At 57.6% G+C, this 141,860-nt stretch overlaps 1 protein-coding gene across 4 annotated transcripts; it reads right to left on the reverse strand.

Moving 5' to 3' along the window:
- Positions 1-33,443: 33,443 nt before the first annotated feature.
- Positions 33,444-114,533, reverse strand: TSNARE1 (t-SNARE domain containing 1). Of its 4 annotated transcripts, XM_073794860.1 has the most exons (15): positions 114,398-114,442; positions 85,154-85,271; positions 78,945-79,094; positions 77,351-77,848; positions 73,139-73,216; positions 72,344-72,413; positions 67,333-67,423; positions 64,501-64,575; positions 64,008-64,067; positions 53,863-54,021; positions 42,478-42,550; positions 40,674-41,132; positions 37,809-37,891; positions 35,466-35,552; positions 33,444-34,700 (listed from the first exon to the last, which is right to left on the reverse strand). In XM_073794860.1, the coding sequence occupies exons 2-15, from the start codon at positions 85,239-85,241 to the stop codon at positions 34,383-34,385; spliced, it is 2,289 nt and encodes a 762-aa protein (XP_073650961.1). In that variant the 5' UTR covers positions 85,242-85,271; positions 114,398-114,442; the 3' UTR covers positions 33,444-34,382. The 4 variants fall into 4 exon arrangements, with proteins under 4 accessions (XP_073650961.1, XP_033698584.1, XP_073650962.1 ...); XM_033842693.2 differs by lacking the exon at positions 78,945-79,094 and having other exon boundaries at positions 85,154-85,279; positions 114,398-114,533; XM_073794861.1 differs by lacking the exon at positions 35,466-35,552 and having other exon boundaries at positions 85,154-85,279; positions 114,398-114,533.
- Positions 114,534-141,860: the final 27,327 nt, after the last annotated feature.

The following is a 141,860-nucleotide window of genomic DNA, read 5'->3' on the forward strand; positions in this document are numbered from 1 at the left end:
AAGAGACCAGCAGGGACAGGGCAGTGGGCGGTAGTTCCTGGAGTAGGCGGAACTGAACTCTGGTTGGGGGGCCAGTGTCCTCCCGAAACAATGAGTTTTGGGGTGAGGATTGAGTCTAGGGCGGTGTCTCAGATCTGCCGGGCATTGGATGGATGGCTGGCCCCCATCTCAGCTGCCTTGGTGTCTCTCCATTTTGGGAGGGACCCACACACCAGCCTGAAGACCAGCCATCATCAGAACGGCCCTGCCTCCTAGGCCTGGGAACAAGTATTGTCACTGTGTTCTGGGCCAGGATGCTGGTCTCAGAGAGGTTACGCGACCTGCTCCAGTCTTCACAGGTGGTGTGGGGCAGATCTGAGCTTCAGGCCTCTCTGCCCCTCCTCCCAGCTACTGTCACAAGTCACACTGCTGCCCAGACATGCCAGCTGGGAGGGGCTGGGAGGGACCAGAGTGAATCAGACACAGCCCTCAGGGAGCGCACAGCTTGGGGTGGGCAGGAGGCCGGAAACCCACGGCCCTCCTGGCAGGGAGAGGGCCCAGAGGGAAAGGTGCCCCGAGCCAGGGGCCCTGCAGGACCCTGGACAGCACCCATGCCCACAGTCCCCGTGCAGCAGGACAGCCACCCCTTCCCGAAACCTTGTGACGAGCCCCACGTCCCACTCGGGTTGCGTGCACTCAGACCCTCGCCCGGCACTGGCGGGTGGGTCCTGTCGACGCGCGTCTGCAGATGAGGGGGTGGCTCAGACAGCCTCCAGCTCGGGAACTGCAATCAGGATTCGACCCCGGCGCCTGGCTGCAGAGCCTGTGCGTAACTCCACAACCCTCACAGAAGGGCCGATGCAGTCTGGCAAGGTGTGCCCTGAGGGTACTCAGCCCCCCCAGCACACCCAGGCCCCCAACGAAGACCGACGAGGACACGTGCGGGAATCTGGGTGCCCGTGAGGAACACAGCCGCGGGCGTCAGGCAGGGCAGGCTTCAAACCCCGTCCTCGTGTCACAGCCTGACCACGTGACCTGGGCTACATCCCTGGCCTCTCAGCCTCCGGGTGGTCTCACCAGGGTCACTGTCCCGGCTCTCCCATCGGTGCGGCGCAGGCAGAGCCCAGTGGCATGGCCGGCACTGGCCGAGCGCTCCCCAGCTGCCGGGGGGGGAGGGAGGAGGGGGCGGGCCTGTGCCCACCCAGCCCGGCCCAGATCAACCTTCCGGGGACCCTCAAGTTGGCCTCACACTGGACAGCGGCCGAGCGCCTGCTCGGGCATGACCTGCACCAGGCCTGTCCCTCCCTGGTCCCCCCTCGTCCACCCTCCACACGCCACCCCACCCCCGCCGGGATGAGCAGAGGAGGTGAAGGGAGGCAGGGAAGCACAGCAGCAGCCAGGGGACCCGGCTGGGCGGAGCGTGACCCCAAGAGAAGCAGGAGAGGTCACCTGCGGGGAAGCGGGAGGCGCGTGACGTCCCAGGGCCCTCTGAGCCCACACCCAGCCTCCACCAAGCCCAGCCCCTTCCCGTCCCTTCTCTTCCCCCCAGCAAACCACATGGGGCCTCTCCACCGATTTCAAGCGGAAGAGGCGGGTGGGCGGTGACAGGCGGGCCCAGGGGCCACCAGATGCTTGGGCGAGGACATACGGCAGAGGCAGAAGCAGGCTTTGATGCTGTGCTCTGCTCCACAGCCCCCGGGTCCCCTCCCGACACAGGGCAGAGGCCCCCAGCCTCCGCTCAGCCCCCACGCCTGCAGCCTCGCCCACCGGTAGGGAGCTCCCGTGCCGAGGATCCAGCTCCTGCGGGGCTGGGCTGCCCAGAGCTGCGGGCCTCATCCCAACTGAGTGCCAGCAGCAGGGTGGGGGGTAGGCAGCAGCCCAGGTCCCTCAGCCGGAGGCCGCACCTCGCCCCCCCCAGGCGCAACCACTGAGACGGGAGCCCCTCCCCGAGCTCTGGGGAGCAGGCAGCTGCCCTGGACACCACCTCGACTGACGGGTTGACCTTTCCAGCTCCCGATTAAAGGGTATTGACCACATCCATGGCCCTCCAGGAAAGCGTAGAGGAGACTTCCGACGGGGGCAGGATGAGTTGTCCTGTTCATATGCTGCGCTTGATAAGGGAGAGGGTCTGGAAAGGCCCTCAAGGCGCTAGAGTGGGCACGGCTCATTTGCATGGCGCTTGGGCCATTTATAAAGGCAGGAGGGTCTCCAAGCTGGTGGGGGGCGCCCTCGTCCACATCAAGCTCTCATGACCCCAACTGGGCTCCACCCTGGCCCCCTGCTGTGGAGGACACCAGGCCACAGACCTGGGATGTCATTGTTACAGGCTGAACTGTGTTCCCCAAAAAGACGTGCTGACGTCTTAAACCCAGGACCTCAGAATGGGACCTTATTTGGAGATGGGGCCTTTACAGAGGCCATCAAGTTAAAGAGAGGTCATCTGACCGGCATCCCTGTAAGAAGGGGAAATTTGCACACAGCTTCACAGGGAGAACACTGTGTGAACGTGCGCATGGCTGTCTACAAGCCCAGGAGGGGCAGAGTCTCCCTCACAGCCGCAGAAGCAGCCAGCGTGTCTTGGCTACTCTAAACAGTGCTGCAATGAACATAGGGGTGCACGTATCATCTCGAACCACGTTTTACTCCAGAAATATGCCCAGGAGTGGGACTGCAAGATCATATGGTAGCCCTATTTTTAGTTTTTTTAAGGAACCTCCATGCTGTTCTCCATAGTGGCTGTATCTATTCACATTCCCACCAACAGTGCACAAGGGTTCCCTTTTCTCCACACCCTCTCCAGCATTTATTGTTTGTAGATTTTTTGATGATGGTCATTCTGACCGGTGGGAGGTGCTACCTCATCGTAGTTTTGATTGGCATATCTCTAATGATTAGTGATGTTGAGCATTTTTCATGTGCGTCTTGGCCAACTGTATGTCTTCTTTGGAGAAATGTCTATTTAGGTCTTCTGCCCATTTTTTGATTGGGTTGTTTGTTTTTTGATATTGAGTCGCATGAGCTGTTTGTAAATTTTGGCGTTTAATCCCTTGTCGGTTACATCATTCACAAATATTTTCTCCCATTCTGAGGGTTGCCTTTTCGTCTTGTTTATGGTTTCCTTTGCTGTGCAAAAGCTTTTGAGTTTAATTAGGTCCCATTTGTTTATATTTGTTTTTATTTCTATTACTCTAGGAGACGGATGGCAAAAGATATTGCTTTGATTTATGTCAAAGAGTGTTCTGCCTATGTTTTCCTCTGTTTACAAAAGCCAAGACATGGAAGCAACCTAAATGCCCATTGACAGATGAATGGATAAAGAAGATGTCTTATATATATACAATGGGATATTACTCAGCCACTAAGAAGAATGAAATAATGCCATTTGCAGCAACATGGAAATTATCTGGAAATTATCATACTAAGTGAAGTAAGTCAGAAGAGAAAGACAACATCATATGATATCACTTATATATGGAATCTTAAAAAAATGGGGCTTCCCTGGTGGCTCACTGGTTAAGAATCTGCCTGCCAATGCAGGAGACACGGGTTCGAGCCCTGGTCCGGGAAGATCCCACATGCCACGGAGCAACTAAGCCCGTGCGCCACAACTACTAAGCCTGCGCTCTGGAGCCCGGGAGCCACAACTACTGAGCCCACGTGCCACAACTACAAAAGCCCCCATGCCTAGAGTCCATGCTCCGCAACAAGAGAAGCCACCGCAATGAGAAGCCCGCGCACCACAACGAAGAGTAGCCCCCGCTCACCGCAACTAGAGAAAGCCCGCGTGCAGCAACGAAGACCCAATGCAGACAAAAACAAATAAATAATTTTTTAAAAAATAGTAAAAAATTTTAAAAAGATACAAACTTATTTACAAAACAGAAACAGACTCACAGATGTAGAGAAGGAACTTCTAGTTACAAGGGGGAAGGGTGGAGGGAGGGATAGATTGGGAGTTTAGGATTGACATGTATGCACTGCTATATTTAAAATAGATAAGCAACAAGGACGTACCGTATAGCACAGGGAACTCTGCTCAATATTCTGTAATAACCTAAATGGGAAAAGAATTTGAAAAAGAACAGATACATGTACATGTATAACTGCATCACTGCTGTACACTTGAAATTAACACAACATTGTTCATCAACTATACTCCAATATAAAATAAAAATTAAAAAAAGAAGTCAAAAACAAAGGCAGCCAGCCGCGCCGACACCTTGATCCTGGACTTCTGGCCTCCAGAACCGTGAGACAACAAATGTCCACCATTTCAGCCACCCAGTCTGTGGTGTCGGTTACAGCAGCCTGAGCTGACTAACAGACCAGGCTCTGGTCCATCTCCTCCGCTGACCCTGGGGAGCAGCGATGCCCCTGGGTGCCAGGGGCCTTCTGACAAAGAGCTCGTGGGTCCAGCGGAGTCTCGGGCCTCGTCCAGGCCAGCCCTGGGCGCCCCCACAACAGCACAGCTGCTACTCACCTCAGCCCTGCTCATCCACTGCCCTCGCTGCCCTGGGTGCCCTCGGACCCTGCTTCTGACCTCCCAGGAACTGGGTGCAGGACGTGAGGGCCCAGAGACCAGTAAGGCTGAGGGTCCATCAAGGCCGTCACGTCCTACAGTGGAGGAGGTGGCCTCACCAAGGACGCTGTCAGGGCTGCGGACGCCTCCGGAGGTGGTGAGCACCTGCGCTGGGCGTGTCCGGGCAGCAAGGACCACAGGTCACGTCTGGGAGCAATGCTGGTGGGTGGCCCAGAGCCTCCCAGCCCTCTGTCCAGGTCCTGTCCCCACAGGACCATCACGAGGGCCCCAGGGAACAGGCTCCACGCAGAGGCTCCCAAGACACAAAGCAGCCCCGCCCTGGTGGCTGCCCGCCTCAATCCCCGTGGAGAGGTGCTGGGTCCTACACACTGACCACCACCCTCAGGACAGCCCTGCGAGGGGCCCGAGCACACCCATTTCAGAGGTGCGAACACTGAGGCTTGGGAAGTGCAGCTCGCCCACAGCCCCTCAGTAGGGGTGTGGGGACAACGCTGCTCAGAGACCCCACAGAGGGAAAGGGCGGAAGAGGACCCCAGGGGGACAGGGCGGGTGAAGCCAGTAGGGGGACCTCAGCCCTGCCTCCCCACCCAGGAGGGGCTCTCCCGCCTGCCTCCCGCCTCACTCCCCACACTCCGGGTGCCCGGCTGTCAGCCATCAGCTGATTAATCACTCTTACACGGCAGCCCCACGCTGAAGGAGGCTGATGGGGGCCGGCGGTGGGGAGCCAATTAACCTGAATTACGCTCTTGACTGGGGCCCAATTAGTGTCAGCTGCATGGGGTCAGAAGCAGTCCTGGTGCAGTAATTGTTGAATTAATTCCCTGGCTGGGAAGAGCTGCACCTTCCCAGCCCCAGCACAGGATGCCGGCTGGCTTCCCGCCACTTCAGTGAGGCTGCGGCCTCCCCCTGGCCTGGCCCACTCCCGCTGTGAGAAGAGGTGGCTATGTGATGGTTTGGGAAGGGGGCTTGCTCGGCACGTCCCAGCCCTGCAGGGCCTTCCCACATGTCCCTCCCTCTGCCTCTGCAGCTCTTGACTCAGAGAACTCCTCCTCACTCTTTAAAACCCAACTCCAGCATCACTGCCTCCAGGATGGCCTCCCAGGTGCTCCCTGGCTGCAACGGGAGCTGTCTCTGGGGTCCCTGGCCCTGCTTCCCTCTGCACCAAACTTGCCTCCTTCCCTCTACACCTGTTGAAGGTGACCATGACCCTCAGGAGGATTGCTGCCCCGAGCTCAGCAGGACTCAGTGGAAGCAAGTTGCCCAAGAGGAGCAAAGCAGCCGCCCCGGCCATGGGGTCCAGGGAGGGGCTCTGCACACACGGTCCTCAGGCCTCCACAGGCTCGTGCCCGCAGTGAGGAAGGGTGGACGCCGGCTGGTCAGTCCAATGCGCTCACCCACGTGCTGTCCTCTGCCTGTTCCCCCGTCCCCTAGAATGAGGGCCCAGCGTGTGCACCCCAGCAAAGACAGCAAGTGCGAGGCACAGGAGCCGGAGGTTGTTGGAGGTGATCCTGGCTGAGCAGGGCAAGGAGGTGACCCCCGGGGCCTGCAGGGGCCCGGCCACAGTGAGAAGCAAGACGCTGGCTCCCAGAACACTGGACAAGCAGGGCGTCTGAGGCAGCGGAGGGCAGGAGGACGCCGGCTTAAAGTGCTGACACCCGCCCCCAGGCTTCTCCCCAGCCCCGGGGACAAGGGCTGTTCTCTGGAGGAATTCTCTGAGACCCTGGGCTCTGGGACTCCAGGCCCAGTGAGGGGAGCAGAAGCTGGGGGTCAGAGCAGGGCTCGGGGTAGAGTCAGCAGCGCCGGCCCTGAGCCCCGCAGGGAGAGCTTTCTCCAAAGACCCAGCCGGCCCAGGGAAGCCGCGACCCCAGTAAAGTTCACGATGGCTCGCACTTCTCGAAGCCCCTTCCAGCCAGCATGTTAGCGCCCCAGCCCTAAGTACACGCAGACATCAGGGACCCCAGATAGTTGCAGGGTACCCATTGCAAAGGACAGAAAACAAAACAAACACAGAAACTCAAAGACAGAGTCAGTGCAGGTCACAGAAGGGAACTTCCGACAAGTAACACAGTCCTGGGAGAGCAAAGGAAGCAGTGGTAGCAGAGTCCCCCGGGACAGGCCCCAGGGGAGGGGCCCGGGGGGTGGGTGTGAGAGGCCCCTCCAGGCCCACCCCCTACACCCGCCTGCTGCATCTGCACCCCAAGATGGCGCCAGTGGAGTGGCCGAAGGAGAGGCCCCAGCCCCGCAGCCCTGCACTGGGGATGGGCCTGGTGGGAGCGGGGTGCGGAGGCCCCGGAGCAGCTCTGGGGTGGGACGTGCAGGCCCAGCGCTCCGCCCCTCCCTGCCCCCTCTGGCCCCACTGGTCGCCCGGCCTGGACTGCCCCCGCCAACGGCTCTTGGACTCCTCAGCCACAGCAAAGTCGCGGCCACGGCAGGCAGGGCAGGAAGTGACCTAGTGACGACCATGCTGCACGGTGCACGCTGCACGGGCCCACGCGTCCCCCAGACACACCAGAGGGGAAGCAACTCACCCATACCCGTGGCAGGACCTCAGCCCGTCCTGGCAGCCCCCCTCCCCGCCCCCTCTTCTACGCATCCCCCCCTCCCCCGCCCAGAGACTGGCCTGCGCCTGGCTCCTCTGTCACACCAGCCACTCTGAGCTGCTTCGGGCAGTCACCTCCCCTCTCTGAGCCCCAGTTTCCTCATGTGACAACGGGGGACAATGACACCCCTCCCCATGGGTTCTCTGAAGGTGGATGCCCCTCCTGGACCCGGCACGGCTCATTTCTCTGTCCCTTCAGCCTCCAGTTCGAGGGCAGCCCTGTCACAGGCGTCCCAGGCCAGCAGGGCCCGCATACAGTAGGTGCTCACGGAAGCGCGAGCCTCTTCCGGGGCCCAGGGCTGCAGGCCGGAGGCCCAACGTGTGCTGAGCCATCAGGCCAGCCCTCTGGCAACTTCTGGACTCGCTGTGCCGTGACGAGTGGGCCAGATGGGCTCGGGCCCTGGAATCCCCTGTCTCCAGCAGATAGGGGCTCTGTTGGGGAGGACGGAGGGAGGGGCGGGGTGGGAGGGGTGAGGGCATTTGAGCATCAGGTGCCAGCTTGGGACTCAGTGGGACCAACACCCACTCTACTCCCTCCCCCGCCCCGGCTGCCACCACCTGCAGGGACCCTGGGGGCTGGTCCCCGAGGCCCTGGGGAGCAGGAAGCCAGAGAAGGGCGATGACTCACCCAGGGGCTCCCAGCGAGGGGCACTCCTGGGGCCACGTGGTCTCTGTTGTCCTGTCTCGACCCCTCTCCCCACCAGCCCCTTCCCTCTGACCCTTGGGCGCCCTCGTCCCCTCCTCAGAAGCCATTGGGCTTTCACCCCCTTCCCCAGAAGCCGCTTCTCAAACAAATGTATTCAGAATACATGACATTTCAGAAACATCTATTTGTATATATTTAGACTCCATTTCAAAAGAATTATTCAAAATCGGAGCCATTTGGATGGATGGGTGTGGAACGGATTGTTTCTTAAGTGTTAGCATCAAAAATACCATGTTTTCTAAGTGGATTACAAATGCTGTAATTATTGAAATGGGCACATTCAGCTGGGGGAAAATTTCAGAATTATGACTTGATTTAGGGATTCTGTGCCCTAAGACAGGGCCTCGGGGCACGCACCCCGAGGCTGGAGCCCGAGGGCGGCTGAGAGCTCTGGGCTCGTCTGCTGCTCCATTGGGAAGCTGAGGCCCCCTAGGCCAAGCAGGTCCTGCACGGGCCGCAGGCCTGTCCCTCCAGGGCCTGAACTGTCCTTGTCCACTCTCCAGCTGGCTCAAGTCCTGACCAGAAGGCTGGGTCCAGTACCCCCGGGGCCGGAGCCCCACCCCATGCCCGCCCCGCTCCTTGATCGGGACAGGCGAGCTGGTCTGCCCTCCCCTCCCCGACCATGACTTCCAGTTGCAGGGCGTGGCTGGGCCAGGCCTGGCACCCCACCCTGGGCAGTGTTGCCGGTGGGGACAGAGGAGGGCCGGGAGCCGGACCCCAGGCACCGGCTGTAAAATGGGCCAGGTGACCGACCTCGGGGGTGCCCAGGGGCACAGCACCTGCCACATGCCAGACCCAGAGCAGGCTCCCTACTGGTCAGCAGCTCAAACAGAAGGTCGCTGGTGAGTCAAGCCCAGCCTGTGTCCTCCTGCCGGTGGAGGCCACGCTGCCGGTCAGCTCTGCTGAGACGCAAAGGCGGCTGAACCAAGCCAGCGGTCGGGGCCGGGCTCTTCCTGCCACATTGGTGGGGCGGATCCACTGGTGGGACCTCCTCCAGGTTCAAGGGCACTCAGTAACAGCTAGAAGGCCCCACGTAGGCTCCCCGGCCCAGCAGTGCCACCGGGGGCTACACAGGAAGTGATGGGCACTCACGGCCACACGGTCCCCGCAGCGAGTGTGAACCGGAGATGCTCCTGAGGCCGCCCCCAGTCAGGCGCTGGGTCGGCAGTCGGGGCACAGCCAACAGCAGAGCCTCCTGGGCCCGGGGAGGCCCGAGGAGTGAAAGGCGAGGGCGGCCTCCCCACCAGCAGCTCCCATCTGTGTAATACGTGTGCACACGCGTGTGTGTGATGATCCGATCGCTGGAAGCATCATAACTGTGATGTTGTCAGCAGTGTTCCCCTTGGAGGTGGGGTTATGGGGAACTTCCTGTTTGATTTTTGGTTTTGTGTTTTGGCTGCAATGAGCTTCTGTAACAAAGTTCCTGCTCCTCCAGACGTCCCCCCACCCCACCCACCGGGAGGCCCACAGGAGAGGCAGGAGGAGGAACCTGTGGGGCGGCAGCATCCAGGCTGAAACTCATGCCCCAAAGAGGTCACAGCCCCCGGCCCTCAGCCCTGACCCCCATTCCCTCGTTTCTGCACTGAGCCTCCCCTGGGCACCTTCCCTGTGCCAGATGGCCTTCTGGACACATCAGGCACGAGCAATCCCACCAGATTACCTCTCCCCAGTCTCCGAGCACAGTCCAGGCAGGAGGGCAGTACGTGCCAAGGCCCCGAGGCAGGGGACACTTGGCGTCCCTGGACCGAGGGGGCAGCGCTGGCGTGGGCTGAGCGGGGTAGGGGCTTCCACACGCACTATCCCTCCGCCTGGGTGCTCGTCCCCAGATATCACGCGACCCAGCCCACCTCCCGCAGGTCTCTGCCCATTTGTCACCCTGTCAGCTGTCCCTTGCTGACCATCCTATCTAAGAGGGCACCTCCTGCTCTATGCACTGCCAGCCCTCCCCGACTCATCTCTCTGCTGGTTCTCCCAGGAGCCGAGCTGGATGTCTCCTTCACTCCTGGTCGTGTCTGCTTCCCGTCACGGTAGCGTCAGCTCCATCAGGGCAGGGTCTTTGTCACTATCGTTCCCTGAGCCCTGGGAACAGCGGCTGGCACATGGTAGGGCTGCGTTGGTGACCAATACCATACAAGGAATCCACAGGCCTCACACGAGTTGCTCCATCTAAAAGGGCCCGGCACGAGGGCGGCCCCCTGAGAACGGGCAGGTCTCCGGTCTCTGCCACCCCGCGCTAGGTGGGCGACCTGGCCCCTCTGAGCCTCAGTTTTCTCATCTACAAAACGCGATAATGAACGGGTCTCGTGGAATCAAAGGAGGTGACGCAATGGTCCCTGGTGACTTCATGCTGTGGACATGCACGCTTTCGTGCTTGTTAATGAACAGCCCCCAGCCTCTAGGGGATCACCCTGGGTATGGCTGCTCCCGGGATGAAAGCCCAGGGACCCCCGCGGTGTACGCCGGGCAGGGGCAAGACGCTCTGCACCCTGGGGGGTCAGACGCTTCTCTCGGGCGGCGCGCGTGATGAGGCTGCACTCGTGCTCGTCCGTGCTGGGCTGCGGCCTCCACGCCTGCCCCTGGCAGCTTTTCAACACATCCTACTTAGAGCGAGTGTCAGAGCGGGGTTGGAGGGCGGGCCTGTTAGAGACAAACCTCTGTTTGCTTCTCCCCGTCCCTCCCATCCTGCCCCACGTGCCTGGGCCTCCGAGGTTCTCACTGAGGGCGCTGGTGTGCCTGCCCCGTCCAAGGAAGCCCATCTATTTTACCTAATGACGTGATTACGCCCCACCTCCGCCAGCGATTTCTCCAGGAGAAGGAGCCTCTTTGTCTCTTTCAGGCACCAGGACTCTGGCCTCTGGTACCCCCACCCCTTCCCAGCTGCATGGGACATGCACAGGCTCCCCAGACCCTGGGGCCCTCTATGCACGGCTTCCCCGGGCCCCCAGGTCACCCCCCGTCACCACCACGCCAGGCAATTCCATCCCCTCTGCCCCCGCTCCTTCCGCCACCACCAGCCGAGCGCCCGCACTGGGTGAGGACCCGTGGACCCCAGCCAGCGGCTCGCCACCGTCCAGCAGGGGGACGCCCAAGCAGGTACTGAGAGGCAGAGGACGGAGAGAGGGCCCCACGCTCCCGCTCTGCCTGTGTGCTGCCCCCGCACGTCTGCCAGTTCCTCCCAGGACCCCCTTTCCCCGCTCCACCCCAGCCTGCAACAGAACCCTCCCCTGCCAGCAGTGCCCAGAGGCTGCCACACGCCCCGCCCCTGTCCCCAGAAGCATGCCCTGCATGGCTGGTCCCTGTCCAGTCCCTGTGCCAAGTGTGAATTCTCAGAAACCCCACAGCCTGACCCTGCCCTTGGGACTCCCTGTCCCTGCGAACCCAAAGATGTGAGCCGAGGGAGAGATGCGCAGGGCAGGCTGTGAACCTGCAGCCCCTAGCACCTCCTCCAGGGAGGCCCCCAGGGTTCTACTCTCCTGTGTGGGCACAGGTCTGCTGGTGGAGAGACCCTGAATGTGAACCCAACCGTACCACTGCCTAGCTCAGTGACCTTGGCCGGTCCTCGAACATTGAGCCTGTCTCCTCTTCCCAAATGGGATTGAGCACGGCCACTGCCCAGGCTGCTGGGAGGATTAAGAGATCTCGTGAGCGCTGAGCGCAGAGCCTGGGGCTGAACAACCAGGAAATGAGAAGCATTTGTCTCAGTGAGACGCCTCCTCCCTGGCCTTCTCCTCCTCAACATCATCATCAACATCACAGACAAGGGACCACAATCTACCCCCGCCCCAGACAAGGAGAGGAGCAGGGAAACAGAGGGGTCACCCCCCTCCCCCGGGCCCACCATGTCAGGCAGTGCTGACCGCGAGACCCCACCCCCAGCCTGCTCTTGACAGTTAGAGGCACACTCTTTGGGAGCCTTTCCTTTGGGTTCAGGCAAAAAGGACCCACCTTGGGAACACCGAAGTCTGTGGGGAGGTGTCCCCATGGGAGGGACAGGGAGGCATCTGATTCCCCTAGGCAGAGTGTCACCCCTTCTCCCCACCTCCCAGGAGGAGGCCCTGCAGCTTCCACAGCTGTTTTCAGCCCCCGATTCCTGGCCTGGGCACTTGCCAGCTTGCCCTGGGTAGGTCCTGGAGGAATCAGTGTCCAATGCAGGTCACATCCTCCAGACCCAAGCTCAGCGAGGAAGCTCACGGTGCTGGGCTGACCTGGCGCTCCTGGGGCCCCTCCCACTGCAGGACCCTGGAAGGGGTACTCTTTGAGTCCCATCTGAGGGGGTGATCTCCCAGGAACTCCCTCCTTCAGAAAGCAACCCCAGAGCGTTGGGCTGGAGAATCAGGAAGCAGGGCTGAGATGTCAGCAGCCGGCAGGGGGGACCACCCGGGGGCCACGCTGCCAACCTCCTGCAGAAAGGGAGGCCAGGATCCACAGATGTGGTTACAACACCGTAGCGGCCCTGGCGGCTGGAAGAGCAGAAATAAACGCTCTCTGGATGAGAAGTCCCCCAGTTCCAACTCAGTGAAGCCACAGACTTGTAATCTAACATCATCAAACCAGGAGGAAGGCAGGCAGGTCAAGAAATAGATTAGACACAACCAGAGACTGTAAGCACTGAGGGAGACGCAAGGATAAAACGTCTAAAGAATGGAAGATACAGTCATCAAGAGGCACAAGGGACTATTAAGAATGAACAGAAGATCTGAAAAAGATATAAACTTCTAGAAATGAAAAACACAATTTTTTTTTTGCGGTACGTGGGCCTCTCACTGCTGTGGCCTCTCCTGTTGCGGAGCCCAGGCTCCGGACGTGCAGGCTCAGCGGCCGTGGCTCACGGGCCCAGCCGCTCCGTGGCATGTGGGATCTTCCCAGACCGGGGCATGAATGCGTGTCCCCTGCATTGGCAGGTGGACTCTCAACCACTGCGCCACCAGGGAAGCCCCTGAAAAACACGATTTTTGAAGTGAAAGACTTAGTTGACTAGTTAAGCAGAAGATGTGACCCAGCTGTAAACTTAGAGGCATACCCGAGTGAATCAGCCATTATCCCACAAGACAGACGGGGACCGAAAACACAAAAGAGACGGTAAAAGCGACGGGACAGAAGGCGGGGTTTCTCATATACGTCCAGGCAGTGTTCCAGAACGGCAGGGAATGTGGGAAGCAAGAGGACAGGCACTATGTAAGGGGTGACAGCTGCACTTTTCTAGGACTTATACACACAGGCATCCACTGATCCAAAAGCACACAGAGCAGAAGAAAAACAAACCCACATCTGGACAGACCTTGGGAAACCGCAGAACTGTAAGTACAAAAACAAGATTTTCCACTGGCTGGGGAAAAAGACAGATCCTGATAAAACTAAGGCAGGCGGACGATCAGCAGACTCCTCGGCAGCAACGATGGAAGCCAGCTGGCACTGGAGGGAAATCTCACTCACACCAGAAATCTGGACCGAGCAACACCTCATGTGAAAGACAACATGGGCAAAACGGCGTTAAAGATAAACAGAACCCGTCCATGTGATCACCAAGAGACCTGTCCCCAAGGGTGACATCCAGAAAGGAGGAAGAGCCCAGAAGATCTGAGATAAAGGAATGACTGGTGACCAAGGACATGACACCGCTGAGTCGTAATCAGCACGGGCTGCAAAAATCACACCATCCCAGGAGTGAGGTCCTTAAAAACGGAGAACTAAGGATGGGGGTGAGAACAGCACGTGAGCTGAAGGCAGTGACCTGAGCTCAAGTGCTAAGAGGCCCACGTGTCCGTCAGGACGGGAGAGAGGGTGACGATGTCTGCCTTTAGACTCTGTGGCAAAATTTCAAGGGAAACAAATGAAAGGTTGAAATAAAGTGTATGAAAAATTGAACTAACTTTTAAAAACAATGGATTAAAGAGACACGACTAAACGCGTTTAGATTAGAATCCTGGACGTCAAAGAACGTTACTGGAATAATCAGTGACACCCGAATGGGATCTGTGATTCAAGAGAGTATTTGATGAGTGTTAATTTGCTGGTTTGCTGGTTACGCAGGAGAGCATCCTGGCCCTCGGTAATTACATGCTGAGGTATTAAGGAGTGACGGGCATCGTGGCTGTTAAGTGATTCTCAGGACAAAGAACTGCCAATGACTGGGGAGTACGGCTAAAGGATACAGGAACTCTGGGTCCTGGCTCTGCAACTTTTATGTAAATTTGAACTCTTTTTCAAAACAAAAAGTTTAAAACTCTAGTACTAAAAAGTAAAGCAGCTTTCAAAAATAAAGATAAGTATAAATCAGAAAGTAAGATGAGATAAACAAGAGCTAATATATCAACAATGGCTAAAGCTCAGCCAGGGAAAGAACGAGAGCGTCACAATGGATTTTCAAATCCAGCTCAATGCTGGAGACATTTCAAAAGCATAAAGGCACAGAAATATCGAAAATGAAAGAATAGGAAAATATATAGTGAAAGCATTAATCAAAAGAAAGCTGGAATAGACCCATTGAGAGCAGACAAAATGGGTTTTAAGATACAAAGCACCAGGACTTCCCTGGTGGCACAGTGGTTAAGTATCCACCTGCCAATGCAGGGGACGCGGGTTCAATCCCTGGCCCAGGAAGATCCCACATGCCGCAGAGCAACTCAGCCCATGCGCCACAACTACTGAGCCTGCGCTCTAGAGCCCGTGAGCCACAACTACTGAAGCCTGTGCGCCTAGAGCCCGTGCTCCCCAACAAGAGAAGCCACCGCAAGGAGAAGCCCACGCAGCGCAACAAAGAGTAGCTAGCCCCTGCTCGCCGCAACTAGAGAAAGCCCGTGCACAGCAACGAAGACCCAACGCAGCCAAAAATAAATAAATAAGATGAAAAGCACCATGTGGGATAGAAAAGGTCACTTCATAATACTAAGAGTTTCAATTTACCGAGATTATACACCCATTCTACACTCTTATGCAACCTAGAAAAAAGAGGCACAGAACATATAAAGCAAACATTTCTAGAGCTACAGGGAGAAATTTCCAAATCGAGCAAATGTGGTACAAGATTTCAACAGATTTCTCTCAATTTATGATAGGTCAGGCAGACCACAAAAGCTAAAGACAGAGAAAATCTGCATTACCAAGTTAACAAGCTTGGTTTAGTGGACACTGATAGAACTTTCCATGTCTGTGTATTTAAAGAATGCACATTCTTCTCAAGCACATTCTCAAGTACAGAATATTTACAGAACTGGAAAGTTCTAAGCCATAAAGCAAGTCTTAGCAAGTCTCACATAAAAGAAATCCTCTAAACAAAATGCGACTGTTAGAAGGTAACAAAAAAGAGTAAATTTTAAATCCCCATGCATTTAGAAATTTTACCATTCATTTCTAAATAACTCATGGATCAAAGAAAAAATCATAATAGACGTAATATTTTAAATTAAATGATCATGGACATATGATATATCACATGTTGCAGGGGTGTAGTAAACGTGGCCCTTTAAGGGAGATTTATAGACTCGAAATGCTGATGTTGGAAAAAGAGAAAGGCTGAAATTTCATGGGCTGAGCATCCAGCTTTAGACATTAGGAGGAGGAAGAACTACCGTACGACTCAGAGACAGAAGGCGAGGAGATGACGAAAAGTAGAAAGCAATCGAAAATCGAAACTAGCACAAAATAGAACAACAAAGCCAAAGACACTAATTAAAATGACAAACCTCTGGAAAGATTGATCAAGGCAAAAAGGAACTGGACAGATAAAGTAGGAATGGAAAAGGTACAGACCTCAGATGAATGGGACACTGTGCAGTAATAAACAAGATTATTAGCACCCAGAGCCGCCACATCTGAAAACCTAGACAAGTGGATAGATTCCTAAAAACAGGTGACTTACCAGAACAGAATCTAGAATAAAAAAGAACCTGGGGCTTCCCTGGCGGCGCAGTGGTTGAGAGTCCGCCTGCCGATGCAGGGGACACGGGTTCGTGCCCCGGTCCGGGAAGATCCCACATGCCGCGGAGCGGCTGGGCCCGTGAGCCATGGCCGCTGAGCCTGCGCATCCGGAGCCTGTGCTCCGCAACGGGAGAGGCCACAACAGTGAGAGGCCCGCGTGCTGCATAAAAAAAAAAAAAAGGACCTGAATGATTTGTGTGTGCTATGAGAACTTATAATATAGAACAGAGGATGTGAGAGAATACATCCCTAACTCATTCTATGAGGCTGATATAAACTTGTTATCGAAATCAGACAAGATCAGGAAAGTAAGGAAATGTAGAGGCCAATAGAAGCAAAAATCCTAAATAAAATAGTACCTTCAGTGAAGGTTCTTCAAGTTAGAACCTTCAGTGAAAGTGAATCATCATCATTATTTACTATTACTATTTACTCTGGCATGAGTATGAGAAAAGCTACACATGCCATGCACCACATTAACAGATTAAAAGAAAAAACCAAATAATCGTCTTAACAGATGTATATATATACAATGTAACTGAACACCTATCCAATACTTTTTTAAAAAAAGTCTTATCAAGCTCCTAGCAAATTTCCTTCACCTGACAAAGCGTACAATAAATCTAAAATGAACATTCTTAACGGGGTGAGGTTGGAAGCATTTCTTTTAAAATTAGGAGCCAAACAAGGATGCCCACGGTCCCTCCTTCTAAGTCAGGACTCACCAGGGCTCCCTGCCCACACAGTGATCAGGGAAGCGAAATTACAGGCATAGGAGGTATAGGGATGGAAGAAATAAAGCTGTTACGATCAGTAATAACAGGATTATCTTCAAAGGAAACCTAACAGAATTCTTAGGCAAAGTATGAGAAATAATGAGACCTTAACATCTGGCTGAACATAGACTCAGTTCACAGAAATCACACGTATTTCTATATACCGGCACCACGCTGGTACACGTACTGTTTATAGAAACAAATAAACAAATACATGTTTAGGACTACATCTTTAAAAATGTATGAGATATATATGGAGACAATCGTTTAAAATGTATTTTAAAACACTTTAAAAGACATAAATATAATAGAGAGATACATTGTGTTCACAGATAGGAAGTCCCAATATCACAAGGATATCAATTCTTACCCACTTGAGCCATAGATTCAATGCAATTCCAATAAAAAATGCTAACAGGGCTGTTTATGGAACCTGACGAGGTGATTCTAAAATACATACGGAAGAGCAAAGGGCCAGGGAGACCCCAGCTGCGGCTAGAAGTAATAAGGGTGGGGCCCACCTGCCAGACAGCGTCATTTAGCACAAAGGCGGAGTGATGAACACAGGGAAGAGATGTGTGGGGAGAGGGCTTGGCAGGAAGAGGAGGGACCATGCGTGGAAGCTGCCGTGGGACGGGGAGCAGGGCGGTGGACGAGGAGGGTCTACAGACACGGTGAGGGGGACTGAACACCCGAGCAGGAATGTAAGAGGCAAAGCCGGGAGAAAACAAATGAGAACATCTCCCGGACTTGGGATGGGGGCGCCTACAGTGTGCAGGGACCCCCGGCGCTGTCGGGAGACCCCACGTTGGGGGCGGGCAGTGACGCTGGCAGCAGGACCAGACGCCCAGAGCAGCGGCGTCCAGGCTAGAACACCCGCGCACGTGTGTGTACCTTCCACAAATCGCCAAGGAGGTAAAACAAACAATCCAAGTGTTTAAATGGGCAAAAGGCATGAAGACCTTTCACAGCAAAGGAAACATAAATGTAAACGTGTGAAAAATTCCAACCGCATTAGTGATCAGGGAAATGCAAATAAGGACCACAATTACATCCTTATTTTACTCCCAGCAGACCGGCCAAGAGCAGGGAATCTGACGATACCACATACCGGACAGGCAGAGCCCACAAATCACTGTGGGGAGTGTGACGATCGACACCCCCTTTGGAAGACAACTTAGTCTCATCAGGTCAGGTTGAACCGTCCATGTGCCCCACTCCTAGGTCTCAACCCAGAGAAACCCTTCCCTGCCAGGAGCGGACTCGGGGCACACGCTCTCCCTGCCCCTCCCCTCCCCCTCCCCAGCCGCGTCCCAAAGTCCCGGCTTCAGTCGAGGGAGGCAGCCTGACCAGACCCCCAACCTAGGGTCAGGCAGGCGGGGTTTCAGTCAAGCGTAACTGGGAAGGCCCCGTAGCCATGCTGAGCCCTGGGCCTATCTTCCACATGGGGACAGGGCGACCCCGGCTCACCGGAGATCGCAAGTGAGCTGACAGCTGCACACGACGAGGCCGGTGATCTTGAACCCAAAGCGCGTGGTTCACGCTCTTCTTGCCAGGCGTTTCTGCTGATGTGTGGCAGGTCCCGCTGCACGCCAGCATGCCCTGGGTGCCTGGGCACAGAACGAGCCAGGAGGTCACAAAGGCTGCTGCCCAACGTGGCCGCAAAGCCCACGTGTGCCTGAGAGCACCCCACCCATGCAGCTCTCCTCCTTGACAAGCAGGGGTGCTAGTCCCGGCCTAAGGCACCCACAAAGCCCGAGCCTGGGTGGCCAGGGGCAGAGGCGGGAGACAGGCACCCCCAGAGGCCCGGGACCCCACCCAGACCAGAGGCGGAGGCTGAGACCTGACAGGGGTCAGGAGAGGGCTTCAGAGGGTGAGGATGCAGGGGTGCAACAGGGACGGAAGCTCCCCAGGCACAGAAGTACGAGGACAGCCTGGAGGAGGCCCCCTGGATGAGCTCCAAACCCCATGGACCCGGGGCCTTAGGCCAGGCCACCTCCTCCCTCAGGGGTGAAGAGCAGGCCCAGGGGGTGAGAGGAGAGAAGGTCCAAACCCAGAGGGTCACTGAGGTCAGTGTGTGTGGTGGGGGGACTGGGGTCCCTCCCTGAGTCCAGGGAATGGAGGAGTGGGTGGCAATTCCCCAGACCCCCAAGGAGGGCAGGGCCTGGGCAGAGGCCACGAGAAGAGGGGACAAAGGCAGACGGGGTGGAGAGGGCTTGCTGGAGGTAGGGGTGTGATTCTGAGCAGGGGGCAGTCTGTACCCTCATTCCAAAGTGCACGGCCCATCTCTCAGCACCTCTCCCCCCTCCCTCTTCCCCGCAGGACCGTGCACAGCAGTCCCATTGGCCCCGGGTCTGGCCTGTGAAGTGCCTGGTGAGTGCAGCAGGTCACTCGCTGCTCCCAAGCACACACCCAAAGCTACTGTGAGATTCTTCCACTGCCCTGGCCTCTGCTGTGAGCCTGGCAATGTCTGAGGGGGGCTGTCCATCAGTCTGGGTCCCAGAGTCAAAGCACAGGAGCAAAGGCACCTCCAACCCACTGTGGGCACGTAACACGAGCTAGAACCAAACCCAGCCTTGGGCTCATTTGTTACTGCAGCCAAACAGCCTGAGCTGACTGATACAAGGAGGAACAGGATGAGCTCCGTTTAACAGAGGGATGCGAAATCCTGCCGCTAACCTTTGTGTGATCCTCGGTGGCCCTTGAGGCCTCTCTGGCCTCTCGCTCCCTCCTCCAAAGTCGACAGCAAGGCTCTGGTGACCATTAACACAGGGGACCCAGTGCCAAGGCCGGCAGCTCGGTGGGATGTACGTGCCAGTACTTAACGCCGGCAGGCCCTGAGTTAACAAACACCACGTGGAACCCCGCACGCTCACAGCCACGTGCTACTCTCTTATTCTCACATCTATTCTCCTGCCAGTAGCAAGAGCATTTTGAGGGAAAGTGCAAATCTGGGGGACATGGAGAGCTCCTCACCAGGCTAAAAATGGTGCTGTAACGAGGCCTCCCTCCCCCAGAGCAGAGCAAGTTGAAACTCCTCAAGGTGCTAATGTTCCGAGTGTGGGGGCACCAAGGTGTAGCCCCCGATCCCTTTCCCGGCAGACAGCAGTGGACGCTGGACCAGCGGAAAGGGACAGCCATCAACGCTGAGAGCGTCAGCGTGGCAGAAGCCTTGCTTGCGGGGACAGCATCAGGGACAGCTTAACAATCCCGGGATCGAAGCTGTCCCCTTGCTTCTGTTTTCCCTTCTGAGCCTTTTCATCTGCCCTGTTGGCAACATCATTAATGAGCCATCAACAGATGTTCCTGAAGCAGCAGTGAGGTACCAGGGGGTGGGGGGCGGGTAGTGGGGACCACGGAGTCACCGATGTGTGAGGGAGGCAAGGACATGGCTGGACGGGCCACCGGTGCAGGGAGGTTAGCCTAACCCCCGTCCCGCTTCTGCGATGTGCACTCAACTCCTACCCTGGGGCTGCAGGGAGGCTCACCTGGGAAACAGGTAAAGCCTCGCAAAGGGGAGGGACGATGCTTAGTGATATCCTTCCCCTCCCGGGACCCCCGCAGAGTGACAAGGGTGAATCGCTGCCCCCCTAGGCCTGGGGTCTGAGCCAGGCGAAGGAGGGCACATCCTGAAAGATGACCCAGTGTCCAGCCGCCCCTGCCCCTGTCCGTGGTGCTGACGCTCCTTCCGTGGTCCATTTACAGGCTGGGAACACCAAGGCCCATGAACACACAGAAGGCAAGTGATGGGGTCAAGCCCACGTTGTTTGGAATCGGGTCCAGACTTCCCACGCCCACCTCGGTCGGACCCCTGTTCTCCAGACTGTGACCCGGTCACGGGGACGCATCCAATGGCGCCCGCTTGGGGCTGCTCAGAGCTTGCGGTTCCCACCAGTTGGGGCTGAAAAGGAGAAGCCAACCCCCAAAAAACCACAATAAAGAAGGAGAGCTGGGCCCCCCGTGTCTGAGGGACAAGGAGGCTGGGGCAGCAGAAAGTGGGGAGCACCGGTTCTGCCCTCCTCGCCACAGCGCACGCCTCCGGGACCGCGCTCCAGGCAGCCGCAGCCCTTGCAGTTGGGGTGCGGAACACACCTGCCCACCCCGGGCGCGCTGCCTCTCAGCCCTGCCTTCTGAAAGCATCAGTCGGCCCGGAGCGCTCCCGCCCTGGAGACAGGCCCGCGATTCGCTGGAGGGGTTGCATCCTTCAGTCTCCCAGCAGCCGCGTTCCGCCCCTCCACATTCTTCTCTCTGCAGAGCACGCACTTTGAGAGAGAGCTTGTTTGGTGTCTGGGCGGTTTGTTTGGTTTACTTTTGTTGTTTCCGCCTCTCTGCTGTCAAGAGGTAAACACTCTACTTGTCCTCCGGGGGGGCCAGTTAATAATGCTTCGGCAGCAGGTGCAGGAGGACGGCCAGGACCCGGAAACCGGGGTTTTCTTCCGGGTTGTGCCCCCGACCAGCTGTGTGACCCAGGCCAAGTCTCTGAGCCTCTCTGGGCCTCTTCTCCTTGCACACAGATTGGGGCTGGAACTCTGCCCAACCCTGAACTTTGAGGTGGTGCTGGCGGTGACAGTGCTCAGTGCAAGAAGGGTCATCTGCACAGGCTGGGCTCCTAACAGACAGTTAGTTACCTGCACGGCTTCACTTAATCCCCCAATCCCGGGCAAAGGATATTTCCAGACACGAAAAGGATGGCTCAGAGATAACACGCAGTTTCGTCAAAGTCGCACAGCAAGTTAACTGATGCAGCCAGTACTCAGGCTGGGGCATTTCTAAGCTCTGCTCCTTCCCAGGCCGGGAGCTCATCAGGACCAGACAGCCCTGCAGGCACCCTTGGTAGTTACTGTGGTCACTGCCACCGTCACTCCCACATGCAGGCCCCCCAGGGGCGGCCTCAGCACCAAGTCCCCATCCTGGCTCCTCCTTGACCTGGGGGCCCCCCAACCTCCCCACACCTCAGTTGTCTCATCTGTATGATGGGCATGCTGCCCCCTGCCCTGCCCCCTGCGTAGGACAGGTGTGCGGCTCGGCTGGGTGAGGTTGGACTCACAGAGGCGAGGCACGAGCCCCCTCCGTCCTGCCCTGCGCCTCCCGGCCTGGAGGACACATCTGATCCCTCACACAGACGAGGAGCCCAGGCCAGACGCAGCCCCTCCCAGGGCAGGTGGCATTTTAGGGAGACTGGATGGGGCAGGCGGTGCTGACTCAGGGGGAATGGACTCAGTGGCAGGACAGGTTTAGAACCCGGACAACCAGGGCGCCTGCCCAGCCACTGCTGGGTGTGACCTCGCTCATGCAACATTGCAGGAATGGCAGCAGTGACACGAACAACAAGGCTGGCGACAGGACAGTGGGTGGGGGACATGGGGGCCTCAGGCCACCCCACTGCAGCTGCCCACCCACCCCTCAGACCCGAGGCTGGACCAGGGTGGCGGGGCTGGGCTAAGAGCTGAGCCTCTTCCAGAAACAGAAATCGATCTCACGCAAACACTCCTGGCTTCTCATTGCAAAAGGGCTACACAGTTCTGTCTCCCTTTCCCCTTCTTTCTTGGCGGCAAGCGCATGAGAGCCGTGGGCCCGGGCCTGTGGGCCTGGCAGCGCTGAGGTTCTCAATAAAACCAAATCTATATCTGTTTGCAGAAGGCAGGGCCCAGCCAACTGGATTCCGCTGGGTTCCAAGCCTCAGGGCTGCAGCTGGCTTCCCCGGCGCCCCATGTATTCCGAGTCCTGGCACAGGGGCCACCCCCTCACCCCAGCCTCCCCCCCCCACCAGCGCCCACACACCGCCCCTCTCCAGACCCCACCTCCACCAGCTCGAGGCGACAGACACAGCAAATACTCCCCGAGCTTGCAGAGAGCACAGCCCCGTCTGTGCACAGTGGTGGGGTTGGAGCTGTCCCGTGGACCGCTGCACCCTGTCTCCCTCTGGCCGTCCTCCCCCTTCCGGCTCCTGCCACTTCCAGTGCAACACCTGCCGCTCCCGACTTCCTGGCTCTGTCCAAAATCCCGAGGTGCGCGGGAAAGCCTGGGCATCAGAGACTGGATTTGAACGCTGGCTCCGCCCCTCACCAGCTGCATGATTTGGGGCAAGTGCTGGTCTTTCTTAAGTTTCAGTCCCACGTCCACAAAATGGGCAACAGTGGGCTGTTTGTCATGAGAGCAGGACAGGGACCGGACACGCTCTGGGGCTCCTCGGGTGCTGTAGCCCTGCCCCCCATGCCCCCCACCAACCGCACGCCTGGTGGGAAGCTCCCAGCAGGCACAGCAGGCCCTCCTGCAGGTCCTGGACACTCACCCTACGCTCGGCCCTGTGCCAACAGCCAGAATGACGAGAGTGGCAGATGTGTCCACCTGGGGAGCTGGAGGCTGGAGGGGGGTCGGGGGAGGCTGGAGGGCCCCAAGGCATAATGAAGACAGTGGGCTGGGGGCTCTGCTGCACAGAGGAAGGTGTGGGGTCCTGCAGGGGTGCAGTCTGAATGGAGCACAGAGTGTGTGCTGCGGTGTGGGGGGGTGAGAGGGTGCCGCGAGGTCACAGGACAACAGTGGTCCCCCAAGAGTGAGGACCACGTGTCGTCCTCCCTGTGCTCCCTGCCCCCACCTGCCTGCATCGCCCTCCTGACAGCAGGGGCTCTAAGGAAGGCCCATAGGTCAAGTCACAGCTGCCCTAAGGCAGGCACGCTGTCAGCACCGACAGGAGAGGTGACAGTGGAGGGAGTGTGGAGAGCGGAGCTCTTAGGTACAGAGGCCTCCGGGGACTGGAGGGCAAGGACACGAGTTAGTACATGAGCCCCACCTTGGGGAGGGCTCTGAAGAAGATATGAGCATCGCAAAGACAGAGATCACTTTTCTTCTCCATTCTCCCAGGGCCTCGTACCATGTCTACTGTGGAGGACGCTCTCTTATCACCATAATCACCACCACAGCAGGATTCACCACCACCACCACTGCCACCACCACCACCATCATCACCACAGCCACCACCACCACCACCATCACCACCACCATTACCACCATCATCACCAGCACAACCACCACCACCATCACCACCACCACACCATCGTCAGAACAAGTCACTGTGCTAAGTGCTTCCCATGCAACCCGCTGAGGCAGCCCTGTTTGCATGTTACAGGAAAGGGAAATGAGGAGCAGAGCGGTTCGGCAACACACTCAGTCACCCACAGGCAGTCACTGCAGAGCTGGGATTAGAACCCAGTCTGTGACTCCAGGGACCGTCCTCAGCTGTTAAATAAACAGCAGTGGCTGCCCCTACTCAGCACAGCTTCTGAAGAAGGGGATTCTTGATGTGAATCGGACAAGATGCTGGGCTCACTCTGGTCCTCCAGATCACTGTTTCTCTGGGCCACTCACTGGTACTGGAAGGAAAAGAGGTTCATTTGCATGCAATTTGCATACAGCTGCTGAAAATGAGCCCAGATTCCTACCACTTCAAAACTGCATTGTTTCTGCCTTGAAAGGGACCTTCCCACGCACACAGCCATCCCCCAGTCACCCCGCGGTGGGGTGGTGTCCCCTCGTCACCTCTCTGGAGCGGTCAATCCCCCACTCCCAGTCCAGCCCCCACTCAGGGGTGACCTGAGCCTGAGAACCTCCGTCCTCTGGAGTAGCCAGGAGCTCCCACGGCCCTCGCAGCTAAAGCCTGCGGAGCAGGGCGGGGGTGGGGGCAGGCGGGGGCATAGGTCCTGCAAGGGAGATTCTGAAGTGGGCCACCCGGCATGCGCAGCAGTTCCCTGTGAAAATTGGACCCGGTACCCTGGACAGCCGGCCCGGTCAGTCTTACCACCAGGACTGGGCCGGATGCCAGGCGCTGCCTCAGGAGGCTCTCCCCTCCTCCAGGCCACCATCTTCCCGCGGGACCCCCGGCCCGCCCCCCCATCTGCCTGCCCTGTGTCCAGGTTCGGGAAGGCCAGGCAGCTCCTCTGCTGCCTCGGTGCTCCGAAGCTCAGTCTGGGACTAGCAGACCAGGAGGAAGCCGTGCTAGGAGGGCCGCTCGGAAGCTCGCCCCCCAGGTGGGTGTTCAGGGGTACTGTGGACAAGGCCTGGGCTCTCTGCGGACCCGCCCAGGAGAGAGGCCCATCTGATCAGTGGCCAGGTGACGTGAGGTGGGGCCAGGCGCCCCTCCCGCCGAGGGGTGAGCAGCTCAGGGCCTGGCGGCCTGGCCTGGGGCGTGCAGCTCTTCCTCTGCCCCGTGCCCGGCTCCCTCGCGGGCCTCCCACAGACCAGCGGCCTCCCGGAGAAGCCCTTCTGCCCACCTGGTGCCCCATCTTGGAAGCGGACCACTCCCACCTTCATGCTCCAGACGCTGCCTGGATGGCGAGCAAGGAGAACACATGCCTGCGCACAGGCACATATGACACGTGTGCACATACATAACTTCGTGCACAGCACCGCAACACACCTGAGCACGTGCGCGCACACACACATCATGTACACACATGTGCAGATGCACACGCGCACACACGCGCACCTCCCGCCCCCAGGCCCGCCCATGCCTGTGTCCCCGCATGCTGTGAGCGGGGGTGGCCGCGTGTCCCTGAGTCTAGGGCAAGTCTTCACCATCCGGCCTCACAGGTCTCATCTGTGCAGGGGGTGAGACTCTTCTCACCTCAGGGGCTCAGAGGCACCCCTCGGGGGGCAGGGACTTCCAGCTTTAAGACTGCCCCTCAGAGCCAGTCCCCCCTCCTTTGGAGGCCTTTCCACATTCACCTGGGCCGTGTTGACTTATCCTCTGTCCTCCTCTGGCCCACGGGCCTGGCATTTCATTAGCCATCTCTCTGGCAGTTCCTCCTGGGCCTCAGGACACCCCTGACCCTTGTCTCCAGAACAGGAATGTGTGTCAGGCTGGACCCCCGCACCCACAGGGAGTGCCACTCGTGTGATCAGCATAGCAGGAAGAACACGGGGCGACCCTGCACTCACTCCCAAGGGCAGGCCCATCTCCCCTGAGCAGAGACTTCTTTACGGATCAAGAAAGGGTGAGAGGGCCTCTGCTGGGAGGGGCCTTGCTGCGAGTGGTCCGCAGGCTGTAGTCGCTCACCCTGGGCCCAGGGCAGCCGGAGCACGGCCCCAGGACCCGCACCACCTCCCTGCTGCCTGCAGGCTCTGCAGGCCCCACCAGGTCCAGTCCCCAGGCCAGCCAGAGAGCAGGCAGGTCGGCCCACGTCCGCCGCTTAGAGGAGTGGGGACACCCGCAGAGGCACACTGAAACTGGGCCAAGGCAGCGCCCACCTGACCTGAAGCTGCTGCGAGTCGCCAAGGACACTGGGGCAGGTGGAACACACAGCGGGGTGCAGGGCCCCCCCAGTCCCTCTGTCCTATGCCCGTGACCTCTGCCCGTCTACCCAGGTATGGTGAGCCCAGTCACCAGCAGATTGACTTAAATCTTCGCCTGGGGTTACTTTTCTGCAGGCGATCACTCAGAGCAGGGCTGCGGAGCGCACAGAGCCACGGGGTACGGGAAGGGGCACGGCTTGGGGCCCAGCCCGAGGCCCGGGTGCACACGGGGTCCCCCTCCCCGCCCCCCGCGGCCCCACCAGCTGTCCCTCCCGGCGCCTGGAACCCAATTCACATTTACATTTCCCAGCAGATGGTGGGGAGAATTTATAACAATCTTATCATGAAAATAAGATTCTCCGGTGTTCTCTGCACCCAGGGACTCAGGCCTCGGCAAATCCAATTGCTGCTTATCTACCCTGCTCGGCTCCAAGTTAAAAGGCACCTCCCCTCCCCCACAAGCTGCCCAGCGTGGCCCTCAGCCTGGCCAGGGCAGCAGGTCCCAGGCCCAAAACAGCCTGGACGAGGCCTCCCAGGCTCTCAGATGACAACATCCTGTCACTGGGAACAGGATGAAGGGCTCTGGCCAGAGAATCCCTCCTCGCCCTCCCTGGAGGCTCGGGGCCTGGGCCAGGCCACCAGCTGGGCTCTTCGCGAGTCCTGCCCTTGACTGGACTTGGATTAGCTCAGAAGCCCAAGCTCCCCAAGACAGCATCTGACCCCGGCCTGGCCCACTGGAGACCTTGCCTCCTCCTGCACCTCCTAATCTCCCCGGCCCTGCCTTCCGGGTGCCTCTGCACAGGTGCGGGCGGTACACAGACCGTGCAGTGCGTTGACAGAGCACAGACTGCATGCTGAGCACCGTCCCGGGGGCCGGGGGCAGCCAGAGCCCTGCCTTGTGGAGGTTCCCTGCCCAGGAAGACAAGGACTTACAGGGGGCGTTGGCACGTGTGGGGATGGGAGGGCGAGAGGCAGCAGGGGAAGCTTCTCTGTTAAGCACATGTGTGAGGAAAGACCTACACTGGGGAGCAGCTAGGATGTGGAAAGGATGCAGGCGAGTGGGAAGAAAGGAGGCCGACCTTGTCCCTGGCACCTGCGGGCATTCACTGCTTTCTTCTTCCGCCGCGGCCTGAGGACAGTTGCACAGCTCCCCACGCAGGGTCTCAGGGTGGGCGTTCAAAGTTCAGCCTCATCCCTCATCCTCGTCCTCGAGGCAGCTCCAATGGAGGGTGGGGGGGCATTACTTCCCCCAAAGCCGGTGGTTTGTCCGGGCTTCCTGCTAAACTACCAGCTCCAAAAGGTAGGCCACGGGACGCAGCGCGGTCCGCTTGTGTCGTGACAGGATGACCAGGTCTGTGTCCATGAGACAGACAGGACCACGATGATCCTTTCCCGTACGTATGTCACCTTTGATTTGACCTCGAGTTATGTATTTAGGAATTTCCCCTTTTCCCGTTCTCCGGGGAGGTTTGTGTAAGACTGGATCTCTGCCCTGACAGTTGGGTAGAACGCACATAAAAGACCAATCGGGCTTAGTGTTTCCATGGGGAGAAAGTCTTTCGACCCATTCTATTTCTTTAATGGCTACAGAACCATTGATCTATTTATTCTTGAGTCAATGTTGGCAAACCGTACTTTTCTAGGAATCTGTCCATTTTTTCCCTAAGTTACCAAACTTGTTGGCATAAGACCGTTCATAGAATTCTCTTATTACTTTGGAATTTCTGCTCTTTCAACGCTGGATCAATCTTACTAGTGGTTTGTCTATTTTCACCATCTTTCCAAAGAACCATCTCTTGGCTTCCTGCAGACGCTGTTATAACTTAATAAATTCTGCTTAGTCTCTATAATCTTCTTCCGTCTAATTTCTCAGGGTTCATTCTGTAGTCCTTTTACCCTTACTTATTGTCTTTTTAATATCTTAATTCATTAATTTTCAGCCTTTCTTCTTTTGTTGTATAAGTATTTAAGGCTATTCATTTCCTTTGAAGTACCTCACAGATTTTGATATGTAGTATTTTCATCATTATTCAATTATGTCATTTTTACATATCTATTAATGATCTCTTCATCGGCCTCCCAGTCAGTTAGGACTGTTTTAAATATTTCCCAACATACAAGGAATTTCTCTTTATTTTTGTGCATTTTCTAATAATTGTAGTGTCTTACCCACTACTGATTCTTTGAAGTTTGGTGACACTTGCTCTATGGCCTAAGTCATGGTCAGAATCTGCAGCCGTCCCAGGCGCCCTGGAGAGGACCGTTATCTGCTGTTTGAGGGTCCAATAAGTCAAGTGCTGATTATTACTGAAACCTGCTCTATATTCACTAATTCCTAGTCTCTGTGCCCATGTTGACACCTTCTTCTCTCGTGATGGAGTCCCTTTGCAGGTGGGAAGTTCTGGCTTTGTTTATCTATTTAGAGCTCTTTTATTAGGTGTATAGAAATGTAAGATTTTTCATCTTCCTGAGGAGCTGAGCCGATCATGCAGTGACCTGTGCCGTCCTGTTTAATATATTTACTTATATGATTAATCCTGGTGGCATTCATGTACATATTTGTCTTCGCGTCCATTCTGTCCAAAGCTGGCCTTACCACTCACGCCCTCCCTGACTCTCTGACCGATGTGTCTTTCTTTACAGCTTCATTCTCGCCTCTGGTCCTTATGTGTTACTGGATCACTTGTATTTTTTTTCCTACAATCTGATGATCCTTGACATCTAATAGGCTCTTCTAATCCGTCCACATTCATTTGTTTACTGGACACGATTTCAAAAGCTTGCCTCAGGTTTTCTATTTGTCCAAGTTTTTTCTTCTGTATTACTTTAGTTTCTCTCTTTTTTTTCCTATTTCATTCAGTAAAGACTTTTTGTCCGCTTACTTGCATTCTTACTCCTTTCTTCCTGGTGTGGAAGTTATAGACTCCTACAATACTCTTCCAGAGGTTGCGACTGCCTTCAATTTTATTGTATTTTCCACTGGTGTCTTGTGCGTGTAGGTCTGTGAGGCGCTATGAGCCCCGTACCGCTGTGGTGACCAGATGCAGAGCTGCTCAGAGCTGCTCCAATACCTCGGGGGGCCCTCGTGCTGTCCTAGAGTTGCACCCGCCCAGCCCACCTCCTGGTCCCGTTTCTATCTCCACAATCTCGTCCCTTAGAGGATGTCAGACCCACGGAATCACCCAGCATGGGCTCTACAAGACAGGCTCCTCCACTCAGCAAAATGCCCTCGGAACCCTCCCGCTTGTTCACCCTCTTTATTGCTGAGGAGTATTTCTTGGCGTGGACGCACCACAGTTTAACCATTTACCCACAGAAGGCATCTGGGTTATTTCCAACTTGGGGCTGTTACAGATAAAGATGCTGTGAATACCTGTGCACAGGTTTTTGTGTAAACATGACTTTTTATTTCTCTAGGATAAACGCGCAGGAGTGCAATTGTTGGGAAGTATCGTGAGTGAATGTTTAACTTTTTAAGAAACTACCACAGTGTTTTCCAGAGCAGCTGTATCATTTTGCATTCCCGCCAGCAGTGTACGAATGGTCCACTTTCTCTGTATCTCTTATTTTAGCCATTCTAGCAGGCGTGCGGTGGTTTCTCATTATGGTTTTAATTTGCATTTCTCTAATGGCTAGTGATGTTGAACATCTTTTCAGATGCTTATTTTCTATCCATATATCTTCTTTGGTGAAGGGTCTGCTCAAATCTTTTGCCCATTTTCTAATTCAAGTATATTTTTTCTTATTGTTGGAATTAGAGATCTCTTTATATATTCAGGATACAAGTCCTCTGCCAGATATGTGATCTACAAACATTACCTCCCAGTAAGCAGCTTGTCTTTTTATCCTCTTAACAGGGCCGTTTGAGGAGCGTAAGTCTTTAATTTCAATGAAGGAATCCTCGAGTTTTTACCATGTATTGTTATCAACAGACACCAAAATTAATGAATATTTAATTTCTCTGAAAATGGGCTCAGACTAATTTAATCACTATCATTGTCCCATTGTTGTTCTGCCCTTTCTCAAAACTTAACTGCACAAATAAGACATTACAGTCAAAAAACACTGTTTAATATGAAATGATGTCATTATCTCACACAGTCCTTTGTTGGATCTGCCCCACATTTACCAGCTCCTTGGTTCACTTTCCTTGTCACAGACCTTCCTTTGAAGATTACTCTCCATCCTCGAGTCCATCCTTCAGAAGCTCCTTTAGTGAAAGTCTGTTGGCGGTAAACTCTCAAGTTTTCACTCGTCTTTGCTCTCCAGAGATGGTTTTGTGGACAGCGTGATTCCAGGCTGACAGTCCCTTCTCTCGGCCTTGCTGGGTATCACTCCACCGTCCCCAGCCTCCACGGTTGCTGCTGTGACTGAGCTGGGAGAGGAGCCGTCACTCTGCCCCTCCTCGCGAGCCTCCTTCCCGCTCTGGGGCCGCGGTTTCCGGGAGGCATGGAGCTGCCAGGTGTCAGGTGCCTCCTGTGTCTGCGGGATGGTGGGTGGTCGGGGTGGGGCCTCCTCACACACTGCCTTTCCTCATTCAATTCTCTTCTCCTGGGACCCCGCCCCGACCTGTGCTGAATTGCTGGTATACCCTCCGCACCCCTTCACCCGTCGCCCTTTCCGTTTCCTTAGCTCTCCCTGGCACACGGTCGCTTCCCCAGCTAAACCTCCCAGGTTGCTCCTCTCACATCCGGGCCCAAACGTGTTGCCCGGTCCCCCGCCAAGTCCTTTGTTCTGAAAGTTATCACTGATCTTTTCCTGACTCATTGGGTCCCTTTTGATCATCTCTTATTATTACTCATCTTTGTGCTTTCATCTTATTTTTAAAATATCTCTTAGAAACTATCTTATGTCAGGTATCTGATTAATTCCTTGGGGGTCTGCAGGAGTCAGCAGCGGCTGCCCTGACGAGTGACACAGACTCGGTGGTTCAAACAACAGAAACTCACCCCGACCCCGTCCTGGAGGCCAAAAGTCAGATACCCCGGGGCCTGCAGGTCTCCTCCTCCTGCTGAGGCCGACCTCCCTGGCGTGTGGACAGCCCTCCCCTCCCGTGTCCTCACGCGGCCGTCCCTCTGTGCCCATGCGTCCTGATCTCCTCTTCTTATAAGGACACGAGTCACGTTGAATCCGAGGTCACCCCAGAGACCTCGCCTTACCTCAATCACCTCTGAAGGCCCCGACTCCAAACACAGTCACCCGCTCAGGTCCTGGGGTGAGGACTTCAACATCTGAACTTTAGGGGGACAGAATTTAGCCTGCATCGGGCCCAAAGCTGTGGTCTTGTTATTTCTGCAACTGCCGGCCCTCCCTCCTCCTCTGCACCCCGAGGCTGCCCACTGCGGACTAAGTGACCTCTGCCTGTGGGTTCACGTGGCTCTTCTGAGGGTCCCCCAAAGGCCTACGAGACTCTCCCCGAAAGGACCGTCTGCCAGCATCTCGGTTGCCTCCCGTCCAGCGCTTTTGCCTGGGGTGGCCAGGGGCTGGCGGTGCGGGGACAAGTTGGGTTATTTTGCTTCCCCCTGCAAGCCCTCAAAGTGTTTACAGTCCTGGTTTTTTCCACGTGAAGCTGTCTCCTAGCAGGGGAGCCGCATGGGCTGCTGAACCCGCAGTGTACCACGAGGGATCTGCCCAACTCCTTGCCTGCGGCTCCCCCAGGCCGGGGACCTGGCCTTACTCACTTGGGGTCACATGGACGGGCTCACGCACTTGGTAAAGCAGCACGCCGAAGGGACCGGGCATGAACTGGAAATCCTGAAACCGGGCTCCAAGAGGCCCCCAGCTCTCTCCATGACTCCGGCCATCACCCCTGTGCCCCCAAGGCCACCTGGCCTCAGATTTGCCACGGTGACCTGGGGTCTCTTCAGGATCTGAGGAAAGCTGTCCTGGCCGCCCTCCAGCCTGTCTCACTGGAACACAGAAGTCTTGCAGTCAACCAGAGCAAGACACAGAAACATGGTCTGCCATGGTGGCTGACGCCTTCTAGACGCCCCGCGTCAGAACCCTTCGGTCTTCATACCTATGGGCTGCTCTGTGCGCAGGACACTGCTGCCCTTCCCCCTCTCCTTAAACCCCCCCGGGCACCTGTCACCCAGCCTCCACGGGGTCTCCTCCTCTCCCTGCCGCCCTGTCCCCGGGCTCCCACACGGGGTCCTCAGAGTCCCCCTGGCCCCCGGGCCCCGCACAGGACAGCAACGCTGCCCGCCCTCACCACCCTCCCGGTGGCCCTCCTCTCCCCCATCTCCCTGTCCAGGCCCGCCATCTGCCTGGTCACCCGGCCCAGAGTCTGGGCAGAAGGCACAGAAGGTGCTGGAACCCCCCCGGGAGGGTCAGATGTCTCCCCGCTGCCTCACCTCACATGCTCCTCCCTCAAAGCTCTGCTTCTGACCAGCTCCTGTCTAAGCCAAGACCCAGCCTCCTCCTTAACGGATCTTCAGGCCACCCTGACCCCGGATCCTTGCTTCCCCTTCCTGCAGGAACACCCCTGCACTCGAGGCCAGGCAGGGCCCCCGTCCCCCTGCCTGCCACCCAGGCTCCCTCGTGCACCCGCAGACCGATGGCCCGACAGGCAGGCACCCCATCCCAGTCGTGCCCTGCCTGGCCCTTGGACGCAGTCAGACCTCTACTCAGCCTGGGCTGCTGTGTCCTCAGCACTCAGTGCAGGGCCCAGAGCAGGTGTCCAATAGGGATTATGGGACTGGCCAGGGTCAGAGTTCAGCATGGGACCAGGGTCAGAGTTCAGCACGGAACCAGGGTCAGAGTCCAGCACGGGACCAGGGTCAGGGCTCAGCATGTGACCAGGATCAGGGCTCCGAGTGTGACCAGGGTCAGGGCTAGGTTGGGATCCAAGTAGGTGTTGACCAGGGTTAGTGGGTAACCTTGGAGAGCAGTGTTCATTGCCTGTAGAGAGGTGTGTGTCCACCGCAGTGGGCATCTTAGTGGACAAGCAGGGTCCGTGCCTTTCACCTGGAATGAAGCCCAAGGAAGACGCCACACATGGCACTGAAATGCACTCTGGCTTTGTAGGGCTGAAGGAAAGGCCGCCGTGGAGAACACATGGTGTCCTCTAGACCGCAGGGGAAGAGGAGGCTGGAAGGGCGCTGGCCACACTGCAGAGGGCTGGATGGGCAGCTAAGGAGTTGGGGCTCTCTTTTGTGGACAAGAGTTGCTGACATGCTGCTGGCCCCATGGTAAACAGAGAAACCAGGAAAAGTCCCTCCCACTGTGTGTGTTCCACCCTGGTCTCTGCTCCCCTCAGTGCCAGGCTGCCTGGGAGCCCTGGGACCAGCACGCTGTCCAGTTCACGCCAGGACCTCAGCCTCTCGCTTCCGGAAAAGGCTTTCATCACGAGTCTGGAGAAGGAGGCCAAGGGGAAGCTGGAGGTGGCACAGCCCCAGGGCCACGAGGACCCCAACAGCCACCCGAACTGTGCGCTGAGCCCCTGTGCCCTGCCTGGCAGGGCCAGGAGCTGGGGCCAGCCCCGAGGGACCCCACAGGGCCAGGAGTCACAGGTGAGGCGGATCTGACACCGGCGGGGGGCATCAGGGCTGCCTGCCGGCCAAGGGCAGAGGCAGAGCCCAGGCGCAGACAGACGGGCTCCATCTCACTTCCTGTCAGCATCACCCTCCTTATCATCACTGCCTTTTTTGTTGTTATTTTATGCTTATATGAGAAAAATATCTTTTTCCAAGAAAAGTCGACAGGTATAAAATGGCATCCCACCCCATCCAGTACCAACGAACATATGTGCACATACGTATATACACCCCACACCGCAGGCATAAAATTGAGAGAAATAACCGCAGGCCCACAGGGCGTGGTGCCCTCGGGGCAGAATCAAGAGGTTGCAGCGGTCCAGCCCCCCTCAGTCCGTACGCCCACGGAGCAGGCGGGCTTCCAGGAGTCACTCCAGGGCACACGCCGGGGGCTTTCTGGGTGCCCAGCAGAGCCACACTCCAGGGCCCACACCCGAGGCAGTGGTTTGGGGGAGCTGCGCTCTGCGTGCTTCTTCCCGCAGCTCCGCTCACCCACTGCCCGCCGAGAGGCGCCCCGTTCTGCACTCCACAGCACTCGCCCCGACGGTCGGAGCACGGGATGGGAGCGGAGGGAGCTCGGTCCACCCACCGGCGTCACCCGAGTAGACCTCAACCCAGCCCTCCGTTCGCGTCACAGGCCCACGGACAATGGCAGGACGGAAGGGGCAACCACAGGCCAAGTCCCGCATCCTCTCTGGCTCTATCGAGGCCCCATCTCTGCCCCTCAGAGGGGCAGGACCGGAGTCCCTGCTCTGCACGCGGCCCACGGGGTCCAGACCCTAGATCTCCTCCTCCACCTTCAGGATCATCCCTGAGAAGACCTCCTGGCCTGTGTGGCTGCCCTGGGGGCTGCCCTGGGAGCCTCCAGCTGGCCTGCAGGCTGCTCCGCCCCCAGGGCAGCCAGCTGGGACTGCGGGCGAGGCGCCCCGGGGCGGGAGGGCCTCCACCAGCCTCTCCAGGGTCCGGTTGAGGGCCTCGACGCCGTCGGCCAGCCGCTGGCTCTGCTCGGCCAGCCGCTGCAGCAGCAGGTTCTGCTGGGCCATCAGCGCACTCTGCTGCTGGGACCAGGAGCTGAGCAGGGCGCCCTGCTGCCGCTGCGAGTCCAGCAGCCGCCGTTCCACGTCCGAGGCCTCAGGCCCTGTGGGCTTCCCGGGGGGCTGGGGTGCTGCCGAGGAGGGCGGCGAGGGCCGGGAGGCCCCGGGGAATGTGGCCGCGGGGGGTGCCGAGGCCGGGGAGGCGGGCGGGGAGGGGGACGCAGGGAAGGCTCCTCGGGGGTCCAGGGGGTCGGCTTCAGGCAGGCTCGGCCCATCCAGCGTCCGCAGGGGTAGCCACAGGCAGCCGGGGGCCTCGTCCTCGTCGGCTGGCAGAGGGAGACAGGAAACGTGAGCCTTCGCCAGCCAGGACCGGGGCAATGCCAGGGAGCTCCACCTGCACGAGGCCCTCTGCCCACGCAGCTATTTAGGTCTCGCGGGGCCCCTCTGCAGTGGGCAGCAGCGCCCTCGCTAGGACACCAAGACTCAGAGGGCGAAAGACGTCCTCCAGTAACGTCAAGGTAAAACTTCAACCGGGCAGTTCCAAAGCCAAGGTGCCACCACCATGCTGCCATCTGTCTGTCCATCCACCCACCCACCCAAGCTGGCCATTATCTACCCCCCCTCCTGTCTGCCCATCTGTCTACCTACACATATGCACCCACTCATCCATCCCCTCATCTATCCGCCCATCTGCTTGCTCATCAAGCACCCATCCGTCCCTCCATCTGTCCACCTCCTTCCTTCCTTTCATCCTTCTTCCTTACATCCATCCATCCATCCACTTGTTCATCTCTCAGCCATCCATCCTCAAAGCACCCGTCCATCATCCATCATCCGTCCATCCACTATCCATCCTTCCATCCATCATCCATCCATCAACTACCCATCCTTGATCCGTCTATCCATCCACCCACACCTCCATCCATCCACCCACTTGTGTATACACCCTTCCAATCCTTCAGTCCCTCCATCCCTCCATCCATCTACCCATCCACCCATCTACCATGCGGACATCCCATAAACATGAGCAGCTGCATATAAAGGCAGAGCTACCCCAGGGTCGCAGGAAAAGCCAAGACCTGGAATCCTACCAACTGGGCTCCAGAATCAGCTCTTCCTCTTGACAGCCGTGTGACCTTGGGAAAACCCTTCTGTCCTCTGGGTCTCAAATCCCTAGTCTGCAAACGAGAGGCCCAGCTGAAGGCTAACCTTCCAGGTGGCTGGGTGTGGAGGGTGAGTCAACCGCGGTCCCAGGGAAAAGCCCTGGGCCTGAGCCCCAGGTTGTGGTGTCCTGCCTTGCTGACACCTGCCGACACGCTGCGTGGCAGTGGGCAAGAGCATGAGGAATTACTGCGGGGGGGTGACTCCGGGCTGTCCCTCCTGGATCTGAGCCCCTCTCACCTCACCTATGGCACAGGGGGTCCTGCTTTGCAATGGAAAAGGGGCGACGACAGCACCACCGCAGAGGCCTGGGCGCACACGCTCCCTGGCGCCAGGGGGATTCTGAGCCTGGTGTGTCCGCGGGCACAGTGACCGCCCGTCCGCCTCCTGCTCTTCCTTTTCCTCCTCCTCCTCACTGTCACTTCCTCCTTCTGGGCTCCAGGCATCTGCGGTCCGGGCACTTGCTGACCCTTCCGAGCCCAGAGGCTCACGGGCGGAGCCACCCTGCCGGCGTGCTGCTTCCCTCCCGCGAGGAGGCTTCCTGGGGCTGAGGGCCCGCAGCAGGCACTGGCCCGCTCGGAGAGTTCCCGTTGGAGAGGCTGGGCCCCGGGCTTCCGACAAGTCCGCCTTGCTTGTCAATTGCAGTCTGCACCTTCTATTCTGGGAGGCCCTGGAAGGACCCAGCCAGGTGGAGAGGTCCGGGTGCAGGTCTGGCTGCCCTCGGCATGCTGAAAGGTTGGGGCCCGTGGCTGGGGCAGAGAGCCCCGAGTTGGCACCAGCAGACACGACCTCCAGCCCTGCCTCCGCCCCGTCCTGCAGATACATGCCGTCGCCCCCCCCTTGGCGTGGTGTTCTCCAGCTGTCACGTGTGGCCTGCGCGTGTCGCCCTGACTTAGGCGTCTAGTGGCCACTGACAGAAAAGGGGAGGCCAGCAGTGGGGCCAGCCTCCACCCCACGACGCACTCTCGTGGAGTCCAGCAGCCTCCCGTCCCGCGTGCGCTCTGCCCACTGGGCTCCCTGAGGGACGGGAAGCCTGGGAAGGGAGCGCAGCTGCTAGGAGGGGCGGCTCTTTCCCACGCTTCGCCCCACCCACAGCCCTGCCTGGTCCAGACCGTCACCCTGTGCCCTCTCCTCCCCGCTAAGGCAACTGGAGTCCCTTGCCCAGCACAGCCCTGACTTCCCAAAGCCCCCAGGGAACAGGACGTCATCCATCATCTCTCCCCGGCCCCCTCCCTGCTCCCGCCGGCACGGCCCCCACGCAGCTGTCCGCACCCCGGCCTGGGGCGTCCCGAGCTCGCCCGGGCAGCCCCTTCCTTGGCCTCTGTCCCCTCTGCCAGGACAACTCCTGCTCAGCGCTACCCCAGGAAGCCCTCCCTGCCTCGGCTGGCCCAGGGCCCTCGCGTCATTGGACTGGACTGTCCACCCCGCCCTCCCCTAGGACGCACGCTCCAGGAGAGATGTGCTCTGTGGGCTCCACCCCTGCGAGTCGGGGTGCAGCACGGAGCGGAGGGCCAGTGAGTGACAGCGAGCAAGCAGAGGGCGGCTGCGGGCCCCCCCTCCCTGCTGGACCCAGGTCCAAGCCTGCCTGGCCCAGTCAGGGGCTCACGCGGTGGCTGCAGGTCAGCACGGCAGCCCGGCATTGGTCCCCAAGGCTACCCTAAGCCCATCTCAAGCAAATCAGGGTCAGATATTTGTCCTCACTCCCTCTGAGCCGGCCAACTCGTCCCAAGCAGAGAGGGCCCCACCAGCTCCAGCCGGGGGCCAGGCCAGGGGCAGACACAGCCACACCCGGCCCAGCGGCCGGAAGGCCAGGCGGCCCTCTCCGTGGTCCGCGCCCTCCAGGAAGGCAGCAGACACCGACAGACCCATCCTGCCCTTCTGAGAATAAGGGAGAAGCCGCAGAGCTTCCTGCAGGGGCAGCTGGGATGCCGCACACCCTGGGAACAGGGAGACACAGCAACGTCGGCACCCACTGCAGCGAGACCCAGCTGGTGGGCACTGCTCCTGGCCGCCCCTCACCCCTGCCCTCTCACTTCACTGCTGAGCGGTGGGCAGAAGCCCCGGCCGCGCTCTCGGCGGCGCGGTTGGGGGAGGGGGTGGTGCAGACTAGGGGGAGGCGGGACCTCCCACCCTGGGCATGCGGCCCGCAACCCCTTCCTCTCCCCTCCCCCATAGCAGCCCGCCTGGGCGCAGAGAAGACCCTGCGGGCCTGCCCCTCCCGGACGCGGGCAGGGGCCGGAGGGGCGGCGGGCTGTCCCCTCACACTGACTTACTTGGTGCCGGCTGGCTCCGGCCAGGAGCTCGCTGGCCGCCTCTGCGTGCGAGGACGCAGCCTCAAGGCCGGCTTCAATACTATCTGCAAATCAAGACAACAGAAGCAATTATAGAGTGGAGACCCTGAGGTCGCCCAGGGCCATGCGGACGGGGCGTGGACGGCATCTGCCCCCCGGTGATCACTCCAGGCACAAGCGGGGAGTCCAGCCTCCAGAGAACAGAGGCTGCAGCGAGGGGGCACCGGTCGGCCCCCTGGCGTGGGCGCTGGCCGGCCTGAGCTGTCCGGACAGAGAGCCCAGGAGTGCCTGTCCCCTGGAGCCACGGCAGCCCACTCGGGAAAGAGTGAGGCCCGGCTCTGCAATGACTGCACGCTCACAGTCACCGTGAAGACGGCGAGACGGCCTGGGAACACCCTCCTCCGCACTCGGCCCTGGACGTCAGCAAGTGCACTAAGCGGCCGGTCCTGACAACACTGAGGGGCTGAGTGCGGACCAGGACTTCAGGCAGGGGCCGGCTGGGCGCGTCCACGCAGCCCCCCAGAGGTGCCAGCCCCACAGCACACCTGAGCCGCCCTGACGAGGCCCGGGGCCGCCCTTGCACGCCAGGAGACTCCCCTCCGCGACGCCCTTGGTAAAAAGGCAGCATCACAGAAAACAGGGGCCAGATCCATCCTTGCCCCGCTGTGGCTGCACAGCCCAGCTGGAGGGCACGCAGGGCAGGGGTGAGTCAGGACCGCGGTGCTTGACCCCAGCAGGAACCGGGTTTGCACCCAGCTGAGGACCAGGGCGATTCTCTATGCTGTTTTCTCTCCTCCCAAAGGGAAGGACCGCCCAGACGATCAGGGAGTGGGCACGGCCATGGGCACAGCCCTCAGCAGGGACCAGGCGCAGAGGTGCATCAAGTACATTCTTGTAGGAAAACAGGACAAGCCTCCAAATCCATGCATTTTGGTGAGTACTCCAGAGGCGGAAACGGCTAAACGCCCACGTCTCCCTGGAGAGCTGCGCTCCCGGGCGCCACCCAGGCCCAGGCAGGGACCGTTCCCATAAACGCAGGTGCCGCCCAGGCACCAAGTCCCCTGGGCCCCGGGCTGAGCAGGGGGCGTCTTCCCTGCCTGTGGTGCCCTCCCTGAAGCCTGAGTCCGGCCGCTCCATGGGGAGCCCCATCAGGAGGGGCACAGGCAGGGCCACAGGCCCCCGGGCTCCCCCCCAGTCCCCGCGGCAGGTGCTCGGCGGGGGCTGCCCTGGAGGCCTCTGCTCTGGGGGTCTCCGGGGCACCCAGACTCTGGGTCAGGCCCCCCGGGACCAAAGAGAAGCCCCTCAGCACCACTCCCCCAAACATGGACAGAGCCACAGGCACGCCGGGGGCGGGTGGCCTGCACTCTGCCAGCCAGCCGTCCGCAGCCCTGCAGCCGGACCCTGCCCAAGCCCCAGGCCAGAACTGACCCAGAGGCAGGAGCCAGCGGGGCTGGGCCTCGAGCCACCCCCAAACCAGGCGTGGCAGCCACTCCCCTGCTTGGTCTCAGCCACCGGAGCGGAGAGTGGGTGTCCTGCCCCTACCCCTCTCTCTCACTCATTCAGCAAACCTCTCTGAGTCAGCACTGTGCCAGCCGATGCCAAGAGGAGCTCGCTGCCAGCGTACCGTCCCGACGGAGGAGAGCCGGGAGCCACGGGGCCCGGGAGAGGGGCCGCCGGCCCACCAGAGCAGGCAGGGGCGTCTGCGCCAGGCTGGGCCTCGTGACCGAGGAGCGTGCCGAGCGCCGCACCCGGGGGCCACCAGGAGAAACACAGCCACCAAGCTCCTGCCTTGATCCGGGGCTGGGAACTCGCGGGACGGGTCTCAACACCCAGGGCCACACCCGTGCCACCTGCTGCCAGCCCCCCTCGGCCCTTAGAGTGTGCCCACCCTGCAGCACCCCAAAACCAGGTCTGGCTCTGCCTGTGGGGGAGCAGGTGGCCTCCCGAACTAGGCCCCTCCCCACGGTCCAGCCCAGGGCACGGCCGTGTCCTGGGTCTGCGTGCATCTCTGATCCGCCCAGCCCTGCTTGGTGCAGACCCCCACTAGAAGGTCTGCTGGGGCCTCTGCTGGGGGCGTCTGTGGCCCCTGCTCGTCCCCACGAGGCTGAATCCTGCCGCCCACTCTGCAGCCCTCAGGAGGGAGCTGGTCCTGCTTCTGCCATCGTCTCCAAAGTCCTTCCAGCAGCTCCCCAGGAAGGGGTGAGGCAAGGGTCCGGTGGGGCTCAGCTTGGAGCTGTGGGTGGAGCCATTACGCGCAGACAGAAGGCAGCCCGGCGAAGGGCACCCCTGACGGACACTGAGAGGCGCCTCGAGGAGGAGGAGGAAAACGGGTGCGGGGAGGAGATGCTGAGGCGCCCCGGAGGGCCCGGCCCGCCCTCCACACCAGGCTCAGAAACTTCTGCAAAGCTGGCCTCGGCGGTGGGCCCTGGGAGGCTGCGAGCCCCAGACACTGCCCTGGCCTGTTCTGGGGGCTGAGTGACCCAGGGAGAAGGGACCCCACTCCGAGAGCCCAAGAGGGCGTCAGGAGGTGAGCTCACCTGCCCTGCCTGCACCACGCCCAAGACAGGGCACGGCAGGGGCAGGGAGGTGAGCTGAGCCGGGCCAGTGATGGAGGAAACGGTGCCGGCCTCCCACGAGCACCCGAGCGATTCACTTTCCGAGGTCTCGGAGGCCCCGCGGAGGCCCTGTCATGTGGGGCGACCCCAGATGGACCTGGCTCTGAGCCTCAGCTCCTTCACGCCCAGGACTGGCCTGGAGCCTCGGTCTCCCCAGCAGACGCACAGGGGCCTCAGCTCTCCCCGTGGTTCTTGCTCGAAGCTCCGTGCAGGCTGTTGAGGGTCCACTTACTCGGCAGGGCCTCGGCGGGCTGGCCCTCGCCGGCGGGGCCGGGGGCCGTGAAGGTCTCAGCCACCATGCGCTCGACGGGCGTGAGGACGGGGCCGGGGGCCCGGGGGCGCTCGGCCAGCTTCCTGCGCACCACCCCTCGCAGGTCCCGCCACTTGTGCTTGACGTCGCCCAGGTCGCGGCGGCAGTAGCCCAGCGCGTTCACCGCCTGCAGGATGCGGCTCCACACGCGGTGCTTCCGGGCGGGTGGGCCCCGCAGAGCCCCGAACAGCAGCGGGTAGTGGCGCGTCACCCTCTGCACCAGCACCTCGGTCTCCTGCGGGCTGAAGTTGGGCTTCCGCGTCTTGGTGCGTGAGTGGGAGCCCGGCCGCAGGGGCGCACAGCCCGGCCCGGGCAGCAGGGCCACCACGGCCGGCTCGGGGCTGGAGCTGCGCCGGCACACGGCCTTGCCGCTGCTGGACCCTGGAAAGGCACCAGAGGCTCAGGGCGGGCGGAGGCCAACAGGCGCCTGGCAGCAGATGGGACGGGCCGTGGAGAGCAGAGCCCCCGACCCCGGCTCGTGGCCCCGGGTCTCCACTGCACCCCTTAGTGGGGACGGTGGCCCCAGACCGACAACCGTCATCGCAGGGACACCCATAACAGCACGCAGCACGCAGCGGGGGCCCGTCTGGGCCCAGGTACCCATCCCCTCTGCCGGGCCCCAACCAGGGTCACAGCAGGTGAGTCCTCGCCACCTCCCCGCCCGGGACACAGCCCCTCCCGATCAGTGATGGGGCTCAGTGACCATCCGGGTGACACCTGGGTGTCCATCTGGAGCGTAAAAGCCTCCTGCACACCCAGACGAGGCGGCAGCCAGAGCGAGGTGAGGGAGGACGTGGAGACAGACGGGGCCCTGGGGAGACGGGCGGCCCCGCCAGAGCAGGGTCCTGCGGGAACCCAGGCTCTGCAGCTGAGCGAGGGGCCTGAGGCGGCGCAGCCCGACTCTCTCCAGTCGCTCTGTTCCTGGGGGTGCAGCACACCCCGAGGAAGGCAGCCGGGCCGCCCGCTGGGGAGCAGGGCATGCATGGGCCTCAGCACCTCGCCGGCGCCCAGGCCTGAGAGGCGGGAGGCTACTCAGAGCCAGGGGACCCCAGTGAGGCAACGACTCGGCAGGGGAAAGGGTGAGGGTGGGGGGCAGCCCTGGGCCGTGGCTGGGTGCTGACTGCTGGACGAGTGGCTCGGGGTGCCCCGAGCCGCCTTGCTCTTCCAGGCCAGGGGCTGTGAGTACCCCCTCCCCGACCTCCCCGCTGCCCAGGGCAGCCGGGCACTCAGGGCAGCAGCAGGAAAGCCTTAAGGCCACAGCAGGTGGCAGGCCAGGCTGGGTGGGGCCGAGGCCCTCACGCTGGGGAGACTGGGAAACAGCAGGGACGTCAGCTCCCCCCTCACAGCCCTGTAACCCACCACGTACGTTTCCGGGGAAGCGGCTCCCGGCTGCACACCCCCAGCAGTCTCCGTGGGGGGACCCACTGCAGCCCATCCCCCGCCCAGGACAGCTTGTCCTCCCCCTGGGGAGTCCCTGGCTGGGGAGGAAGGCCCGGGGCGGGGGGGCGGGGGCAGGCAGGCCAGGGCTCTTCCAAGAGCAGAACGGGTGGGCCAGCCTCTTGCGTGAAACTCCTCAGGCCCGGCCTTCCCGAGGGGCTGGGGGCGACCTGAGGAGGTGGGGAGGGAATGCGGCAGACGCCCAGACCTCCAAACCTGCCCGGGCCTTGCCGTCTGCCCGCGCCTGGGGGAACGGGCAGGTGGCTGGGTGGATGGCATGGGTACCCACCGATGGCCTCTCCTTGCTCTGACACCATGGAGGCCAAGTCCTTGATGATCTGGTTCACATCCAACAGGTCACTCTGTGGAAACAAGATGGCAGCCATTAGGTCAAGGGCACGGCCACCAAGAGTGCTAAGTGAGAGGCAAGGACCAGAACAAGCCCAGGGTCACCCCGCAAGTCAGAGACATTGCTGGGATCTGAAACACTGTCTCCTGACCCCGAGGCCAAATCCCATGCTGAGGATCCCAGGGCTGCGCGCTCCCTTGCCGTGTACAGAGGACCCTGGAAGGCTGCAGTCTAGTCTAGTGCAGGGCTGTGGCCCCAGCACTGTCCTGCAGGCCTGACTAAAGGGGGAAGGAGGCTGAGAGCAGAGGGCACAGTCTGCACCTCCCACAGGCTTGTCAGTCCTGCAGGCACCTCACTCCTCATTCCCTCCTGGGGGGGCTCCTTGACAGAGGGTCCACTTTTCCTTCTCTGTACACTCGGCACCTAGCGTGGGCCAGCACACGTGGGTGGGTGGTGGGTGGATGGATGGATGGACGATGGATGGACGGTGGTGGGTGGGTGGATGGACGGTAGCCCCACTGCTGTCTAAAGAATGAGTAACTTTGTGAAGCTAGTGAATGGGGTAAGAAGCAGAACTGAGCCCAGGAAACTCTGGGGTACCTCCCGCCCTGCATGTCACGCTGGCCTCTTGCATCTTCCGTGCCGCCCACCTCTATCCTAACTCCACTTTGCCCAGCAACAGTACCAGTGATGCTGGTGAGGGGTGTGGCCACAGACCACCTGCCTGGGGTGGTGCCAGGGGCACCTCACACACGGCACCTTCACACCTGGCAGCACCTGTGAAGGGAGGTCACAGCACCCACCTGACAATGGAGGTTGCGGGGCCCGGAAAGGTGTGTGCCCTCCCGGGCCTCACAGAAAGGGGGAAGGCTGGGATGGGCACCGATGCCCGCTGACTTGAAGCCCTCTCCCTGCAGGAGACGGCTCCTCCACCGGCCAGCCAGGTGACCCTGCGCAAAGCCACTCACCTCGGAGCCAGGTTCCCCCACCTACCACTGGGCAAATCCAAACCTCCTCCTCCCTCAGTGCCCAGCGCCTGGCCAGGGTAGAGCCAGAGGGAAGGTTCCTTCACGCCCGTGAGACGGCGGGGAGCGTTCACAGCCCGCCCCCGCCCCTGCCCCCGCCACCCTGCAGCTCACGCGGAGCCTGGACTGACTTCCACGAGGCTCATTTCACCCCACTGCAAAATATTACCAGGAGACTCTTCCCCTTTTTAGGAGTGCTCTGGGAGATGAAGCAATTAGCCTGATCTTAAACCAACACGTACTATCAACTGCAATTCCACCACGGGGCTCACACACGGCGGAGGCGGCGGCTCTGCTGGGACGGGGCCCACGGCCGGGAAGGTGGTGGTGAGCGTGGGGCCTCGAGTGGCCTTGGCCTGGGCCCATTTCCGGGATCCGCATCCCCACGGCCCTCCCTGGCTGAGGCCACTGGGGGGGAGGCCAAGCTTAGGCGCCACCCTAAGGTCCAGACCTCAAGGTCACACGCGACAGCGGCGGGCTCAGCCAGGCCTCAGGCAGACAGACACACCTCTTCACACTTCCAGGTTCCCGTCCCAAGGCCACCAGACCACCAACCTTGACCTCGGCCCCTGAGCTTGCCCGGTGGGCCGCGGACAGAAGTCTCTCTCGCACAGGCTGGCCTGGGGGCCCTGAGCCTGACCGTGGGTGCACTTGGACTCGGGGGCTCAGAGGAGCTTTTCTAGGGCACACAGCCTCCCATGCTGTGTGAGGGCACCGCTGGTACCCCCACTTCACAGACGGGGAAATCGTCACCAGAGGTTAAGGGACTTGCCCCGGGACACGCAGCTGGGGAATACCGGCACCCGCGTTCACGCCTGCCCGGCCCCCCTTCCCTGGGTCACCGCCGGGAGCGGGGCAGCCCCGGCAGTCGGGACACCTGATCAGCACCCAGGAGTGGCGGGTGCTCCCAGGGACGTCTGGTGCCACAGCCACTGGCACCGGCAGACTTAACGTGCACACGCTGGACCCCTTCCCGTGGGCACAGGGATGGAGCCTCGCAAGGGAGAGGACAGGGAGGGGGTGGCTGAGCAGGGGCCTGGGAGCGAGCCCACCGCCCCTGGAGCACGAGCAGCCGTGCGTCGCCGCGGCCTGGCCTCGCCTCGGCGGGACACATGGCTGCTGCAGCAGCACTGACCCCGAGAACCCAGGACAGCCCGGGTGGAACACGGGGTCCCCGGTCCGGCTCACATTCTGGGCTTCAGGAGAGGCCCCCACAGAGATGCAGCAGCCAACGCAAGCCCCCAAACGCTGCAAACACGCAGGTGCAGGGGCTGTCGACCAGCTCTGCACACGGCCGTCTCCACCAGGGCCTTGTCTCCTCCCCACGCGACCTTTCTGTAGCGAGCAGCCCTCCGAACACGGTCGGGGCTGTGGCCAAGGACGCCGGCCCGGAGCGGCAATGACCCGGTCCGCTGGCGTGAGCTGAGACGCACCCAGAGCGCCGGGCACACAGGCCAGCAGCACCGAGGAGGCTGAGCCTCACGCAGGCGACCCGCCCGGACTGCGCTCCAAGGGCACCCGCATCTCATCCTCCAGAAACTCATCATCACGGCTGCCTCCTGGGAGGTCTCCACTCGCTGGGGTCTGGGGAGTCGATGTAAACTTTGACACGGACACCCTCCTTCATTCCCAGCCTCCCTCTTTTTAAGACGCCTGAGACTCCGGCCGCTGACCGTCGCCAGCGCTCGGCTGGCGTTGAGGAGCGCCTCCAGCCCCACGTCTTCTGCAGACTGTCCTGGGGCCCTGCTTCGCCCTCAGACCCATGACCCTCCGAGCTGTTCGGCGATGAATAAACCCCTCGCTTGGAAGAGACGCTCAGGCTGGGCTCCTGGCGACGCTCCGTGCTCCAGGGACGGCTTTCTGCAGAGACCCTTCCCCACGTGACGCAGACCTGACTCGCCCAGGACGAGGCTGGGCCCGGACCCCTAATTCCCTCTCTGCCTCACACAAGATGAACCGAACCACTCATCCCGCGACCCGCTGGGGCAGGAGGCGTGCTGGCCAAGTGTCAGCCCAGCTCCTTTCCATGGCCTGCGCCCCCCGCGGATGCCCCAGCCCAGCCCCTCCGGCTCGGCACACTCCCTTGCAGACGAGAAGCCAGTCCCGACTCCCAGGTGTTTGAACGTCATACAGCACAGCGTCCTCCTCGCTCAAGAGCCCCCCACTCCCTGGAACAATCCTTCTGAATAAAGATCTTACCCACTCAAAAAAGAAGGAAGCCGCGTGGGGGGGATAAGAGGAGCGAGGGTGTCCAGGGCCACCCGCTCCAGCGGGTCTCCACCAGCTTGGTGGCCAAGGGAGCGAGGATGGGAGCAGGGGACACTGCCCCAGCACCAGGCTGACCCCCGACCTCGGGCCACCGTGAGGGGCTCAGCAGGGTGCGCCCCCGCCCCCCACCACGCAGAACCAGACGGACCACGGGAAAAGGGTGGCAGGCGAACCTGGGGCCACAGACCCCTCCTGGACTCCCAGGCAGAAGCCTCCTATGTGACCTCAGAGAACGGACCAGACTGGCTCCAAGGGGCTGCTCAGAGCATGGGGACCCCAGGATCCCAGCTCCCAGCCAGATGAGCCTGTGGGCACACAGCCTCCAGCCCCCCCTGCAAGGTCTGGGGCGGGGAGCCCCACGCGCACGTCCCTAGTAATGTGGAGCAGGTGCGACCCTGGCTGCCCGGGGTCTGCGGCCCCCACCCCAGCCCCAGGCCTCTGGCCGGTGGGGGAGTCTGTGGGCTAGCGCCTCCTCCTCGCCCAGGATCACTCACGGCTGCTGGGACGTGCTGGCTGGGGGTAGACCTGATGACGGGCCAGGAGAGGGCGGGGCCCAGGGGAGGGGGCAGCACACAGAGCGGCAGTATCTGGGCACAGGCGACCGGCACGGATGGCTGTCCCTCCGGTCACCGTGCTGGGCACCTGAGCAGGCCTGGGCTCCCGATGGAGGATGCCAAGGGCAAATGAGGGGGCTGTGCCAGAGATCTGGGCCCCACCAGGAGCTGGGGTAGGAGCCGAGCTCCAGGCAGAAGTCCAGGACTCAGTCCCCGGGGTGTGACCTCAAGGCCTGGCTGGTCACAGGGGCCATGCTGGGAGCCCAGAAGCCCCCCAGGGCTGCCCTAGGATGGAGCCCCCGGGGCAGCCCCAGCCACGACGCACGAGGGCGGCACTGGGAGCCATGTGCCCAGGCGTGGGCACCAGAGAGCGGGAGAGACTATAAAGCACCTTAACTTAGTAAATGTTTAAAGCAGGCAATTATTTTCCTGATGGCTTCTAAAACTAGAACTCATTAAAAGCTCTCACGGAATCTTCTCTCTTTTTACTGGCGCTGAGGAATAACAACCTTGCATAGGACATAATAAAACCTCGTGTGTGTGTGTGTGTGTGTGTGTGTGTGTGTGTGTGTGTGTGTGTGTGTGTGTGTGTGTGTGTGTGTGTGTGTGTGTGTGTGTGTGTGTGTGTGTGTGTGTGTGTGTGTGTGTGTGTGTCCTCCACCTTTAAGAGCAAAAGGAAAGAAAATGCCGCTGCACTTTTCTCTATCACGCAATCTCTTCTCGTAATTAGGATCTTGGCAACCATCCACCTACAGAGACGCGGTCCCAGTTCACGGAATAGCCAAACTTTATTTATCGATTTATTCCCATGTTTATAGCTAGATATTGGCCAGATCAACAACCCCCCACCCTCTGGCCGCACAATGCCAGCTACGGGCAGGGTGGCTGAGGCCCCACACGCTCTGCTCAGCCTGGAGGCCCTTCCTGGCCCCTCTCTACCCCAGCCTGCTCCCTCCTCGGCCTGCCAGGTAGCCATGGCAACAGAGCAGCTGGTGAGCACAGAGCTCTGCACCTGGGTCAGGTGACACAGCAGCTCAGGAGGGGAACAGGTAGCGCCAGGCCTCACAGGTGAGATCAGGTGAGCTGGGCTTGGCACAAGGAGCCGGTGAAGACATGGCACACAGGCCGCGGGCAGAGCTGGCTGGGAGGCAACAGGTGAGTCGGCCAGACCCATGCCTGGCAAGCCCGTTCCATGCTGGCAGTGGCTGGGGGCACGTGCCCGTCTCATTCGAACTCCTCCCGACCCCCTGGGGAGACCAGGCACCGCCCTGCCCTCCAGACAGGAGGAGCCCACCTCAACCAGAGTTCAGAGACCGGCCATGGGCAGGCGGAGCTGGGCCTCGTGGGCTGGCTCCTGGGCTCCGCCAACCCCTCGTGGGGCGATCTCAGTGCCCTGCTGCAACCTCCTCATCTGGGGAAGGTGTCAGAGCATCACGGTCGGGATAGCCCCGCTCTCGAGTCAGGCGGCTGGGCTCCGGTCCCGGCTCTGCCACACGCAAGCCGTGCGGCCTGTGGCCCGGCCAGGCGACGACTGCGCCAAGGCTCCACCTCATCTCTGGCCAAGCTGGAGCGCCGCGCTGCTCACGTTCACAGGGCTTTTGTGTGGGCTGACGAGAAGCTGCGTGTAAATAAAGGCAGCAGAGCCCTTTTATTAAAACACAAATCTTCTGCGGAGTCCCAACACGTACAACTTTTCACCCATTCACCTGCCATCCACTCAACCCTGTCCATCTACCCACCCATCCCCCACCCATGCCCCTACCATCCATCTATCTACCCACCCCTCCATCCCCCATCCCCTTGATTGTTCCAGAGAGAGTCACTGAGTGCCCAGACAGTGTCGTGCACCCTCTGGGGCGCCAGGACTAAAACAGACGAAAATCCCTGCCTCCATGGGGCTTACGTTCTCCTGGAAGAAGAGAAATAATAACGAGGTGTATGTTAGACAATGCAGAGGACAACTGAAATTTTAGACAGGCAACATCTAAGTCAAAACCTGAAAATAAAAGGAAACAAGTTGCTGGAGCGTCTGGAGGAACAAGGGTCCAGGCTCGGGACGGGGGTGGGGCTGGAGGGACGCACTGGCCCGGTCCTGGCACTGCGACCTCGGCCGCACTCAGGGAGGAGGGACAGGGCAGCCCACTTCGGGGGCAACGAGGAGCCCAGGTCTGGGAGGTGGGACCAAACTGCCCCCAGGCTGGAGAGGGCCGCCCCACCGAGAACCTGGGAGGACGTGGGCCCAGCGCTGGCCAGGGGGCAGCAGGAGCACGGGGGTGTGGAGGCACCCCTGGCAGAGGCGAGGGGCAGCCGTGCAGGGACAAAGCAGGGGTCACCCGCTAGCACTTGGGCAGCAGGGAGGGCCCTGAGGGTCCATGAAGACCACCGGCCGCAGCTATAGGGACGGCAGGCAAGCCACTGGCCAGAGGGAGACTGGGGCTCTGAGGGCGGCCTTGTCTCCAGAAGAGGAAGCTCTGGAGGCCTTGCCTCCGCCCTCTGGGAGGATGGGCTCCCGGGAAAGGGGCCCCGGCGGAGGGCTGGGCACTTGAGGGAGTGTGGTGGGGACCTGCAGGCAGCCCTCCTGCCCCTCGGGAGAGGCCTCGCCCTGTCTCCCAGCCCCCAGCTCAGCCTGCAGCCCCAGGGGTCACCACAGTGGCACCCAGGGATGCCCCACATTCCAGTCCGCCAAGCACCCCGCAGCCCATTATCTGAGAGTCCCCCATTTCTGACCGCCCCACAGGACTAAGAAACAGGCTCAGAGAGGGGACCTGAGGCTGGAAGGGATGCGAGGGGGGGCCCGCTGGGAGAGCCGGCTCTCCCCAGGCTGGCCACAGCCTTGCTGTGTGTCTGAAGGGACCCCAGCCCTTCTTTCGGGACCCCACATGCTCAGTTACAGAAGGCACAGGGTGGAGGGTTCACGGCCACTGAGAATGGGCAGTGGGCACCCAGCCCTGCAGGCCAGACTCCAGAGGAGGGAGGGCCGAGGCCCTGGAGGACGCAGGGCTCTGGCACAGCTGCAGGTGGAGATACAGGCCGTCGAGGGGCAGAGGACAGGCCTGGGGACAGAGCTGCCGCTGGCCGACAGTGGGGAGGGGCAGCAGCTCCTGGACACTACTTCACCGGGAGCCCAGACACCTCCTGACGCCCACCGATCCCGCCGCTGCCTGCCCACTCCCAGCCTCACACCGCTGCCTGAATCCACGTACAGCTCACACTCCATAACGAGATGGACGTTCCCTCTCCTCTCTGCTCCAAACAGGGCCACTGGCCAGGAGGCTGCGAGCCGCCACCTCTGCCCCAGCAGCACCCCTCCCCGACCCTCGGGGTCCTGGGAGGTTTGGGGCCCCTGAGGCCTGACCCACCTGGAACCAGTGTCAGGGAGGTGCCCTCAGCTGGGAAGCCAGAGACCAGCCGCCTCCAAAGCAGGGCGGGGGGAAGGAGCCCGAGAGGGGAGCCAAGGGCTGGCAGGGGGTGCATGGTGCCGCAGGTGCCCTCTCGTCAGAGGGACCCGCCCCGCAGACCAGGCTCCTGTATGCTCGGAGCTCCCCTCGGCCTGGCACGGCCCTCCTGATGCGCCCCACCTGGGTGCGGCCAGGGCTCAGACCACCTGGGTCCCAGCCGTGTGGCGTGCCTGTGGGGAAGCGGGTACCGACATCCTGGCTCCACGGGATCACGTGCCAGGGACACGTGTGCCCTGGGCTGGCGCGGCTCCCCTTCGTGATGAGCCACTCTGCCCTCTGGAGCCACGAGGTGCCCCCCTATCCAGAGGGGTCTCCTGCACTCTGGGAGCCCGCAGGCCAAGCACAGCCGTCCTTCGGGCAGGGAGCCAGCTACTGGAACCCCAGGCACACAGCTCTCCATCGCCAGGGCCGCCTCTAGAGCTCCAGGCAGAGGGCAGAGCAGGGGAGGGGCGGCAGCCAGCAGTACCCGGATCTGGGAAGGGGCTTCTGGGCGGCAGGAGCCACAGGAGCAGCAGGTGAGGCGCATTCTGGGCATCACAGGAGCCCAGGGGTGGGGAGGAGGGTGTCTGCGGGGTAACAGGGAAGAGAGCAGTGGGGGCCATCTCATCGTGCCCACAAATGGGGAGCCCCCAAAGGGTCTTAAAGGACATTCTGTGCTGCCAGAGGACGGGCTGCCCGAGGAGGTTGGGTGGAGGTCTTTACGGCGCCCCCAGGGCAGGATGCCCTCGCTCGAAACCTAACTGAGCAGGTCCAGGGGTCACTGAGCCAGGGAAGGGCCCAGAACCACTGCGGGAGGCCCTGGCAGCCCTCAGTCTCCTGCCCACTCACCACCTGATCCCTGGCCAGCAAGCCAAGGTGCCGGTCGCCCCTGACAGCCCTCCATGGGCCATCTGAAATGGCAGGGCCCCGAGAAGGAGGCTCCTCCCTGACCCACCCATTTCACAGATGAAATGACCGAGGCGAGAGGCAGGCCCAAGGTCACCCAGCCAGTTAGTGGAGACTTGGGTCTAAAGCCAGGAAAAGGCACCCCAGGCTGGCATTTTATTTTGTCCCATAAGGTGACTCGGGGAGGGGGAGGAGAGCAGGGACAGAGACGCTGAGTGGACCCATCAGCTCCACACCCTCCGCGCCAGGCTGCTCGGCGCCCAGCAGCCACCCCGGAAATGCCCATCATGGACCAGAAAGCAGAAAGAGAAGATTATGAAGGAATCGGATGTGATTAACCTGTTGTCGTGACTTTAATTCCACCTTCTGGGCCTCCGTTTCCCCATCCGTCCACACCCCCTACCCCCCACCTAACAGGTAAGTCCTTCAAGGCAGAACAGGGCCTCAAAGGGGCTCCCTGGGACCACAAGTCTCACTCCAGTAACACTGTGAACGCATAAACCCATGCAAGTCCAAAAGCCCCCCTGGAATGTGGGGGGCAGTAGGGGGGGTACGGTAAGGAGTTTCCACACGGAACCAGTCTGCAGCCTGCCAAGGTGAGAAATGCCACGTGTGTCTTCCTGAGGCTGTTCCCACAGTCCCCTTCCCAGAGCACCGGCCCACTCACCACAGCCCAGCCCCCGACAGGCCATGCAGATCTGGACAAACAAGCCCCAAGAAACCTAAGCAGCGGGGTTCTGGCCGTCTCTGCTGCCGAGACTGAGTCTCGGCACCTTCCCAACAAGTCCTGTTAGAGATGTGCTGTCACCAGGACAGATGCAAACCTGGGGGAGGGCTTTTTAAACGCTAATGACAATTTTCATTTGTCTTTCCCACCTCCAAAGACCCTGAAGTGGGGGAGGGAGGGTTGCAGGGAGGGAGGAAGGGATGCAGGGAGGTGTGGTGCCCAAGACCAGTGATGCTGACTCCCCGTCCCACGCCATCACCCTCTGGCCAGCACCTGCTTCGTACCCACACCACCCACGCTGCAGATGAGGAAACAAGCTAGTCAGTGAGGCTGGCCTCAGGCCCCGCCCACGGCCCCCCAGGAAGCTCCAGCCTGGCTCTGAGGGCCACAGACAAGACATTGAATTCAGGCTGGCCCTGCATCAACCGAGGTCCTGGTCGGCCCAGAGCCCCACTCCTCTCCCACCAGCCCGTGCCCCTCCATCTTGGCTAAATGACAGCAGTGGCCTCCACATGGGGCCCCCTCACCCCCGGTAAAGCCCACCCCCTGCCTGTACTCACCACTCGCACGAGGAGGGGCTGGCGGTACCTGGGCCCTCTGCTCCCCCGAACCCCGGCTGGGGGCCTCTGCGTGAGCACAGAGCTGTGCATCTGGCCCCTACCTCAACCTGGCGGCCACGAGAGGCTGCCCAAAGCACTGGCTGACCCCCTGAGCAAACCCCACGACCTCCTGGGGCTTTGCCCTCAGAGCGGAGGGCCCACCTGCTCAGGAGCTCCCAGCATTTCCTGGGGGGCAGCCCTCACCCCACTCACATCCTCAGGCCCTGGGCCCTGCTGGGGAGCCTGCACCTCTGCTCCCTATGTGCCGGACCAAGGCCAAGTCCGTCCGTCCTAAGCAGCCGCTTCATTCCACCTCACACAGGCGGTGCAGACCCCCGGGTGTGCCCGAGGGGCTGTCGGGGGCTCCCCCTAAGAGGGCTTCAGCTCTCGAGCTGCAGGAAGAAGCGGGTCCCTCTCTGCTCAGGCCTGCCGGCACCTGGAGCTGCCAGGGCGATGGCTCCTAATTTGTTCTCAGCTTCTCTGGGAAAGCAGGTCTCACTGTGCCAACGGCAGGATAAAAACATCTCTGTGTGTCTGGTCCTTTCTGGACCATCTCGGCAAGAGGAAGAGGGCTGCCTTCCGAGACACGGCCCCGTGTGGCCGCCTTCCTCTCTGGGCAGCGAGGTCTGGTGGGGGGAGGCGGTCCACTGAGGCAGGTCCTCTGTCGGGTGCTGAAGAAACAAGCATCCCTCCACCAGGCCAAAGTGTGGGGGTGCGCAGAAGGGGGGGGGCGAACCCCGCCTCTCAGGGGGGCGTCCACCTCCTTCAAGAGTGTAGGACCTGCTCATTGCAGACACGGTAACAGGGCCTGGGCCAGTGACTCAGTTTACCAACCTGCCCAAGTCTCTGTTTTTCTAAAAGAATCTGCTTTTAGGGAAATTTTGTTCCAGAAACCCAGCTCCTGAGAGCTTCGGGGCAGGCAGGCCCCCCAACTCCTCTGCCGGCAGGCAAAACCAAGGCCCAGAGGGAGGAGGGGACACACACTCAGAGGCTCAGGGCCCACCACCAAGAGAACCAGGCGGCCCAACGGCTACATTCTACATGCACTTCCCGCATCAGGAGGCCCCCTCGCACACTCACTGGCACACCTGCCCCTGCACCTGCACATCCACCCACATACTGGCACACCCACTCAGGCACCTGCTCCCACAGGTCCATCTCAGGGAACTGCACGCCTCTGGCAGTTGTCACAGGCCATCCACGGCCAGCAAAACATCGGGCAGCACGTATTACACACATGCAAACTTGAGAAGAACAAAGAACTAGCAGCCCCCCACACCCCATGGTCGGACACTGACACCACCACCGCCACCTGCTGGCAGCCACCCCAAATTACAGGTTCAGTTCTCTCGGCAGTTCACTCAACCACTCAAAAACTATCCACTGGAACTAACTGGGCGCTGAATGGCCTCATCAGGGCGAAATGGCTTCCTGGAAACCTAAGCGTGCAGTGAAGGAAGCAGCCACGGAGACTGGCACGTGCCACCACGTGGCCAGAGGGCTGAGTCCACTAGGAAAACACGGGGGGCAGGGCGATGAGACACAGGGTGAGACGCTGTTGGGTTCCCTGGACTCCCTCTCTCCACCGGGCGGCCCAGGTGGCCAAGCTCAGGCAATGCCCTGGGAGCCCAGGTCCAGCCCCTCTGGGCTCGGGCAGGGGGCAGGCCTCAGTCTGCTGGTCACAGAGCAGTGGCACCACCAAAGGGCCGGCCCAGTCTCCACTGCTGGAGCGCCGAGAGCCGCCACGGCAGCCGGGGACACCCATGGGCACACACACATGCACGCACGCGTGCGCACGCCAGCCCGCACCTCGATCTGCAGGATGGCCTCCTCACGCAGCCGGATGGCCTCCAGGTCCTCCTCGGTGATCTCTGGAAGCAGCGCCTGCCCCTGGGCCTGCCACACGCCGTCACCCCCGTTAAAGATCTTCTCGTCCTCGGACAGCTCGGCAAATGGGGCCTGGGGACTCTGCCGAGACACAGACCAAGGTTACCCGCACGCACAGCCCGCTGCCACCAGGCCGAGCTCTCGGCAGGCACCCAGGAGCCCCCAGCCTGCAGCCCTGAAGGGGCGGGGGGGCGGGCTCCACCCTGTCACTCGAGGGACGTCCCCACGGGGTCCCGGGTGCTGGGGCTGCCGTAGATGGTGGGCAGACACTGGGCCCTGTGGCCGTCCCAGGCCTGGCTGCGGGGAGCACTCGGCAGGACCCCACAGCCCCCCAGAGCCAGGGCCACACAGAAGACCCTGCAGAGCACAGCCGCCACGTTCCCAGCTCTCGAGGGGTCACAAGCCTCTTCATGAGCCCCCAGGAAATGCCCCTACAAGCACACAAACCCCAGCTATTCGTCGGGGGGCTGTGGCCCCCCTGGGAAGCCCATCCCAGAGCTGGTTACAGACCAAGTGCAGCTGCCGGGCAGGGGCCGTGGAAACCGAAGCATGGACGTCACCCAGTAGGGCACAGACCCGCCCCAGCTGGGACCAGATCACGGGGAAGGAAAGCCTGAGGGGGGTTTTCAAGTTGTCTTATCCTTTACTCATTCCTTTAATTCACCAAATTTTCGAATGCAATAAACTAGCAGCTTCTCCCTTTAATGAATTCTATCTGTCCCCTGAGGGAACAACCTGGGTACAAGTGAGCTGACATCCACCCCTGAGGTGCCAGTCCCGAGTGGGGAGTGGGGTGCCAGTGGGGGGCCGCGCCTACCCAATCCCCACAGAGATGAGACAGCAGGAGCCAGGGATACCCCTCCTCCCAGAGCCATGGCTTCACACGAACAATGCTTCCAATTTACCTGCAAATTTTCAGCAGCAAAGCCTACTGACCTGCACCCCACGGCACCCCCCCAGGAAGACAGATAACGGCACACGCACTCCCCCCAGCCCCGCTCCCCCAGGCCTGTCGTGATGACCAGAGCAAGAGGAGAAGGCACAGAGGACGGGCAGAGCCCCGGGAGGGCAGCCTGCCCACCAGTGCCCCTCACCTCCCACGTGTGTCGAAGCTCCTTGGAGCCGCTGTCTCTGACGCTCCCAACATCCTTGCAGGGAGCAGCCAGGAGCCCACTTTACAGATGAGGCCGCAGAGGCCGAGAGGCCAAGGAACCCAGAAGAGCCGGGAAGTGGAGCAGGGCTCCGGGCTCCCACCTGGCACAGGGAGCTCCAGGGCGAGAACCACAGACCAGGAGAGAGGACGGTGCCGGCACAATGCTGACCACACGCCCTCCTCCCGGCCCGGGGACACACTGCCCTGGAGGCAGAGGTCAGTGCTGGGCGCACAGACAGACGGGGGGACGGCTGCCGCTCTTCTTGAGCCCCTCCTACAGGTGTCTGGGCAGCGGGGACGGGGCTGAAACACAGGACTGCCGTCGCCCACGGAACGGCCCTCTGTCACATCCCCAGGACACTTGGCGTCGGTCACCTTGGAAGGAGGCTGCAGACGCTGCCACTTGCCTATTTTCTGTTTCCCCTTTGTTACAGGCCCCTGATGTCTGCCTGCAATGAAGACCACCTTCCCATGCCCTGTGCAGCTCAGGGTCACATGGCAGTCCTGGCCACACTGACGCCAGAGAAGTGACTCTGGGTGTGTGTGGGGGGGGCGGGCGGGTAGTCCAGGGGTCCACTCGGCTCCATAGGACGGTCTCTGTGCCTGTCCTCCCAGCAGACCCTGCTCCCTGCGGGCCCTGCCACACCGCCTACAGGAGGCCCCGCGGGTCAGCAGGAAGAGAACACAGTCTAGTGTCCACATTCTTTCCTGCACTTTGGGGCCCACGATGGCCACCGCAGGCCTGGCCTGCGTGCGGTGGAGCGGGTGACACTGCCCACACATACTCAGCTGGGCACCAAGAGCGGCAAATGGCACAGAAAAGAGCCTTGGGGCACCTGGACGAACGCCAGCACAGGCGGGCGCAGGCACTGGAAAGCCACGCGTGACTGCGCCTAGGGAAGGGGACACACCGGATGCCACCCTTTCCATTGCTCGAGCCCCCACAGGGTGGGCACGCTCCCCTCGGTCACAGGGGGACGCGTCTGCACACACCCCGTCCTCCTCCCAAGGCTGGCACTCTCCCTACAGACCACACCGATACACGCAGCACCTCGTCCCCACCGTCAGCAGAGGCCTTTGAATAAATCAATACGTGGATACGTGAACACAGAATAAAAGATCCACAAATTCTGCTGACGGGCGCTCCTCGTCCAAGGCGGCAGTCACCACCTCCCTTCCCGGTGTGGGCGGGAGGAAGTGAGCAGTGCCAGGCGGGCAGGAGCGGGGTGCGGGCTGGCCCCGCGCCAGGCCGCGCGCCTCCACCGCCCCCCTTCTGCGCTTCCCAGGCCCCGCCTAGGCTGCAAAGCCCAGTCAGGTTCCGGCCCAGCACTGGCACCGTCGGGCCAGCGGCACACTCTCAGGGCCTCAGCGTTCTCCTCCACAGAACGGGAAGAGTGACCCGCGCCCAAGGCCTGTGGCCTGTGTTCACCACACAGCAGCTGTGCTGTCTGCACCCCCTGTCCCGTCCCTTCCCCGTGCGCACACCCCTCACTCCCAGCAGGAGCCGCGGCATCTGGTCCCCCTCGCTGATCCCATGCCCTCAGTCCAAGGCGGGAGGGACCGAGAAAGCTCGGCTCTGCCGCTTACTAGCTGTGTGACACTGCCGAGGTCCTTACCTTCTCCAGCCTCAGCCTTCGCTTCCCTAAGACGGGGCCGATACCGCCTACGTCCCAGAGTCACATAAAGAAGTGACTGGGATGCAGGAGAGGCACTGACCAGCGAGCACACGTGAAAACGAGATGCCAATGGAAAGCCCAGGTCAGGTGCCACGCAGGGCCGGCCGTCCCCGGGCAAGTGAGTTACAGGGCACAGGACACGCGTGCCTGCGGGGGACCCCAACAGTGCACCCCTCCCAGCAGCAGCTGCTCCAGAACAGGACACCCAGCCCTGAGCTGCACTGACGCCGGCCCCCCACCCACCTGACTCCATTGGCCTGGGGCACCGCCTGGACAGGGGCTTCTAAAGGCCTCCCTGGCAAACCTAACAGCCCCCGTGGGAAGAGTCCTGGCCCGCGCACCCAGGGGTACGCCCACTGCAGCTCTGCTGTAAAGCACAACGTGACCAGCAGGGGGTGGGCAGGAGCACGGGGGCGCAGCCTGCAGTGAGCACCACGGACCAGCTGAAAGTGAGTCAGACACTATGGTGCAGAAGTGACACGACGGGTGTCGTGTGAAGCCTCCTGGAGTCTGGGTTTCCGTGGAAGCTCCAGAAAGCCGAAGCAAAGGGTGCCGGCCTCCCTGCAGGCGTGGGTACGGCGCCTGGCCTCCACAGGTATCGGCCGCCTTCCCCAAGCGGCTCAGGACAAGGGAGCAGGGAGGGAGAGAGGGCTGATCCCGCCGCGGCCCCCCTCCTGTAAGGATCAGAAAGCACCCTTTATTCTCCTCACAAAGCCTCAATGTGGGTCTTGAGCTCTGAAGCCAGGATTAGGATGTGCTGGCAGGGTGGGCGCTGGGGCCGCAGCGCAAGGGATAGCCATGTGATGGCTTTCCAGCTTGCGGGGCAGCCAACAAAGGCGGCTTTCTCTTTGCTCCAAGGCCCAGGGCTTGGGTTCCGTTCCGAAACGTCCATTAGAAGCCCACAGTCCAACGAGACTGCTGGGGGGCGGGCCCAGCGGTTTCCCGTGAGAAGAGATGGAGCCCGATGGGGGTTCAGGGAGGCCAGGAGGGCGCGTGGCGGGGGCTCAGCGTGGCCCCCCACCCAGGGCCAGTGAGCAGCGACCCAGGGCTCTCAGGGGCTCTGGGAAACGGGCCACTGTCTCGCCAATTCCGGCCCAGGGCTCTGCATGGGAAGCCCGTGACCTCGGCGGGAGGGCAAGCGTCAGAACGACAGAACGAGAGCTGGTCGCACACTTGGGAAACACAGCTTCTGCGTAGTAGCCCGAGGCTGGTCATCCACTTCTCCAAACAGCGAAAGGCTGTGTGTGTGAGCTGACGGAAGGCTGGAGGCTCAGTAAAGCCCAGGACACAGAACAGGCGTGACCGTTGCCATCCTTCCCTGGCCCCATATTAAATAAAGGCGCTGGGGCCCAGGGGCAGGGCCAGCCCGCCCTGCGCCTGGCGGGGACCGCAACTAGGGTACTTCCCAGCAGACGTGGAGGTGAGGTGGTCTTTATTGCTGCTGCTGGGAGCACGGGGCTCTGGTGAACCCACACCGAGCTGGCGACGGCAATGCAGACTTCGGAGTGTTCCCAGCGCTGGACAGGCACAGCCCTGCCTTGGGACAGAGGCCAGCCCAGAAGCACCTGGCGGCTGCCCACTGCCTAGGCCTGGGTAGGAGACTGACCCAGGACCCAGCTGAGGCTGCGGCCGACAACAGCCAAGAAGGCTGACTCCAGAGAAGCCAACCTGCCCCTGCTCACGGCCACACCCAGCACTCAGCTCAGAGGAGAGCCAGCAGGCAGCGGCCACCCCTGCTCCTGCCAGGACCAGGACCACCGGTCCGCAGATGACAGCCCGGAAGTCCGGATCATCAATGCGGCCACACCCCCGGGCTGAATCCTGCAGTGTATCATCTCATCAACTACAGCTTCCAAAATTCCTGGAAATAATCTAATCTTTCATAACTTCTCAGAAGCACTGTTGACCACTGTCTTCCTCTTTAAGAAAAACTCTACTGAAATAGGACATCAGTAGTTGAATGCACAAATCACAAGTGTAGATCGGTCTGTGAACTGTAACAAAAGGAAGACTTCCGGGTCAAGATACGGACATTCCAGCCTCCTCCTCATCATGCTGTCCCCTACCAAGGGTAGGGGCTTCTAACTCTGCCCGTTGGTTTGGTCCGATTTTGACCTCTATCCTCTTTGGGCTCAGCGTGTGTCCGAGGTGTCACCGGGGCCTTGCTGGCCACAGCACAACCCTTCTGCTGCCACAGTCTCCCATTTACGGACTCAGCACAAATGCTGTCCATCCCACCGCAGGCTGGCTCTCTCCCAGGTGTCTGCTGCTGTATGTCACGTGTGCTCAGCGTTCTTCTATGTGACTTTTCACTGGGTATACATTTAAGGTGGAGCTGCAAGGCCACAGACAGGACGTTTCACTCCCCAGGTGTGTTCAGCTACCAGAGCGGGGGCACCACTCACACTCCCGTCTACTGCACAAGGTCTCCGGCTGCCCCACAGCCCTGCCGGCACTCGGCGCGCTCCTGCATTTTCATTAGTTCTTTTTAGTCGTGTTGGTGGGGGTGAGGTGTGCAGAGATGCAGCATCGTGGGTTAACTCTGCCTGCTTCTAATGACACGTGCTGAGCACACACCCATGTGCTTACCAGCCATGCTGACGTCCCTTTTGAACGTGCATGCCCCAGGGTGTTTGCCCTTTTATGTTTCTGAATTGAGTTGTTTGTCTTTTTCCTACTGATTTGTAAGAGATCTTTACACATTATGAAGTCCTTTCAGATACGTGATGTGCAAATGCCTTCTCTCACTCTGTGGGTCACCTCTTCGCTCTCTGAGGGTTGTACAGACTGTAACAAAGTCAAGTTTATCACTTTTTCTTTACAGTAAGTACATTTTCATCTGTGTGGGAGGAAGACAGCCTCCTATGGTAGCCTCTAGAAGCTTCACTGCCTTACCACTCACATTTAGATGTGTGATCCAGGGAAGTGTTCTGAGCCTGGGTGAACCGGGGTGAAGGATCTGTTGTGCCAGCAGTGCTCCAGCCCCCTCCCAGCCACAGAGCGATGGCCCTGGGCCCGCAGCACTTCCTGGCTGAGAGGGTACTCACAGCCTGAGCTGGCTTGTCGCCTCGTGTGGACATCCTGCCCTTCGCTCCTCAGTCACTCTGACACCAAGATGCAGTGGGCGGGGTGTTCGGACCTGTACTTGCCGTGTGCTCAACAGGACCTTTCCCAGCTCAACCATCAGCCAATCAGCATCAAGTCCTGTGCAAATCCTGTGCCTCCCACTGCGTGGCAGTGCACCTCCCACAAACCAGGTAATCACGTATGTGTGAGTCTGCATCTATATGCGACTCTGATCCCACTGGTCTGTTTGCTTAGCCTTCAACAAATACCACACTGTTCCAATTTCTATTGCTTTATATTGTGTTCTGATACCTGGGAATGTAAACCCTCAGTTCTGTTCTTCAAAACTGTCTTCATTATTCGGGGGTCTTTATATTTCCATATAGATTTTATGATCGGTTTGACAATTTACACACGCGTCATATACAAACACATATTCAAAACCTGCTAGGACTTTTATTTGGATTGTATTGAACCTACAGAACCACTTGGTGAGAACTGACATCTTTATACATCAAAGTTTCCAATCTACAAATATGGTGTACCCCTCCATTATTTAATCTTCTGTAATTTCTCTCAGTAATGTTTTATAGTTTTCTATATAGAAGCTTCAACAACTGGTCATGGATGTCTTCCTGGTTTTGGCGCTATTATAAATGCTGTCACTTTTTAAGTATCATTTCCAAATTGTCTTTTGCCGGCACACACAATGTTTTCTTGCACACTGACATGGTAACAGAAATCCTGTTACATTCACTTACGAACTCTCAAGTTTCATCAGATTCGTTCACATTTTCTAGTTACACAATCATGTTGTCTGTGAAGGGGTTTTAAACCTTCCCAATTTTAAACCTTTTATTTCTTTTTCATCTCTTATTGCACTGGACATGCCCTCAGTGCAATGGAGAATAGAAGCAATAATACTGGACACCATGTCTCCTCCTCACTCTCAGGAGAAAAGATTTTAATATCTCACCAGTGAGTGTGCTGCTGTTAGACTCTTGCAGGTACCCTTTATCAGATTAAAGGCATTCCTATCTACTCCTAGTTTGCGGAAAGTTTTGAGTCCCCCTAAGTGGGTACTGAATTTTACCAAATGCTCTTCCGTGTCTATGGAGATGATCAAATAGATTTTCTTTCTTACTGAATTAACATGGTAAATTACTCTGATTATTTCTGAATGTAAACCAACCTTGCATCCCTAGAATAAATCCTACTTTATAATGATGTATTACCTTTATATATATTGCTAGACTTAGCTTATTAACATTTTGGTTAGGATTTTTGCTTCTATGCTCGTGAGACAGCACGTTATTTTCCATTTACTAGCCTCATAAAGCAAGGTGGGACGTATACCCTCTTTTTATATTCTATATAAGAGTTTGTGTAAACTGGTATTATTTATTCCTCAAATATTTGGGAGAATTCATCAGTAAAGCCATCTAGTCTGAAGTTTTATTGCTAGGATGCTTGTTAATTATGGATTTCATTTCTTTAATAAATACTGGACTTTCCAGATTTTTTACACATCCTGGGAGGTCACATTTTTCTTTAAAAACTTGTACTTCATGTAAGTTGTCAAATTTATGGGTATGAAGTTGCTAACAGTATCTTATTACTTTTTTTTTTAGTTTTTAGAAGCTATAATGATATAGCCATTTTCATTACTGATGCTAGTAATTTGTATTTTCTCTCTGTATCTTGATTAACCTTGTAGGATTTAACAATTTTATTAATCATTCTAAAGAACCAATCTTTGGCTTTGTTGAATTTGTCTATCGTACATCTATTTTATTTTTCACTGGTTTCTGCTTTTTCCTATATATTTTCTTTGGATTTAATTTTTTGTTGTTTTTCTAGCCATTTGAGATTGAGAATTAGATCACTAATTTTCACACGTGCTTCTTTTCTAATATATGTGTTTAAAGTTATAAACTTCCCTCTAAGCACTGCTTTAGTTGCAACCCATAAGCTTTAATTTCTTGCATTTTCATTTTTGTTCAGTTCAAGATTATTTCTAATTTCTACTAGGGTTTCTTCTTTGATCCATGGGTTATTTCAAATTACATTATTTAAATTCTCAACCGCTGGTGTTGAGAATTTTGTTACCAGATTCTAGTTTAATTGCACTCTGGTTAGAGAACATATTCAGTATTATGTCAGTCATTTAGAATCTGCTGAGACTTGCTTTACCATCCAGCATATGCATTATGTGTATATTCTCTTAGTGTCATAAATATCAATTAGGTCAGTGTATTAATCAGTAGTATTGCTTGAATATTTTATATCCTTCCTGAATTTTTTCAATTTATTTTATTAGTCATTTAGAGTGGTGTGTCATAATTTCCGACTGTGATCGTGGATTTACTAGCTTTCCTTTTACTACTATCAGTTTTGCTTTATATTTCTATTTTTGAGGGTATATTGTTAGGTACATATAAATTTAAAATTATGTCTTCCATTTGAATTAACTTTTTATCCTTACAAAATATACCTCTGTCTGCCCACTAAGAAGTCTTCATGTGAAGTCTGCTTCTTCTGATATTAATATGGCTCTGTCTGCCCACTAAGAATTCTTCATGTGGAGTCTGCTTCTTCTGATGTTAATATGGCTTTACCAGCTTGCTTTAGCGTTTGGTTGCACAGTATATTTTTTTCCATATTTTTACTTTCAACATTTTTCTGGATTTATATTTAAGGTTTGACTCTTCTGAGCACTACACAGCTTTTTTCTTTTAACCAAGGCTGACCATCTGTGCCTTTTAATTGGAAGGGTTAGTCCATTTTAGCTTAGCATAAGTGGTATAAATCAACCATCTTACAATTTATTTCCTATTTTTTCCTGTTTTGTGTTGATTTCTTTTTTTTTGCTTTTAAATTAAGCATTTGTTTTATTATTTCATAGGTACCTCTCTATTGATGTCACGCTGTCTATTCTTGTATTGTCCTTTTAGTATTACCCACAATGCAATATGCATCCTTGGATTATTACAGCCTACCTTGCGTTGGTATTTTCGTCTCTTCTCTGATGACGCAAGGACATTACAGTACCTTAACACCATTCACCTCCTTTATGTCCTCTGTGCTGTTGTTGTGCAAGTATTTTCATTTGCCCCATATCTTAAGCCTCACAAGTCATTATTATTATTACTCAACAGTCAACATGGATTTAGGTGTATCCACATTTTATTGTTTTCAGTGCCCATAATTCCTTCCTCCATTACTATGCTTCCATCTGGGATTATCTTCCTTCTTCTACTTTTAGAGAGTTCTGCTGATGAATTCTCTCAGTTTTTGTTTCTCTAAATATGTTTTCATTTCACCTTTCCTTCTGAAAAATATTTTCACCAGATGTAGAATTCCAGGTTGGTAGTTATTTTCTTTCAACTGTCCTCTGGTTTCCACTGTTTCTTTTAAAACGTCCAGTGTAAGTCTCATTGCTTTTTTAAAAATAATGTGACTTTTTCTTGGGCATCTAAGACTTTTTTTCTGGCTTTAATCTGCCTTTAAGATTTTATTTTTGTCTTTGGTTTTCAAGTTTTTATTATGATGTGACTAAGCGTAGCTTTAAGAAACAGGATAACTTTATCCTATTCATCATAGAGCTTCTTCAATCTGTGGCTTGAAGTATTTGGACAGTTTTGGAAAATTCTCAACCATTACCTCTTCAAATATTGTTTCTGTCCATTCTCTCTCTCCCCCGTTCATCTAGGACTCCAATTACACCCTTTACTGGATTTTCTATCATTCCTACTCACAGGAGGGTTGGTCTAATACAAGTTGGTCCTGTACAGTAGGTAGAACTGTCAGCAAGCACTTCCCTGTATCAAGCCCATGCCAGAGACCTGAGGGTAAAATGTCAATTTCTTTTTCTATTTTAAGGATATTTAATTCATTATTTTATTTTATTTATTTTACCTACATTTTTATTGCAGTCTAGTTGATTTACAATATTGTGTTAACTTCTGCTGTACAGCAAAGTGATTCAGTTATACATGTATACATTATTTTTTATATTCTTTTCCATTACGGTTTATCATACGATACTGACTACAGTTCTCTGTGCCATACAGTAGGACCTTGGTCCTCCCCGCCCTTCCCTGGAGCCCCAGTGGCACCGGATTCTAAGCTGTCCTCTAACACCCCTGGCCAGGTAAATACTCAGCACCCACCTGCTGCTTGCCAACCCTCTGTGCTGTGGGAAGCAGTGCTCTGGACTTTTCTGCAATTCTCTGTTGGATAAAGTACAAGAAAAGGGAGACGGGAAGAACAGAAAAGGTGGGGAAAAGAGAAGAAACAGTCAGATAAACACAAAGCACTGGACGATGACACAGCAAAGCACACCTTCAGCTGCCCCAGGACTCTAACTGGGAGCCTGGCTGGGCTTGGGGGCTGATCGGCTAGATGGCTTCCTCCCACATCCTCGGGCGGCTGTGGAAGGATGGGTGATACCTGTTCTCCCACCTCCCACGGGGCTGTCATGAGGACCCTCTTAGGCAGCGCTCCAGAGGTAAACATCCCTCGCTTGCACGCATGCTGTGGTCCCACCAGCCAGATCCTGGCGATTATCCAACGTCTGCAAGGTGGCCCTTCCTCTGCTTTGGGGGGTGGGACTGTACCAGGCCGACCCAGAGTGGGTGCTCAGGGGACCTGCAGGGGCCTCACCTTTTGCACCACTCCATAGCTCTGGATGGCGTCTGAAAGCTGAGTTTTCAGACGGTCCAGCTGAAGACGCTCCTGCTGCAAAGAGTGGGGGGCGGCTTCAACAGGCTGCCGAGGCCTCATCTTGCCCCCGCGGCCCCTCCATCCCTGGGCACTTCAGTTCACTATGCTCCTGTGCCCCTCCCGTCCCTCCTGGCAGCACCTGCACCACAGCGTCCCCATCCATCCATCTCCAGCCTCACGGCCGTCACCACCCCCTCTGCCATTAGAACTGGGTTCATCCCCATCTTCATCAGCCGGTGCCGTCATCTCCATCACCTCAGACACCAGCAAGGGCTCCACGGGCTCAGCCAGCATCGCCGTGAACACCATCTCCACCCAAACCACAGGCATCATCAATACTGACCTCGGGGCCAGCTGCTCTAACGTGATATGCCTGTCCTGTCCCCAAAACAAACTACTCGGGTGAGAGGTGTTACGATCCCCACCTAGCAGCTCAGGAGATCTTGGGCACAAGTTCTAAGTGGCCTGTTCCAGGTCACACAGGCGGTGAGGCTGCATCTCAGCCCCAGCGTCAGAACTGCGGCCGGCAAACCATCCCTCCTGCCCCCAGCACCGCAGCCCTCACACACGGCCTCTGTCCTCCTGCTGGAATGGGACCTCGTCTCTCGTCGTCTCTGCACCCCAGCGTCAAGGATGAAACCCGGCACAGAGCCAGCACCCAAGGCATACTGACAAACGAGGGAACGGGCAAGCAAGCCCTGGACCCTGACACCGCCAGGCCATCAGGAGCCACAGCCCCTCCTCTCTCACCACACAGCACTAGCACCAACGGAGCCACGCCAGTCCCAGGGTCCTTGGACCAGGACGCGGACACAGGCTCCTGGTCCCAGCACCTCCTGTCAGCTCCCAGGAGGGCCCGGGACACTCCCCAGACCCTGCGTCTCAAGTCCCAGAACCCAGCCCTCGCTGCCACCATGCACCCGCGGGTGAGAAGGGGCCACGGGGCACCAGCAGGCCAGGCGCGTTCCGGGAGACCAGCTCTCCAACACCTGCCCTTCCAGGGCACTTGGCAGTGTCTGGGCCTCACAGCTCTGTGGAGTCTGTTCCAGTGTCCAGGTAAGGCTCTTGTAATTGGCACCACATGTATGCCCCAGGACAGACCTAAGGGCCCAAGGGGCTATTTAGTGCTTTTGAGCAAAACATCTCCAGCTCTGCAGTCCACGTGCTCCAGCACCAGCTCCAGGTGACGGGCTCAGCCTCTCTTCCCTGCGAGAGCAGTGACCCACGCTGCCCCCCTGGACAAGACGTCCTCCCGCAGGACCTCACTTGTGTTCTCCCAGCATCTGGCAGAGTAGGTGTGCAATAAATGTTTGTTGGTTCTCAGATGGATGGATGGGTGGGTAGGTGGCTGGGTAAGTCAGTGGACAGGCAGGTAAATGGATGGAGGGACAGATGGACAGACGGGGGGCTGGTGGGTGGGTGGATGGAAAGAAGGAAGGATATATTAGGCTAAAAGTGAGCCCTCTGAACTCCCAAGGGGGTCAACTCTGCTTTCCAGCCCTCGTGACATACACAGAGCCGGGGACATGCGTCACAAGGCCACACGTGAACAGGCCCATGAACACCAAGGCCTCAGAACCGCTGCAGACGCTGCCCTGTGCTGCGTGGACCCTGGGCGAACCCTGGCCCAGGCGCCCGCCTCTGGTCCCGACGACCAGGCTGTGACTGTTATATCGCATGCAGAGCAGCGCCCGCCACTCCCAGCAGAGCTCTGAGTGCTTCCTCCACCTGAGACCTCGGGTGCATCCTGCCCACGCCATGCAGGGACACCTGACCCCTGATCCTAGGACGTTTTTTTAAGTGTATTTTTTTTTTAATCAAAGTGTAACTCAAGTTTTCGAGCTGGGTCTACTTTATTAGGTGAAACTCCATCTATCTTAAGTGTACAGCTCACCTTAAGTGTAAGCTTCAGTTGTACAACCAGCACCAGCACCTGGTTTTAGAACATTTCCATCACCCCCAAAGCCCTCTGTGTCCTCCCGAGACCAGTCCCCACGTCTGCTTTCTGTCTCCAAAGGGACCTCCGGGCACCTGGGACGAACAGAACACACACGTGCTCCTCTCACCCCGCGGGAGCTCTGTGCTCGCCCAGGCTGAGCAGCGTCAGTGGTCCACGCCTGCCCACTGCTGGACGGCGCCCGCGGGGCTCACCACGGGGCCTGAGTCTTCCTCACCAGAGGCAGGGCCTCTCTGCGAGGGGCCACACTTCAGCTTTTAGGGTTTGGAGGTGGGTCTCTGCTGTTGTAGCTGCTGGCAGCCCTGGGCCACATGTAAACGAATGGGCAACAAACAAGCTTCACTGAAGAAAACAGGCCCCTGCTCTGTAAGCCGCGAGGGCTTAACAACACTGCATGCTCTGGGCTCCCCCAACCTCTGGGGGAGCAGGTAGGGTGTGGATAACAGACAGCCGGCCAGGGCTGGAGGGCACGTGAGAGGCCAGTGGGGAGGGGCAGCGGGGACATGGGGGCTGTGAAGGGGCCGTGGTCTGGGATGCAGTGGCCGTGACCACGCTGAGGAGGCCGACGGTGAGTGCAGTGGCAGGAAGGGCACACGTAGAGGTGGCAGGTGGGTGAGGGGCACGTAGAGCAGGGCAGGGGGACAGGGCACTCTTGCCCAGGAGGCCGGGAGCCCACGGCACCTGCACCGCTGCCCGGCCCGTGGCCCGGTGAACAGAGGAACGCGCGACCTCTGCCCCGAGCAACCGTGTGGTCAGCATCTGTCTCCCCACCCCCGCCCCGGGCCCTGGCCCCCTCCGGCCCCCAGCGAACATACCCGGGAGCAGCCCCGCAGGAGCTCAGCCATCTGCTTCAGGGCACTGGTGCTGGCTGCGATCGCGTGGTTGGTCTGCTGCTGCACCGTGTGCCTGGAGTGGGTGTGGAGGGGACGGAAGACCAGGGGGCGGGCAGCAGAAAGGGGGGATGACACAGAAGGGCAGCACGGCAGGTGGCGGGCTCGTGGAGGGACGGGAAAGTGCACAGGAAAGGAGGAGTCGTGCAGAGGAAAAAGGGAACAGACGGGAAGGACGTAAAGATAGGCCCAGGGAGGGACAGACACGGGAGAGGGGCAGGCGAGGCGGGGGGAGGGGGGAAATGACATGACACGGTGAACTCAGGTCAGCGTCACCAGGCCCCTCACCTCCGAGCCCCCATGGACCCCATACCCAAGCCACGGGCTCGGTAGCTGCACCCCCGGGGCCCCAGCCATGAGCCCTCCCTGTGGAAAGGCCGCTGTGGGTCAGCACCGGTCGGGGCCCAGGAAGCACGGTGGCTGCACAGGTGGCCCTGGGACCACTGCTGAGGAAAGCCCAGCCTTCTCCCAGGCCTCTGGGGGCCCCGGTGAGACTCCCACCTCCAGACCCAGGAACAGGGGGAGGCCGGGCCCAGGGCCTCTGCCAGCCCCTCAGTTTATGATTCTGAGTGTGACCTTGAAGGTGCTGAAAAGACCAGCCCCTCACCGCCTGGGGCTGACCACTGCCCCTGCGGATGGAGTGACACAGGGCAGACCCTGTCCTCAGGCCTCCTGCGGGCTCACAGGCCCAAGTGAGGGAAGGGCCCTGGCCTGGCTACGGGGCGCAGACACTAGAGACCCTCCCGACCTTCAAGCTGCAGCGCAGATGCCCCCCTTTGCCCCCTGTGGGACCCCCACGTGGCAGCAGCGGGCGTGGGCACCAGGCCACCCCGGGCTGAACATGGGAAGCTCCGGACAGGCCACCCACGGAGCCGGGTGCCGTCTGCCGAGGTGGACGCCCCGGGAGGCACGGGCAGGCCCCAGGCCCCAACGCTGGCCCCTGGGTCACACGGAGCTGCAGCATGCGGAAAGGGGGATGGGGGTGGCATAGGAAGGAGACTCTGCACCAGCCTAAGGGGGCGCGGGCCGAGGACGCGGTGCAGGGACCCTTTCCTCCCAGGTCGCCCGGAGGCCACAGGAAACAGCAGGGACACACGCCGTGTTTCCCCTTGGGATTTGGTCACGTGGTCGCTGGTGCCACAGAGCCCTCCCTCCTTGTCACACCTCCCATCCAGATAAGGAAATATTACGAATCCCAAGTGCCAATAAATTTGACAGCTAAGATGAAAAAGAAAAATTCCTTGAAAGACAAGAATTATCAAAGCTGACTCAGGAAGAAACAGAAAACCTAAACAGCTCTACACCTACTGAAGGAATTAAATTTGTTCTCGAAAACATTCCTACAGATACAGACGACTTCACCATCAAATATTTAAAGAAGTAATATCAATACTATAGAGTCCTCCAGAAAACAGGCAAGAAGGGACACTTACATTTTACGCGGCCAGCATTACCCTGATACCAAAACCTAAACAAAGAATCTAAAAGCAAAGGGCAGCAAAAGTCACATAACAGAGCAGCAAAAATCCTGCACAAAATATTAGAAACTTGAATCCAACCACATACAAAAAGGATAACATCGTCCAAGGAACGCAAGGTTGGTGTGACATCCAAAATCAATTAATGTAATCCTCATACTAACAGAACAAATTTAAAAGGGAGAAAATCATCTCAATAAACTATGCAGAAAAAGCATCTGACAAAATTCAACAAGAATTCATGACAAGAGCTCTAAGAAAACTAGAAAAGAGAAGGGAAGGTGATCAACTTGATGAAGAGAGACTGTAAGGACAAAGCAGCCTCCTGTCACTGCCAGGACAGGCGGGCGGCTCCCCCCGAACGGGCACCGGCACAGGCGTACACTTCCAGGACTGCCTACCTCCACGTGGAACTTTGTAGGTTTATGACATTCTAACTATAAAAGGGCACGGTTACAACACTGTAACGGGACGAAAGAGGTAAGCAGCACAGAGATTTAAAACAAAGAAGTGGAAGAGTCTCTGTCACAGACGACAGGTTCATTTATGTAGAAAAATCCTAGGGAATATGGAATCTAACGAGGGCACAGGGCACAGGCGATAAACAGAATCAGCTGTATTTCCATGTAGCGGAACCAAAAATGGGAAATGAAATTTAAGCAACGATACCTCTTACAACAGTATAAAAATATAGGGACTTCCCTGGTGGTGCAGTGGTTAAGAATTCACCTGTCAATGCAGGAGACACGGGTTCGATCCCTGGTCCAGGAAGATCCCACATGCCACAGAGCAACTAAGCCCATTAGCTACAACTACTGAGCCTGTGCTCTGGAGCCCGCGAGACATAACTACTGAGCCCGCGTGCCACAACTACTGAAGCCTACGCACCTAGAGCCTGGGCTCCATAACAAAAGAAGCCACTGCAGTGAGAAGCCTGCACACCACAATGAAGAGCAGCCCCCGCTCGGGGCAACTAGAGAAAGCCTGCGCGCAGCAACGAAGACCCAACACGGCCAAAAATAAATAAATTAATTAATTAATTTTAAAATATATACATATGAAATCATTACCATAAATTTAACAAAATACATGCAAGACCAGTGCACTAAAACCTACAAGGAACTTCTGGGAAAAAAACACCTGTAAATGAGACGAAAGCCGACCATGTTCATGGCCAGGAAGACTCAGGATCCCTGTGAGGCCAGTTCTCTTTAAACGGGTCTGCAGAGTCACTGTGACCCCATATAAAATTAGAGCAAGCTTCAAACATCAGAAAAGGACAAGCTGACTCTAAAATTTATGTTGAAATACAACCAATCGGAAGTAGCCAAGACAATTTCAGAAAAGATGAGCAGAGCTGGAGGACGTCCAGCAGGGAGGTGCGGCCGCAGGGCAGGCTTCCTGCCCGGGGCTCCTGGAAGGACCGTCCATTCATTCAGCTACTCTTGCCGGGGGGGCCCAGCAGTGCCCTGGGCTGACACCGATGAGCCTCACCTTCACTCCCCGGCCACCTCGGCCAGTCTGGGAGCCGTGCTGGGGGGCGGGACAGAGCCACTCACGGTGGCTCACAGAAATGACAAAGCCCACGCCTGTCTCACGCAAGATGAGAAAAACAGGTTCAACCTTGTGAGGTTCTCGTGAAGCTATATTTATTCAATTTGAAAGATTGTTCTTTCTCCTGAGATCAGGTCCTGCCTACTTCAGGAGTACTGAAATATCTTTATTTTTTAATATGATGGCAATAGTGGATGGTAGCGTACTTTTTTTTTTTTAATGTCCTTACTTGGCAAAATACAAAAGCTGGTGACTGTCAATGTGGAGAAAATATAGACTTGACAACTCCATGCTGTCTCAAGTCATTTAAAAATGCTAACGGCGGGCTTCCCTGGTGGCGCAGTGGTTGAGAGTCCGCCTGCCAATGCAGGGGACGCGGGTTCGTGCCCTGGTCCAGGAAGATCCCACATGCCGTGGAGCGGCTGGGCCCGTGAGCCATGGGCGCTGAGCCTGCGCGTCCAGAGCCTGTGCTCCGCAACGGGAGAGGCCACAGCAGTGAGAGGCCCGTGTACCGCAAAGAAAAAAAGAAAAATGCTAACGGTCCAGGAGGTGCACAAATTCCCCCCACATACGTGGCCATGGAAGGCTCTGGAAGGCCAGGACACACAGGCTAGGGAGCCTGGTCAGCCCCACCTGGAGGAGGGGCAGAGGGCTGGGGTTCCTGAGGGGTGGAGCGGGGCAGGAAGGCACTCAGCGAGCTGTGGACCTGGAAGCTGAGGCTGCAGGGGCGGGTGGGGAGCAGCTGGGGCCCGGGGAAGGGCCCGCTCCCCTCTCCAGACCCACATCGGTGATGGCATCCTCCAGCCCCCAGCCCAGGCAGCCCAGGAAACGCGCTCAAGGGTCAGGGCTCTGAGAAGGCCACCTGTCTGACCCTGGGGACCGCACTCCGGGAGCCCAACCCAGAAACAGGCAGCAGCACAGAGACAGACTGCACGTTCCTGATGCTGAAGACGGACCAGCCCGAGAGCGGTCCCGCATCTCAGCTGAACAACCACACAGAGCTGACAGCGCCATCTGTGCCTCTGAAAGGCACATCTTCAGTGTGCGACGGGGGCACGCATAGCCCCAGCCCTAAGTGTGTCCCTAAGGACATCAGTGACTGAAACGCGACTCCACGAAACGCCTGTGGGCCTGAGAAGAGGCTGGCAGGAGGCCACCCGAGTGCCCACGAGCACGCACTGCTTTCACCATCAGGAAACAATACATGCTACTTTCAAAAAGAAACGTAAAGAATAACTTAAAGCAGAATTGCACACAAAATCTGCCCAGGGCCCTCTGTTGCCTGGCTCTGCGCCCCGAGACTTGGCAGGGGTGGTCCCAGACTGCTTGGGTGGACGGAGAGAAGGAAGGAGGGGTGGGGGGACGGACGGACGAGTGGGTGGCTGGGTTCTGGCCTGTCCACTGAGAGAGGTGCAGCCTGAGCCACACGTCCAGCCCCTCCCGGGGCCTCAGAGTCTTCCTCCCTGAAGGGGAACAGCCTTACCTGCCCCCTTCCTTCCCAGGGTACTTGCGGGATGCAAGGAGCCGAGGGCAGGGCTGAGCCCCGCCAGCAGGAAGCCCTACCTGCTGCCACAAGCTAATTCCAAAGCACCAGGAATCATCAGGGCAGAGAACGCTAAACCCACTGGTGACTGGCCCAGACCTCGGAGGTGCAGCCGGAGCTCTGGTGCGTGGCAGACACGTGAGGGGACAGTCAGTGAAGCAAAAAGTGTGCAAGAGACGCATGTCCCGCCACCTGAGTGCACACCTGTACACAGGTGTGTCTACATGGGTGTCACACATCTGTGTTGGGGGTGGCCCCACGTGAGCCCAGCCAGCTGTCGGGCTGGTGTGTAGATGGGCCAGCATGCGAGTGGGTGCAGGGCACATCCGTGTACACCCACACGCACCACACGCACACTCACAGGCTGTCCCGCAGCTCCTGCGTGCCACTTGGCGTCCCCAGGGACCGGAGGCTCTGCTCCAAGAAGGCCACTGCCGAGAGAAGGGGGCAGGAGTCAGGGGCAGCGGGGCGCCACCACGCAGTCCCACCTCCAGGATGCGCCCCCAGCCTGCCTCTGTGCAGGGACGTGGGCACCGAGACCCCACAGCAGGGCCCCAGGGCAGCCCTCTCCCCAGCTGTCCAGAGACAGAGGCCCTGAGTGGGGCTCAGGGACCCTGGGGAGCTGCCCCAGTGGGCCTCGCCCTGGCTCTGGGGAGGGAGGGGCTTCTCTCCCCCGCTGGTCAGCGCTCTCTGACCTGGGAGAGCTCAGAGTTCAGGGCAAACGCGAGCTCCCACCCACGAGGGTACAGGGAGCCCGGGCCACCCTGTGCCCATGCCCCCGTGTCCTGAGGGAGTGGAGGACAAGCCCTGTCCTCGTGGGCTGTGGCTCTCGCCCTGACCCCTAGCCTCGGTGACCTGTGAGGGGGCGGCCCTGCCAGTCTGAGGGAGGCTCTGACACGCTCCTCCCCAGGGGGCCCATCCAGGTCCCAGGTGTGCGACGGGGGAGGGAGGAACGGGCCCAAGAGGGCACCTGCCGAGGACACAGCCCAGCCTGAGCCCAAAGCACTGGGCTCATGCCCTGCCCCCACCTCGCTGTCCTGCGTCGGCAGGGCCTGGGCCACAGGGCACCCTAGTGCGGGAGGCCACCACCCCGAACCTCCCGCAGTGCACTCCGCGGCCCGGACCAGGGCAGGGTGAGGCCAGGGCACTGACTCACCATTGGAGTTGATTCGGAAGACGCTGGCCGACGTCTCCTGGAACAGCTCCTGGAGGTCACTCAGGTCCATCTCGGTGGCTGTGAGGAGACAGGAGGGGGAGGTCACATCTTCACTGCGCAGCCTGAAGGCGGGTCCCTGGGTGGATCCCAGGGCCACCATGCTTGGGCAGAGCCACCCCCTCCCAGCTGTGTCCCCTCGGGGTCCAGCAGAGCCTCAGAGACAGAACAGGAGCCGCAATGCTCAGTGGGGGCCGAAGAGAAGGGCAAAGGGGGCAGCTCCTCGGGCCAAGCCCCCACTGCTGGGCACAGCCCAGGGCAACGGCAGCCTCAGAAACTGCGGAAGTCAGAAAACCCCGCAATGACATCTTTAAGCACTGAAAAGAAAGGAAAAAAAAATCAGTCAACCAGAACTCTGTACCCAGTGGAGATATATTTCAAAACTAGAGGCAAAATAAAGACTGATTCTCAGACAGAAAAAAGCTGAGAGAAGCTCTTTCAGCCAGAGATGCAGGACAGGAAATGTTGAAAGCAGCTCAGGAGGGCAAAGGACGCTTGGATCGGCCGGAGGAGCTGAAGACCGCAGTGGGCGAGCGTGCGGGCAAGCGAAGACGTCCTGTCTCGCTCTTGACCTAGTTCAGAGTCAGATCATCGGAGCCAAACGAGCACCAACGGCGTTAGACATGACGTATGTGCGGGGTGCAGGGGCGCAGACGGGAGTCCTGTAAGGAGCTCACACACCAGGAGCAGGCGAGGCTGTTCCTCGAGGGAAGGCCACGGACGCTAAAGACGCTGGTTACACACTCCAAGCAAAGCCGCTCAAAACCAGAACACCCCTAAGCCAACAGCGGAGGGAACACAGAGCACTGCACCCCACTCGGTCACTCCAAAGAAAGAAGGCACAGCGGAGGTAACACAGAGCACTGCACCACGCTCGGTCGCGCCAAAGGAAGAAGGCAGAGAGAAGAAGGACGAGGGGTCACAGGGAAACAAAGGAAGCAACTATCGACGTGGCAGATTTACCCCAAACACACACGTTTTGACACGAGAGAGAACCCATCTAAGGCAGGGTCATGCATCACAGCCCACGCATGACCAGTAAAGACCACGCTGGAGTGTGGATTCAGAACATCTCTGTCATCACCGGAAGCTCAGGGTGAACTGCTGCCACCACTCAATCCACAGCAGAGATGTCAGATGGGACAAAAGCAAACTCGACGGCACGCCGAACACGAGAAACCCAGCTCACGTGTAAAATCAGATACAGCTTATAAAGTAAAGGATTGGAAAGTGCATCCATGTAACTGTAATCATGAGACAGCTGGAGGGGCCACGACTGACATCAGACAGAGTAGCACTCAGGACGATGGGTCCAACCAGAGACCAAAAGGACGTGGTTACAATGGTATCGGGGACGAGCGACAAAGACAAATGACCTAAATATGCACCTCGTATCACTGTGTGAAAATACACGAAGTAGAAACTGGCAAAACTGAGACTCGCCGACACCCCACTCTCAGGAGTTCCCAGTACGAGCAGACAGAAGATCCGCTGTCTGTCAGTGCTCTCCAGCAACTTGACCGGAATGAACATCGCAGGACGCGCCACCCAGGAGCAGCGGAACGCACATCCTTGTCAGACACACAAGCAACTCGCAGAGGATGCCGATACCTCAGGCCATAAAGCAAGTCTCGATTGTTGATAATAGTTGAAATTACGCACAGTATATTCTCTGACCACAACAGAACTAGGAACCAATAACAGAAAGAGATCTGGAAATAGACACTTATTTGAAAAACAACACATTTCCAAATAACCATTAGGAAAGAAAAAAATCACAAAGGAAATTAGAAAATATTTTAAACTGAATGAAAACATAATACAAATGTGTGTAAGTAAAGCAATGTGCTGAGGATAATTTATAGCAATAAATACTTACATTAGAAAAGGATAAAAGTCCCAAGTCAACGATCTAACAGAAACAAATCAACCCCAAAGTAGAAAGGAAATAATAAAGGTCAGCAGAAATCAGTTAAATCGAAGTGGGTAAATAGAGAAAATTGATGAAGTAAAAATCTGGCTCTTTGAAACTATCAACAAAATTGATAGACTTGCAGCCAGACTAGTTGAGAACAAAACAGAAAAGAAACAAATTAGCAACATCAGGAAGGAAGGAGGAGCTCTCACTACAGGTCCTACAGGCATTCAGATGACACGAGGGGAACTTTAGGAACAACTCGTGCCAGCAACTCTGACAACTTGGACAAAACAGGCAAGTCCCTCGAAAGACACAAAACAATGAAGCTCGCTCGAGAAGGACCGCAGCAAGGGTGGCACAGACTGTTAGAGAGACTGTGGGTGACAATCCTCCCACAGAGAAAGAAAGGCCGTCTCAGATGGTGGCCACACATTTAAGGGAAGAATAATACCAATTCTACAGAAAGCCTTTCGGAAAACAGGAGGAAACGATTCCCCACTCATTTCAATACTGGCCTCATAGTTTCCCTAATCAGACAGCGTGGGCTGTATAAGCAGAGACACAGATTGAAAGAAACATGGAAACAAAGGCGCCCGGGTCACTCCATGTCCAACCAGCAGTGCGGCAACTGGGCATCTACAGAACCTCGACCCCAAATCCACCACACTCAAAAATGAACTCAACGTGCACCACAGGTCCAATACAGGTGTCTGGCAGGTCCCTTGCCTTGTCTCCAGAATCAAGGTTGAGCAGATGCACGCGACAGGCCAGCAGCCCAGGAAGAGATGGACGTGGGTGTGAGCAGACACTGCACCAAAGAAGAAGGATGAACGGACAGACAGCACAGGACAAGCCCCTGGTGCAGAGACCGGGCTGCATCGCAGCGAGGCCCCTCTCCCGCCAGCTCTGTGTGGCTGAAGCCAGCATGACTGCCAGCAGGGACGCCAAGCAGAGGGCTTCTCACAGCTGCCCTGGGGCCTGAAAACGTACAACCGCTGTGGACGATGGCTCGGCAGTTTCTTACAAAGTTAAACTTACACTCACGCTGGACCAGCAATTCGACTCTCAGGTGTTTATCCAAACCCGCCAAGAAAGCGAGGACGTGTTTCCACACAGATGTTCACACGCCCTTTTACTGCGCCAAAAGCCGGCAACGAGGAGCCCGCCCACCACGTGGACAGACACAAACCGTAGAGCGGCCCCTCCCGAGCAACAGAAGGACAAGCTATGACACACCCCACACCCACGGCCAGTCCTCGAACATATTAGGACAGGGGAGGAAGCCGGAGCCGAAGGAGAGCAGCCCGCAGACCTCACACAGGCTGGGAGGGAGAGCAGAGCTGGGCCGGCATCTGGAGGGGAGCAGGGGCCACCCACTGCAGCCCCGGCTCTAGGCCAGCCCAGCCCCAGGGCAGCACGGAGATGTGACACTCGTGCAGCAGGGACCCAGCGCAGGTACTGGGCGCCCTCACCCTCCTACGGCTCCACAGCTGCTGCCACGATGGCCTCACACAGCAGTTCTGCGGCCCGTGTGCCGCCCAGACGGCACCTATTATTACCGCCCCAGCGCTCTCTGGGCTGCCAGACAGCAGGCCTGCGCTGACCTCGCCCTCCCTGACCCGCTGTGCCTGACTGCAGCCTCTGTGGAGAAGTCAGGCCCCGCAGAGCGATGCTCCCCTGGAAAGCCCGGGAAGGGCTCTGCCTGGGAGGCCCGAGGTAACCGGGGTAACAGGGTCTCAGGTCCCCACCCGCCCATCCTGAAGCTGCAGGGCCAGCCCAGCCCGAGCCAAGGCCTCGTCTGGACACTGAACCAGAAACAGAGAGAGAAAAGCAAGCGCGTGTGGGACGGAGCAGGGTAAGCGCTGCCCTGGAGACCCTGTGTTTCAGCTTCACGTGTGACACCGCCAGGAGAAGAGGTCCTCCTCACTGTAGGCCGCAGCCCAAAGGCTGGAACCAGGTGCCCTTGAGAAGACAGCTGCGTCTTGTCTGTGCCTGGCTCTGCTCTGCGACGGGGGAGGGAGGGGACGAGCACCACCGAGGAGGAAGCCAAGCCCCTGGATGCCTGGGGTTTAGACGCTGTCACGTGCACGACGGCCGGCTGGGCGAGCACGTGAGTGAAGGAGCAGAGGATGAAGGACAGGAAGGATCCAGAGATCGTGGAGGGAGGACTGAGGGGAGGGACAGTGGCCTTCAGTGGCCACGAGCTTCCTGCCGGCTGAGCTGGGCGATGAACTCACCTCTGGGCAACTCGGGGCTGAGGCCCTCAGAGGGCAGAGACTGGCAGGAGAAGGTCTTGGCCACGACCTGCTCCACAGGCGTGAGAGCCAGGGCCTGGGGCTTGGCAGGGCCGGGGCCAGGGGCCACGCCACGCAGGTCGCCCAGCTTGCGCCGCACGACGGCACGCAGGTCCCGCCACTTGTGCTTGAGGTCCACGATGTCGCGGCGGCAGTAGCCCAGCGCGTTCACGGCCTGCAGGATGCGGCCCCACACGCGGTACCTCCGGGTGGGCTCGGCCCTCAGCAGCCCGGTGCCAAACAGCAGCTGGTGGTGCTTGCTGACCTTGGCCACCAGCACCTCCGTCTCCTGCGGACAGAAGTTGGGCTTCCTCTTCTTGGCCCGGGAGGCCCTGGGCCCCGCCACCCGGCCATGGGCCCTTGCAGCCAAGTCCTTCCTCGGGCCGGCAGGCGGCGAGGTGCGCTCCGGTGTCCCGCTGCCGTGCGTGGCGACCCCTGGCCCTGGAAAGGCACCAAAAGGCGGGTGTTTAAGGCCCCGGCCAGTGGAGTGGCAGATACGGTGGAGGCTCCCGGGGAGCCTCTTCAGATCCAGAACATTGCTGCCAGCTCCCACCCACCGGTCCCCTCCCTGCTGGGTTGTCCAGAGGCCTGGGTCCAAGTCCTGGCCCTGCAGCTGCCTGGCTGGGCGCCACGCGGCAAGGACCTCACTTCCAGGCCATGGTGCCCATCTACCTCCAAAAAGGGCCACCCAGCCCTACCTGCCTCCAGAAGCTGATGTCAGGGGCAAAGGAGTGAGAAGGTTGGGACAGCTGTCTCCTGTCCGCAGGGAGAAGGCCCTCTGGGGCCAGGGCCAGCCTGGGGACAGCACTCACCACTGACACGCCAGACACCCTGGCCAAGAACCCACCCCTTGGGGCGCCACTGACCCCTGCCTTCCTGCCCAGCTGCATGAGTCCTGCCCTCGGCTTCCCCTCCCACGCAGCATCCTCCTGAAGCACACGCCGAGGACCCGACACTCGCCTGCCAGCCCCCTCTGCAAGGAGGATGCAGGCTCTGGGGCCAAGAGACCAAGGGGTCACGGGAGCCGGTCCAGCCCCTCACTCTGTCCTGTAGGGTCAGCCTCGTCCCTGAAGCCCACAGGGCCCTGACAGCCTGGCAACATCCCTCCTGCCACTGGTCCAGCCCCACCACGCCATCAGCTGGCCCTGGGAAGGGACATGCTGGTGGGGGTGAGGGTGGAGACGGGCCAGGCCCCCGCTTTTAGTGTTTGTCTGTTTTTAATATTTATTTATTTATTTGGTTGCACCAGGTCCTAGTTGCAGCACGTGGGCTCCTTAGTTGCAGCTTGCCAGCTCCTCAGTTGCAGCATGCGAACCCTTAGTTGCCTCATGTATGTGGGATCTAGTTCCCTGACCAGGGATCGAACCCAGGTCCCCTGCATTGTGAGCAAGGAGTCTTATCCACTGTGCCACCAGGGAAGCACCCACAGCCTGAGCCCCTGGAAGTCCATGCCCCGCCTGACCCTGCCTCCTCAGTGCTCATCATCTCTGGGTGGCCTTCACTGGGACCCCCAGACCCAGCATCCCAGCGGAAGTACCTCGCTTCCTGGCCCTTGGGCCTCTGGGTGTACCGGCCGGCCCCAGATCACCTTCCCCGTCCTTGCCCACACAGGGGTCCTGCAGGCTGCTCTCTGGCGACGGGCAGGGGAAATGACGGATTCCGTACTCAGTCCAACATTTAGCGCACTCTACAGACAGCAAGGGACAGTCTCGGTTATGCCCCGCCTGCCTGCAGAGTGGCTCAGGGTGCCGCTGGTAGAACAAGGCTCTCACGCAGCACAGCAGGTGTGCCAGGCCCTCCAAACATCCATGTTGACAGCTCCACTCACTCAGACCCACCTCCTCCAGGAAGCCCTCCCTGACTGCCACACCCTCCAGAACGCCCCGTTTGCTGAAAGAGAGCAATCAGTTCAGAACTTTAAATTTTCCAATCTTTCTCCACACCCAGGTTCTTCTGAAAGGTAATTCCAAACCAGTACGAAACTCCTTAGAGCAGAGCCTCAGATGTGGCCCACACACCAGGCCAGGCCTTTGACAGGTGTTATCTGTGTGCAACAAACAGCGCGGCAAAAACGGAGAATAAGGCCTTGGGAACGTCTGTGGCAATTTGAAATCGCCGCAACACCAGCACAGGACCATACTGCTGTATTTCATGAAAACACTGTTCCTGGTGTACTGGAAGTGAAAATAAAAACGAGTTCCCCTGACACTCGGCTGCCGAGCTGAGGAGCAACTGTGGGGTTTCCTCTCCGATAATTTTCGTTCATTGAGAAACACTTCCTGCACAGGTCTGCCAAAATTCCTGAGCCCTAAGATGCACGTCGTGAAGACACTCAGACACCTCTCTGAGCAAGCTGCCTTCTGTCCGCGGCACCTTGGGGCCCACGGAGGCGGTGGTGCCGGGCAGAGGCTACACGCCAGAGCCCATGAGGCTGCGTGGGCCCTGCTCCGCCTGGCTCTACGAGGAGGGCACTTGCCAGAAGCCTGCTCCAGGGGAGACATCTGAGCACGTCGACAGTCTGGCAAAGTCCTGGGGACTGGCAGTCCCGGCCCGTCTCAGCGCTGAGCTCCTACAGCGGCAGCTCCTTCGCAGAAAAGGCCTCCACATTGGGTGTATCTGCGGGTCTGAGGGTCCAGGACAGGGCCCATCTCACACGAGGTCAGGGCCTAACCTCCCCTCTTCCCCAGGGGCTTCCTGGGGAGCCTCCAGGCAGGGTCTCCTCCTCAGGCACCCACCCAGCCTCCCCTGCAGGCAGACACTCCCCAGGCCCGGGAACTCCGGCCCCAGTGACGGCTGCCCAGACAGCACTGTGTAGGGTGGAGATGCAGCCGCCCAGGTCCCGGGCGATGGGGTCACCCTTCTGCTTCGTGGGGAGCAGGGAGACCGCAGGCCCGGCCGGCAGGCCAGGTGCCACTCGATGCCCAAGCCTCGCTGGCATCCGGTCACCAGGAGTCCAGACCCTGCCCACCTCCCCCTGGTTGCTCCACAAGGTTCCCAGACACCCATGGAGGGGCCAGTCTGATCTGCCCTCCGGAATCACGTGAACTTTGAACTTTGGGGGGTGGGGGGGGGGAACTGGGACAATTTACATGTAAATGCAGACAATTAAAAAGGAAACAATAAAGATCATTTGCAACCACACATCCCTAGGTAAACACTGTCCACACTCGGGCTGAGGTCTCACGCAACTAGAAGACTGTGGACGGGCTTTGCCTGTTTCATTCCCCACGTCCGTCCGTCATCCCACCGGGCCGTGGATGGGTCGTCGGCACTCTCCAACAACTGATCCCCACGGCGGCCGGCTCTCTTCACTGTCTCCCCGGGCTGAGGGGTGATGGCATTTCTGAACTCTGTCTCCTACCCCCATGTGGCAAACACCTCTGCCTGTATCTCTGATTATTCCCTAACAGAGAAGAGGCGTGGCTGGGCTGAGAGGGAAGGCAGCGGGGTCTGGAGGCAGGGAGCCGTGTGCCCTCCCCTCCGGGGGAGCCCCCCCGCCACAGCCTGGCCACGGGAGAATGGCCAAGTTCACTTCCAGCTCTCCAGGTACAGGTGAGGCCGAGTGCCTTCTCCCGTGCTGCGAGCCATCCCGATCCCGTCACAGATCTGGCCCACCCACATGAAGATTTGGCGGCGGGGGCAGTTCCTTCTATTTATGTGAACTCTTTGTGTGTTAGTCATGTCCCACTTGGCTTTTTGCTGCATTTGCGATGGGATTTTACGATAAGGGCCCACTCTGAGCTCTTCATAGTTAACTTTAGGGTCCCCGAGTAAGCCGTAACACACGGCGCTTGGCACACAGCAGGTACTGGTGACGGCAGCTGCTCCCACACCTGGGGTCTCCGCAGGGCCCCACCATTCTGGCTGGGAGGCCCAGCCCTGCCTCCCTGGGAGCCTTCCTGGTCACCCCCAGAATCACACCAGCATCCCAGAAGCAGCTGTGGTCTCAACAGCTGTCAACAAATCAGGAAGATGCAGACCCTTCTCTGACAGAAATGCAATTAACTTAGAAATCATTTTAAAAAGACAATTAGAAAGAAATATGTATGTTTGGAAATGACGAACTATAATTCTAAATAAATCCTGGATCAAAGAAGAAATCATAATGGACATAAAATATTTACAACTAAACACTAACAAAAAAATACTATATATTTTTAAATGTGTGAGATTCGACTAAAACAGTGATTATTTGGACATTTATAATCTTAAATACTTTTATTAGAAAAGAATAAAAACTAAATTTGAATGAGGTAAACATCCAGCTTAGGAGTCAGAAAAATAAAACAGCGTCAACTCAAAGAAAGGAGGAGGAAAATAGTAAAAACATGGGCAGAAATCCATCAAATTTTAAAACTAGCATATGACAGAGATCAAGAAAGTCAAGTCAGCTCTTTGGAGAGGCTCATAACACTGCCAAGGGTCTGGCAATATTGTTTACGAAAGAAGAAAACAGGAAGGTACAAATAAACAACATTAGGAATAAAAAAGAGAATGTGATCCAGGTACCACAGATGTTACCAAAACAACAGGAACAGAGCTTCACCGGGTTAACTTGCTCAGTCTCCACCACGACAGGAGGGAAGCCTAACCTGGTCCATTTTCAGGTGGTCAGGACACAGCTGGAACATGGCAGGGCAGGGGGTCGGAACCAGAGCAGCTACCCTCAGAGCTATGCCCTTGACCAAACAATAATGCTGCCCAGGTCCGACTGGACAGTGACACGCTACCACGCACGATGTCATTTCAATCAATTTGAACATTTAGACGAAGCAGACACATGTCCAGAAGAACACAACAAACTGACCCAAGAAGAAACAGAGAGCCTGGACAGCCTTCACAGATGGAGAGAGTAACGGGCAGTCCAAAGCAGCCCACAAAGAAAACTCCAGGCCCGCGTGGCAGCTTTACAGCAAAATCCCAGATGCCTGTGAGGAACACAGAGTCCTCTTCGTCCCAAAACTCACACAGAACATAAGCACCATTTCTACTCAACCCTGAACTAGAGCATCGGGCCGGCTCCAGACGGCAGGAAAAATAAGTGAAAGATAAAAGCATTGAAATAGAAGAGGAAAATACTGTTGCTATTCATAAATGACACTGTCTATACAGAAAACCCAAGATTCTACAAATTATTACAATTAATAAAAAGACTTTAGCAAAATGGCAGGACAAAGTCAGTGGGCAAAAGTCAATTACACTCCACAGGGAGAAATTGGCTTCCTCAAGAAATAAAGTTCAGGAGGAAAAAAGAAAAACTAAGATAGAGGAGAATCTAGAGATTTGGAAAGACTTAAAAGGCGCATCATCGACTACAACGCGTGGATCTCGTAAGGACCCCGTGGAAACGCTGTCTCTGTGGTGCTCCGGAACCCAGCGGTGGGCAGGAAGCCACGGCTGCAACTGTACGACACTTGGTCATGGAAAAGAGACACACCCTGAAATACTCACACAGGAGATGTGCTGACGTCTCGGGCTTCCTTCTCAATGCCCTGGGCAGAGGGGTCATGAGGGCAGAGGTGAGGCTGAACCAGCCACGGGGGAGGCCCCTCACCCCAAAACCCAGTGGACGGGTGCTGGGTTCATGATATCACTGCGTCTACTGCTCTGTTTGAAGTATCTCACATTTAGAAAGTTAAAAAATAGGATGTAAAAATTAAATAAAACCTCTGGACTTTCCTTCTTAAAACAACCAGTCGTGTGTGCGTGCACCAACAACCATGACTTGGAACGTGTAATCTATACCATTCATAATGGTACCAATTATCAAAGCAGCAAAAAACATGTTGTCATTTTGCTAAGTTTAATGGAAGATATGTAAGATCTTTATGGAGAAAATTATAAACCTTTATTGAAAGAGGTTAAAGACCCAATAAACAGAAAGACCTACACGTTCATGGGCTGGAAGACTGGTGGTGACAGAGATTCCGATTCTCACACGTTAACACAGCGGAAGCAAAGCAATCGCAGTCCAAGTCTGACGCAGGGATTCTATAATCTATTCAGCAGCAAAAGGCCAAAATACCAAGACACTTCTAAGGAAAAACAAGTAGAGCTACTTGCCCTAAAAAATATCAAAGTTACAACAACCGCATGAAAATTAGGGTAGAACTTTGCACAGGAATAGAAAACCTGACCAGGAGAACCTGTAAGGGAAACTGTACTCATCACAGAGCTGGCACTGCAGGTCTGCAGAAAGGGATGGAATTTTCAGTCAAGGGCCCAGGGACCATCTGTTATACGGAGAAAAGTGCTATTGCACTCCACCCGCCCCTCCCCACCTCTCACCATAAACAAAAATCAATTCCAGGTGATTGCAAGACTTAAATATGAAAAACAAATTATATAAGCTTTAGAGGAAGTAAAGGCAAAATCATTATCACCGTATCATAGAGTTTATTAAACAGAAAACGCACACCGTGACAGGGATGATTGATAAACTCAGCTACGTCGTGATTAAGAACCTGCTTTCCTCAGCAGCACCATAATGAAAAGCCAGCCCAGTGGACAAAGGTTTCACCTCCAGAAACCTTGTACATCGACAAGAACAAGACAAACTCAAAGGAAAAATACACGAAGGAGTTACCCAGAGAGCCCCAAATGCCCAGTGATCACACGAAAACCTGATCAATCCCATGAGTTACCAGAGAAATGTGAATTACAACCAGAAGACACCATTCCACGCCCACAGACGGGCAAACAGTTAAGGCCGCCACCGCCCGGTGCTGAAGGGATGGGAAGCAGGGGCAGGTCAGCACAACCACCGAGCTGGCCACCCCCGGCCACCCCCTCGCTTGGGCCGTCCCGACAGCGCCAGCGTCCAAGGGTCCTCAGCACCACCACGCAACAGGGCCCAAAACAGGTGCCCTAACAGCCCCTCGCCCATGGACCAGGAACGCCTGCCATGGCCACGCACATGACCCAGCGCCACAGTGAAGGGAGATGGAAGGGCAGCCACGTGAACGGCAGTGACTCAGGGGCAAAACAGCAAAACCAGCAAACTGCAGAATAATTCAACCGTACAGAGTCCCAAAACACGCAGACTCGCAAGGTCTGTGTGAGACTATGACATGTAGCAGCAAAACCACAAGCAAGAGCCAGGAAGCCGTAACCCACAGCCCAGGGGTGACGGGAAGGAACTGGGATCCAGGGGAGGCACCTGGGAGTCCACGTCGCCAAGCCTTAAACGTCACATTTAAAGTCCCCATGCACGCTCACTCACACTCACTGAGTCGCACATCTGCCTGGCACCCCCAAGGACACGAAATCAGTTACGTAAGCCACACGTCCTGCCGAAAACCCCCTTGGCCCAGGGAAGGGAGCCAGCGAGTGAGCAGACTGTGCGGTCAGCCTGTGGGGTGAGGGCTCGGCACCCGGAAACCTAGAAGCGGATCCCGCCCGGTGTAGCTCAGGACAGTGTCCAGCACCCCGCGGGCCTCGCTTCCCGCACTGCACACTGCACGCTAACACCTGCTCCACAGTCACCCACTCAGCCATCTGCCAAGCACCCGCAGGCCACCGCAGAATGACCGCAGACACCCAAGTCCACCCCACAGCAGAGCAGCCTGTCCTGCTCTGCTCTCTCCTGGTGCCGACTCAGCCCAACGCCAATGGCGCCATCCCAGCCCAGGGCCAGGGTCACCCCTGGTCCCGGGTCACAGGCAGCGCCGGCCAGGACAGAACCCATCTACAGCCACCAACACAGCACAGTGGAGACCCGCCCACACTGCCCACTGCTGTCCTTACCTAGGGGCTGATAGCCTTGTGTGGAGGGCCCCCCAAAAGGGCCGTGGCTCCCCAGGCCGCCGCTGCCAGCGATGGATCCGTAGGACATCTTCTCACAGAAGGCAGGGCCGCCGCCTTCCTGCAGAGCTGGAAGAAACCAAACCCGGGCAGGGAGGGAGGAAAGAGGGTTTAGCGCTGGGATTCAGGATGCACTCTGGCCCCGCCCACCCTGCCTAGGAGTCTGACTCTGCTGCACCCTCACCTTGCAAGTCAACAAATAATGTGTAAATGTTGAAAAAAATCAAGCAGTAGCGACACGAGTGTGTTATTCAGAGGAAAGCATCAAAGATCTACTAGAAGAATCCAAAGCAGCTGACTCGGGACAGGAAGGAGGGCGGCCAGGGGTGACTTTTCTCTGAATTAACCATGTAGCGCTCCTTTACTCCATAAACTTCATGGATGGATAACGTAAAAATATTAAAGCTTAATTTGCAAAATTCCAGTAAGATCATCCTCCAGAAAGATCAGTGTGGAAACAAGAGCTGCGGCTGCAGGGGTGCCTGCCTTGAGCAGACAAGATCCAGGTGGGGGCCCAGCATCTCCTCAGATCTCTGGAAGGCCGCCCCATCATTGTCCTGTGCGGCCATGCAGACCCCAGGCAGGCACAGGGACCCGAGAGGACTCGGCCCAGTTCCACAGGTGCACCCGTGCACCTACTGTGCACCAGGCAATGTGTCCAACGTGGTCAAGGGGGCCTGGCCCTGGGGACCTGAGCATCGAGTGGGCGACAAGGGATCCAACAGCAGCTTTCAGAGACCCTGGGGGCACAGCAGAGCCACAGACCGGTGGGTCCCCAGGGCAGCAGCTCAAGCGGGATCTGAGCCGGGAGCAGAGAGCAGGTGGCCAAGCCGCAGAGCCACGGTTTGAAGGGAGGGGCAGGGCAGCCCTGGGAAGACAGGAGGGACAGCAAGTGTAAGGCGGTCCCACAGCCACCTGGGGGACTGGCGGAGGCTGCGGGGCGGCACTAGGGACCCTCCAACCCAAAGGCCCACCGTGCGCCCAGCCACAGACGGGCAACTGGAAGGGACTGCGGGGCCCAGCCAACAGCACCTGTTGCTTGAGAGGCAAAAACAATCCAAGGGACTGCCACCGATGTCCAGGCAGGTGAGGGGTCGTGGCAGTCCTGGTCTGAGAAGGGCAAGTCCCCAGCCTGCCATCTCATCTAACCTGCAGTCTCACACGGCCTCTGCCTTTGCTCAGGAACTGGGAGATGGAGGCCATCCCACCGCTGGGCCACAAAGACTCAGCCCAGCCCGAGGACACTGGTCTGGGAACACGAAACGCCACCGGGCAGGACTCTGGGCCTCAAGGCCCTGGGGACCCGGAGCCCAGCGGGCCCGTCCCCGGTGGCTCGCAGCCACCCACCCCACGTGCCAGGCTGCACCCTCAGCTTCCTCCCCGCCGCTCCCGCCCATCCACCCGCAGCCAGTTCACGCCCCGACTTCTGCACCAAGGTGTCCCCCAGCAAGGGCAGGCAGCAGGCAGCAAGGACCCAAACAAAGAAGAGGGAAGGAGCCGCTGGCAACCCAGAGGGCGGGCGGAAGCTGCAGCAGGGCCAGGCCAGAGGGCCGGGCGGATGCTGCTGGGCTGTGGTGTCCCAGGGCAGCCCCAGGCTGCCTCCAAACTGCTGGGCAGAGGCCAAGGGAGCAATGCCCGCTCCCCGGGAGGCCTCCTACCAAGCGGCTTCCACCGCCCACCAGGGCTGCCAGCCTCCTCCAGCCTCGTGCCCCTGGCTCATGTTGGCGCCAGGCTGTGCCCTGGACGTCAGCCCCCTGCCCCCCAGCAGCCTGAAGGGAGCCGTCTGTCCTCAGACTGCCCAGATCCTGTCCCCCAGGCACCAGAGGAAGTGCGGGTGCCAGGGGACGCCCCCAGCAATGCAGCCCTGCCTGCAGGACAAAGCCCCCAGGCCCGGGGGAGGAGCGGCCCGCCAGCAGGATGCCAGGGGACACGGGCTAGAGGGGGCACCCGGACACGGCTCAGGCTGGGGGCCAACAAGCCGAGCTCCAGGGCCAGCGCTAGGCTGTGGTAGGGCCGTCTCTGCCCCGGATGGGCTCCCACGCAGGGCGTGACCTCTGCCTGCAGCTCTCTCCTGCCGGCCTGGGTCTCTCAGAGGCTGGGGCCCCCCAAGACCAGGGTCGACCTTCCCAGCAGCAGACAAGGAACGGTACTGTCTAGACGGGGGTGCCACAGAATGGGCCCTGCCCCCCTCACTAAGCTGAAGGGACCCCCCTCCCCAAGGATGGAGAGCCGGTCCTCCCAAGCTGGGGCCTGCACAAGTCACTTCACCCCCCTGGTCCTGCTTTCTCATCTGTAATGGGGGTAGCACGCCCGCCCTTAGCAGATCAGGGTGAGGCGTCAATCAGTGACCTTCAGGAGCTCACCTGTGAGCCTGTGCCCCGTGGTGACATGGGGCCACATGCGGCACTGGACAGCAGCGGCGCTGAGTGAGGGCCAGGCCTGGGGGCCGGAGAAGCGAGAGCAGCATGGCTGTCCCTCCTTCCTCCCGCCCTCAGCCTCCCGAAGGCCTGAGCCCACAAGGAACCGCAAGATGCGCCCAAAACCCAGAGCAGGAGGAGGGCACGGGGACCCCGCAGCCCCCCTGGAGGTACGAGCTGACCTCTGCCCGATGGCTGCGCCTCGCCCTGCACCTCGCTCCTGCTGGAGCCTCTGTGAGGCCCTCCCGGCCGAGGTGATGGGCCTGACAGCAGCAGCAGGTGTCCTCCCCACTGGAGGGTCCACTCCCGGGCCCGCCCCACACCCACCTGCAGGGGAGCTGCTGGGGCAGACCTGCCCCGATTCTGCTCTGCGCTCTGCTCCACCCTGGGCCCAGCGGCATGGCTCCGGGTCCTGACCTGCGTTGCTTAGAGACTGCAGAGCTGCCCCGGCGAGGGCGAGGGCGAGGGCGAGGTAGGAGGCAACACTGATGCCCAGTCCCACCCACGCCACTCCAGGCAGAGGCGGAGCAGCCCAGGCTGCTGCCCACTGAGGGCCAGGAGGACACGGTGAGTCGGCCCGCACACGGCAGCCCTCAAGCTAGACCCACACTTCCCCCCACTGACCACCCCCCATGGGCCCACCGAAGGGGCTTCCGATGGGGGGCATTGGGGAAGCCAAAGCAGCTTGGAGACCCCGGGAGGAAGGCAAGGACATCACCCAAGACCAGGCTGCCCGGCACCAGGCCCCGCATCTGGAGTGTCCTGCAGAGAAGACATCTGGGACCTGTCTGGGGTCATGGGGGCCTTGGAGGATGACAGGCGTCTACCGTGGGCCCAGGGGAGGGGTGGAGGTCCCTGTGCCAGGCATCCCCTGATCTAGCTCAAACCCCCAATTTTTTTTTTAACATCTTTATTGGAGTATAATTGCTTTACAATGGTGTGTTAGTTTCTGCTGTATAACAAAGTGGATCAGCTACACGTATACATGCATCCCCATATCTCCTCCCTCTTGCATTTCCCCCCCACCCTCCCTATCCCACCCCTCTAGGCGTTCACAAAGCACCGAGCTGATCTCCCTGTGCTATGCGGCTGCTTCCCACTATCTATTTTACATTTGGTAGTGTGTATATGTCCATGCCACTCTCTCACTTCGTCCCGGCTTACCCTTCCACCTCCCCGTGTCCTCAAGTTCATTCTCTATGTCTCCGTCTTTATTCCTGTCCTGCCCCTAGGTTCTTCAGAAACTTTTTTTTTTTTTTAGATTCCAAATATATGCGTTAGCATACAGTATTTGTTTTTCTCTTTCTGACTTACTTCACTCTGTATGACAGTCTTTAGGTCCACCCACCTCACTACAAATAACTCATTTTCATTTCTTTTTATGGCTGAGTAATATTCCATTGTATACATGTGCCACATCTTCTTTATCCATTCATCTGTTGATGGACACCTAGGTTGCTTCCATGTCCTGGCTGTTGTAAACAGTGCTGCAATGAACACTGTGGTACATGACTCTTTTTGAATTACAGTTTTCTCAGGGTATATGCCCAGTAGTGGGATTGCTGGGTCATATGGTAGTTCTATTTGTAGTTTTTTAGGAACCTCCATACTGTTCTCCATAGTGGCTGTATCAATTTACATTCCTCCCTTTTCTCCACACCCTCTTCAGCATTTGTTTGTAGATTTTTTGATGATGGCCATTCTGACTGGTGTGAGGTGACACCTCACTGTAGTTTTGATTTGCATTTCTCTAATGGTTAGTGATGTTGAGCATCCTTTCATGTGTTTGTTGGCAGTCTGTATATCTTCTTTGGAGAAATGTCTGTTTAGGTCTTCTGCCCATTTTTGGATTGGGCTGTTTGTTTTTTTGATATTGAGCTGCAGGAGCTGCTCGTATATTTTGGAGATTAATCCTTTGTCAGTTGCTTCGTTTGCAAATATTTTCTCCCATTCGGAAGGTTGTCTTTTCGTCTTGTTAATGGTTTCCTTTGTTGTGCAAAAGCTTTTAAGTTTCATTAGGTCCCATTTGTTTATTTTTGTTTTTATTTCCATTTCTCTAGGAGGTGGGTCAAAAAGGATCTTGCTGTGACTTATGTCACAGAGTGTTCTGCCTATGTTTTCCTCTAAGAGTTTGATAGTTTCTGGCCTTACATTTAGGTCTTTAATCCATTTTGAGCTTATTTTTGTCTATGGTGTTAGGTAGTGTTCTAATTTCATTCTTTTACATGTAGCTGTCTAGTTTTCCCAGCACCACTTATTGAAGAGGCTGTCTTTTCTCCATTGTATATTCTTGCCTCCTTTATCAAAGATAAGGTGACCATATGTGTGTGGGTTTATCTCTGGGCTTTCTATCCTGTTCCATTGATCTCTATTTCTGTTTTTATGCCAGTACCATACTATCTTGATTACTTTTGTAGCTTTGTAGTATAGTCTGAAGTCCAGGAGCCTGATTCCTCCAGCTCCATCTTTCTTTCTCAAGATTGCTTTGGCTACTCGGGGTCTTTTGTGTTTCCATACAAATTGTGAACTTTTTTGTTCTAGTTCTTTGGAAAATGCCACTGGTAGTTTGATAGGGATTGCACTGAATCTGTAGATGGCTTTGGGTAGTAGAGTCATTGTCACAATGTTGATTCTTCCAATCTAAGAACATGGTATATCTCTCCATCTGTTTGTATCATCTTTTATTTCTTTCATCAGTGTCTTATAGTTTTCTGCATACAGGTCTTCTGTCTCCTTAGCAAAGTTTATTCCTAGGTATTTTATTCTTTTTGTTGCAATGGTAAATTGGAGTGTTTCCTTAATTTCTCTTTCAGATTTTTCATCATTAGTGTATAGGAATGCAAGAGATTTCTGTGCATTAATTTCATATCCTGCTACTTTACCAAATTCATTGATTAGCTCTAGTAGTTTTCTGGTAGCATCTTTAGGATTCTTTACGTATAGTATCGTGTCATCTCAAACAATGACAGTTTTACTTCTTTTCTGATTTGGATTCCTTTTCTTTCTTTTTCTTCTCTGACTGCTGTGGCTATAACTTCCAAAACTATGTTGAATGATAGCATTGAGAGTGGGCAACCTTGTCTTGTTCCTGATCTTAGCGGAAATGGTTTCAGTTTTTCACCATTGAGAATGATGCTGGCTGTGGGTCAAACCCCAATTTTTAAGAAGAGAAACTGAACTCAGGGAGGGAAACCGACTCACCCAAGTCACAGAGACAGACGGGGTCTAGGAAGCCCCCCAACACCCCGCCCCATGGCTGCAGTCCTCCCACCCGCCCTCCCCAGTACTCTCTGCCCTGGGTACTACGGTCCCACTGTGGTCCCACAGCTGGGGAGGAAGAAAAGAGCAACTCCCGCACCTGCCTGGTACCCTGCCAGCGCCCTCCCTGCCCACTGGAGCTGGCAGGCGGCGTGTGAATGCAGTCTGCACTGCACACAGACGGTGCAGAGAGAGATGTGAGTGGGTACACGGAGCCGCACAAGGACCAGTCGTTCACACAGCTGTGAGTGTGATGTTCATCTTCTTCCCAGCCTTGTCCCCTAAGACGGGGTAATGCCCCAGAGCAACGGACACGCCCAGCACGCAGATTTTGGTTACAAAGTACCATTCTTCACAAAAAGGAATTAAGACTGCTTGGAGAAATGGTTGATTCCAGGACTGGGCAGAGAAAGTAAAAGATAAGCCTAGAATATTCTGTTACACAAAAGAGTACGGAAGTGCTCGAAGCAAGGTGGGGCTGTCCCCAAAGGACACAGGAACCAGCCTGAAAGGCTTCCACTGGCTAAATCTGGAACAACCTGAGCATGAAAATAGACAATAGCGGAACTTCCCTGGTGGCGCAGTCGTTAAGAATCCGCCTGCCAATGCAGGGGACACGGGTTCGAGCCCTGGTCTGGGAAGATCTCACATGCCGTGGAGCAACTAAGCCCGTGCGCCACAATTACTGAGCCTGCGCTCTAGAGCCCACAAGCCACAGCTACTGAAGCCCGCGTGCCTAGAGCCTGTGCTCACAACAAGAGAAGCTACCACAATGAGGAGCCTGCGCACCGCAACGAAGAGTAGCCCCTGCTCACCACAGCTAAAAGAATGCCCACACACAGCAATGAAAACCCAATGCAGCCAATAAATAAATAAATAAATAAATTAAAAAAAAAAAAAGAATCCGCCTGCCAATGCAGCAGATATGGGTTCGAGCCCTGGTCTGGGAAGATCCCACATGCCATGGAGCAACTAAGCCCGTGTGCCACAACTACTGAGCCTGTGCTCTAGAGCCTGCAGGCCACAACTACTGAGCCCATGTGCCAAGAGCCCATGCTCCGCAACAAGAGAAGCCACCGCAATGAGAAGCCCCCGCGCTGCAACTAGAGAAAAGCCCGCACGCAGCAACGAAGACCCGATGCAGCAAAAAATAATTAATTTTTAAAAAATAGACAATGGTAGTAAAAGATAATTTTTATTTATTATAGCCTTATAATAAAGAAGTAAAACAGAAATCCATGAGTCCACATGGTTATAAACAAATAAACAAGTGAAAAAAAGGAAAAAGCTCTTTCTTAGAGCATATACTGACAACTGGGGAAGGAATGATGGAATTAGCAACATTGTGACCATAATTGATTCAGGCAAGAATGTCCAGTGGACCTTAGAGCTGGTGGGTGAAAGTCCCATGAGTAACAGGATATTCACATAGTCTCAAAGTATCTTCCCCAAGAAACTTACTAATTAAAAATGGAAAAAGAATAACCTTGTAGAGGAGAAACCTGGCAGACTAGTCACCTTAACCCAAGGACCTACATCACACCATCGGGGACACATCAGAAGTCATGTGCCTCCTGCTGCCACACGCGCTGAGGAGGACACCGCAGCGCCTTCCAGGTCCGCCTGCCAAGAACAAACAATTGTGGAGACATCAGACACACCCAGCTGAGCGAAAGCCTGCAAAACAACTGACCTGCAGTTTTCACCAATGTCAGTTTCGGGAAACAAAGACAGAGGAACTAACCGTACAGGTTCAAGGAGGCTAAAGGGACGTCACTCCCCAAAACCAACACACAATCCTGGATTTCATTTTGCTAAGACGAGTTACTGGGATCCCTCACAAGGTCTGTCCCGTGAACACCAGTAAGACCCTTAGGCTAGAGTACTGGCTGGTTAATGTCCTGATTTTGATAACCGCCCTGCAGTTACGTAAGAGATCATGTATTTGGGGATCGAGGAGCATCACATCTGCAGCTCACCGAGCAGTTCAGAAGAACACACGACGTTCACACGAACATGAAGAGGGAAGGAGATGAAGCAAATACGGGGAAACGGTAACACATGGGGAATCTGGTGGAAAGGTAGGCTTTCTGTTAATTTGGTAACTTTTCTTTAAAACTAGAATTACTGCGTCCAAGAGTTTTAAGTTCAAAATAAAATGAAAATTCTACTAGAGTTTTTTTTTAATAAATTTAAGAAAGATGCAAGATCTGTGTACTGAAAACTAAAATAAAAAAAAATTATTAAAAGTAAAGGAAACATAAAACAAATGAGGGGCCACGCCGTGTTCGTGGTCTGGGCACCAAGACCGCACAGCTACAGAACCAGCTGTAACACACTTCACTGGCAGTAACCTGCACACATGTCCGACATAGCTTCTAAAACCAAGAAGTTCCTCCCACTTCAAAAATAATTAGACAAGTCTTGGAGAAAAAGGAAAAAATACCCACTAAAATGAAGAAATTTCTTTAAAAAAAAAGTGAAAACACTACATGTGAAAACCAACAAAACACACTTAAAGCAGTGATCAGACGAAAAGTCATAACCCTTAACATTTCATGAAAAAAAAAAAGGAAACAAATGGACTTCATTCTTAGCTCAAAAGGTTGGAAAAGAGCAAAAAAAAAGTCAAAAGTAACCACAAGGAAGGAAACAATATATATATAAGTTAATAATATTAATGAGGTATAAAACAAAAACAATAGACCTAATTATAAATCAAAATCCTGTTTTCTAAAAAGTACTAACAAAAAAGACAACTAATAGCTGACTTAGGAAAAGAGGGAAGAAGCCACAAATACACAATATAAGAAATGAAAAAGGAGGCAAATCACTGAAACAAAAATGTTAAGGAATCATTAAGGCTCTACTTTCAAATCTCTATACAAATAAATCGTAAAACATGGACAAGATTGATAATATCTTAGGAAAACGAAGTTCACCAAAAAAAAAAAAAAGCTACCCACTGGAGACAGAGAGCTCTAACAGACAAATTTGGATAAACGAAATAGAAAGTTATCATAAAAACCACCCAACAGAAAATACCAGGACCAGATGGTTTTGTGGGGGGTTGGGGGGAGGGGGGATGATTCCCCCACATTTCCAAAGCCACATATTTCCCGAGCTCCATAAATTATTCCAGTGTGTTGACGATGCAGGAGAACCTCCTGATTCTTTTATGAAACATGTACAACATTGATACGGAAACCTGATGAATGCAGTCCAAAAAATGGGAAAGTTACGAACCAGTACTGGCTATGAATATTGATGCCAAAACACTAAATAAGATACTAAGAAACAAAATTCAAACCTGATTTGTTTATTTTTCTAGGAATGTGGGGCACGTTCCACATTAGGAACCCATTAACATGACACCACGTTAACAGACCGAAGGGAAAGGCTTATGAGTTTCTCCACAGGTGCCAAAAACAGACGCATCAACAAAACTCCTGATGAAAACAATCAAAAATCTTTCTTAAAATGGTAAACACCCTTTAATCCTAAAACAAGCATCTGTTTAAAGGGAAAGCACTGGAAGCAATTCCCAGGGATGCAGGAGAGGGCAGAGGTTCCCTGCGTGCGCAGCACCACCCAGCACTGCTCCGGAGGCGTCGGCAACACAGGTCAACAGGCGAGACCAACGGGACGTGGGAAACAGAAGTGGGACCAGTGCCAACGGCATGACGGTGACTGGGAAACCCTGAGACAAGGTTCAAATTCCAAGAAGTAAAGACTTGGGCAAAGCAGCAGAACATAAAACTCACATACAGAAAGCAACCGTCTTCACATACACACACCCAGTTAGAGGACAGAATCGTAAGGAAAACCCGTCACCAGAGTAACACATCAAGGAATGAAGCTAACGTGAAATGGGAAATACCTCTGAGCGGAAGCTTTAAAACACTCCAGAAGATGGAAGGCCAAGAGGATCGCATGGAAAGCCATCCTTGTCCTTGAACAGGATGACCCTATTCACAAAAACATCCCTTCTTCCACCCCAATAAAAATATCAACCAGCATCTTTATAGAGCCAGACAGGCCGAGGGAGTTCATGTAAGAAAACGCTACACGAACAAGCAGGTAAAAAGCACTGCTTCCCCCAGACTTAAAAATCCCAGAGAAAGAAGTGCTGATGCTGCTGCGACACAGATGAATCCTGGAAACGCTGCACTGAGGAGCCGGACACGGAGGTCACACGCGCACGATCCCACGTCTGTGAAATGCCCGGGACAGGCAGGTCCACGGAAACAGGACACAGGCAGGTGGTTGCTAGAGGCTTGGGTGGGGGGGGGGGGGGGGGGGGGGCAGGGGAGTGACTGCTAACGGGTGTGGGGCTTCATCTAGGGTGATGAGACGTCCTGGGCTTTGATGGCGGTGATGAATGTACAACTCTGCGTAGATACTGAAAACCACTGGACCGTACGTGTCAGAAGGGTGAACTGTAGGGTACGTGAGGTATATCTCAACAAAGCTATCATAACAAATGCTAGAAAGTCTCTATAATTAAAACCAGGCAGGAAAACACAAACAAACCAATGGAATAAGAAAGGAAGTCTAAAATTAGAGCCGCATATGTATGGATGTTTAGGATAAAATAAATGCAGCACCTCAAATCAAAGGAGAACTTTTTAATAAATGGTGCTGGGACATCTGGCTATCTACGTGGGAAAAAAAGTGGTTCATACCTAACACAATAAAAAGAACATATGCTAAAGGGATCACGGCTATCCAAGTAAAGGATAAAACAAAGTATCTGAGAAAAGAAGAGCTCCTCTTCAACCTGTACGCAGGGCAAGTTTCCTAAGTAGGACTCAAAATCAGATGCTGTGAACGAAGAGACTGGCACACGTGACCACTGCCTCGTGGACGCTCCCCTCACCCGGCCTCCTCCTCCACGACTGCCCGACCACAGCACCGGCCCCCCAAGGGGTGCAGGGGTAAGGGAGCTGTGTGTGCAAAAGGCCGCAGAACCAATGCTCCCGTCCGTCCCTGCTGTTTCCTGCCCCAGCACCCGGGGGTCAAAGGGACACATGCTCACCAAGGCCACGCGGCCTCTTCCGGGTCCTAGCCAAGCCCTGCACCTGCTTCTGGATCCTTCCTCTGCTCCTCCAGGCCACCTCCCCATCCCGACTGCAGCAATGCCCCAGCACTCCCCTGCCTCGCCAGTCTGCTGAGACCCCAAGCTCTCTGGGACGCCTCTCCGTGTGTCTCCCCCCAGAAAAATTGTGGGGGTAGGGCAGGCCCCCAGGACTGGGCAGGGGGCACGTGGACCAGGCTGGGAGCTGAGCACAACTCCCTGGGGAAGAAAACCATCTGGTCTTTGAAGGAGCCGCAGGGCGCAGACCCAGGGCCACGGGAGCTGGCTCAGGCCAGGCGCAGGCACCTTCAAAGGACAGCTGGGCGGTCTTAAAGGCCCTGCGAGCCAATGCCTGTCCCGGCGGAGTTCACACACACGGGAGAGGGGACAAACACCCCACCCACGAGGGAGGCTGTGACAGCCTGATTCTGCCCCAACGCCTCACCCCCAGCTTGCCTGAGAAACCAGGACACAGGCACTGAAGACAAGTCAGCCTGGCCATCCCCAGGAAGGAGGCCCAGGGCGGCCTCAGGCCTCCTGCCTGCACCATCCGTCGGCCACAACCCCCAGGACCTGTCCCAGGCCACTGCGGGAGCCGGGGTTGTGAGAGGTGGGGAGCCCCGAGAGTGGGGGATCCCAAGACCACCACACCACAGAGGAGCACTGACCCCGGCTCAGAGGAGATGACCCCCCGACCATGCCAGGATGTGCCCGGACCCAGGCTCCTGACCACAGGCTGGGCAAGGGGAGGCTAGGCAGAGCCGAGGACAGGCCTGGCAGAGAACCACGCCAGGGACCCACCAGCTACCTGCTGGGCCGGGGCTCCAGAGCCCAAGAACCTGGCCTGAGCCCGTGGCTGTCGGAGCCCAGCAGGGACCGAGACCCCTCCTGGCAAGGACAGAGACGCAAGAATGTGAGACAGAGGGAGGCCTCGACATAGATGGGAAAGGAGGGAGGAACACAGCCCCACGTGATGAAAAAGCAAAAAGGAAGAGCCCCCTTGGCCTCCTCTGAATGTGCGAAGGAGCGGGTCTTCTCGAGATGTTAGTTACAAAATTCAGGGAAATTAAACCTAAAGTTCATTCGCTGGGGACTTTGGCTTCCAAGCACATCACTTTAGAAGTGGGAAATCCATGAATTTCAGGCCCCTGGAGGGTTCTCGCAAATGAAAACCATTTGAAATCGGGGAGAGACACTGAGATTCAGACAGAACCAGTGGGGCAGGGAGAGGCCAGGCAGCGGAGGGAGGGACCCAGCCAGCCCCACCTCAGTGCCCTGCCCTCAGTGGGGGGTGGGGGGGGAACCCTGCAAAGAAAGTCCCCACGGCTCGCCCCCCCACATCAGCTAGACAAACCCACGCAGGACAGAACGTGCGAGGGCCCAGCGCTTGGCAGAGCCACACACCCAGCCCCCTGACCCCAGGGAGGCGCCGGGCTCAGTGAGAAGATGAAACCCAACATCACAGCACAGCAGGAGTGGTCCCCCACCCGAGAGCGCACCCCCAAGCAGCCGGGGTCCACTGCAGAGGGATCGGGGCTGGTGGCCCTGGGGGTGCAGAGGCAAACCGATCTGCAGAAGGCACCACGCCCTGCACCCCAAGAGCTCTGCTCCAGGAGCCAGACAGGAAGCACTCGGAAGCCAGAAGCATTACAAAATAAAAGCCAGAAAGCTAAAACAACCAAAATAGCAGCAATAAACAATTAAATGCATCCCGTTAGGTATCTAAACAGGGCGTGATGAAGCGACTTTAAATAGGGTTAAATATATCCCGTTAGGTGTCTAAACAGGGCGTGATGAAGCGACTTTAAATAGGGTTAAACGCATCCCATTAGGTGTCTAAACAGGGTGTGATGAAGCGACCTTAAATAGGGTTAAATACATCCCGTTAGGCGTCTAAACAGGGTGTGATGAAGCAACTTTAAATAGTGCTAAAAGTATATATTCAGTCGTGGGCGGAAAATGCTCACACGTGACGCCAAGGTGAAAAATGATGCTACAAACACAAGACACACAGTTACCCTGAGGAGTGCATGTCCTGGCCACAGGGACGGAGGAACCGCCACTCAGGAGAACTGCTCAGCAGATTCTTATAAAGACACATCTACCTCCGCCAGGGTCACCCCACTCCTGGGCACCTGGTCATCATCACCCACCCTGAAAGTAGCCCAGACGCACATCAACAGGAGAGGGAACACGCCGGGACCCTCCATCTGCTCAGGCTGCTGACGTGAGCTACACACGCAGGGCTCGCAGAATCCTCATGTCGAGCACGAGAAGCCAGAACAGAGGCCCCCCATTGCCCCCGCCCCCGGTGGTCGCGTTCATGCGACAGTGGGAAGAGGCACGAGGAACCTCCAGGGATCACATCCCAGACCCACGGCACACGTGCACGGACCAAAGACTGGAAGGAAACGCATCACCAGGGCCTTGAAAACACGGTGAGGTGGGGAGGCAGCCACCACAGAGGAACACGCGGTGCCAGACCCCGTCCACGTGAGACGTCAGAACACACAAATCCACAGAGACAGGACGTGGCCCGGGCTGCCAGGGGGAATCAGAAGTGGGAATGGGGAGTGACCGCCATGGGTACGGGGTTCCTGTGCAGGTGTGGAAAAGTTCTGGAATTAGACCTTGGTAATGGTTGCACAACATGGCAAATGGGTTAAAAATCACTAAACTGTACTCTGTAACGGGTGAGCTGTACGGTGTGTGAATCACATCCCATGGCGATTACCAAGCTGCTCAGAGCGCCGTGGCTGGTGGCGGGTCACCGGAGGCTGCGGGCAGATACACTGCACTCGGGACCCAGGGCGTGCTCGGGGTGTGAGCCAGGGGCCCCCGAAGCTCTTGGCCAGGCATACACGTCACTTTTACAATCAGGAAAAATACATGTGGTCACTTAACCCAGCAAGCAAACATGCTAGCGCTGATGGGCTGGACGCACAGGCCAGCGGTGGCACTCCACCAGGCCAGGGCTGCATTTTGGCCATGGTCCCCGGGGTGGACCAGTGCACAGCAGGTCCTCAGGTAGTTTGCTGGCTGATGGACCCACGGCACGCCAACAACCCACACGGGCCACCTGGTGCCCTGGGAGCTGCCCGGGGAAACCACCTGAGACAGCCCACACCTGCAGAGCACACGGCCGGGAGTGACCGACGCATCCACGTCCTGCCCGGCCAGCCTCGGCAAGTGGACACACCCCATTTGGTTTAGGATCATTCTGTTAACTCATGCAGCTTGGTGAAGGCTGAAGACCCAACCAGTCCACTGAGGAGACTTCATCCCCGGCCAGAGCCTAGCCCAGGAGGGACCCAGCCTGACCCCTGATTCGGTCGCAATTGGGTCGGGCCAGGTCACATGGTGACCCCTGACCCTGGCCACACACCAGCCCGCACCCTGGGATACCCTGGCCCCTCACCTCCCAGCTAAGAGACCATGGATGAGAATGCAGCCTCCTGCCTCCCTGCACCGGCAACAAGGAGACAGCTGCCACAGACCTACTTCTCCAGTGGCTGGGGAGTCAATGAGTTAAGACACGTAAGCGCTTCGAAAGCACCAGGCGTGTTCGGCGCTCCATCCGTGTGCTAGCCATGCGCCACCACCCCAACAGGGGACCCTGAGGCACAGAGCCTGGCTCGGGCCGCCTCTCCCCGCGCACGCACCTGGGCCAGACCCCAGGGGCCCCTCGCACGGGTGCCTGTGTGCGCAAAGGCAGAGGAGGGGCCAGGGGCTGCAGTGGCATGCGGTGGAGTGTTGCTATAGCAACTTGGACTCCTCGTCAAACAGAGCGCCAGCCAGGCGCCCCAGGCACCCCGAGAATGATGCCAGAATGGCCACGGAGAAGCAGGACTGCCGACAGCACCAAAGGGCGGTTGGAATGCCAGCCACTCATGCCCTTCTCCCATCCCACCTGCCACACCACCCCTCCCCCACCCCCACGCCCCTCCCCGTAGAGGCCACGGGAGGCCCGGCTTCAGGGCCTAGCTCTGCCCACCGCCCTGCCGCCTGCCCGTCAGCCAGGCCCTCTCCCAGGATGGTGGCAGCCAAGGAGCAAGACTGTGCCTGAGTCACGAGGGCGGGGCCCACAGCACAGCCGCACACGGCCAGGACCCAGCTCCCCTTCAGACCCCAAGACTCCCCGGGCCGTGGGGTGGAGAAGGATCACGGCCTGAAGCCGGAGCTGGAGGCCCCGTCCTCCCGGGCGCGGCCCACGCACGCGGGAAGCCAGCCCACTTCAGCAGGCAGCCCGGCTCTCCAGGGACAGGCTACCCAGCGGGCCCTGGACTCACAGCCCGTGGTCACCACTTAACTGTGGGGAAGGAACCTTCGTTGTCACACTCCATGGACAGGAAACTGAGGCTCAGAGAGGTGAGGAACTTGCCCAGGAAGCCCAGCTGATCCGAGGCCAAGGTGGGAACCAGACCCAGGTCTGTCTCTGGGCAAAGCCAGTGCTGTCCCCACCCCACATGGCCACGGCCCCACCAGAGCGGCAGCAGCAGCAGGCCGCAGCTCAGGCCACACCAGGCTCACAGTCCAGCTCTCCCAACAGGGGCCAGTGAGGCAAGCACGGCCACGGTCATCCGACGAGACAGCAGAAGCCCCAGGACTCTCCCCCGGCCCTTCGTGGGGAGCCACAGGGCGGAGGGGCTGCCACACACCTGCCACGTCCTAAGAACAGGCTGGCTGAGGGCGCTGCTGAGCCCAGCGGTCGCGGGGAAAGGGGGTAGGCACAAACCTGAAACCTCAATCCTAAGGGCACAGGCTTCATGACCCCCACACCCAGAGCTCCTTCTCCCTGCCTCGCCCCCCCTCACCCTCACCCAGGCAGACAGGCGCATACTGACTACCGCTACGGAGGGCAGCCAGTGCCGAACGCTGGGGGCCCCGTGGGGAAGCCCCATGCAGAGGGAGCGGGGAGACAGGGGGCCTAGTGCGCTGAGATCTGGGCCTTCTTCTGAGCCACCGTCACCACCTGAGTGTCCAGGGTGCAGCTGCATCCCAGTCTCACCACCACATCACACCACCCCGCCAGGAGCAGCGTGACCGGACAGTGTCACCACACCACCCTGGCCACCGGAAAACCTCCACTGCCATCCCCACCCCTCGGTACCGCCCCCCCCCAGTGGCAGCATCGCCAGGCCAACCCTCAGCAGCAGCCCTGTCCTCCTATGAGCCACCGGCCCCACTGCCACCCCCCAGGTCATCGCCACCTCCTCCCTCGCAGAGGACAGCATGATGAGGGCCAAGGAGGCAGGGGCTGCTGGACAGCTTGTTGTCTGCCGCTTTAATGAGGAGGGCAAGACCTCTCCTGCAGGAGACGGGGTGGCGGCAGGAAGACGCGGGGTCCCCCTTTCTACAGATGGCAGAGGTAAGCCACAAGTGTCACTGCTCAGAGTGACAGGCAGGAGGCGTGGGCTGGACCCCCAAAGCCCACGCTCTTTGCCCCGGATCTGAAAGTGCAGACTCAGCTGGAGGGGCCCCTGGGGAAAGGAGAGCTTGCCCTCAGCCCCAAACCCACAGTAGCACCCTGCAGCCCCTGCCCTGACTGCCCACCAACCCGCTGGTATTGATGCCAGGGCAGGCCAGTGGCTCAGACCCGAGGGCAGCCCTGGGCCTCCAGCCCTGCCCCAAGGCCTGCAGGGAGGAGGTGTCCGTTGGCAGGATGGGCTGCAGGGATGGAGGCCCCGCCCTAGGAGCTGTCCGCGGTGCTGAGAACAACGGGCCCAGAGACAGCCGGCTGGCCGTCACTTAACGGCACTGAGTTTAACTTCTCTAGTCAAAGAAAAAAAGATTCTCAGATTGGATCACAAAGCAAATCCAACCTCATGCTTATGGAACAGACAGACACCCACGAAGGAACGCAGGAGGTGACGGGCAGAAGGATGGAGAAGGCGCGCCAGGCAAACCAAGAGGGAGGGCAGCGCACCATGATCCCGAAGTCAGGCCGCGTGGAGACGAAACAAAGTACGCAATTCCGAATAAAAACGATAGTTGTACCACAGACGCCAGCAGTCACAGGAGACACAGGAGGAAGGGGCAGAAACAGACCTACGGCAGGACTGCAATTCCCTTCTCTCAGTCCACGACAGAGCAGGCAAACAAAAACTATGACCTATGTGACCCACGACACGATCAGGTGGTGAAACTGACTGACACACACGTCAACTGCTGTTCACCCAAAAGAGAGAACAGATCTCCTTTTCAAGTGCCTGTGGAACAATGGTGAAAACTGACTCCGTGTTAGAACCACAAGAAAAACCACATAAAACCCAAAAAGTTCGAAAGAGAATAGTCAACATTCTCTGATCAACATGCAATTAAGGGCTTCCCTGGTGGCGCAGTGGTTGAGAGTCCGCCTGCCGATGCAGGGGACGCGGGTTCGTGCCCCGGTCCGGGAGGATCCCACATGCCGCGGAGCGGCTGGGCCTGTGAGCCGTGGCCGCTGAGCCTGCGCGTCCAGAGCCTGTGCTCCGCAATGGGAGAGGCCACAAGAGTGAGAGGCCCGCGTACCGCAAAAGAAAAAAAAAATGCAATTAAAACCAGAATAACAACAAAAGCAAGAAATCAAAAGATGCTTTTCAGACTTGCTCCTCAACAGCTCTTGGACCAAAACAGAGACAAAGCAAAATTATAGCACTTCCAGACGGCACTGACAAGGGAGACACATGCTCTCAGGACTGAAGGAACGGCCTTTAAACATTAAACACTTTTTTGAAAAGAACAGAAACAAGTTAATCAAGCATCTAAACATCTAGGGAAAAGGATGCTAAGATAAACTGAGACAAAGCAAATGGAATTCTTAACTATAAGCAAAAAGGGATGCAGTAAGAAGCAGGAAAAAAAAGGACAATGAATTTTTTAAAATACCCAAAAGATGGCTTTTTGAAGAAAAAGAAAAACCATAAAATGGAAACAACTAGCCAATCCAACCAAGAAAAAACAGGAACAAATAAGATGGAAATAATCACAGAAACCAAGAAAATTAAGAGAAGAGTGAGAGATAATTACACTCAAGTCTACGTGAATAAATCTGACAACCTGGACAAAACTGACAATTTTCTAGGAAAATATAATTTCTAAAACTGACCCCCAGAAAAGAAAGAAAAAGTTTACAGGATTTTCTTGCTCAAAACAAAAACAAAACTAACAGAAGAGCACCGGGTCTCAACAGTTTCACAAAGTCTACCAACACTTTAAAGACCAGGTATTTCAACGCTATTAAACTACTCTAGAAATGCATCAGAAAGAAAACGTTTATTTTTATGAAGCAGATGCGACCCTGATATCAAAACCTAGAAGAAAGTGCACACACACCAAAAACAAAATGACAGACCAAGCCTACTTATGAAGAGCAATACAGATGCTAAATTAAACAGCACAAAGTATCCAGCAGCACCTTAAAGGAATCCCACATCAGACCAAGTGAAGGGCATTCTAGGAACTCAAGAATGTCTCGCTGTTAGCAACTCCCATTAGTGTGATTCATCAGATTACTATATCTAAGGAGAAAAGTCATATGATCATCCCATAGATGATTTTTTTTTAAAGAAACTGACAAAATTCGACAATAATTCTTGATTTTTATAAATAAGACCCTCAGTAAAATGGGCAGGACAGGCTCTTCCTTGACACGTGGAAGGCATGTATCTCATTCCAAATCCACATCTGCCCCACGGGGAAACACCAGGGGCGCTCAAGAGAGGTGGCCTCCACCAGCTCCTCGGAGACACTGAAGGATGAGTCCACGCAGTTACGTAACAGAAGGAACCTGGGATATAAAAACTGGAAAGGGGAAGGTTAAATATCACTATTTGCCGCTGCTACGATCGGATACCTGGAGAACTCAAGGTAATTAACTATTGGGTTGGCCAAAACGTTTGTTCGGGTTTTCGTAACATCTTACAGAAAATCCCGAATGAACATTTTGGCCAACCCAATTAAAAACACAGAATTCAGCAAGGTAGCATGGGGCAAACTCATATGAAGAAATCAAGAGTATTCATACATGTGTATACAAACACAGGATAACACAGAAGAAAAGACTCCTAACCATCACATTTAAAAGGATAAAATTCCTGCAAATAAACTTGAAAACATTACAGAAAAAGAGACCTAAGCAATTGGGAAAGTACAGCACATTCTTTTTTTTTTTTAATAATTTTTTTTACTTATTTATTTATTTATTTTTGGCTGCATTGGGTCTTCGTTGCTGTGAGCAGGCTTTCTCTAGTTGCGGTGAGCGGGGGCTACTCTTCACTGCGGTGTGCAGGCTTCTCACTGCGGTGGCTTCTCTTGTTGCAGAGCACGGGCTCTAGGCACATGGGCTTCAGTAGTTGTGGCACGTGGGCTCAGCAGTTGTGGCTCACGGGCTCTAGAGTGCAGGCTCAGTAATTGTGGCACATGGGCTTAGTTGCTCCACAGCATGTGGGATCTTCCCCGACCAGGGCTCGAACCCGTGTCCCCTTCATTGGCAGGCAGATTCTTAACCACTGAGCCACCAGGGAAGCCCTACAGCACATTCCTAAGAAGGAAGATTCAATGTCATAAAGATGTCACTCTCCCTAAGTTAGTCTGTACATGTAACATAATTCCAACCCAAAACCAATCAGGTTTTAGGGATGCGAGTGTGTGTATGTGTGTGTTTGGTGGGGGGGACTGAGTAAAGAATAGACAAGCTAATTCAAAGTTCATATGTAAAGATAATCTAGAATAGGCAAAAAAATTATGACAAAAGAGCAATGAGTTCTTTGATATACCGAAACACAGTATAAGGCCTTAAAAATTAAAATAGATGGGCTTCCCTGGTGGCGCAGTGGTTGAGAGTCCACCTGCCGATGGAGGGGACACGGGTTCGTGCCCCGGTCCGGGAAGATCCCACATGCCGCGGAGCGGCTGGGCCCGTGAGCCATGGCCGCTGAGCCTGCGCATCCGGAGCCTGTGCTCTGCAACGGGAGAGGCCACAAGAGTGAGAGGCCCGCGTACCGCCAAAAAAAAAAAAAAAAAATTAAAAGAGAGGTTACAACTGTACACATGGACAGTGGAACAGCTTACAGGCAAACAAACGTAATCAATCTTGAGAAAGAACAATAAAGTTGGACGCATCACCCATCCTGATTTCAACATATACTACAAAGTGACAGTCACTGAAACAGTATGCTACTGGCATAAGACGAGCACACAGACCAATGGCACAGAATAGGGAGCCCAGAAAGAAATCGACACAGTCACTGGATCTGCCAAGGGTGCCAAGAACACAGAGCGGGGAGAGGACAGTCTCCGCAACAAATGATGCCAGGAAACTGAAGCTGAACCTGCAAGACAATGAACTTGGACCCTATGTTACACCACGCACACAAGTCAACTCAAAATCAATTAAGGACTTAAAACACGAGACCCAAACTGTAAAACTGCTAGAGGAAAGCACAGGGGAGAGGCTCACAGCACTGGGCTTGGCAGTGACTCCATGGGTATGATGCCAAAAGCACAAAGTAACAGAAACAAGAAACAGCTAAGTGGGACTACATCAAACTACAAAGCTGCCGCAAAGCAAAGGAAGTAGTCATCGAGCGAAAAGGCACCTACGGAGCGGGAGACCTTCCTCGCCTCACAATGGGGCTGCACCCTGACAAACCCACGGTAAACTGAAGGTAAGTCGAAAATGCATTTAAAACACTGAACCTACCGAAGGTCACAGCTTAGCCTGGCCTTCCTGAAACGTGCTCAGAACACGCACATTAGCCTACAAGTGGGCAAAACCATCTAGCACAAAGCCTATTTTACACTAAAGTGTGGACTATCTCATGTGACTGATTGAACACTGTACTGAAATTGAATACAGAATAGCTGTCTGGGCACCGGCTGCTCACCCTCGTGACCTCGGGGCTGATGGGGAGCTGTGGTTGCCACTGCCCAGCATCACAAGAGTATCCACCCCACATCTCTGGTCCAGGAAAAGATCAAACTTCAAAATTCGAATCATGGTTTCTACTGAATGTGTATCACTTTCACACCATGAAACGTCAAAAAAACTGTAAAATCGTTAAGAGGAACCATGCTAAGTATACGACTGTGTGCATCTTATAAGGGGTTAATCTCCAAATCATATAAGGAACTCCTACAATTCAATAGCTTAAGAAAACTAACATATTACCCAATTATAAAACGGGCTAAGGACTTGAATAGACATGTTTCCAAGAAAGACATACCAATGGCCAAGAGGCACATGAAAAGATGTTCAACGTAAGTAATCATCAGAGAGATGCAAATCGAAACCACAATGAGATGTCATCTCACACCTGTCAGAATGGGTATTATCAAAAAAAGAAGAAAAGAGGGAGAGAGAGAATAAGCGCTGGCAAGGATGTGGAGAAACTGGAACCCTGTACACTGACCGTGGGAACACGAAACGGCACAGCCGCTATGGAAAACGGTATGAAGCTTCCTCAAAAATTAAAAATAGAACTACCATGTGATCCAGCAGTACCGCTTCTGAGCATTTATTCCAAAGAATTAAAATCAGGATCTCCAAGGTACTCTGTGCCCCATGTTCACTGCAGTGTCATTCACAACAGCCAAGATATGGAAACAACCGAAGCATCTGTCTGCAGATGCATGGGTAAAGGAGACGCAGCATATCCATATAATGGATATCATTCAGCCTTTAAAAAGGAAATTCTGCAGTGCGTGACAACACGGATGGACCTTGAGGACATTATGCAAAGTGAAATAAGCCAGTCACAGAAGGACAGACACTGCATGGCTCCGCCTATACGAGGGATCTATAACATAGTCCAGTTCAAAGAACTACCGAGTGGAACGGTGGCTGCCAGGTGCTGGGGCAGGGGACGTGCAGAGCTGCTAATCAGCACGCACAAGCAACATGATGTGGCTCCAGAGCGCGCGTGGGCAACGCCGCGCCTGGTCGACAGCACGCGGCACTTGCACTGTGCACGCAGTCCTGTACTGTGCACTTCAATCTGCGAAGGGGGCAGGTCTCACGTGAAGGGCTGTTACCAGGATAAATACATTATTTTAAAATTTAAATACAGATGGCCGTTTAGGGCATGACTAAGCTAGAACCTAAAGCCGGTGGGGGAAGAAACGGATTCTTTAATAACTCGGACAGGACTACTAGTAGACCATCTGGGAAAAAATTAAGGTCAGACTCGTACCTCACACCACACACCAGGATAAAAGACAAATGAATAAAAACTTTAAAAGGAAATCAACGAAAATGAGAAGAAAACACAGGACTTCTTTTTAAACTTGAAGAAAAGAAGCATTCGTTAACTACGACTCAAAATCCAAACACCACATGTGAAAGTTGACGGATCTGACTACACGAAAGGACAACAAAAGGCAGCAGCAAATGCCCTGCATTCATCTGACGTTCAAAGAACTCATCTCCATAATCTACAGGGAAAAAGCAACAACGCAGTTTTTAAAACATGGACCATGTCAAGGAACAGAAAGCTCACAACTAAAACACAAACGGCTCTTTGATACATAAAAAGATACCATCATCCATCAGAAGGAAATGCAGATGTGTCCCCGCTCTGAAGCCTGATCACACTCAGCATGCGAGCAGCTGGGGGATGGGCGCGACAGCTTTCCATGGGTATGTGGACCAGTGCCTCCCCTTCGGAGGGGGGCTGGCAGGGTGTGTCCTCATGAGGAAAGTCTGAGTCTTCTGACCCAGCACCTGCACTCAGAGCATACATCCTACATACATGCATCAAATGACATACGAAGAGGTCATTCATTCTGTAATAGGCAAAGACTGAAAATAACCTAAATTTCTATCAACAAAAGACTACATTAAATCGATTCTGACATACCCATACTCGAAATATTCTGCAGTTGTCAACGAGAAAAAGAGAAGCTCTCTGTACTAATATAGGAAGACCTCCAGGACGTTTTGGTTAGTGGGGGGAAAAATTAAAACCAAGGTGGAGAAGATATTTATAACATGACTTGTGACAGAAAAAGGAAAAATATCAAAGTGTAGATTTGTATGTGGTAGATAATCGCATTCTTACGTATCTGGAAGGATAGATAAGAGACCAAGAGCAGGGTCACATGTGGAGACAAGGACCGGGCCGGCTGGGATGGGGAGACTTTCAACTTTCTACTGGACGCTTCCTCGTGTGTTTCTACTTTTGAACCATACACACTACTCAAAAAGTGCAAGAGCACTGGAACGGGTAAACCGTGGTCCGTTCACACCATGGAACAGGACTTGGTGATCAACACAAACAAACTACAGGTACATGTGCCAACCCTGAGAAACCTCCGGGGAATCACACCAGATGAAAAGAGCCAGTCCCCAAGGGCTACACACTGTATGATTCTATTTGTAGAACATTCTTGAAATGACATAAGAAAAAAGGAGGACAGACTGGGGCTTCCCAGGAGTTCAGGAGGGTGAAGGTAGCAGGGAGGGGGGTGTGGCTACAAAAGGGCAACCAGGTGACAGCGACAGCCTGCATTCTGACTGCACCCATTGCTGGTATCCTGGGTGTGACACGGTGCTACAGCTCTGTGAGACGCTACCTTCAGGGAAACTGGGTGAAGGTACACAGGAAGGCTCAGAATCAGTTCTTACAGTTGTACATGTGAACACACAATGTCTCAAAATATAAAGTTTCATAATTAAAAAAACAAAAACCAAAGCCACTGGGCTGTCAATCTCCATGCCCGAGGCCGCCAAGTGGCCAGAGCAGAGAACACACCCAGCCTGAGCCGCTTCCCAAGTGCCTGCCTCCCGGGACACGGGGGCCACAAGGGAGGTGACCCCACAGGGCTCAACCTCTGTCTGAGCACAGGGCAATCCTTCAAGGAAAAGGGGAAGCCCGGCGAGGAAGGGTGTCCTTCCCAATGCACAAAGCTGACTCTGTGGTTTTAAGCTGCTGGCACCTGGGGGATACTTGTTACCGCAGCAAGACCCACCCTACACCATTAAGACTTCTGTCCATCCAATCACATCCGTGCCTGCACCTGCTGCCTGACTTCACTCCTGCCCACCTGGCCCTCCTGGCCCATAAGACAGAACCCCGCCTGCTGCCTGTGGGGCCCCCCTCCACGGGCCTCCAGCCCCTCCTGCAGGTGGGCAGCGGCACACGCTGCCAGACGGAAGAGGCAGGGCAAGGCTGCACCCCACAGCAGCAGGCGGCTCTGGCCCCTGCCTCCCCAGGTGTAGAATGAGGGCTGAACCAGCTTTAGAGCTTTTCCCAGCTACAGAATCCTTCCTTCAAACACAATCATCCTCAGAAGGTCCAGGTGAAATGGATGAGATCAGAGCTGCTCTGGCTAAAGGAAGAGGATGCTGCCAGCTGGGGTGACTAGAGCCCCTCCAGTTCCGGGGACCCCCTCAAGCCACTGGTCCAGCAGCTCTCCACAACCCTGGGTCGGTAACGCTGTGGGGCAGAGTGGGAAAGCCCAGGTTCTAGGGCTGGACACGCCAGGTCCTACGCCCAGCCCGCTCTGCACTTCGTGGCCTTGGGAAAACAGGCATCACCTCGTGAGGTCTAAGAGGAAATGACTGCCCCGCTTCCCTGCTCTGACCAGTGGCACCAAAACCACCACATCCTCCACTCGGAGCTGCGGCCCCGCTCCTCAGGGTCCCTACAGCATGTTCCACGTGCCACCCACCTGCAGGGCCCTGGAAGACTCATCCCCACACAGCTCCGCCCCCTGCAAGCTACAACCCACCCTCTGCAAGCTGCCGTCTCCCTTCTGCTCCGAGGAGCCAGGACACACATGTGAAGCACCTGCTCACGGCTGGCCCACCTTAGATGCAGGTGGCCCCTGGCACGGCAGATGCCCAGAAACCAGCTGAAAGAGCTGAGAAATACCCCTTTCCAATAGCTAGCTTGTGCTTACATGAGCATTTATCGAGCACCTACTGTGCGCTCTTCCTGTGCTGGGCCACAGAGACAGACAGGGTCCTGGCCCTGGAGAGTACACGGGGAGCCCGACACCAAATGACCACAAGGAAACGAGGAAGCAGCCACGCAAGGCTTTCCATCAGTCTGCAGCCCCTCCCCTGCCCTGGGCCAGGCCCCCGAGGACGGGCCAGGCTTCCACACGGCCGCACAGACCTGAGCCTTGACCGGTCGGAGGACGTCCCCTGGGGCGCTGGCGCCCGGCCATTCCAGCCAGAGGGGCAGCCAAGCTGATCCCAGAGGGCAGCCTTGGGCAGCCGAGAAATCGGCCCAGCAGGTTGACCAGAGGCTGGGGAGACATTCAGGTCACACCGTGAGAGCTGCAAAGGCCAAGTGCGGAGGCGGCCCGATGCTGCAGATGGGCGCCCTGAGACAGGTCAGCCGGGGAAACACGCCAGAGCGGCCCCCGGGCCAGAGGAGCCAGGACACTGAGAGGGGATTACGGGGTCCAGGCTGGAGGCTGCGGACCAGCCAGACGTCCGCCCTGTGACTGAAGGCTTTCCGGACCCTGGACCCGGAAGACACAGAACCGACTCACCTCCCAAGCCCAGGCCCGTCTCCCACCTGCCCAGGCTCATTAGCACCCTGGCTGTGGGCGAGGCCGTAGCGGGGAAGGAGGGCAGACCCGAGGCGGGGATCCAGCTCCTCGGTGGTACCGCCACCGAAAGCCTGTGCTGAGAGGGCAGCCAGGCCCGGGAAGGGGGCTGCTGTGCCGAGTTCACGTGGGAGAGGTTGATTCCGGGCTGCCGGTGTAAAACTGTGTCCCTTTCCGAATACTTGGCAGGAACAGATCATGGCTCCCGGTGGAGGGCAGCCAGCCAGCGGTGTCTGGGGCGGAAGGCGGGGGGGCTGCCCCTGGCCGGCTCTGTCTGGCGCCGACTCCCTGAACAGAGCTCTGATGCCCCTGCCATCCCCCGGGGTGCCTGCCCCCCGTCTTCCCCAGAAAACATCCCACTGCCCCCCTTCCCCACCACACCGCACCCCTAACACCCAGCTTCCTAGTTGGTGCAGGCGCAGCCTGTGACCCCGCGACCACATCCAGGGTCTGGCTCGGGCAACAGTAGGACAGACGTGGACAGACAGGTGCCCGCGCATGGCACCTGGTCCCAAAGCCCTAAGGACCTGACTCCTTTCCACAGGTCCCAGAGAGGAGCCATGGCCAATGGTGGGCTCACTGTAACCCCCTTTCATCCGGCCACACTGGGAACAAGAATTCCAAGTTCCAGCCCAGCCGCGACCCCCCGCCCCCGACGAGAGATACCACACTTCCAGAGCTGGACTCCCTGACGCCCTCGACCCGTGCCAGGCACTCCTTTAGAACATCAGTTCAATACGGAGGGAAAATCAGGATAAAGTCTTTATTAGTATAATCATCACCACTACCAAAGTCGTTCTCCAACTCAAAAGGCATCCTCTGGGGCGGTGGCATCTTCCAATCTGGTCCTCGCAGGAAGCAGCAGAGCAGGAAGGCTGGGCGGGCGGGGCAGCAGAGCTGGGCGGGCTCTGGAGCCAGAGTGCTGGAGGCAAATCCTGGCCGCTCACTTACGCGCCTGTGACTCCGGGTAAGTTACTCAGCCCGGAAAGTGTCCTGATCTTAGGAATATGAGGAACCTAGCAGGTGCTAGGTCCATAAACGGTGCTGACTATCACGATGATGATACAAAAGGCTGACGATGGCCAGTTCTCCTGGGTTCCCGCTAACCCACCTCAAACGCAGGCCAGAGAGCAGTCTCTGGAGCCGGAGGGCTGCTCAGAAGAGGAGCAGCTGCACCAGCCTCCCGGGCACCCCCTGACTCCACAGCCCCTCCCAGAGCTTCAGCGCCTGTGATGGCGCGGATGCCACCACCTCCCGGTGGCTGCGGGATCAGAAAGGACAGAGGGCAGGGACGTGCTAATGAGGAACGTGACTCAGGACCCCACAGCTGAGACTCAGCCACGCTGTGTCCGCAGGATTTCACTGTTCGTACCAGGATGCTGACGCAGTCAGGGCTGGGTCCCCATCCTTCCCATGGGGGACATCAAGAGGCAGAAAATGAGACAGTCTTCCATCAACCCACGTAAAGAAAACAATAAAACTTTATCGACTGGGAGCTCCGAGATGGGGGCTCACAGGGTCAGCACGACTGCCTGGTCTGCTCTCCTGCGTCCACCTCGGGGCGGGCTGCCCTCTCCTGGAGGCGGGAGCGCAGGGCTGCTGGGACTGTGTGCAGCCTGCCGCGCCGGTTCCCAGGAAGACCCCGCTCTCCCCAGCCAGCAATCACGCCAGGGAAAGGTCCACGGCACTGCTACCACCATCGTGGACCCAGCCACACGATACGGAGCCCAGGGGCCGACAGCCTGGACTCTGCGGGCTGGGAGGGGGCGCACACCTCTAGCCACAGACCCCTCGTGTGGTCCGGCCCAGACCCCAGACGTCAGACCCCTGGTCCCTGCTCCCCACAGCCCTGTCTCGGCTGCTCTTCAAGTGACTCTCAGCGCGGCACAGGCTGGCCCTCCTGGGACCAGCACCAAATCCACGCCTCACCTGCCTCCCTCGGGTCTGCCGCTGTTCATTCCCGCTTCACTTAGTCTCATGTCACCCACTCCTCCATTCAGGGGTCCAGCAAACACTTAGCAGCCAGGCGGTGCTGAACGTTCTGGCAGAAAACAGAGGAATCCGAGAGGCAGCCTACCTTCACAGCCCAGCAAGTCCGTCATTACAGACATGGCACAGATCACAATTCAAAGAACAGAAAGAATGACGGCTGGACTGAGCCACCCAGGTTAAATTCCATTTGTAGCAAATAACACAATCAAAACAAACCCAACAGCCACAGATATGCCTGTGCGCATTAAAAAAATCTAAGCCTTGGCCAACAGTTTGCTTCTCCCAAACACTAGTCCAAACACTAGTCAGAGCAACGAAACTCTCAGTAACACAGAAAGGTGCTGTGTGCTGTGAGCCGTGGTCATAAACGTGGGTGAACCGACCCAGGAGAGGAAGGGGACAGGAAAGCGTCCAAAGAGAACCGGAGTACGAGGCATTCCAAGTGGAAGGCACAGACATGAGAAAAGACATGGGCTGTGCAGGAAACAAGGGCTTGTGCACTGGCAGGGCACACGAAGCAAGTGGGTGGAAGGTGTGGCTGGAGCAGTAGGCAGGAACAGGGTCCCGAACAGGGTCCCGACCTTCACCTTGCAGGAGGGGACTTAAGGACTCCTATCTGCCCATGAGCCCCCAAACCCCTAGATGGCAGTGCCCGTGTATAGGTGCCCACCTCAGGGCCCTGCAGAGGAGCGCCCGGAGAAGGTAGCCTGGATACAGTCAGAGCAATCAAAGGAGGAGAGAAATGTGCAGGTGGCCCAGGAAGCTCCGCCTCCTCCAGGAAGCCTTCTCGGACTGCCACTCTCCCACAGCTACTGCAGTCACAACTGGGCTCCTGCACTGTCCTGGGCAGGCTGCGCCGGTTTCTACCGAGGACCTACAACATATGAGGCTGACCACTCAGAAGTACCATTTTAATAGGCTGAAGCCCTCCAATACTGACATACTTCACCTGGACCTCACCCTGACACTGTCCACCCTGGGGCTATAGTGAGGAACAGTCCCAATCCCTGCCTCCTGGGGACCCAAGATAAAGCGGAAAACAAGCAAACAAGCGACAGTGACAAAACATGAAGTGCTGAGAAGGAAAAGAGAAAGGACCTGAACCAGGGTACTGGTAGGAGAGGGCGGTCAGCAAAGTGGGCTGTGACCTGCCGTAAAGATGGTGAGCTGCCATCCCACCAGGAACTAAGACAAGGGCAGGAAGAGGGTGGGTGAGGAAGAGGCCAGGTGTGGCTGCAATGGCAGCAGGCCCATCTAGTCCAGCAGCTCGACCCAAAGAATTTTCTGCCATGACCGGAGTGTTCCATGCCTGCGCCGCGCTGGCTAGTGGCCGCCACACTGGACGGCGCACAAAGAGCCCAGAGGGCAAAGGAGGAGTGAAACGTGAGTCTCCCAACAGGAAGCCCCTGGAGGGCTTCCGTGGGGGCAGCACAGATCAGAGGCACCTGGAAGCTGGACGGGAGAGAGGGCCCCTACCCTCCGTGCCCCAGAGGCACGTTTTAAGCCAAACGTAGAGAAAAGGCCGAAAGGAGCGGAGAGGAGGCACATCGTGTCCGGCTCTCCCTCAAGGGCTGCCTCCCGCTCGCTGGTGATGAGCAGCGTCCCTGGCGCCCAACACGTGTGCACCCGGGCCTCGGTGCGAGCGCTCCGCCCCCGAGACCCTGCCCCTCCCACGACCCTGCCCCTCGGCCCCGCCCCTCCCATGGCGGTCCCGCCCCTCCCGGAGGCCCTCCCGCCGCGCGGGCCCCGCCCCACCCCGCCCCCGACCACCCCGGGCCCCGCGCGCCCCTCCCGGCCCCGGCCTCCGCCGCCCCCGCCTCCGGCCTCGCCCCCTCCCAGCCAAGCCAGCCTCCCCCCGCCGGCCCGCCCCCGCCGGCCCGGCACCACCGCACGCCGCTGCCTCACCTGGGCTTCGGTGGCTCCCGGGCGCGTTCCTTGCTTTCTCGGAGGGAGGGGCGGTACGGGGGGCGGAGCCGGCACCCAAACATCACGTGACGGCCTCTCTCGCGCCGGCGAGGGCCTCGAGGCCGCCCCCCTTCCGCCCCGTCGGCCCCGACGCCTCGCGCCAGCCAATGGCCGCCGAGCCGCGGACGAGCTGAGGACGGCGTGAGCCCTGGGACTACAAGTCCCAGAGTGCCCCGCGCGGGCGGCGGAAACGGCCTGGGACGGCGGCCGGAGGGGGCCAGAAAGCCTGCGCCCGGCGGGAGCCCCCCGCGGCTACCCAGGGCCGCGGCCCTCTAGGGCCACCGAGGGCGCGCCGTCCCGGCCTGCCGGGCTGGGCCGAGCCGTTCCCGCCGCCTTACCGGGCCTGTAGGTGGCCGGCTTACTCGCACCCCCGATCCTCAGTACCCCCATCTGTGGAACGGGGGTGACAGACGCGGAGTGCGCGGTCCCCGCCTCAGAGGCCCGACCGGATCTCAGGGGTCTGAGAGGCCGAGCCGCGGCGGCGCAGTGGCCGTGCGGGCCCCGGACTCGGGTCCGGAGGGCACAAGGGCCAGCGCCCGGGTCTAGGGCGGCCGCTGAGCACTGCCGGGAGGGGCCGTGCCCTGCGGACCCCACGCCTTGGTCCGTGCCAGCGGGGGAGTAGACGGGATCGTCACCACACCCCAAAGCCTTTCCGCGGAGGGCCCTCAGGGGACGGGTCTGCAGAGAGCGGGGTCTGAGGGTGCTCCGGCCACGCCCCACCCTCAGCGGGCGCGGGTGTGGAAGAAAGGAGGGGAAAGCGAAGTACACCTCCTCCCCGACGACCACCTGCAGAGTGTGCTTCCCGCCTACCCAGCGGGCCGAGCGGGTGCCCCGGGGCTGCGGACCGGGTGGTCTAGCGCAAGCAGGGCCGCCCGGGGCGGGTGCTCAGTACCTGCTGCCTCCTCCCTAGTCTGGGGCGAGGGCCCCTACCGCCCCTCGGAGAAGCAGGAGAGACGGCCCCCCCTCCATCAGGACCCGGACGGGTGAGGGTCAAGGGGATGGCCAAGAGACCCCCCAGAGGAAGAGCGGAGGGAAGAAGCTGCCGCAGCCCCCACGGGGCATCTGCCCGCTGCACTGCATCCTCGCTGTGCCCGCGGGGTCTTCAGAAGAAGCCTCCATGTAGCGCCCACCAAAGCCGACCCCAGAAACGCTCGCTGTAACAGGGGTAGCCGCCTGGGCTTCTGCGTGGTGGTACCAGATCCCTGGGTCAAACACTGTGAACCTGGGGTCTGCAGCGAGTTCCCCTCCCCCACCCTTCCTGTCTATCCCCTGAAGACCGGCTCCCAGGTCAGCTTCTCTGGGAAGTCAGCCCACCCAGCACCGTCCGGAGGAAGAAGGTGTTTACACTTCCACTCTGCCCCGCCACACCCCGACCCAGCACGTGGCAGCCCTCACTCACTCACCACAGACCCTCCTCCATCAAATCCCGCGAGCAGGTCATCCCTGCGGCCCAGTCCCCCTTTGTCCCTTCCCAACAGAACCCATTTTGTTCAAGGCAGCAAGGTAGTGCTGGCCCGGAGGAAGACGGCAGAGGACTCAGTGAGTCTTCAGACCCAGAAGGGACCGAAGTAGCCAGCTAGCCCTCTGCCTTCTCTTGTTCCAGCCTGGAATGCGGGCACGGTCTCCCAAGGAGAGCAGCCATTTGGGGAGCAAAGGGGTGGGTCCCAAGCTGCGGACAGGGAGCAGCTGCATGGTGGAGCCTCCGCCCCAGCTGTACCCGCTCATCAGAGAGGAAACAAGCCCCTGCTTCCTCCACACTGCTGCTGGCACCCCTCCTAGCCCGTACAACCGCATCCAGGCGTGACGACCACCCTTTTAGGCTTGTGACCTGCCCACCGTGCAACAGGCCTCTTGAGGGCAGACCCATGTGGTTGAATTTGCATCTCGGCGCTCAGCAGGGCACCCTGCATGTGGTGTGGCCTCGGGGAGTGATGACAAGTCAGCGAGCACACCAGCTGCACTCACGGGGGCCTAGTGTTCACTCTGTGTCCCCACAGAGCCTACTCTCTTTTAACACCAAACCTATCCCTGTGTTGCTGTGTGATGTTGAGCAGTGACACCTTCTCCGGGCGTGTTCAAAGCGGTGATGTGGGAGCCGGCTGGAGAACAGGCATGGGAGGGGCAGGGTGGCGCACCGCTACCCTGTCACCTGTCACCTGTACGGGGCAGTGTCACTGGGGGACATGTGCTGGGAAAGGGCTGGCGCAGGCCCAGCACCTAGCGGGGGCTTGACCAACACAAGCACGTCACCCCCAAGTGTTCGAGACCAGTCTCAGGCGCTTAGAAAACTGACTCCACATGAGACTCCTAGCAGCCTCCCAAGGTATTTATCACCAAGCAGGAGTGGCAAAAAAAAAAAAAAAAGAAAGAAACTCCACGACAGGAGCACTTGAGTGTCGTCTTTGCTAACCTCTGTGAAGGAGGAGTTTGCCGCCCCTCCTGGGAAGTAGCAGAACCTGCTTATTCCCCACCCCCATGGGAGGAGGCATCTCCACACCCCAAGAAGCCAGTCTGTCTGTCCGTCACCCAGCACCCAGGCTTGCTACCTGGCACAGCGTCCCCCTCTCCTCTTGCCAAATCTTATCCTGTTTGCCATCATTTATTCATTCAACAACCTTCCGATGTCAGGCAACATGCTAGGCCTTGGGGATGCCACACAATTAGATTTGGTTGCTAATGCCAGAAAATCCCAATAACAGTGGCTTAAATATAATCAACATTTACTTTCAGTGGTACACATTCAAGTCCAAATAGGCCATAGGGCTGGGAGGGTGGGCCTCACAATCATCAGTACCCTGGACTCCTTTAATCTTGTTCCTTCGACCCTCGAATGGGGCCTCTGCCTCATGGCACAAAATGGCTGTGTAAGTGCCAGCCATCACGTCTGCTTTCCAACATCAGGAAGGAGAACTGGATAGTGGGAATGCACACACCCCCAATCCCATCCTTTTAAGGACACTTCCTGGATACTGTACACCCCATATCTGCTTACACCCCCCCAACCCCACCACCACCACCCCTCTTGGCCAAAACTGGGTCCCTTGGGTACTTTTAGTTGCAAAGGAGGCTAGGAAATGTCGTCTTCCTGAGGACTATGTTCCCAGCGGCCATCTGGGCTCTTGTACCAAGTAAGAAGGGGAGGATGGGGCCCATCTAATAGTCTCCACCAAGACACAGCCCTTGTCACAGTGCTTGCTGTTTAGCATGCAGGCCACAAAACGCACAAATGTGCACTGGGAACCTGGGTGAAAGCTGTGCAGGAGCAGAACGGGGGCGTGGGGGATCCAAAGGGGGCTGGGGGTCAGGGAAGTCCAAGGAGGCCTGGCACAGGGGAGTCTTGAGGGGTAGCGTTTCTGGGAGGTGAGTTGGGAGTGTCCAGCAGGAAGGCAGGGAGCCTGTGGACATCCGTGTGCCACTGTCACACCTCCTGTGTGGAGGCGTCCTGACCTCTCCAGCCGCTGATGGCCTCAGAGCCCCTGCCGCTCAGACCACCCCTTGTGCTCCCTCAGCCACAGGTGGGGAACCTGGCCCTGGCAGCGAGGGGCACACACAGGTCCACAAGGGGCCTCAGCAGCCCTGGGGCCCCAGGCCTGTCTCTGACGCCCAGGCCAGGGCTCTACCTCTACGTCACAGCCCGCACCCCTCGGGGCTTAAGATCATGGGCATGTAGTGGCCTTCAGATCATGGGCCGTGGGCTCGAAGACCAGCCCAGTGGACTTTAGGGAGGGTCTCGTCTACCTCTCCCTTTAAGGTCCACCACACACAATCTGGCCTGATTACCTGTGCCCGGTGTGTGCACTGATGGGCAGTACACCTGCGCCCAGGTGACACTTGGAGCCCATGAGGGCCGTAAGCGTGCTGGCCACACCCCCAGCCCCTGGGCAGCCTGCGGTACTCACGTGGGGGGAGAGAGTAGAATGGACGGGAAGACAGACACTGAAGGGGACACCTTGGGGACCAACCAAGGCAGCCAGTGCTCACTGGTGCTTACTTCTCTGCCCAGGACACACCCACATTTTGTGGCCTCCTGGGCAGTTTGGCGGCCCCGTGGCTGGCCCCAGACATAAGACCAGGAGCAGCAGTGAGGGCGCCTCTTTCCAGCTGCACCAAGCCTGCCCCGCTGTCCTGCGTCATCCCCCTTGTCACCAGGACGTAGAGGAGCTCCACCGGCTTGAGGGCCTCCAGCTGATGCCGGACAGGCCCCAGGAGGGAAGGGCCCCGGGCCGAGGCGCTCTCTCACCCATGGGCTACTGAGTGTGAGAGGAGAGGACAAAGGTGGGGCTACAGGAAGCAGACAGAGGAAAAGGCACTGCCTCTGCAGGGCCTGGACCGCTAGCCGAGCCCCAGACAGCACTTGGGGTTTGGGGAAGGGGGTGCGTCAGCCCAGCGCTGTTTCCCAGGGGCTCGGGGAGTTGGGGTGAGGAGCTGGCAGGTGGGGGAGGAAGAGAAGTAAAGAGCAGGGGGCGTAGGGGAGGGGGAGGGGAGCAGGGGGCCCCTCCAGCACCCCGCGTGGGTCTGGCTCACCCCCAGGTAGGGTGTTGGGAGCTGGGCCTGCATTTGGGCTCCTCTGGGAGGAGTGTGGTGAGTTCTCTTGGCCCGAGGCGTCCCCATGCCGGGACCCACGTGGCTGCTGCCCGCACCCTGCCTTGATTTCCTCTGAGGTGCTCTGCACACGTGGCACCTTGTTCTTTTGGTACCAAGTCTCTGTTTAGGGACAGACAGACTCCTTCTCCTCTCCCTGTCCCTCTTCTCCCTCCAGCTGGGCCTCCAGATCACTGGCCACACTGGCCACCAACCCTGCAGCGCCTCCCCCGGCTCTACCACTGGCCAGCAGGGGCGGCCCATCGACACCTGCCCTGAGCCTTGACTTCCTCAGATCTGCGGCGTGGATCACAGTGTTCCCTGCTCCGTGGAGCTGACGTGAGGCTTGTGGGGGCCAACGCCTGCGAAGCCTTCACTGCCCTTAGCCCAGACCTGGTCCGCTGGAGACCCTGGGCACGTGTGAGCACATGGCCTGTCTGACTTGTCATTGATCTCTTGGGTGCGTGCTGAGCACCAGTGCCAAATACCAGGGCCAAGAGCATGTGGATGCCACCCTCAAGGTGTCTCAGAGGAGCAGAAGGAGACAGACAGGCCCAAAGAATCACCTACTGGGCTGTAAGTCTGTTGTTAGAAGGTTGTATGAGGAAACAGGGTGTTGGAAAGGTTTCCCAGAGAAGGGGCATTTGGATTGGGTGCTGAAGGATGAGTAGGAGTTTGCCAGCAGGAACGGTATGAATCTAACGTGGCTGCTGAAGAAGGTCACCATGTCCACCTCCTGTGTCGGATTCTGCCCAAACTCCTATCCCAAACCTAACACATGGGGGTTTGCCCGGTCTCCTGCCTGCTTCCCCCTCCTCTCCTCCCTGCACACGTTGACATTGACACAAACACAGTCCCACACACTCATACAGAGTCACACACATTCTCACACTCACAGAGTCAAGAACTGATTTCAGTGTGTTCCTCCCCATCCCCACCCGCCACGCGCAGGGAACCGCGGTAACGAGATGCTAACGAGCAAAGGTAAAGCTCAGAGAGAACTGCATTTTACAAAATCAAAACACTTTGTGCTTCCAGGGACACCTCCCGGCAAGTGAACTGCCAAACCTCACGACAGCGCTGTGTGTGGGCAGAAAGCACCCGCCAGCCCCACCTCCCGGGTAGTTGATGAAGTAAGAGGGGTCTGCGAGGTAGCAGAGTGGGAGAGCAGACTCCAGGCCCTGCCGGATGCTGCCGCAAGCCCACGGCCACTAACTCTCCAGGTGCATCCTCTCACCTGTGCCCAGCCGGGTCTCTCTGCCTGGGAGGTGACATCCCCATCCTTCAAGCTGTCCCTCCCACACACCTGCACCTCAGCCTGGGCCTGGGGTCTCCTCCGAGCTCCCCGGCCCCGGGCTTGCCTCCTTCACAGCACTGATCACACTGTCCATGCCTCTACCCCCGCCCCCAACCCCAGCATACAGAGAGCGACCTGTCGGCAGCATCTGTCACGTGGCTGCTTTTCACTGTGTGTTAATGGAAGGAATGAATGAGTGAGTGAATGAGTGACAGACGGAGTGGCTGAGCTGAAGAGGTCTTGGAGGTCATGTGGCCTGTTCTGGGGGAAACTGAGCCCCAGAGCAGGGAGGTGGCCCCCCAAGGCTGCCTAGCCATGAGGCAGAACTGGGCCTGGAGCCTGCCCGTCCGATGCCCTTCCCTCCTCCTCTGACTGCTGACATCCCCAGGGCTGGGGGCTCTGCCCTTGCTACGATGGTCTGTCCCCTTTCCTGGGGTCCCCACGACCCTCGAGCTCCATCAGCTCCCTCTCAGCGCAGACACATGACCATCCCTCCTCCCTCTCGGGTACCTGCCCCCTGGCCGAGCTGTGGGCTCTGAAAACAGGTGGGCTGGGGGGCTTAAGAGCATGGCTGGGGGCTTCTCCCTGGAGCTGGTGGGCCCTGCACGCCTTCACCTTCGGAGGTGTCCGACACCAGAACGAACAGCGTCTCTGGCCCCTCAGAAGTCAAGGAGGCCTAGAGGAAGGGAATCCAGGCTGGACCACAGTGGGCTGCTTCCTCGGCCTATCTGCAGGGAGCTCCCAGGGCCTATGAGGCCATGGGATGAGGGTCTTGGAGCCCCCTGGGCAGTGCACAGGTACTGGGTGGAGTTATCCTGGTGTTGACCATGGAGCAGATAACCCAGGCGTCTCCCCTGTTTCCATCAAGGTGGGTGTTTAACAAGGCATGATTACAGAGGCCAGCCGCGTGGGGGTCCAGCACAGTCCCCGTGTAATGGGGGAACCTGGGGGAGGGGCGGCACACGGTGCCAGAGTGGCTCCCCTGTGCCCGGCTCAGGCCGAGCCCTTAGCGGTGCCCCGGGGACAAGTGCCCAGGCCCCTGCAGGGCCAGCCAGGCCCAGGAATGGTGGTCAGTGGGGTGAGATCAGGGAAGACCAAGCCCCAGCCTGACCTTGACTCCCCATGTCCTGAGCCACATCAGCATTTCCGGACGTTCCTTTCCCATCTGGAAAAAGAAGACATTGGCCTTGATTCCAGGTCTCACCTGGGGGCACCATCACCTCGGGGGACAGAGCAGAGCCTCCTGGCGGGGGAGCAGCACCCACGTTGGTTTTCTGGATTTATGGGCCCCTCGTCCTGCCCCTGCCTGGGAACCTCCCACCAGTCCTGCAGGTGAGCTGCAGCGCCCCTCCTCCCTCCATGCCTTGACAGATCCCCATCCGTGAGGAGGGGCTGCACTGACCCCATCATGTACTCAGTGGGGCCATTATTTCCTGTCCTCCATCCATCTACCCACCCACTCACCCATCCCTCCTTCCTTCCATTCATCCATCCATCCATCCACTCACTCAACGAACATTCACAGAGGGTCTTGACCAAGCACTGGGGACAGAAGAGACTGAAACCAGCGAAGCCCCTGTCCCCTCCAGGAGTGGGCGTTGGGCGTGGGGAAATGACCACATACGATGTCCACTCAGGTTGTCACCCCCATTTCTCTAATGGAAAAACTGAGATCCAGAGATCCCAGGGAAAGAAAATGTCCTTGGCGTCACACATGAGAAGAAAGACGAGAGGCGCCAGCATGTCCACTGTGGGGGAGACGGGGTCTGTCCCAGGGCTGCCAGCTGAGGACCTGCCGCACCTCCCCTAGAGCCTCGTGTGTCTGTCCCTCTGCCCCGGGCCCCCGGCTGTGTGGGTGGCAACACCGCGGGCAGGAGGCGTTGGGCACATTGACTGTATTTGGTGATCACTGCTGTATTTATAGGGCTTGATGGGGATAAAAATAAAGTGAGGGAGCATTGCAGGAGTCATCGTGCAGCACCGCGAGCGTGCGTGGTCCCTGCCTCTCCCGCCAGGAGTCGGGGTCTCGGGGGCAGTGGGGAGGGAGTAGGGGCACATGGGCCCAGGACAAGGTGTGGACCTGCTGGTGGATGTCAGTAGAGCCACGTGCCCAGCTCAGGGTGGGGTCCCCATAACCACTGCCCTTCTGCTTCTCCTCCCCAGGCTTCCCTGTGGCCAAGGACTGTGCCACTGGGCTGTCCAGTGAGGTAGGGGCTCAGACTGGGACCAGGGTCAGCCTGTGACCAGGTTCAGGGCTCGGCGCGCGCCGAGGCTGGGTCTCAGTCTGGCCCCGAAGTGGGAGGTCTCCCACGGTCCTGGAACCCCAGGAGGAACAGCGCTCAGGTCCTGTCTGGGAACCTGGGTGCCTGTGAGACTGTCCCCGGCAAGCATCGCTGGGTCTGGATCCCCTCCGAGTCACTCTCCTGGCGAGTCCCTCACGATCAACCAGAGCAGTTCTGTGCGGAAGGTGGGCACCCTGCTGGCCCTCCCCGTCGAAGGCCCCCAGCCCTGTCCTCCAGGGGTAAAGCTTCCTCTCCAGCTCCATCCCACCAACTATTTTTGCTTTGAATTCAGCCCCACGAAGTCACCATGTTGGGGACGAGCTGGGAGGAGCGAGGTCAGCAATGACCCCACCCCGGGCCACGGGGCTTGCAGTGGCTTCCGGGGACACACCCCCTGATTCTCCTTCAGGCCAGGCACCGGCTCTCCAGCGTTAGGGTGCTGCCAGCCCCATCCGGTTCCCATTGTGGGACCAGCCTGGCTGGAAGGAGCCTCCTTGCCGTCCAACGCAGGGCAGCCCACAGCCCAGGACTGGTGCATAGACTCTGCAGAGGCCCAGTTTGGGACAGCTCTACAGGGTCGTCCCCCCTCCTGTGAGGCCAGCTGAGGTCTCTGGGTCGAGGGCACCTAGTGCGGTCTCTCCCTCGGGCCAGCCACCCCCCGCCAGCCCAGGAGCTGTTCCCGTCTGCTTTCCACAGTAAACTTCCAGCAGGCAAATCTCTCAGGACCCAGAGACAGGACTTTGGCTGTGGACCACCACCTCCCGTCCCCCACCCCAGACTGTGAAGGGATCCTACCGGGTGATGGCCCGTCCCCACTCCTGATTCCGGCAGGGGCGGGAGGAATCGGAGGACAGACGCAGCGGGCAGAAGACCATACCCTCCACCCGACAGCCCCAGCAGCTTTAGGCCAAACTCCTGTCCGGGTCCCACAAGGCAGGCGTGGCCACCGTCCAGCCTCCGCCGTCTGATGTCAGGTCGGGCTCATGCGCCAGGCGTGCGGTGACTGTGACAGTGGGGATCCCGCTGCTGGGCGCGGGTCCAAATGCCCGCACCACCGTCAGCCATTGCCTTCACTTCACCGCGGGCTCCATCCCTGCCGCCACCATGGGACCGCCGACAACTCCGCTGTCCCCACGGTCACTGCTGTGCGTGGTGCCACCTCACGTCCCCCCTGCTGCCATCACTGTGCAGAGTCACCAACACTCGGCCCCATCGCCCACCCCCACCCCCGAGGCCCACCAGCTCTCAGGCCTGGGAATTCTGTCCTTCGCCTAATGGACGTTTGGTTTTTCCACCCCTTTGATGACAGAAAAGGATGCAAACTTTGGAACAAACATCTAAAGGCACAGAGGGCCAGCATCTCATGAGAAGATAAAGGCTTTTCTTAAGGGTCGAGGAGGGAAGTTTAGTTTTAGGCAGTGCAGGGAGAGTCCAAGAACCTTCAGGAGGTCAGACGATGATTCTCCTCCCACCTGTCCTTCCTGAATTCCGGATGACTCTGGGAGCCGTACTCAGGCCGAGTGGCCAGCGAGGGCTTCGCATCTTGCCTACCCTGTCGTGTGGCCTGGCTCGCTTCACCCCAGCCTTCTGCGCGTGGGGTGGTGCTTGGCTTGGCGGGTCAAGCCTAGGCCCTCCCTAGTGTCCCAGATGGAGGGTCTATGACTCCTCTGTGTTGGAAAGACAGATAATTAAATGGGGGAACCCCATCCCCTTTTGCCTTCTCCTCCCGTTTGGAGACAGGTGGGGGGCCCCAGAGGCTGAGGCCGTGGGGAAGGGAGGTTGGTGTTAAAGTCTCTGGGGGCTCAGCTGCGGATAGGACGGTGCAGGCACACACACACCCTCATTGATCGTGGCTGCAAACCCAGAAGGAGCGCCTGCAGCAGTGTGAGAGGCTCTCACAAGTAAAGGTTAGCAGGTGCCTGGGAAGAAAACTGGACTTTGAAGCACCCTCAACTCACTGGCCAGTTCCCCCCTTTTTCCCTCATGTCCTCCAGCTTAGATCAAGGCCGCCTGAAGTCTGGAATGGGCATCAGTGCCACCAGAGAGAGTTCAAAGAAAATCCCCCTACTTATGGCTCAAAGAAGAGGACTACTAACACTGAAAGAGAGTGGGAGAGGTGCCCAATTTATTTTTCTTTTCTCTGTAGTCCCACACCCAGCCCCCAGGCAGTCCTTGCAGTGGCCAGCTTGGCAACGGCAACAACAGTAGGCCCGAGGGCATTAAGTGTGCTAAAGGAGGGGAGATTCCCTCCCTAATCAGGAGCTGTGCTCTCAAGAAGGCCAGGTGGACCCACTTTTTTTGTCTCTCACTCCCTCCTCACTCCACTTGGTCCTGGATGTGGACACAGACATGGGAAGTAGATAGCAGAGTGTCCTAGTGAAAACCCCATCCTTCGGCCAGAAGACCAAAGGGAGGCATCCCAGGAAACAAGCGATCGGGAGAACACAGAGAGGGGGCTTGGAAAAGTGCCCCCTTACTTGTTTATGATCGCTGAGGATCACCCCAAGCTAAGCGGGCGTGGACCCCAAACGGTGAGCCAAAAATTCTGAGAAATTAGCTTCAGGGTAGGTACCGCCCAGTCCCAGAATGTCCACTGGATGCTCACACAGGACGGATCTGAATAGCACTGAAATGCTCGAAACTCTGACCTGAGGTGGGAATCACAACCCCTGAAGACGGGTCGGAACCTGCAGCCTGGACCCAACTGTGTTGATTGCCTGCTAAAGTCTAAGTGTCTATTTCATACATCTCCACAGGACTTAGAACATACCCAGAGCCTTATAAAATAATATTCAAAATTTCTAGGATACAATCCAAAATGATTTGGCATATGAAGAAACAGGAAAATCACAACTTGCATTTTTCATGGAACAAAATGATAAACAGGAGCCAACTTGAGATATCACAGACGTCAGGATTATCAAACAGAGACTTAAAAGCAGCCATTATAAAAATGTTCCAACAAGTAAGGGCAAACGGTCTTGAAATAAACAGGAATATAGGAAGCCTTAGCAAAAAAAAAAGACATAAAGAAGAACCAAATGGAGACATGACAACTGAAAAATACATAACCAAAGTAAAGGTACATAACCAAAGTAAAAATACTCAGGGTATGAATTCAATAGCAGAACGGAGATGCCAGAAGAAATTACTAGTGAACATGAACACAGATCAATAGAAAGTATCTGACGTGAGCAGGAGAGGAAGATAGATTTAAAGAAGAAAAATAGAGCTCTATGACCTGTAGGGTAATATCAGAAGGTCTAATCTTCACAGGCTTGGGGTCCCAGAGGGAAACAAAAAATTGTGATGCAGAAAAAAATATTTGAAGAAAGAATGGCTGAAAATTCCCCAAATTTAGTAAAATACGTAAACCTACAGATTCAGGAAGATCCACGAACCAAAGAAATTCATTCTCAGACACATCAAGATCAAACTGCTAAAAACTAAAGACAAATGAAGCAGAAAGAAAAGCAACGAATTATTTATAAGGGGAAAACTACCCAGACGGCTTTGCTGTCTCATCAGAAACCATGGAGGCCAGACAGAAGGAGAACAGTATTTCCCAAGCGCTGAAAGAAAGAGCTGAAGTTCCGACTTCTATGTCCAGGGAAAATACCTTTCAGGCAGGAAGGTGAAATGAAGACATTCCCAAATGAAGGATTTCTCTCTCTGTGGAAATTTCATAACCTCCTGTGGGTCTATCATGGTTTTGAAATAAAAAGTTAAGGGAATAAAAAGGGCAAAAGATTTGAAAAGACACACCACCGAAGAAGATATTCGGATTATAAACAGGCATATGGGAAAATATTCAACGTCACTAGTGACTAGGGAAATGCAAATTCAAACCGTGCTGAGATACCACTTCATACCTATTAGAACAGCTGAAATAAAGAATACCAACCATACCTGACAACGTCGAGCAACAGGAACGTTCACTGCCGGTGAGAATGTAAACTAGGACAGCCACTCTGAAACACAGTCTGGTGGTTTCTTATCAAGTTAGACGTACACATAATGCGGGGCCCATAAGATTCCTGGTAAGTGGATACCTACCCTAGGAATTTACCCAAGTGAAACCAAGACTCATGTTCGCAAAAACCTGTACACAAGTGTTCATAGCACCTTTATTTGTCATAACCCCAAATTGGAAATAACTGGATGTCCTTCAAAGGATGATAGTTAAACCAGCTGTGGTACCTGCGTGCAGTGGAACGGTCACCAGCAGGAAAAAGAAAACAGCAACAGTGCGGGTGGATCGCCACAGCTTTACGCGGAGCAGACGAAGCCAGCCTCAGAATTCGGCAGCTGTGTGAGTCCCCGGACAGGACAGCCTCGAAAGAACAAAACTGTAGCGATGGAGGACACACACGTGGTGGCCAGGGATGAGGGGTCAGGGGAAGGCGTGACCACGGACGGGTAGCCTGGGGGAGTTTTGGCGGGGACGAGACTGTTCGTATCCTGATAGTTGTGGTGGACAAACACCAGCTTCTCCAGGGCAGACAGGTTTGCCACTCCTCCCTCGTCTGGCCACAGCACGTGGCAGGCAGGCACACATACATGTGACAAAGCCACGTGCCCGCGCTCTTATACAAGTGAGGTCTGCACAGACCTCGTGTATTTGTGTTTACATTCGCATGCATGGGTGTCCGCGTGTGTGACACGTGTGCACGCCGGCTGTGTTTGTGCAGTGCACCATACCTGTGGCCTTGCCCGTGTGCATACACGTGGGTGCACACGTATGCATGGGTGTGGTGTGCGTGCCTGTGCCTCTGTGCATGCGCACCTGCACTGCGTAGCGTGTGTGCACACACCAGCGTACATGCAGGCACACGTGGGTTGCACACACAGGCACGTGCCAATACACCTGCTTTCCCTCCAGAGTCAGCCGTGACAGAAGCACTGGGGGTGGCACAGGGTGGGCCCAGGCCCGGCCTGGACTGAGGGGTGTCCTGCCCGCCCCGCTCAGGCCCCCACTGTGGCAGAGCCGTAGGGGTCACTGACCAGACTCTGGGCACAGCTGCGGCCAGGGGCAGATGTCAGGAAATCCAGCTCAGTGCCTACCCTCCAGGCAATGCCTGAGCTCAGTCCAGATCCTCAGACCGCGTCACCTCTCACCACGCGTCTGCAAAATGAGTGTCCCGTCTCCCTCGCGGACTCTGAGGAAAGCAGGACACGTGGGCTGTGGACACACCAAGAAGCCCTCCAGTCAGGGCGGCCCTGCCCCACCTCGCCCGATGCCGGGACGGTGCCCACTGCCCTCGCCTTCTGAAGCGAGGCTTCCGCAAGTCAGGAGGTTGGCACGTAGACTCGGGACGGTGGAACTGAAGCCCCGGAGCTCTCTGCTGTGGCCCTGATCTCGGCTCTGGGAGAGGCCAGACGGCTCCTTCCCAGGACCCAGGGGACCTCGGCGCCAGTGGAGGTCCCAGGAGCCGAGCCCCTCCCCTCCAAGGAAACCCAGATTCCGCTCTTGGCAGGGTGGGTCCAGGCCGGCTGGCTGCACCAGGAGGCAGGGGTGCCGTGCTTTGCGGGGTGGGCACATAGGTGAAGGCACCACCCACCTTCAGATCAGCGCTCTGGCTCCAAGGGCAGGGAGGGGGCGGGGCGGGGAGAAGCCCTGTGTCTTTTCTCGTTTTATGAGTTGGGAAATGGCCTTCCCCACCTTCTCAGGGTTTGGGGAGCTGCTGATCTTCACGCGTCTAAATCTGGGGCCGGCAGGTCGCGGGCGCCGAGGGCACTAAGGAGGTCAGCCCAGGAGGGACAAGCTGCACAGCCCCGACCCTGTTTGTGACCCATATCGCCGCCCATGGCACTCGGGATGCCGCCCCCGGGGTGCAATGTGATTCTGGGGATGGGGGTGGGGGTGTGCTGAGACCATCACTCCTTACACACATGCACACACGCGCACACGCACATGCACACACACACACACACATGCACATGCACACACGCACACACACGCACTGGCCTGCTCTCCTTATAGATGGCCCCTGGGCGTGTCCCCTAGGCCCCTCTCTCCCCACACCTCATCTGAGAAGCTCTGGGTCTGTCCTGGGCAGGAGCCGGACCAGGCAGCCCCTCATGCCAGGCCCCGGGGTGATCCCAGGCCAGGGCGGACCCTCCATTTCATTGCCTCCGCGCCCTCTGTCCGTCAGCTCCACCAGACACCCTGCCCCGCCTGCCACGTCCCCTCCCACCCCCGCCGCCTTTGCCTTCGGGGAAGAGTCTGGCTGCAGAAACAGGAAAAGTCAGAGGTCGAGCAACACAGACGACCTACCGAGCAGTGAAGTGACCGGCCCCAGGCCTCATGACCTTTCGGGCTCAGAGCCAGGATTTAAGCCCCGCCCGGGCTGGGGACTCCCATCACCCGCCTGACAGCAACACCACCCAGCCCCCAATCCACCAGCCACCTTGCCATCCATCTCCTTGGCGCCACGCCCTCCACCTCGTAACAAGCACCCCGCCCTGCAGCCCCAGCACCCCCGGCTGTGCCTCTGTCGCGTCACACACTGTGGCGGCAGCACCGGGGAGAAGGGCACAGGCGGCCAGCGGCACACCTGTCCCGCCAGCTCCACCTTCACCAGGCCCGTAGGCGGCATCACCCTCCTGCCCTCCCCTCCCCACGGATGGCGAGCTCTCCCTCGGGGCGCGGGACCCTCCAGTACACATTATACTCTTCGGAGCCTGCGGCCGGCCGGGCCCTGCTCCAGGTGCCAGGTGAGCCTCACCCGGAGCTGTCCGGGCTCGCACTCCCCCCGCCCGGTGCCCGGGCCTTGTGCGCTCAGCTGGCCGCTCCCCTTCCCAGAATGAGCACTAACGCACCCTCTCGGATGGCTGGGCTGGGTGTTGGTTTCCTGTTTATTTTCTTCCTCTTTGTGTCAAACTGCCTTTTCTCACTCTAAACTGGCACGAGAGGGGGATTCACAATTCACCCTCCCGGCTCCCATCCCAGCACACGCACCTCGCTGCAGTCTTAATCATCTAGTTTGTAATATTTCATCTCCCCTCCCTTTCATCTCCCTCCGAACACCTCGACCGGTTAGAATAAACATGTAGTTTTAATTCTGAGGCACCTAATTTAGTCTGGCAGGCAGCGTTCCGCCACTCACTGGCATGCACCTCCGCTGAGTCACACTCCAGCTCACCAGGCACGCCGGCCCCCGCCCACACTGCCAGGGGCTGCGTGGGGAGAGGGCTCGGGGCCGCGTTCCCAGGAGGCAGGCCTGGGACAGGTGGCAGTGCCCTCCCCCAGTGGTGTCCTTTCCTGGAGAGGCCGCAGGACACCGCCAAGGAATCCCATAGGCGGCTCCTGGCCCCAAGCACTGGCCCCGAAAAGCCAGCCCGAGGGCTCCAGCGTCACTCACCTTCCTCTCTCCAGGGCCGGGCCATGTACGCAGGAGGGCCTGTCAGCAGGTGAGCGGGTAGAGGCCCCCAGGCCGGTAGCAGTTGCCCCTTCTTGGTCTCCGTGGGCATATTTCTGGCCCCTCCTCCCCTTTGCAGGGCTTGGTCAGCAAGGCGGACCTCATTCTGGGTGGCTCCTCTCAGACCACTCAGAAGCCATTGTCACCTCCCTGGAGACCACCGACACCCGACTGCATTGCCATCCTTGACCCCGGCCTGGGGCCTGCCACTCTGCTCTCTCTCCCCTGCCCACCAAGCTGCTGGGCCTGGCCGTACGTTCCACAGGTCACAGGAGTTGACAGGTGACAGGTGAGGGGTGGCACCCGGCCTGCTTGAAGCAAGGGTGCCTGAGAGGACGGGAAGCCGGAGCCCCAGCCCTGTGTCCCCTGGCCAGGCCTGGCTCTGATGAGGCTGGAGGGCTCACCCAGGGGGACCTCAGACCCCCACTCGCCCAAAGACCATGTTGGAACCCATTACCTTAAGCAGTTGGCTGGAGGTGATTTAACATCCCTAAGTCAGTGGACACCTTGCCTCCCAAGTGAAGTCTTCTCCAGCTAGTCTGTTTTTCATTCATTCATTCATGCATTCATGGGTCATCTGCTCATTCATTGGTCCAAAAAGTGTCTGGCTGGCCAGGAAGGAGGGGCTCCAGGGATTCAGAAATGAGCTGTGTTGGAAGATGGGGTTCTGAAGCCAGGAAGGTTGTGTGCTTAAAGCTGAGGCAGTGGGAGTGAAGACAAGCCCCCAGGCCCTGGGGTCTCTCTCACGGGTCACAGCTGCCACTCCCACCGCTGCTCAGAGCAGGAACCTGAATCTGGGTTACACCTGGACCAGGGCCTGGCCTGCGCTGGCCTGGGCATTTCTGCCAGTCCCAGGGCCTCCAGGCAGCAGATCTGAGGCCTCTCCAGGTCCTCACTGATGATCTGCTCCAACCTGCCCATCTCTGTCCCTTCCCACTCAGCTTCCAAAGCCGACGGAACACCTGAGGGACAGGAAATGACGAATGGCCACCGTGTGAGATTTCATTCGTGCCCCTAGGCAGGACCTGCTACAAGGACAGGGGAGGTGACGGCCAGCTCCCCAAGGGTGTGTGTGCCCCAGGGCTCATCCACACTGGACAGCTCAAGCTTCACGGGCCCTTTGGCCCAGCGCTTCTCTTCCTGGATGCACATCCCAGAGAAAGTCCACCCCGTGCACCAAGGGGTCACCCGCAGGACGTTCCACCCAGCTTGCTGTGGAGACGGCAGCCAGGCCCTGCTGGAAGCTTGTCCACAGAGCCGCACCTGGGGAAACGGAAGTTCCGGGAATGGGAGAGAGGATGGATACAAAGCCTGTGGCCCCATCCAGGATGGAGCACCTCGTGGCCGGGAGGATGAGGCAGCACTGGGCTACAACCTTCGTGTGCATTCTCCCCACAGGGCTGAGTTAATTGCTGAAAGGAGTTAGCTTGGGACACCACTCACCCATGTCTCAGGGGCCCATAGACCGCGTCAGTTCACTGTTTGGATAAGTGCGTACCGCCCGGAGATGTAGAGAACGAGGCAGAGGTGTGATTGGCTCAAACACGGGCAGAAGAGGGTCCACGTGTGCTGGGAAAGTCACAGAGAACCTGTCCACGTTAGCGAGGTTTTCTCCCCTTAAAACCAGAAAGATCTCAGGCCAAACACTAAGCTCTGATGAAGCTGGGTCCTGGGCCGGGGCTCCCCCATAATTGTTGCCCGCCCATACTTATCAGCATACTTGAAACGTTATATAGGGACTTCCCTGGTGGTCCAGTGGCTAGGGCTCCACGCTCCCAATGCAGGAGGCCCAGGGTTCGATCCCCGGTCAGGGAACTAGATCCCACGTGCCGCAGTTAAGACCCGGCGCAGCCAAATAAATAAATATTTTTTTTAAAAAAAAAGTGATATAAGTTTCAAGGGAGAAAAATGCATCTATTAACTCCTCACCATGAAGGTGTAAAATGCTGATGACCCAGCAGCCCTGGAGGCTCTGGGCAATCGCAGCGTTCCCTAAAGGGAACAGGGGCTCATGGGGGGCCATGGGGCTCCTTGACCAGCAAAGGTGGCAGGCTCAGAGTGGAGCTCCTCCTGGACCCTCTGCAAACATCTCAGCGGGTTGGTTCCCAAGGTGGCAGAGTCTACATCTAAGCCCGTCTGAAGAGTTTAGGGACCAACCCCAACCTGCTCAGGGAGAATGGGCCCCCCTTTCTCTCTCCCTGCGGTACTGACCCCGCCAGCTCCCAGGGGCGCTCAAGTTGGTTGATTCTCAGAAAGGATCCTTTGCAGCCACAGCTCCCTCCCTGGGAATGTACAAGTCCGGCTGGGTGACACCCATAAGGAGACTGGCTGGACCCTGTGGAGGCTCGGGGGTGGCATTCAAGGCCACACGGGGTGCAGCAGGGTGAGCACATCCTGGTTTCAGGAGAACAGACCCCCGGGCTGGCTCTGCTCTGCCTGGCAGCGTGATCTGGGCCTGCGTGCTGGGTCGTGTGTGGATGTGGGTGTGTGTGATCGTGTGTGAGTGGGGGGGTGGGGGTTGGTGTCTGCGTTTGTGTGCCAGTGTGTGTGCACAAGGCTGAGACCAGCAGTGAACCTGGAACCAACAGAGCCCTGCGGGCCCTGTGGAGCCAGGTTCTAGGACGAGGGCAGAGAGGGGCAGGAGCAGGTGCCTGCCTGGCCCTGGACGTGGTCATGGGCAGGGTAGGGAAGAGGGCCGCAGAGGGGTGGAGGCTCTTGGGGTTTAAGGAGCTGCTCCCTTGTCTTATCGTATCTCCACATCTGGACTCATTCAGGCATCTACTCATCACACACTGGCCAAGTAAGGCAGCTCCTCGAGGTAGGGGCCAAGACAAACGAAGAAATAAGGATGCCCAGGCCATGCCACCCGAGTGCTGAGAGAGACAGCACAGCCTGAGGGGGCTGCCTGGGAGAACAGGATATGGGGAGAGCACTGAGAAAGGAGCAATTCCCCACCCTCCCAGAGCTCCAGATGAGGAGGGGATGGTGGACTAGCCACAGGCAGAAGGACAGAGGCATAAAATAAGCCAGCCACTGGCTCCAGAATCTTCGAGGAAAGAGGCACAGATTCCTGACTTTGGCTTCATGAGTCATCCACACCGGGCAGGCCCACGCTCTTCAACATCATCAGAATCACCACTGCCCTTACCATCACCATCATGATCACCATCACCACCACCAGCACCAGCACCACCAGCCCCATCACCACCATCACCATCATCACCATCACCATCATCACCACCACCATCACTATCACCACCATCATCACCATCACCATCATCACCATCACCATCATCACCATCACCATCATCACCACCACCATCACCACCATCACCATCACCACCATCACCATCACCACCACCACCACCACCATCACCACCATCACCATCACCATCATCACCACCACCACCACCATCACCACCATCACCATCACCATCATCACCACCACCACCACCATCACCACCATCACCGTCATCACCATCACCACCACCACCACCACCACCACCATCACCATCATCACCATCACCATCATCACCACCACCACCACCATCACCATCATCACCATCATCACCACCATCACCACCATCACCATCATCACCATCATCACCACCACCATCACCATCACCATCATCACCACCACCACCACCACCATCACCACCACCATCACCATCATCACCATCACCATCACCACCACCATCACCACCATCTCCATCACCATCACCACCACCACCACCACCACCATCACCACCACCATCACCACCATCACCACCGCCACTATCACCACCATCACCACCACCACCAGCACCATCACCACCACCACCACCACCACCACCACCACCATCACCACTATCACCATCACCACCACCAGCACCATCACCACCACCAGCACCAGCACCACCAGAACCATCACCACCACCACCATTCTCCTCCCACATTAGGTTCTGGGTAGAGGACTGTGTACGTCAGAGCAGGCAGCTGGATAGCCAGGGCTACTGAGGAGTCGGCGGGAAGAGCAGGAGAGGATTTGTGGGGTCCAGATCCTTGCCGGGGTCCTTGCTTGCCATGTGGCCTCGCACAACTGGCTTGTCATTTCTGAGCCTCAGCTCCCCGCCCTTTGAGAGCAGGGTTATTCTCCATGACCCCACTACTTTTCGATGTTGTTTTGAGAGTGAAATAAATTGAACTATTTGAAGGTGTTACGTAAATTTGAGAGTGGTGAGCAAATGTTATGCATTCTTCTCAGCATGTAGATTCCATTCCCAGCTGAGCCCCTCTCTCTGCCCCCCCTCCCAGCAACCACACACTTACCAGGTCCTGGGAGTGTGAGGTTCCAGGAACCAACCCCAGGAGCTGGAAGATTGACGCCACCTTTGACTGGAATGCAAACAACATGCAAATGAACAAGCAAATTCCCTCTCCTCCTTCCGGAGGGCCCTACCTGGTCCTGGTTGGGCTGCCCTGCCCTGGCTCTTGTTCAGGACAGGTGGTGGAGGGACAGGGCTGCGGAGTTCCAGGCGGAAGGAGGGGCCTGGAAACACCACACGTCACAGAGCACCCAGCAGGTCCATGTTCTCGCCCTGTCTCTGCTCCACAAAATACCCATGCGTCTTCCGGAGCTGCAAGCTTCCCTCCCTCGTCTCAACCGTGGCATCCGTCCCCGTCACTCCGCCCTCCTCTCTCTCCTCCCTTCTGTCCTTCCTCCAACTTTCCCTGGGGGCCCTTGCAGGCCCCGGACTTGGTGTCCACCGCCGGCACTTGGGCTCCAGGAGAGAGACTAACAAGAGGCCATGGCCCCGCAGTCCCAGCTCACGGTGCAGAGTGTCACCCTATGGTCCCCCGGGGGTCCGAGGCTACTCCTTGAGAAGCCTTGGCGTGGAGCTGCATGTCTGCCACCCTCCACATGTCTGTCTGTCTGGCCACCCACCACCCGGGCTGGGCTGTGTCCTGAGTGTCAGCTAGTGAGACCTCCTGTTGGGGCCACGGGGATGGGACATCAGAGCCCGGGGGGGCAGGGGAGGACCCATGTGGAGGCTGAGGTGGTGTCCAGGGTCCCTGTGGACACCTGGGGCCTCTTTGGCACTCAGGGGTGGTGAGAGTGGGGTCGTGCACCTGTCCTGGGGGCCTGGGCAGGGCACCAGCTCGCGGGGGAGAACTCGGCCTGCGCCTGCAAGGGGGCCAACGCCTCATCCGTGCCACTTGGAGCCCGCGGGGCGCCAGGTGTGGTGGGCAGGTGTGCAAAGCCGCTGGGCCGTCTCAAGCCTCAGCTCCCTCGGCTCTGTGATCCCTGCGATTGTCTGCACTGATTTTCACTGCACGGTTTATTCAATGCTTAATCTCCCTCCACTGAAAGCTCCGAGAGCGGAGCGGCGTCCTCAGTCCCAAGGGCCTGCTAAGCCCAGGGGAAGGCCTGACAGAAGCCGGGCGGCTACTGGCACAGGCCCTGAGTCCACACGGCCTCTGCCCTGGGAACCGGGGCGGCAGGGGTGGCGTGGGGACTGGCCCGGTGTCAGCAGGTGCCAGGCCCACGGGAGGCGCCCGAGGAGGCCGGTCAAATGGCGGCCGTTGATAGCCACCCTCAGGGGTGCCTGGGGAGGGTCAGGGCTCAGTCTGTGATATGGACTAGGGATCAGTACGCCCGGGACCAGGGCTCAGTCAGGACGTCGTGAGGACTGGAAGTGGTGCTTCAGAAGTGTCCAGGGCCGGAGGCAGGAACTGCGTGTAACGACCCTCCTTCCCTTTCTGCCCTGTCCATCCTGAAGACCCCCTTTGAAGAACGAGTCCATGAGTCTCGATCGCACCTGGTCGGAGTGAAGGCTTCGGTGCCAATCCTAGTGCCCGGCTGTGTGAGCTTGGGCCAGTCACATCACCATTCTGAACCACGAGATGCCCAGCTCCAGGATGGCCCCACGCCTTGCAGCCTTTGGGGGTTACAGATGGAGATGGGCATACAGTGGGCTGGCCAGCACAGCTGCTGAGGACATGTCAGGAGGGTGCCCTTCAGCTGCCCACTTGCAGGGCTGTGAAGGCCCTTGGGCGCCCCCACCCAGCCCCACCCCGGGTCCCCAGAGCAGCAACAGTGCCACCTGCGGGCTGGCGCCACCGCACCTCTCCCTGACCTGCATTTCCTCTGCCGGCCCCCGTGGGGGGTGGGGAGGGAAACCCGCCACTCGCACCTGGTTCTCAGTCAAGAGTTGTGACAACGAGTGGTTGAAAATAGTCTGAAACTATCCCAGCCTCGTCCTCCCCAGGGAGGGCAGGGCAGGCGAGGGGTGCCGAGGAATGGGCAGCACGCTCCGGTTACATAAGCTCGGCGCCCTGGGCGCCCCAGGCTCCCCGGGAGAAGGCAGATGGCTCAGCCCCATGGCCGGGAAGCCAGGTGTCCTGGGCCTGCGGACAGGTCCTGCGGGCAGGGCATGGGCTGTGGGCCCGGCAGAAGCTGCGGGGCACGGTTGGCCGCGCAGTCTTTCCCGGGCCTGAGGACCAGGTGGACGAAACTCTCCAATCCCTTGGTCCTGAGTCCCCCAAACAAGTGCCCCATTCCTCCTCCTTCCCCCAGAAGCCCGCCTGAGTCCCGCCTGATGGAGACCCTCCAGCGCCTTCGCCGCTCTGAGCCTTTCCCGGAGAGCTCAAAGAAACGACGCCGCCCAGCCGACAAGGGCAGCCTCGGCCGCAGAGGCGGGCTCGGCAGGGTCCAGAGTAAGACTGGCCGATCTGCCCCTCACCTCTGCCCACCTGCTCCCCCTCTCAGGAGGCATGTCCCTCTCCTGGGTACCCACACCCCAGTGCCCCCATGGCTTCGATGCCATCCACAGAAGCTGAAGGGAACTCTGTCTTTCCAGGCCTGGTGTCCCCCCGAGTGACCCTCAACCTGAGGTTTCTGCGTCCAGCAGGCCTGCTGTTCTCCAGGGCCTTAGGCAGAGGTGGTGAGCGGGGAGCAGGTGGAGCGCCGGGGCCCGTGCTGCAGCAAGAGAGCTTAAGGCCAGGCGTAGGAGGAACTTCCAAGGGCTGAGGGTAGTGACAGCTGGAATCATGGGCCAGCTCTTCCCTCCTGTCTCCTGCCCTTCCACTCCCGAGGCCCATCACTCAGCCAGCCAGCCCGGGTGTGGGTGGTGGCCCCAGAGGACCCCCGGGGCCAGGGCCACACTGAGGGTGTGCACAGTGGTCCACGGGAAATTCGTTCCTTGGCACTGGGGGCGGGTGGCAGGAGCTCAAGGCGTCAGGGCCAGACAGAGAACAAAGCCATGGGCAGCCAACTGCCGTCTGCTGCCGTCATGCCGCCTGACCCCAAGGGGCTGCAGGGAGGGGGTCCTGTCCTGTGGGCTGGGCTGAGTGAGGGCAGGGAGGCAAGCGGGCGTGGGGCAGGAGCTGGGCCCCAGCCAGGAAGCTTGGCACCAGAGAGCAGGAAAACTGGGGCTCTGGCGTGGAGCCCACACCTCCATTGGTATTTGCCATCTGTGCCAGGCCCTCCTTGATTTACTCATTTAATCCTGACAAAGACCACATAGGTGGTACTATTATCGTCCCCATTACAGATGAAGCAGGCACAGAGTGGGTAAGTTGCCTGAGGTCACACAGCTAGAAAGTGGAGCAGTCAGGACACAACCCAGCCTCCCGTCTGGCTGCAGCCACTGCACCAGCACGCCCTGAGGACACCCCACTCTCACCTGGACCCCCGATGTGTGGAGGGGAGAGGTGCTGGGCGGCTCACGAGCTCTGCGGCCGAGCCTGGAGCCGCAGGTCGCATGCTCGCCCTCCCAAGGGAGCCTCAGGACTCCTGGATGCCAGACCCCGGCAGGGATGGCCGGCCACAGCCGCAATAGGGCAGCCACCAGCCACACGTGGCTGTTTCAAGTGAAATTAGTCTAAAGTACGTAAAATTACAAATTCAGCTCCTCAGGCACACAAGCCACATTTCAAGGGCTCGGGAGCCACACATGGCCAGTGGTGGATGTGTTGGACGGTGCAACACAGAACGTGGCCACCATCCATTCTGTTGGACAGCTCTGTAGGGCCATCTTTGGAGACCGGCCTTCTCTGCTCTTTGCCACTCCCGCCCCCGGCCCAGAGGCGGGCAGCCTGGGGAGAGGGGCAAGGGGATGGTGGGAGGGGAGGTCGGCCTCCCTGGGCCCTCTCACTGCCCACCTCCTGGTAACTCACCCTGACGCTGGCCCTGAACCTAGTCTGCTAGAACACAGACCACAACTGGGTCGCTGCTGTGTGTCCAGACCTGGCCTGGGCTGGTGAAGGGTGATGGTCCACGCAGGACCGTGGACTTCACGGAATGGAAGCTGCGGCACATCTGCCCAAGACCCACCATGTGCTGGCCCAGTCACCCAGCTCTGGGCTGGCCCTGGCGTGCAGAGCCCCTGTGGAGGGTCCCATCACTGTCACTGGGCCCAGGGAGGGTCTCGGACTGTCTGACTTTGTGGATGGGCTGAGATGTGTCTGGTGTGTTCCCGGGATACAGCGAGGGGCCATGCCTGCCGATGAGATCACCGGGGAGGATGGAGGACTTCCTGGAGGAGGGGCCCTTCTGAGCTTCACCCTTTAGAACCCGTGGTTAACCGGAGGAGCTGGGAGCCCCTGGCCTTGCTGTCCTTCCTCCCCAACCATCCCTCCTCTTTTTCCTCCCCTCACAGTTGCACAGCCTGAAGGGACCAGGGCTGAGTGGGGTTGGGAAGGAGGGGGACCCAGAAGGCGGAGCTACCGCAGGGCGGGGCCTCGCTTCTGCTGAGCGGCAGTGCAAGCCCTTTGTGTCCTGGCTGGGAGGCTAATCATGGCATGTTGCATCCACAACTAATTATGTGCATGTGAATCAGCTAATTACTCACCATGCTCAGCGCCCGCCACCCCAACTCTGGCTGGCAAAGTTCACGGAGTGGTTGGAGAGGACCACGAATGTCCCCAGGCTGGGAATCCTGTGCAGTCCCCTACTGCCCAGCCCCCACGTGGCCTCTGAAGGCCCGAGAAGGGCTGCCAGATGCTAAGGGCTCTCGCTCCACCTCTGTCCCAGGAGCCAGGAGTCAGGGAGCTTGGTTCTAGACCACGCTGCTCCGCACGCGACCGCACGTAGGTCCCCCCTTCTCCCCTGAGGAGAGGACTGTCCTATACGAAAATGCTTGGAAATAGACAGGGCCTCGAGGTATGCTTCCTGCTGCTCCACTGGGTGTCCCCCCAGCCCCCCACAGAGTTCCTGTTTCTCATCCCTCAGGGATGCCTGAGCGTGGACACTCAGGCCTGGGAATAAAGAACTGGATGCGTAAGACTGCCGTGAGGACGGGGCTCAGAGTGGGACCAGGGCCAGGGCTCAGAGTGGGACCAGGGCTCAGAGTGGGACCAGGGCTCAGAGTGGGACCAGGGCCAGGGCTCAGGGTGGGACCAGGGTCAGGGCTCAGGGTGGGACCAGGGCCAGGGCTCAGCGTGGGACCAGGGTCAGGGCTCAACGTGTGAGCAGGGTCAGTCAGGGCTCAGAGTGGGACCAGGGCTCAGCGTGGGACCAGGGTCAGGGCTCAGAGTGGGACCAGGGTAAGTCAGGGCTCAGTGTGACCAGGATAGGGGCTCAGAGTGGGACCAGGGCCAGGGCTCAGAGTATGACCAGGGTCAGGGCTCAGAGTGTGACCAGGGTAGGGGTTCAGAGTGGGACCAGGGTCAGGGCTCAGAGTGTGACCAGGGTAGGGGTTCAGCATGGGACCAGAGTCAGGGCTCAGTGTGTGACCAGGGTCAGGGCTCAGAGTGTGACCAGGGTCAGGGCTCAACGTGTGAGCAGGGTCAGTCAGGGCTCAGTGTGACCAGGATAGGGGCTCAGAGTGGGACTAGGGTAGGGGTTCAGCATGGGACCAGGGTAGGGGTTCAGCATGGGACCACGGTAGGGGTTCAGCATGGGACCAGGGTCGGGGCTCAGTGTGTGACCAGGGTCAGGCCTCAGCATGTGACCACGGTCAGGGCTCAGCGTGTGACCACGGTCAGGGTCAATGTGTGGCCAGGGTCAGTGATCAGTGAGTCAGTGGCTGTGGTGAGGGATTGGTTCATGGCCATGAAGAGGGCTTTTAATGTCATGCGCTCTCTGCGGCTGGGGGAAGAAGTTCTAGAACCTGGATAGGGTTGACCTGCCAGGGGATCGTCAGTTTCAACCTCCTGTGCTAAGCCCACTCCGGGTTTCTTCAAGCTGTGGCCCCGCCCTCAGGTGGCTGTGAGATGGTCAAGGGTTTGCACAAGCTTTGGTGGAGGGTGCTGGATGTAAACTGGTAGCAAATCTCTGGAAGAGTGGCCATTGGCTTAGAGTTCTAGAATCCTGGGGTGTCTGGGCTGCAAGAAACCTTCAGAACCCTTCTGTCCCGGTACTCACGCGCCCATCGGGACACTGAGGCTGCAGCAGGGCCGGTGTGACTCTGTTCATTTCAGGGCACTCAGCTGGGTGTGGGCCTGGGGCAGTGGATAGAAGCCCTGCCCTGGAATTTCAGGGGCCCTGCTGACTTTGCTCCCTCCTCAAGGAGGAGCATGGGGGCAGTTAGGCACCTCTGCTTCTAGGAGGGGGAACTGTCTGGGGTCTGGATCAGGAACTGGGGCAAGGGGACACTTTTCTAAAAGGGGCAAGTAATGGAGGGAGGCAAGGAGCCCCAGAGCAGGGAGGGGGAGACATGGCCCTGCTGAGAAGCCCCGTCTGAGGGGACACCACCTTGCGCTGGATGGCCTGGGTGCAGGGGGTCCCAGCCTTGCCCTGGGAACCCCAGGCGGGGGTCCCAAAGCAGAGGAGTGGGATGGCTGCTATCCTCCCCCATCCACGGGAGAAAGGTTGGTGGCAAAGCGGCAGCTGAAATCCTGACTCAGAGCCACCGGCACCCTTGGCGGGGCCTTGTGGCCTAATACCAGAGGACCCCTGGTGGCCACGAGCTGCTAGTGCAGGGAGGAGATGGAAGCAAGGGCAGCGGGCAGAGAGGATCTGGGCTAGGAAGGGTGGGAGGCGCAGATGGGGCAGCACCTCACCCCCACCCCGCCGGGGGCACCACCCCCATCTCTTCCCCCAGTTCAAAGACTTTGGGAAGAAGGTCCTTTCCCCGGGAGGGAGGGGGAAGAATAAGGCTGGCCTGGAGGTTGACTGGGAAACGGGCCTCCCCTGCCCTCCCAATTGCCTTGGGATCTGTGTCTCCCTAGCTCTTCCGACCAGCCCCTCAGGACACCCCTAGAGGCTTAGGCCACAGGCTGGCCTTTCGAGAGGGACTGGTTTGGACGGAGCTCCACCTGATGAGGGGAGCAATGTGCAGTGACCAGAGATGGCGCTGACTGTGGCGCTGATGTAGTGGCTCTGTCCGGGGGTTGTGGCAATGGTCATGGAGAGAGCAGTGTGGGGGTGGCTGCTGACATTCAGGTTGAGAATGGTGACAATGATTGCGGATTAATGTTTGGTGGTGACAGTGATGACACCCTGCTGGAGCCTCCTGGGAGGAAGCTGAGAAAAGCAGACGGTTGGACCAGGTGCTGGGCTTGGGCAGCAAAGGCATTAGTGGACTGCTAAGATGATAAATGTATATAGTATTGGATATTCAGGCGGACCCAAAGAAGATTTTGCATTCAGAGTGGACCACAAGTTATGAAAAAGAAGCAAGGGGCTGGGAGGCATAAACATCCTGGTAGAGAAGGACCCTGAAGTAATCTCCCTGAGGTCATTCCTCCAAGATTCTGTATTTCATTCTAGGGAGGCCCCCTATGGGTATCTGGCCAAAGGTCTCAGAAGAAGAGGGACTGTTGTCACTTTAAGATGGGAGATGAAGCAGCTAAAGGGGCCATTTCCATCAGCTTATGGAAAACAAAATCTAAATATGCGA

The sequence above is a fragment of the Tursiops truncatus genome, chromosome 17 (genome assembly GCF_011762595.2).
Source record: "Tursiops truncatus isolate mTurTru1 chromosome 17, mTurTru1.mat.Y, whole genome shotgun sequence".
Taxonomy (NCBI): domain Eukaryota; kingdom Metazoa; phylum Chordata; class Mammalia; order Artiodactyla; family Delphinidae; genus Tursiops; species Tursiops truncatus.

What these genes read in the sequence shown, in the direction of transcription:
- TSNARE1 (XM_073794860.1), bottom strand. Translation starts at nt 85,241, where the DNA reads ATGTCCTACGGATCCATCGCTGGCAGCGGCGGCCTGGGGAGCCACGGC. An exon ending in GCTATGGAGTGGTGCAAAAG is followed by an intron (nt 64,068 to 64,500) that starts GTGAGGCCCCTG and finishes TTTATCCAACAG; the next exon opens with AGAATTGCAGAAAAGTCCAG. An exon ending in AGAGGGTTGGCAAGCAGCAG is followed by an intron (nt 54,022 to 64,007) that starts GTGGGTGCTGAG and finishes GTGTCTCGGCAG; the next exon opens with AGTCCCCAGGCCCCATTTGC.